Source organism: Panthera uncia, chromosome B4, assembly GCF_023721935.1.
Source record: "Panthera uncia isolate 11264 chromosome B4, Puncia_PCG_1.0, whole genome shotgun sequence".
Classification (NCBI taxonomy): domain Eukaryota; kingdom Metazoa; phylum Chordata; class Mammalia; order Carnivora; family Felidae; genus Panthera; species Panthera uncia.
The window spans coordinates 14,889,245-15,026,024 of record NC_064809.1 but is presented as its reverse complement, the minus strand read 5'-3'; the positions used below and the strand labels follow the sequence as shown (position 1 = coordinate 15,026,024).

Here is a 136,780-nt window from a genome sequence, read left to right as displayed (position 1 = left end):
GGGGGGGGAGGGGGAGGGGGAAGAAGGAGAAGAAGAAGGCGGCAAGTTGAGAATGGATCACTAATCTCTTGCTCATTACACAATCTACATTCAACCAGTAAGTGATTTATAGTGAACAAAGCAGAATTGTGAGTTGGGTTTTCAGATTCACTTCTTTCCTTCAACCATCCCTGTTCTTGACCAAGGAAGGGAAAGGCATTAAAGGGCACCCTGGAGCCTCTGTCGGGATTGCCAGATCTGTCACAAATCGGGAACAGGACTAACCATAACCTGCTTGAAACAAGGAATTTTAATAAAATAAAGCATGAGGAGCTTCTGATTTCTCTTTATTTCAGAATAAGGAAGAAAGGGAGGACTTACTCATTCTTTCAATGAGTATCTTTTCAGCATCTGCCATGTGGCATGAACTGTACAAAGACCTGGGGACACAGCATGAAGCACAGGAGACAGGATGTGTCTTGCCCTCATCAGGCTTCCAGTATAGAGATTAACACTTGAGGGTGATGTACCAAGATTTACACCACAGAAATCGATAAGCACTACAGATGTGAGTTAGATTTATTGTTTTGTTGTTTTTCTAGACTACAGATTAAGTGATGCAGAAAAAGTTAACCCTGAGGATTAAAACTTAAACATTTGTGGTATGTGTAACTACTCCCTTGTGAGTAGCACAAAAAATCGAGGCAGCATTCTAGGATTCAAGAATTATTACCTGATTCTGCGAAGAAGCCACTCATGTCATTGACAAATGAATGAAATCCCAACGTATATCTTCTCTGTTGTTTCATTTTCCTCTTACTCATTAACATAAACGAAAATATCAACTAACATTCATGTCAGCACGATGCCCATGTATCATTTGCAGCCACAGCTTGGCTCCAGATACAAGAATTCGTCAAAAGTCAACAAAAGCATTCTGTAGAAACAATAGGCTCCTGTTGGAACCCATTGTTGTTGGTTTACCTGTCCACAGCATCGTTGTGTGTTCCCAGTCAAAGGTCAGAAAGGCAAATGCTCTGCCCTGCCTGGCGATTTGTAACCCAACATTCCTGAGGGCATCTCTTCATGGCCCAAGGTGAGTTACGGCAAAACTGATTTACACACTGAAGTTGATGATTCTCCCTAGCAACGCTGGGTAGGCCAGCCTGCGTAAAATGAAACGTGCCTATCAGGAGGTGGCTACGCTGATCCTCTGTTAGGAGTTAGAGCGCATAAATCATCCTTTCCTTTTCTGTCTAATGCTCCCTTTGGGCCATTGATTGGCGAGACATCTGAGTAGGTCTAGTTACTGAGCATCCACGTAAAAGTTTGCCCTCTGAGAACCAGAGAGCCAACGTGGAGCCCTAATCCACAGTCCAGGCCACCAATGGACCTTTCGGTACATGTGCAGGTGTTAACTGACCGGATGGTGTGGCCGCTTCACTTGTTTGGTCATTGAGTCTTTGTGTCTGAGGGTCCCTTCCTCTTTACTTGTTGTTTTGTTGTTATCAATTTAAGCCAGAAATGGCATGCCATAAAGGGACAAGAAAGCTGAAATTTTAATAATGGTCTAAGAATTCGCCCCTTTGAGGAAGTGTCTCCACTTTATCACAAAATTTCCCAGTATAACCAAACAAGTAGGTTTTGGAAACATCTTATTTTACTTTATATGAGATACATTGCTGAATGGCCGGGGTACCCTGGGTGTCCTTGGTTCCAGTGCTTGCAAATTCTGAGCTTTGTCACCTGAGGCCAGTGATGCAAGTTCATACTGAAGGCATGAGAAGATGGTTGAGGAAGGGTAGAATATTTCTTCAGAGTCCTGGGAATTGGCTCAGCTTCTAGCACAGAAGACTGAGGATGCCCAAAGGTTTGTGATGTCATAGACTAGTTGGTAAGACTAGACTGGGCATTCCCAATTAGATGAAAGAACCGTTTGTGAAAGCCTTCAACATGTTATTTTACTAAATGCAAACAAGTGTATTCTTTTTGAAGTTTATTACCAACCTGAAAGCATCTGGTGGTAGTCCTTTGAATCTGCTTTGGCTCATTCTTCTACAAAAAAAGTTCACATATATGCATATATATTTATATATGTGTGCACATAAAGGTATATATGGGTGTATATATACCTATATACGTGGATGGATGGATGGATGGATGGATGGATGGATGGTTGGATGGATATATAGGTAGATAGATAGATAGATAGATAGATCTTGCTGATAGAAGTTTCTAATGTGTCTGACATTAGAAAGGAAAAGAAAGAGGGGGTGCTGTGGGTGGGTGAAGATAATCTTATCTGGTCACCTGAGGGCAGCTGGAGCCACTAAAGAAACACAGTGACTACCCCAGCGCTCATCCGTGGAAGGGAGGCAGGGAAAACACTCTGGTTTCTTGCCCTCCAGCACCTTCGTCTGTCTGTAGCCCTTCTCATTGAGTGAGGAGCCTAGATGACATGGGAGCCTAGACAACCTGCTTCCCAGAATTGCCTCTCTTATGTTAATTTTCTGTATGTGTAAGATGTCACCACAAACTTAGGAGCTTAAAAGAACACATATGTATTTGTCATACTTTCCCTGGGTAAGAGTCCAGGCAGGGTCAGCTGGGTCTTTTGCTCAGGGTTTCATCTGTTGAAAGCATGGTGATGGCCAGGGCTGTGGTCTTACATGTGCTCCTGTCCTCTTCCACACTCATTCAGGTTGTTGGCAGAATTAATCTCCTGTGGTTGTAGGACTGAGTTTTTTCACCAGCTATGGAGTTTAAAAAGGCCCCTCGAAGTTGCACTCAGGCCCCAGCCATCTGGCTCTCTCACAGCACGGTAGCTTCCTTCTTGCAAGCTGGCAGGAGAGTCTCCTTCCCATCTGCTAAGGCAGAACCTCCTACAACAGGACCCAATCCACTCCCACTCACGAGGAGGAGATGGTAGAGAGCATGTATACCAATGATTGGAGACTCGAGGGCCATCTTAGAATTCGGAGATAGTGGACAAAGTGGAAGGGGGGGGGTAAAAAAAATGGATCTGGGGGCAACCACGCCTGGGACCAGCACAAATGCAAAAATCAAAGCAACTTTATTTGCCATTTGCTTAAATGTCCTTAGTGAGTCTCCTTAATTGCTTACCTTGGATGAAAATGTTAGCAGACCTCATGACTTCTCAACACTCTCAGGACATAACACACGAAGTCAATTTAGTGATGCCAATGTCCACTTTCAAATAAGAGTCAATACTATAGTCGATCAAAGTTGATATTTGGCTGCCTTCTCCCAACTCAGGACCAGTGGAGTCTGGAAGCTTCCCTCGGGGAAGAAGGTGTGATTGGCTTCTGCTCTGTCACCTTACTGTGCTCTTCTCCTCTCCCTTCTGTTGCTATGTGCACATTCCAATACCCACTGGGGTAGAGGAGAGGGAGGAGCCACAAAGTGAGGGGGAGGGAAGGTGGGCAGAAAATTTCTTATTTGGGACTACAACAGCTGAGTTCATGCCTTCTGGGCCTGGCAGATGTTGAACACTTACTACCTTGTGGGTGCTTCTGGGGTTCTTTGGAGGCGTCTTCAGGGCTGTCCCACCCATACTCCCTTAATGAGGGAGAATGAATCTTTCTTCACCCTGATCTCTGAGGCTCTTTTCTCACCCTCTGTGAATCTGGATTCACCTCAACCCTCTTTCCCCTCAAGTCCCTTCTCCTGCTATGTGGCCATCTTAGACTGGATTAAGACTATCAGCTGTCAGCTCTCTCCTACACAACCCATTTCCAGCCTTCTTCTTCTAGGAGACACTGGTGGATCTTCCTGACAGACTCAGAGGCATGGTGATTACCAGCTCAGCCCCCTTCTTTCAGCAAAACAGCCTGTTTCCCATTTTTAGGAGTAGGAGCCAGATGCCAGTAAACTGGGCCCCATTGTATATCATTCTAGTGGTGATGAAGCCCCACTAGTCTTGAAGTACAGGACACAACCCCTCCACCCTGCTCCCCTGGGTGGGTGTGGTGAACTGAGGCTTAAAGTACCCTAATAGGGCTCTTTTATACTCTTTTATTCCTTAGATTTTGGGTAAGGGCTTAAAAATCATGTAATACTTTGCGGGGTTTTTTTCTTTTGGAAAAACTTGCCTCTTGGCCTGGCTCCTGACTTAGGAATGTCATCTAATTAACTCAGTGCTTCAGTTGAAACTTTATTTCTTCCAGATGGGGAATCTTAAAATCAAGGGAATCCCCTGACTGCGTAGAGAGGACATACCCACATTTCAAGGGAAACCGATCTATCTCCCAGCCCCCACTTTTTCTCCCACAGAGAGTCTCAGCTGCTGGGAGAAGCTGTCCCAGTTATACTCCCAGGAAGATCATTTGATTTTAGAGACTAGAATCCAACACCATGCTCAACAGCTTTCAGACCTATGCAGTAATTCTAATAAACTTAATAAGTTGGACAAGTGTCTGTGAACATTATAAATCATGTTTCATCAGCAAGCTGTCATAAGCAACTTTAGCTGACTTCCAGCTCAAGAAAAAGGATGGAATCAACTTTCTTTCCCTTGCAACATTCTTGTTATGCCGTTGGTGTCTCAAAGATTTCTCATGTCTCGACACTGAAACATCCATCTTGACTAATGGCAAAATTATACCCATAAGGTTTGACAAAAGACAAAAATGCGTCCTCATCTTCTATGTGAGTGTCTCCTAGAATGTTTCAGTCCTGCGTCTCTGGGACACCATGTTTCTTGGACCATGTGTTTAATCTTTGTGTAGCTGGGAGACCCTCTATGATTTTCCTTCCTCCTCTTTTGCTGATAAAATTGCACATGAAGACATTGTCCATGCTGCAAGTGAAAAGGAAAATATCCAGGTGGTATCAGGGAAAGGGAAACAAGTTGTTCACACAGTAAAACAAAAAAGCAGCCCACAAAAACTGTAAAATAAACCACACCTGGAAACCTGTTATTTGACAATAAACTGTTGGTTAACATAGGCTCAAATCCCGCTCTCCAAACTTGTTCTCTGTCGTTGTCTCATATGTCCCTTACCACTTACAATTTCCCATCTTTCCCAGTTATCCATTTTCTTTAAAACCTCACAGTGTTTAACTGTGAATTATTTTTTTTTAGTGTTTATTTATTTATTTTGAGAGAGAGAGACAGAGAGGAAGAGAGAAAGGGAAAGACGGAGAGAGAGATGGTCCTGAGCAGATCCAAACTGTCAGTGCAGAGCCTGACAGAAGGCTTGATCTCATAAACTGTGAGATCATGACCTGAGCTGAAACCAAGAGTCAGATGCTTTACTGACTGAGCCACCCAGGTGCTCCCAAACTATCCATTTTCTATCCAATGTCCCCCATTCTCCAACATGTGTCTCTCTGTTGGGTGTGCCTTTCTCCTTTATTGCCTGACAGCCAAGACTTGATTCAAATGTCTCCCCGTCACCTGTAGGCAGCATTGGTACTTGATTCCTCGGAATCCCCTCACACAGAGCACAGAAGTTGGCAAACTACACTCTTGTGGGTCAAATCCAGCCTGTCCCTCTTTTGTTGTTGTTTTTGTTTTATGTTTTTTTTACTGTTGTTCATTTATTTTGAGAGAGCGTGTGAGTGTGAGCAGGGGAAGGGCACAGAGAGAGGAGAGAGAGAATCCCAAGCAGATTCCACTCCACAGAGAGCCCGACAGGGGACTCCGACTGACAAACCCGTGTGACCATGACCTGAGCCGAAATCAAGAGTCTGATGCTTAACCGACTGAGCCACGGAGGTGCCCCAGCCCGTCACTGTTTTCGTAAAGTTTTATCGGAACACGGCCACCTCATTCGTTTGCATATTGTCTACCACTGCTTTCTTGCCGCTACGGTAGACTTGAGTTGTTGCAACAGGGACGGTATGGGTTGCAAAGCCTACATGTTCATTATCTAACCCGTGACAGGAAGTTTGCTGACCCCTGCTCTAAAAACACTTGCATATGTAGAGTAGGGCTCTTGACATCTTGGGTGAAAATGGTCCTGCTCATTTACCAGTTTGCCCACTCATACCACTATGATGTGAGTCATTCAAGGTGTAGATCACGAAGAACAGGGGCTCTGCAGGTGGACAGCCTGGTTTCAAGCTGTAGCTCTGCCACTTTATGAGCTGTGTGACTTTGAGAAAACCGCTTCATCTCTCTGGGCCTTGGATTTCGCTCTGGCAAAACAGGGATGATAAGCATAACCTCACGGGGTTGCAACGAGGATTAAACAAGATATTGATAAAAGGTTCACATGACACATGGAACACAAAATCTTAGCTGCAGGTAACCCTTGTATCCCACAGGCTCATAACGTGGCCGCACCAGTAGACTCCTGAAATCTAGTATATTCTCCATAAAGGTTTCTTGCATTTGCAAGGAATGAATGAATAATAATAAAAAAAAATTTAAAAAAAAAAAAGACACAGGTACTCCTGGAAGAAAAAAAAATAACAGAAAATTCCTGAAGTTGTCGACTAATTCCACGCACAAAGCAGAAGTCTGACTCAGCTTCCTTACAGAGGGGCAATAAAGCAAAGACATAAAAGTCTTTGTGGAAGAAATGGAAAAGAGGAAACTGGAAGCTTTTACGAAATAATAGAAATTCTCCTGGAGTTACGTGGTGAGTTAAATAACAGGCGAAAAACACAGACGCGCTGTAGGAAATCTTGCCGTCCACTGCCCTCCCCTCTTGCGCTGAGTTTGAGGGAGGACGGCAGCCCCAGCGTAACCCTCTCTTTCAGTATTTTGCAAAGGCAGGAGTCTCTCCAAATCCTCACGTGCCACGACTGTGAAATTAACCACATACGTGCCTGCAGGAAGTACCAACCACCTGGCCCCACGTGGGACGAGATCGTTCTCTAGCTTGTGTATGTATATCCAGGGCCTCACCTGCCCATCTCTTTCCTGAGCCACTGGTTCCTATGCTCTGTTCAACCCCGCAGCCTCCGAGCAGAAACCAAAGCCGCGGCCCTCTAGCTCTTTCACTGCGAAGCGGAGCTGGCTGAGTTGCCATGATTAGAAGACCTTTGAAGGTCTTTGCCAGTTTTCATCAAGGCATAAAAAGCGATCATTACAATTAATGCGATTTACCATGTGTTACTCTTCCGGAAAAGCTATTGCAGGGTGGCTCTGCCATCTGCCCCTTTCAGAGTTAAAAGCTAATCATTTAACTCGGTCCACCATCCCAGGTTTTCCATAGAGGACCTCGGAGAGAATCGTCAGAGGAACCTGCTCCGGCATTTTCCTGTTGCGCTCTCCAAGGCCCCTCATTCACTGACGGTCTTCACCTCCATTGTGAGAAAGGCTTTCATAGCCGGGCCAGAGGAAGGGTCCAGGCTCTTAATGGGTATTCAGACATCTATTTCTGCAGAGGCAGCCCACAGCCGGCAGAGGGAGCTTACTATTTGCCATCAGCACCCCTTTCCCTTAGCAGCACATGGACGTTGGAAAACGCAGTGGACCAGCAGCGTGGCTTTGGACAACCAGGAAGCATGGAGGAAACACTGTGGCTGGCACATGTTGTCACTCAAGCCAGGGAAAATAGAGGAATGCTTACCAGGCTGAACAGGAAAGAAAGGAAAGAATGGAAAGAATGGAAAGAATGGAAAGAAAAGGAAGCACAGAAGGAAGGGAGGAAGGAAGGAAGGAAGGAAGGTGGGAAGGAGGGAAGGAAGGAAGGAAGGGGAGGGAAGGAAGGAAGAAAGAGGCAAAAACATGACTCCCGAGTCTATATGAACTATGTGTTAGAAAATTAAAACATGTCTAAGATCAAAGTTCAACCATCAAATATCAAGTTAAAATGTAAAACAGCTACTTGGGATTGGTACCCTTTTGCGGGGGGAAAAGCCACGCTTGATTTCTGTCTTTGTCGCCGTTTCTTTTTAAATAGATGATTTGGGGTTCCGGGGAAATATGAAGTGATCTAACCCATTTTTTAAAAGCAGGGTGCCAACCAAATGGCTGGAAAACGCATACTTTGCTTCTCACCAGTCTCCCTCAATCGTCTGAAAGAAATCTGGCTGCAGTGCTGCTCAGTGTGTAGTGAAAGAAGAAACAGGACAGCCTTTTCCCAGTGAAAACAGGATCCACAAAGGCTGTGAGAAACACATCCGCTTTTCTCCCCGTTCACGCATTTGGGGGAAGCTGCCATTTTCAGGTTTGGCGCTTCTTTCCTTTCCAATAACCAAGAAGATTTCATGGAAGATATTTATGTATCTATAAAGTACTATCTAATGTTTTTTAATGACTAAGTGACTAAATGTCTTTATAATTTTACAAAGCTTTGGCTTGTACAGTAACTTTCTTTTTCACTGAGATCCATGTAGCCCCCCAGGGTTTACGAGAGGTTGCTGGAAAATAAATTAGGTTCTTTGAGATGGTGTTTGGAGCCTTTAGAATTTGATTTTCAGGAGACACTCTTTCATCCCTTACCTACCTTCAAATAAAGCCAAGGGACCGGGACAGGGGCATTTGTCTGAGGTATAATGACAGCGTGTCCTTTTTCAGTCACAAGGGCCGTGGAGGGGCAGAGTTATGCTCACTGTTGCTGGAAACTGTGTCATGTCCTCGCTTATGTGGCAAGAGAAACAGACACGTCAGTTTTCATCGTCAGCTTCTTAAAACACTATTTACCTGGCAGTGTTTTAACCATGTATTCCCTGTCACATTTTATATTTGCTACCAAGCTTCTGTTTACAAGTTAAGATACATATTGAAAAATGACTCTCAAGATGTTACATCCATGTTAAGATGCGTTTGAAGTTTTTAAACAAGATTGGGTTTTGCATATACTAGCTATGCGCAAATGAAATACAATTTGCAAAGTAAATTAAAGTTCATAGATACGAAAGCAACCAGCGAAGAGACTATCATTGTGGTCTTAAGCTTCTATCCAACGCTTATAAACCATTTCAGAGGGCGAGCCTTGAAATAGAGCTTCGGTGGCAACCAGGATTCAAGTGAATGGGTTACGAAAGTAAGGCAGTGTGGACAAGTCCATCATGGTCACGGACATTCCAAGTGTAGCTCCTTCTGAAAAAGCAGACTCTGGCCCATGGGCAGCCCCAGAATCGCTGTGCATAACCTCCTGAGCCCTGAGAGATGGTCTTGGGCAGCCTGTCCATGAGTCCGTTTAATGACTTGAGGTGGTGTCCTACAAGGGACTCTGCCCAAAGTGACTGTAGTCAAGCCAAAAGACTCGGTCCCTCCAGAATCTGAGAACACATAATCTGAGAAGGATCATCTAGGACACAGAGGAGAATGGAGCCCACTCACAGAAAAACATCAGGAAAACAAGAGTGGATGCTTAAGAGAGAACATAGACACTAGAAAATAAGCCAGTCTTTGAGGAGATCTTACTTTTCAGTGGTTTGTATATGTCTTTATGGTACACACCCTTTTACTTCAGCTGCTGAAGTGAGCCTCTGTTCCTTCTTTCACAGTAATCCTAGGGGTGCCTGGGTGGCTCAGTTAGGTAAATATCCGACTTCGGCCCAAGTCATGATCTCACAGTTTCATGAGCTCAAGCCCCACCTTGGGCTCTGTGCTGACAGTGCAGAGTCTGCTTGAGATTCTCTCTCTCTCTCTCTCTCTCTCTCTCAAAAATAAACATTAAAAAAATAATAATCCTAGTACCACAGGACCGCTATAGTTGCGACTACCATAGACTACTATAAATAACCTCATTTAATCCCCAGAACAGCTATGGTTGTTATGCTTCAATATTTCATAGATCTACATCTTAAACAAAGATGACCAGCTTTAATTTTCATTTGATACTATGTAGACTTGATTTCTAGGAATAGAGTATTTCTGCTGGACCAGCATTCAGCAGACCTCCAGAGAATACAGTTAAGCTGGTTTGGGTTTTGGACACCTAGAAACCAGGTGTCCCTAGAGACTTCTCTGGTCAGAATGGTGAAGAAAAACTCCTGTTTGCTTATGGCTGTTCTTTTACTTAGAGGGGTGTGTGTGTGTGTGTGTGTGTGTGTGTGTGTGTGTATCGTGTGTGTTTAATGCTGTTTAGCATTAGAGAAAAAATCAAGATGATAAAGTTTTCGATGAAAAGGAAGCATCAGGGAGTGTGTGGCATTCTTCAGTCCTTTGGAAGATACAGGCACTAATATGGGACTGGGTTGATACAGTGTTCCCTGTAGGAACTTCAGAGGAAAGCTCTGAAGTCATGCTCAGCTTTAACCTGAGGGCACGTGCTGTCAAGCTTTGTCAAGAGTAGAACCTGGACAAGCGATATACACACATGGAACAGCAGAAAGTCACACGCTGCGTGCGTTTATTCCACAAGCATGTGCTGAATTCCAGACACGATTTCAGGCGCTGGGGACCCAGCAGGGTTGAGAACAAAGTCCTCTCCCTCGCGAAGTTTATATTCTGGTTCAGTGCGCCCCAAAGTGTGACCTCCAAAATGCCAGTGTGTGGAGCGTCAGTGGCCAGTGCTCTGGTTTAAAACGTTGGAAAATACGTGGTTGGATGAAACCCAGTAGGTTTTTCCACTGGGTGTCTTCACAGCCGTATTAGTTTGCTGGGGCTGCCTTAAGAAAGTGCCGCAGATCTGGGGGGCTTGCGCGGCGGAAATTTACTGTCTCCCGGTTCTGGAGGCCGGAAGTCCAAGCACAAGGTGTGGACAGGGTTGTTTCTTTGGAGGCCTCTCTCGGCTTGCGGATGGCCGTCTTCTCCCCGTGTCCTCTCGTGGTCGTCCCCCTGTGTGTGCCCATGTCCTAAGCTCCTCTTCTTACAAGGACACTACGGTAGTTATATTGCATTAGCACCCAGCCCAGTGACCTCACTTTACTTTAATTGCCTCTTTCTTTTATTGTTTTTAATTTTTTTTTTTAAAGCATAAGCAGGGGAGGGGCAGAGAAAAAGAGAGAGAGAGAGGGGCAGAGGATCCGAAGCATGCTTTCCTATGTCAGGCTGACAGCAGAGAGCCCGACGCGGGGCTCGAACTCACAAACCACGAGATCATGACCTGAGCTGAGGTCGGATGCTCAACCGACTGGTGGCCTACTTTAGTTGCCTCTTTAAAGACCCTTTCTCCCAATACAGTCACATTCTGAGGCACGAGGAGTGAGGACTTCATAGGAATTTGGGGCCAAGAAGAAATTCCACCAAAGCTGTGAGCCTGACTCTTCCAGAGTTGTGAATTCGACTCCACCCCCTGCCTAGGTTAAGACCCCTTGAATGAAAGACTGAACCCTAATGTAAACTGGGGACTTTAGTTAATAGTCAGCATTGGTTCATTGGTTGCAGCAAATGTTAATAATAGGAGAAACTGTATGTGGCAGGGAGGGGGCTACTTAGGAACTCTCTGTTTTATGTTTCGGTAAACCTAAAACTGCTCTTAAAATTTAAAAAAAAAAAACACCTGGTGGTTTTTTAAGGACACATCCTACATAAACATTTTTAAAAAGACCCCTCAAGGGGCTCCTGGGTGGCTCCGTCAGATGAGCGTCCGACTTCGGCCTCCGGTCGTGCTCTCACGGTTCGTGAGTTCGACCCCCACGTCAGGCTCTGTGCTGACAGCTCGGAGCCCGGAGCCTGCTGCGGATTCTGTGTCTCCCTCTCTCTCTGCCCCTCCCCTGCTCACGCTGTCTCTGTCTCTCAAAAATAAACAAAAACATTTTAAAAATAAAAATAAATAAATAACAAACATAAAATAAAATAAAATAAAATAAAATAAAATAAAATAAAATAAAATAAAAATAAATAAAACTTAAAAAGACCCCTCAACTGGCTGCACATTACCAGAGACCCCGAAGGCCTGCCCCCTTTCTGTGTCTCTGAACATCTCTGCCCCTAGCTTCACTGTCTTCCAGCCACACCGACCTTCCTTGTGGTTCTGGAGCCTGTCAGTCTTGTTCATAATTGAGGGTCTTTTGCTTATTGTTTCCTCAGTCTGGGTTCTTCTTTTTCCTTACCTGGTTTTGCAGCTCTCAGTTTACAGATCACCTCCTCAGGGAGGTCCTTCCTGACTACTCACCCAAGGTAACCCACAGGGCACTGTCCCATCCCCCTGCTTTTTATTTTCTTCACAGAATGTATCCTTGCGTGTTATGTTTTATTTCTCTGTGATCTGTTTGTTTCTTTTCTGCGCCCCCCCCCCCCCAGGGTTCTTGTTCTCAGTGAGCCCTCACTGACCACTTACCACCATTTTCCTCTGAGGCCACCTGGTCCAAGCCACCTTCTGACCTGATCAACCGCAGCCGCCTCCTAGCTGGTTATCAATAAGATACAAACGAAGATGAGTGGGGGTCCTTGAAGATGATTCCAACAATTGGGTCCTTTCGGCCCCATGTGGATTTAATTTTCATACACAAGCGTTTACCCGCTCCCCCCCCACCCCACCCCCGCTAAGATTTTCTCTTGAACGGTGTGGCTGTAAACACAAGGACATGTAAACACAAGGACAAGAAAAAAGAACGCCTTCTTCCCGTGAAGAGCTTTGTTTAGCATTTAAGTTTTAACATCTTGGAACTGTTAGGGTGACCACCTGAGTTGATCTCAGCTGGCGTAGTGGAGAAAGGTGATCCTGAGAACAGTGCGGATTTATGAGGCAATTTAGAAAAAGATAGATTTAAAAACATTTGAGTGTTCCTGGTAGATTTTGGAGCACAGGTGTACTTTCTTCCATTTGGAAAGAATTGCAAAGAATGCTGCCCAACGCTGTACATTAGCTGATGCATGGCAAGGGCTCTTCTCTTTCCCCAAAGGAAATGGGTTTTAATGGGAGATTTGAGAGGTAGGGGAGGGGGCCAGGGAATTTTATGTCTCTTTTCCTGTAGGGAATGACGCCCTCCTTTTTTATTTTCCAAAAATCATCACAGGGGTGAATGAGTTAATGGGTTGGGGGTTTTATTTGTTTTGTTTTGTTTTCTCTTTGTTTTGTTTTGCAAACAAGAGAAACAAACTCAAACTATCTTAGGCAAACAAGAGGGAATTGATGTTGGGACGCAGGGGTGCCATGGAAGTGAAGGGCAGAAGTGGAAGGTGGCTTTAGGATGCTCCTGGAAAGCTCTCAGGGCTCCCTGTCACTGCTCCTCTCTGCCTGACTGCAGACTCCCATCGCTTCCTCCGTGAACTGCCTTTCCTCTTCTGTGCCACAAAGTGAACACCCATCAGCTTCCTTCCGTCACCCAAGTACACAAAACGCTTAAGTGTTACAGTCAGTAGAGGCTGTCATGAGTCTCCGTCTCAATCCGCATTCCTGGCTGAAGTCATTTTAGCGGCACGGTATCTGTGTCTGGTCCAGTATCTGTGGCCAAGGGGAAGAGGAGAGAGGCTCACAGTGCACACTCACAACTTTCATCTCTGTGTTCTGTCCGTCGTGGGAGCGAGATGAAGGGTGGGGAAGTGAGAAAAACCTCAGGGAAGGGGAGTCGTTGGGAGCCGCACTGATGTTCCCCCAGGGCTCCACAGAATGTGCATAACAGTCATCCGTTCACCATGACTTATGGAGCCACTAAAGCAGAGGGACAGACTTGCAGGCACCACCGAAGACAACCTCTGCCCTCTAGAAGCTCGGAACGAAAATATGCATGGATGGCAACTGTCGGGCAACATGCAGATAGGGCATCTTTGGGTGAAATAGTTTGTCCAGTACCTGCCATTTGCAAGATACTTCAGGTCCTCAGGGAGTGAGGCTACAAGTAGCTAGCTCCCCCTCCTTGTCCAAGTTTGAAACCCACTGAGAAACAACAGAAAGCCTGCAGAGTGCTGCCTTTACTACCCGTGAAGGCTGGATGGAGGAATGTAGATGTTATCTGCAGTTAAATGGGTTTTCTTTGCTAAGCCACAAAATTAGGCAGAGATGGGGGAGCCATGCTTACAGACTGGTATTCCAGACTCCACGTATTGAACACCTACTATGCACCAGGCACTGCTCTACATATGGGGAGATAGCCATGAACAAAATTAAGTTTCTGCCCTTACAGACTTGACTTCCTAGTGGGGGAGAAATAGACAACAAAAACAAAAATGTTGTGATATACACACCTTTATTAGTCTGCTAGGCCTACTATTACAAAGTACCACACACTGAGTGGCTTCAAAAACAGAAATGAATTTTCTGACAGTTCTGGAGGCTGGCAATCTGAGATCAAGGTGTTGGTAGAGTTGGTTTCATTTGAGAGTCATGAGGGGAGGACCGATCCCAGCCCTCTCCTCTTGTCTTGCAGATGGCCGACTTCTCCCTGTTTTTACTGCATCTTCCCTCTGTCTTAATCTCCTCTTATAAGGATATCAGTCACATTGGAGTAGAGCCCACCCCATCCTATGCTAAATACAGTAATGACCTGCCGTCTTGGGGGGGTTAAGACTTCAACGTATAAACTTGGGGTGGGAAGACACACAGTTCAGCCCCTAACAGCAACATAAGGAAAATCAAAGCAGGGTTATAGACTTTTGGTGGATGGAGGGAACACTATTTTAGGCAGGGAAGACATTTCTGAAGAAGTAAAATTTGAATCAAAGTTCTAATTTAATGAATAGTAAGGCCTTTGAAGACATTCCAAATAAGGTAACAGAGCGCTTGGGCATGGAGTGTATATTAGCTATATCAGCGGGAAGTGAGGAAATCAAGGGGGACTCAGAGGAGTTTTGTTGTTGTCGTTGTTTTGTTTTTGTTTTTTTTCTCGGTAGCAGTAGAAATTAGAGTCATCTGTAAGGTTTAGTGAGGTAATAAATTACACTTAGCTTGAGGTTAGGAATTCGGGATTTTGCTTAAGACCACTAGGCTGAGAGTCCTTGGAAGATTCCAGGAAATGAGAAGAACAATGAACATGGTCTCTTGGGAAGAAGACTCTAAACTTAGTTAAGTAGAATGAATGAGGACTGGGACAGGCTGGATTGAGGCCAGGGGATCATGCAGAAAGCTATTTAGGAGGGTCCTGGCATGTGGTCCTAAAGAGTTGTTCAGATAGCACTTGGTGGAAGAAAAACTCAAAATTAGAGATAATTGTAGAGGAAGAATCCAGTGACTCAAAATCAGCGTTCAAATCTCTTAGTTATGTGAAATAAGTCATACTCTGTAAACTCCCTGGAAATGGTTACCTGGAGTAGAGCTGTGCCCATATCTATAGTTCATCTCGTGCTGCAACTAAAATGCAGAAAAGGCAGTCAAACTTGGACTGGAAATACTGAGCAGGCCTCCAGGCTCAAGGGATGGCTAGTTCTTGGCCATGCCAGAGGTTGGGATGTCCATCATGCCTTTGTCTCTCAGGTATGTCCACCCCTAGACCATTAGTTATGGGCAGGATTGTGTCCCCCCAAAACTCATACACTGAAGTCCTAACTCCCAACTACCTCAGAATATGCTGGTATTTGAAGACAGGGTGTTTAAAGAGGTAATTAAGGTAAAATGAGGTCATTGGGGTGGATCCTAAACCAATATGACTGGTGTCCTTATGAGGAAGAGATGAGGAAGCAGACACGTGTGGGAGGGAAGACCATGTGTGGACACAGCAAGAAGATGGCCATCCATAAGCCAAAAAGAGAGGCCTCAGAAGAAACAATCCTATAGACACTTTGATCTTGGACTTCAGCCTCCAGAACAGTAAGACAAAAAAGTTTCTGTTGTTTAAGACCCCCAGGCTGTGGTACTTTGTTACAGCAGCCTAGCACCCTAATGCCCCATTCCATTCTGCTGGCGGCTTCTGAGCATGCCAGAGAGTTCCAAAAACTCATCTTTTTCTCACGGTTTGCTCACAGCCAATGCTTAGCCTTCTTGCTTCAGCTGAAGTCCATTCCTCTTGTTCTCTCCGTAAACGAAGAAAAAGGATTCCAATCACCCTCATCATGCTGCCCCATCCAACACCTAGCCACCATCACCTGTGCTTATTTAAACTTAACTCAATTAAAATTAAATAAAATTTAAAAATTCAGTTTCTCTAGCACTAGCCACAGTTCAAGTGCTTAATAGCCACATGTGACGAGTGACCACCTAGTACCACATAGAACATCTCCGTTATCACAGAACATCGTAGTGGACAGTGCTGGTATAGAAGAACGCTTAACCCTTCCTTAAAGGCCAACCTGTTGTGTTTAGTAAGGTTCTCTCCAGCATAAGCAACAGAAATCCACTGTTGGTAGAATAAGTTTTAAAAAAATGGGATGGGTTGGGGCGCCTGGGTGGCTTGGTCGGTTAAGCGTCCGACTTCGGCTCAGGTCATGATCTCACGGTCCATGAGTTTGAGCCCCACGTCGGGCTCTGTGCTGACAGCTCAGAGCCTGGAGCCTGTTTCAGATTCTGTGTCTCCCTCTCTCTCTGCTCCTCCCCTGTTCATGCTCTGTCTCTCTCTGTCTCAAAAATGAATAAACGTTAAAAAAAAAAAATTAAAAAAAAATGGGATGGGAAGGTGGTGGTGGGTCTTCCTGGGAAATAGCAAATATCCTACAGGATCAGAAGGACAGTTGGAGAACCAAAGGCCACTCCAAACACTGGGGCAGTGACGCTTTTGCAGGCCTTTCCTCTACGGAGCTGTCAGTTTCCACCTCTTTCTACTCAAAAATCAGGAAAGAGAAACTGAGTGGCCCATTTTCAGACAAGAATCTACTCAGATAGGGCGCCTGGGTGGCTTAGTCGGTGAAGCATCCAGCTCTTGGTTTTGGCTCAGGTCATGATCTCAACGGTTTTGTGAATTTGAGCCCCGCGTCGGGCTCTGTGCTGACACTGCGGAGCCTGTTTGGGATTCTCTCTCTCCCTCTCTCCCTGCCCCTCCCCCACTTGTTCTGTCTCTGTCTTTGTCAAAATAAATAAGTAAATTAAAAAAAAAAAAAGTCTACTCAGCCAAATGAGGCTGACAAAGAGACAGCAACAGGGTGCTGAAGGACAAAAGAATGGACATGTGATGTCCACCCCAGTGTCTTTCCCACGACACCAAAGAGCAAGGAGTCGCTGTGAGTGGAGCTGCCCTCTCAATCAGGGCACTGTTAACTAAGATAAATATGGTAGCTCTTTAGTGGTTGATCTAGAACCTTCCATTGCCTGGTAAGTGTTGTGTATGCTCTGATCTTTATTTTTTGTACGGTGCACGCAGCAAACATGTTCCTTCTCTTTACCTATTTTGACAAACATTTATTGAGGGCTTCCTTGGTGCACAGGTGCTGGTATAGAGACTATGGGACATATAAAAGGGGATAAGATACGTTCAGTTAAAAATATACCTAGTCCCCTAATAGAAACTCGTTTCATACAAACTGAGTAATTTGGGAACTGAGAGTTTCGCTGGATTCTTTGCCCCATAGTTGCCCAACCTTTATAAATATTTTTATTCTTTTGCTGCTTCATCACTATGAAAAATTACACACAGTAAACAAGAAACTCTCAAACCCAAGGCCCTCCCTTCCAAAGCAACTACCTCGTTTACTTTAACCAGGTATGGTCACCAGGATCAACTATAATGACATCTTGGTGAAACCAACAGTTTTGTTAGTGAGGGAAACCCTGTAATTTTCCACTTTCGTGAATAGTTCACCCTGGAAGAGTTTTCCAACTTGAATCTTGTACATTTTATGTAAGTCGGTGTACGTGTGCACTAACCATCCCATAACACTGAGCTCTATGATTGCAGTTAAATTCCACGCAAAGACTTCAAATCCTTTTAAAATATGCTAGCTTCCATAAAGAGGCCACTTCATTTCAGAGAACTCAGTTTAGATTAAACTCTCTCCTGCTTCCAATTAAAAAATGTTACTCAAATGAATCATTAAAATGATTGCATTTGTGGTTAAAAAATTAAATCACTAATGATTCCAAAATTAATCAGAAAACAAAAGGAGGCGTGTATTGAGGGGATGACAGCAAAAATGAATCTCCAGGCCAACAAAACAGTGAAGATTTTAATTTGGAGTTGCTCTGCTCCCAGCTCTCCATCCATAGTGCACATCCATCAAGTCCTGATGACTATGAAGGACCACGGTTTATCATGCCATCAGAGCACCGACTAAGGATGTCAGTCGATTTTGAGTTGGTCAGAGGAAATGGCAGACACCTATATGGTGAATCTTCACTGTTCCTCTCCTTCCTCCCTATTGCTTATTTCCAATTGCATAAATAGTGTAATTGTCATTTCAAAGGGATTCCAATTCTTTAGATACACTCACGGTGCTTCAAAATCTGTCCTTGACCGCGATGAAACGTAAACGCTGAACTAAAACGTGCTGCCATGTTTGAAACTTGAGTTATTCAGAGAAAGCTTGGATGTAACATCCTCAAAGAAAGAAAAGCAGCACGTCCTTTTTCTCTCTCATTCAGATTCTCCTTTACTAGTTTAAACCACCTATATTTATTCTTGCATTTTTATCTCCCTGGCTCCGTTCCCTTTTGTGTCATGAAAGAGTATTTATTTTTCCCCTTTGTATTATGTACTGTTTATCGCTTTGTAAGAGCAGTTTGCCTTTTATCTTTTGCTGATGGGAAACTGTTACCTGTTGAGTGGTTTCTGGTCCTGAGTATGAATGTGCCCATCATGGGGATGGCATTACCATCCACTGAACCCATTTCAAGTTCATTTGCATTTCACAATACATATTTCTATATTTGCGTGTAGATCTAAGAGGAGCTGAAAACCATTAAAATTCCTACTATTCTGCATGCTCTACAATCTTCAGAAAATTCATCAGCTGCCTCAGGAGTATTGGGATGTTTTCACCTTATGTACACTCGTCTGTGACTAAATATCCAATGACTTAGTATAGACTTAATTAAGGTGTTACTAGGGTTGAAATAAAGAGTCTTAATTGTAAGTAACCAGTTGAATGTGAAGAGAGAAAAGTGATTTTTGTACCTGCTGTAAGTAGCTTGCTGTTACATCACAGGGGCGCATGGGGTCAGTAATCTCTTATATGAATAGTTCCTGGTGTTTATGAATATTGTCATCAGGCAGGATATGCATTCATTTTGGTTTCAAAACTGGAGAATTAGGTGTGATTTATTTCACTTCCTATCTGCCCAACATTGTGTTTTTATAATGTGAGTAGTAACGCTTTTCTATCTGTAGTAATGCACGGGTGCAAATATTGTAGGCATGACTTGGGAACAAATCTGCCAAATGGTTTAACTTTTCTTTTTTCTGTAGCTAGTCACATTTGACTGATCTTTTCAAATTACATACTAAAAAGAAACAGAAATGTGGAATTTATTTGCATTTGTTTCCGCCGAGCTTCGTCACTCCGATGATAGCATTTACCACACTTCTGATTTTTATTTGAAAATGAGCCGTGGCCCATTCGGGTTTAAACCGCACCCTCTGCCCTTGATCCCATATCATTCTGTTCTTGCTAATTGTGTGTTTTCAGGGAGTCTTGTTTGCCTCTTGTTGAGCTTGTCAGCTTTCTTTGAATGAATCTCCAGATGTACTAGGGTTGGTAAGCTGCATTAGATTTGGGCTTCTTTAGTTTGCCACTGGGGAACATTTCTTCATTTTCTGTGAAGCTGCTTTTGACTGTTATTCATGATACAGTTCCATACTTCTCACTCACTAAATTCTTAGAATTTTATAATAAGAATAATCTCTTTCTCCTGAATGTTGGAATGCTTTTTTTCATAAATCACAAGATGAAGATAATCTGCAACGTTTTCCTTTTTGCCTTGGCTACTGGGGAACCCAGAAGTATTTTCTATACAGCAGCCACCACCCTTGATGTAACACTTCTGTGGCAAATCTTTCTCCCTTGTCCCCAGCCTTTCTTTCAGTCACCTAGCTATAGTTCTCTTATTTTGATTTTTGGGAGCTGTTTTACATGTCTTTGTGTTTTTCTCTTTAGAAACTTCAATACTTCTTTGGAACTAGGTGAAGTTTAGAAGAATTAATATGATCATTCTGTATGTTACTTTATTTTTTTTTAAGTTTACTTTTTATTTATTTTGAGAGAGAGAGAGAGCAGGTCAGGGAAGGGCAGGGAGAGGAAAGCAGAATCCCAAGCAGGCTCTGCACTGTCAGCGCAGAGCCCAATGCAGGGCTCAAACTCGTGAACTGGGAGATCACGACCTGAACCAAAGTCAAGAGTCAGACGCTTAACCAACTGAGCCACCCAGGTGCCCCCTATCATTCTGTATTTTAGAAGAAATATATTGCCTCCAGTTCTTGACAGCAGATAGACTATAGGCAGAATACCTTGGCATGAATCTTAAAGAAATGGGCGGAGAAACCCATAGGAGACCCAGTGGGGCATGTAGTTTAGGTGCTTCGTATGGCCATCCTCTTGGGCCAAAATCCCTGAGAAATTCATATTCTCTTTCAGTAATCACAGTTGAATTTTTGCTCCCCACCATGCACACACTATGAGGCATTTGGAAAATACAGTCGTTAAACAAATTTAATCACCGTTTTCCACTATCATAGCCAACCCTGCACACATCTCTCCTTGCGAGGTAAACACATACTAGGTCTGACATCTAAGGCCCTCATACATCTCTACCTCTGATCTTGTACAGGATATTTCTCAGCTCCTAATTTTGCTGATTTTATAAAGATCTGATACTAATCTGCTTCTTAAACTAACACTTTTGGCAGGTGAAGGGTTTCCAGTTTTTTAGGGAAGTCTAGTCCTTGGAAATATCTAATTTCCAGTCCAGGCATGTTCACTACATCCAGATTTCTTTTTTTTTTTTTTATGTTTATTTATTTTTGAGAGAGAGAGATAGAGTACAAGCGGGAGGGGGCAGAGAGAGAGAGAGGTACACAGAATTGGAAGCAGGATCCAGACTCTGAGCTGCCAGCACAGAGCTGGACGCGGGGCACAGGCCTCGAACCCATGAAACGTGAGATCATCACCTAAGCCGAAGTCAGATGCTTAACCGTCTGAGCCACCCAGGGGCCCGACCACATCCAGATTTCTTAAACCTTAACAATTTCTTTTGAAAACTATACTGTCCAGTCGTGATCTAACAATTCCAATCAACAAACAATGCACTTGGCCCCTAATCAACATGTCTTTGGTGCTTGGGGGTGGCGTAGGGCTGGAAGATGAAAACTGCTAGTATTTCTGACAGTAACAGAAGGGGGACAGAGGGCACAATCCCCCCCCCCTTCCGGCACCACCACCAACAAAGCAGTGGGAGGGAAGTGCTGTGAACCAGGACAAGCCACAGGCTCTGGAAGAACCAAGGAGGCAGGGAGTGGCAAGGGGGTGCAGGGAGGGAGCCAGTAGGAGAAGGGATGAAGGAGGTGGTTTTAGCAGATGGGTGGGGTGGGGCTGAAAGAGGGATAATAGCAGAAGGAGGAAAGAGAAGAGGGAGGAGATTGGTTGCCAGAGTAGAGGAGAAGGCAATGACAAGACCACTTCTGGCATGATTAACTGAAAACCAGAAAATGGATAAAGAGGGAGCTGGGTATGAAAATCAAGGCTGGCCAGGTAAAGAGGCCTTGGGGCAATTTCTGAAGAGCCCAGCATTCCAAGCTTAAGTACCTGGACTTTCTGGCCATGCGGACACTAAGGGTGTTGCTATTTCTGGGCAGAATGGTGAACCACCCTGAGCAGGTGCTGGAGGCAGGTCTTTGCAAATGGGAGCGTGAGAGGGGTCCGGTCATGGGAGAGGCTTCAGGAGGAGCAGATGTGTAGCAAAGCCCAGTTCTTTTCTTGCAGGTTTTAACTCAGTTCAGTTGAATTAAATGGAACACGTTAATGAGAAGATAATAGAAGTGACTTATCTAACAAATTCATTCTAACTAGTAGAGTCAAAACTGGATAAAACATTAGATTAGGGCCTTCTGTGCTTGTTCTGAATTTCTGAAGGAAAAGTTAATTATGTAGTTTAGACCTGATGCGTGATTATATCTGAGAACCACATGTCTAAAATTCCTTTTAATTAAATCCTAATTTTTTTTTCTTTTTTCTACTCAAGGCCTTTTGTAAAAAGGACCATGTCACCCTTAGCCCTCAGGGAAATGGGCAAAGAGGGCCAACCAGTGGTCTGTGTAATGCTAGAACAAATGTTCTTACTTTCCGGGGTGCCGAAATCACGTCATGGGGCTTTAACTAAGAGAAGCCATCATGGGTAGACCACATCTGGCTCCCATTATCCAACTACTAAGGTTTAACAAACCCTTAAGAGTAAATGTATATGTATAAATGTATATGTATAAATATGTATATGTATAAATCATATGTATAAAACTATACATATGATTGCAAATACACACACACATATAAATGCATGATGGCAACTATTGGATAATAGACATGCTCGAGTAATCCTCAATTTAGCAAATAGTTTTGAACTTTCTTTTATGAAAGCAGCCATTGGTAATAAAATGAATCGTTTTGCTTCTGTTTCCTGCCCCGGTGAATTTGCTAGCTTGCTAGAATGGTCCAAACAAGGCAGCAGCAGACAATAAAAGGCTAAAATACCCAGAATGATTACCATCTGTGGAGCAGCTCACACTCAGAATATTTTTATGTGCTGATGAGTCTTAGAAGGCCTGAGCGAAACCATAGACCTTTGTGGATATTGATGAGTGGAAAGATTACCTCTTGTATCTTGGACTGTCCAGGCAAAAGAAAAACATCAAACCCTCATCTAAGTAGCACCACCTTTTACTACATTTTCCACTTTCCAGAGCCAAATATAAAGTAATTAAATTATGAATTGTTGCAACTACTTTCAATGGGAAACACTGAAATATACAACTACTTATATTGAACATACAACTCCCTACGATAGTTAATTTTTTCCCCAACAGCTTATTACAGATCTAAATTACAATTTATTCTTAGGATTATGGTTTTAAACTGTATCTATTTTTATATAGTTCAAGACTTTTCCCAAGAGGTTGCCCGAATCAGGGAAAAGCTGATATGTCTATTCATCTACAAATACCCAAGGAATGCAGTATTTTTTTTCCACAGGACAGATTGTTCACATTTGAAAGTGAGTTTCTCTGGGGGTACTCTCATATAGCAGTGGGGCTGAATGTACCTTCATCTGATGTTTCTGTTGACCCCAGCCCAATTTCTCTTAGAGTCAGATTCTAGAATAGCAGCTGCTCTTGGCAGGGTCTGGCTCTGTTGGTGGTTCTCTGTAACCTCTGCCAGGATTCATGATGCTTTTGATTTTTAAAACAATAAGACTACCACAGTTCTTATCGCTACCTGCCTGATTAACCAATCTGACCTGACCAATTGACCTTGTCTGCTAGAAGGCTTCACAGCTGTGTTTCTATGATATATCTTCTGCTTGAAATTCCCTATAGTCTAATGGCAGTAGTTTCTGGAACTCGCCCATCTTCCTCGTATGGCTGAGTTATCATGACCATCACTTGGGAGGACTTGCTGACCCCTGAGATTTCGTTGTTGGTAACTTTCCCTTCAGTTCTACATCAAATAGGGTCTTAGGCCCTGAACATTCCACCCGTGGAAAGCAAGTATAAAATAGCATATCCATACTAGAGATTTCATCCTTGCATTGATTGATATGACAAGAATTTGAGACCAACTTGAAGCCATGCATTATACCAAGTCTTATGTAATGTGCTATTCAATAATTTTCCAGCTGGCTATTCAATAGTTTTCTGGCAGTAGACTTGTCAAGCCAGCTTTCCAACTCACTATCCTCCATGGAGAGTTTTTTGTTGAAAATTCCCTACTGCATGTGGTTATGACTTATTTCCTTCAGAGTGATTACTCTTCTGGCTAACTATACAAAGCAGCCCTCTCTGATATATGTTAACTTTTTCAAGAATCGTCATCCACGGGAACAGTTCCTGAGTAACTATCTCAATGATTTTTATATACATTTGCAACCTGTTGATTTGGGGAACTTTCCAGGAACGGGGTGGGGGGCCACGTTTTAACGCTTCCTAGTAGGTTTTAAATCCAACATCTTGGTCTGTGAAACTGCAGTGAATTCAAATTATCTTGCTATGAAGTTTTTTTTTTTCTTATTTCGGAGAAAGGTGAAGGTGAGCGTTGTTTTGAGTTTCGTCTTACTTCATTTCATATTATATAACATGACACACAGGCACCTCTCCTGGAAAACTTGTGTGTTCTATCTAGTTTTGTCCAAGTCTGTGATACTTAGTATCCATTTGATGGCATTTGTCTTAAGTCTGACCCTTTAGCTTCCTTTACGAAACCTGTGCCCTACCGTCCAGCCCGTATGCACATGTTCTACTCAGCAGTCCTACAACAGATAAACATGAAAACTGACATTTACTGGGCCCTGGTCATGAGTTGGGTAGCACTGTAATTGATGCAGTAACTTGCGTCTTCACCACAACCCTACAATTTAGGTGTTAGTGTTATTCCCATTTTAGAGAAAAGGGAATTAAGCCTCAGGGAGATTAAGTAACTTTCATAGCTAGTAAATGAAGAAACTGGATCCAAATTAAGACTCATCTGATTCCAAAGCCATAAGGATATACTACTACTTCCTTCCATTACTCCAAGCAGACCCTTTCTAGAAATCTCGAATTCCTCAGCCAAAGGAGTATATGTCCTGAAATACAATTTGGAGCCCCAGAAATCAAAGGTAAATAGCTGATCTCAGTCTGATTTTTTTTCAGACTTTTAAAATCTCTATTTCTGTAGATAGTCCTTGGGTTTGCTAACTCCTTTTATTTTCTCCTTATAAATGCTATTTCTGTTTAAGTGTGGCTGCATTTGGAAATCATTCTCATGACTAAAGATTTGTTTGCCTTGTAAGAGCCCAGTGTAGGGCTGTGCTGCCAGTGGGCGCTCAATAAAGATTAATGATGTCCCTGCACATCTGTGTGGGAGTCGCGTGCTCAGGATCTGCTGGGTTCTCCGAAAGAGACAGAGATGATGTGGGGAAGATGAAAATCACAGCAGAAGATCCAGGTTGGATCTTGGGTTTCTGCATTTAACTTTCTAATCTGAATGGTCACAAAGTCCCAGGTGTAGAAGGAACGGGAATACGGAGCCTTGCGTTTCCTTGAGAAATGACTGGGAAAATTAGATTCCCAGGGCTCATCTCCAAGATTAACATCAACTCTGAGCGATAACTTGCTTCTCTGATGATGACTGAAGAGAACCAAATATTTTTTTTTAATTGACACATTTTCTATTATTATATACATATAGAGATGATGAGTAATATGCCATATCAGATGGCTTATTCAAACTGTCAGAATAAGGGCTGAAGCGTGAGTAACTTTCCAGAGAACCTTCTCAGAAATTCAAGTGGTGGAAAGTGGCTGCAAGCTGCCATTAGTTCACCTACTACCCAGTCATCCCTGAACAACAACAACTCTCATATAGCAGTGGGGCTGAATGTACCTCCCAAATGAAGCTCCTCCCAAAGCACATGGTGGGACGCTTCTAGAGAAAAGGAAGGAGACCAATAATTTAAACTTACTTCGCTGAAAAGCCAAATGTCCGTGGGCCACCCGGGTTTGTGCACTCAACAGGAAAGTGGCTCAGCCATGTGGCCTGGCCAACGTTGCCTTCTTCGTGAAGGAGGACTACAGAGCACCTTTCCAAACCTCAGCGGAACTTTAAGATGCCAGTGCCCTTGCTCACGAAGCCAAGCTGCGCTTTGGCATTAAAGGAAGGAGAAGGAGAAGAGCCTCCATGAACAGAACGGTACCATAGATCCGTCAGTGCAATGTAGAGGAAAGGGTACCAGCACGCACACTGGACGGCCCCGATTCTGCTCCCAGCTGTGTCCCGCCCTTACAACATCTGCAAAAGTGAGCTGGTGTGGACTCGCTTGCCCGCATTCATTCCAACCCTACCATTTCATGGCATCCTCACTGGGTTCCTCTGTAAGGTGGGCAGTCTCCAGCGGAAAATGCCATGTATCTTGAGATTTTCAATGAGAATTTATTTATTCAACTCTACCTTTTAAAAACTCCCCCCTCTGTCCCCCACCTGGACTCTCTTTAGCAATAAAGAAGTCTTCTGAATGTTGATAACTTGGTGCATTGGAAAAGAGTTTGATTAATGCATTAACCTTCATCGCTGTTACCACCCTTTACTATCTCGTCCCCTAAAAGAAAGGTGACTTTTGAGAGCAACCCAGATCGTGTGTTAGGAAAATAGGCATTGTGGTCAGTGGAGAATTTGCTATGTGTCCGCTGCTCAAATATATGAAAATAAGGTTCCTCGTGTGAATAAAAGTATTCTGAAATACATGTATAATTATGCCCCAGACATAGACACACGTTTCTAAAACCACTACCTGAAAATAAAAGTTAAAGGTTTGAGGAGTGGGAAGGACTCTTGTCCAGTAGCAAGAGCAGCGGCCCCCTCAGCAGCCAGAGGGAGAGAAAACCTGGAGACCTAGGCTGGGCTGGGCCCGGCGGGCCTGCGCCTCGCTGTTGATTCTCCCAGGAAAGGCCTGAAGGAGCTCCTGACATTTCTCTTAAAAGAATCAATGAATCGGTGTTGTCTTCCGCCTGCTCATTTGACCTTACTTTGTTTTGAAACCAAGAAGGAAAGAAAGAACTAAACCGGGGTGCTGTGGAAGGTAGGCGGAAGGAACAGAAAAGGAGACGCTCGGGGCTATGGTAGCCGCAGACACGATCCCAGGCCGCCGGGAGGTTACTGTTCGCTTGCTGTGGTGTTGTTTGTTCTTGCTCATTTCAGATTCTCACCCTGATGTAATAAGTCACTATCTTCCCAGCCATCATCCCCGTATTGACAAGCAAATGCCATCCACGTTTGATTGACATCCATGGGTCCTGAATGCAAAAGTATGATTTACAAATCAATTCTGCTTGTTTATTTAAGGCCGTTCTTGTGTGCCTTCTGTATTTGTTAGTGGGATAACTTGCCTAATACCTACTCTGGGGGTTTTACATTAATATTACAAATCCAGGCTTTTCCTTCTGCTCTCCCATGTTACCTCTTTTCCCCATGCCTCAGTGTACATGCAGGAACTGTGCCTGGAGCTTACAGGACACTTTCCATATCTCAGCAAAAGATCTTGCCCAGCACTTTTGTAAAGGCTGCTTGCTTTAAGACCTTTAAAGACATCCGACAAGTCATTATCTCTCGTGCATGTAGTGCAAGTACATGCAACTTCAGATCCAATGGCAGGATCTCCTGAAAGGTAGCTAGAACTGCAATCCTGTAAGCAGAGGACACGGGATCCGCGCATTTGTTAAAAGAACCCACCCCCACCCCCACCCCATTGTGTGGTGGGCCATTTCATTCATAATCATTCAAAACAGCCCTTGGGCTTTTCAACACACCTTCCTGTTCTCTGGGTGGCATCTTGTTTCATTTTAGAAGACTGGCGAGGGAAACCATAAGGTTACAAAAGAAAACCATCTGGAAAATTCTAAAGGGCCCTTCTTATGTTAAAAGTGGCATTTTGAAAAACACCTGAAGCACCGGCTGATTGTGGGTGAGCCAGCAGAGAAATATTGTCAACGGAGCCATCCTCTTTTCAACCCTCACCTCCACCCTCCAAGTGGCGCAGCTCCCCGCGGGGACACAGGGGGCTTAGGTGTGACCTTCGAGTCCCCGAGGCCATTGCACATCTGTCTCCCTCCCCCTCCCCCCCCCCAGGTGTGTCCAACGAGAGAGCTGCCATCACCTGGGCTCGGCAAGGGAGTGTTCACGATCTCACTGTTCATCCATGTGCAGAGGGGGAAAAGAGAGAGAGAGAGAGAGAGAGAGAGGCTGAGAAAAAAAAAATCCCACATTGTCAGAGTAATGCCAAACTCTCTCTGAGTGGGATGCGCGGAGCAGATGCTGCAGTGAGATGCCAGAGCGGCTCCCCTTCCTCTGTGCCTTGGGTGCCTATAAATTGCTCCGGCGCGCGTTTGTCAGCCTCCTCTTCTCCTGGCAGGTGGTACCCGGGCAGGATTCTGCGTTCAGTCTCTCTCGCGCTCCGCTCCCGGCCGCCAGGCGCTCGCCGCTGCTCACTGGCTCCTCCGCTCCAGCCCCGAGCCTCGCCGCGCTGACCGTGCCCGCCGCCGCCGCCGCCGCCGCCGCCGCCGCCGCTCCGCGCACCCGGGGGGCGGCCGGCCCGAGCTCGCGGGGGGCAGGGGGGGTGCGCCTCTCTTAGTGCTGCCGTGGCGGTGGCGAAGGAGGGGGAGACAGGCAGCGGAAGGGCGAACCGAGCCAGCGAGAGAAGCCGAGGAGGAGGCAGAAAAAGGCAACTTCAGACGGAAAGTTGGTGCGAACTGGCGCAGTCGGCAAAAACGGAAAAGTCGATCGCAGGCAGCGGCCGCATAAAAGTGTGAGCGGCCCCGGGCGGCGCGAGAGGCGGCGGCTGGCTCTGCCCTCCGGGTGGCCGCGCCGGCGCCCGAGGCGCAGCCACAGGTGCCAAGGGGCTCGCGGGAGGCGAGAGGGCGCCCTGCGCGCCCCTCCCCCAGCCCCCACCCCCCAGCCCGGGACTTCAGCTCAAGTCGCCTGGCGTCCGAGCTCCCTCCCCAGCCGCAGCCTCAGCAGGGGGAGCGGGAGCAGGAGCAGGAGCAGGCGGGGAGCGGCCGGCGCGCGCCCGCCCAGGGGAGTTGGGGTTCTCAGGGGGTTGTTTTCGGCTCTGAGGAGGTCCCCGCCCAACCTTCAAAATTTTGTCCAAAAGCAGACAAGAGGATCGCCCCGCGCTGAGCCGGCTGGTGGGCAGCAGGAGGCGCCTGATCGCCGCCGGGGCGCTGGGGGTGGTGATGGTGCTGCTGCTGGTTATCCTCATCCCGGTGCTGGTGAGCTCGGCCGGCACGTCGGCGCACTACGAGATGCTGGGCACCTGCCGCATGGTCTGCGACCCCTACGGGGGCACCAAGGCGCCCAGCACGGCCGCCACGCCCGACCGCGGCCTCATGCAGTCCCTGCCCACCTTCATCCAGGGCCCCAAAGGCGAGGCCGGCAGGCCGGGGAAGGCGGGCCCGCGCGGCCCCCCCGGTGAGCCCGGGCCGCCGGGTCCCGTGGGCCCTCCGGGCGAGAAGGGCGAGCCCGGCCGCCAAGGCCTGCCGGGCCCGCCCGGGGCGCCCGGCCTGAACGCGGCCGGGGCCATCAGCGCCGCCACCTACAGCACGGTGCCCAAGATCGCCTTCTACGCCGGCCTCAAGCGGCAGCACGAAGGCTACGAGGTGCTCAAGTTCGACGACGTGGTCACCAACCTCGGTAACCACTACGATCCCACCACGGGCAAGTTCACCTGCTCTATCCCGGGCATCTACTTCTTCACCTACCACGTCCTGATGCGCGGAGGGGACGGCACCAGCATGTGGGCTGATCTCTGCAAGAACAACCAGGTGAGTGCCGGCAGGCAGCGGGGTGGGCGGGGAGGGAGCGCGGGAAGGTGCAGGCAAGAGGGAGGAGACCCCGGAAATGGGGGTGGGAGCCCGCGGAGGAAGGGCGCGGCAGCCGGGCTCCAGGGAGTGGAGCCGAGGGGACGCTGTTACTCCCTGGAGAGGCGGGGGTCGCGGGCCTAAGAGGGCGCCCGGAGGCCTGGAGAGGGCGGTTCCCAAGCTAGGACCCGCGCTCTCTGTGCGCGCGAGTGCGAGAGCGACCCTCGAGGGCAGGGGAGCTGGGAGCTCGGTCCCCTGGGCAGCCTGTGCCCCGGGAGGCCGGGAGCGGGACGCTACCCTCGGCCGGGGGATCTTCTGCAGCTTAGGGTCGCTCTCAGGCTTTGCCTGGAATAGGACGGCTAGCGGGGAGCCCCGAAGTGGGCGTGCCAGGGTGGCAAACTCGGGGGAGAAAGGGGCCCTCTGGAGAAAGAAGGGACCCGAAAGAGCGAGTCCAAGTGTGGGGCGTCCCGAGCCGAAGAGGGACCGGGGACTTGCGGTCGCCAGGGCCCTCGCGGCGTCCCAGACCTCGGAAACAAGCATATAGTCAAATGCAAGACGCAAACTCCTGTTTAGATTGCAGCCCCAGCAGAAGAAGGGGGAGAAGTAAAGAGTGTTGATGACAAAAGAAAAAAGTTGAGACTCGTGAGTGTACTCCGTAAAACGCGCACCCAAACGCAGAGTCCTTAACTCCACCGGCTGGGGTAGGAGGCCGCACAGGCAGGGGGCAAGGAGGGCAGGAGGCCGAGCCGGCCCTGGGGCGATGGGCCTCACCCCCAGGGAGCCCCGGGCCACCGGCTGGGTAGTCTTTCCAACCCCGCCTTCTCTCGAGAGGCAGTGGCCTTGGCCTTGGAACTCTGAGGACTGTGAACCAGCCTCAGAGCAGCGCGCGGGCCCCTGGGACTTAGTCTCCTTAGCTGGTCGGCTCTGCCACAAGGGCCACGGGTGGCACTTTTATGCCGGGGCCAATTTACCGTTTGCTTGAGAAATTCGCGGTCAGTGCAAAAACAAAGTGTGTCTAATTTCTCAGTCAGAAGAGGACAATAGTATTTGTAACTGCCTAAAAGTGTAATCAGACCTGAGGCTCGCGCGCTGAATCAGCAGCCGCACTCGGGCAAGGCCTTGCAACCTGCAGCCTGAAGTCTGGGCTGGGTTCTCTGGCTTTAATTTTGCTTATTGGGTGGCCCAGGGAACCCCGCTGTGGCCAACTTAGATTTAACAAGGGCTCATTGGGCTTCAGGTCACCCGCCCCCTCGAAATCAGACCTTTTCGGTTCTAACCCAGGTCTCTATTAAGCAGCATTAAGGCAGGATTTATTCCAAAGGCCTAATTCAGTATCAGAGTTTTTTCAAAAGTGGAAGACAAATACTCTAAATGTATAAGGAAGGGCACAAAATCCTGCCCTCCCCCTTCCTCCCACCCGTCACTTCTAAAGGAATTAAAAAAGCTCAAGGAACCCACAGGACAGGTAAAACAAAACAAAACAAAACAAAACAAACAAACAACAACAAAAGAAAAGGGAAAATGGCCACCAGGCGGCACTGACAGGGTTGTTTATTATAGTTATTATGCACAAAAATAATATTAAGATAAATAAAAATCATTTATAGAGCAGTGAGCCAGGTATAGGTAAATGGCTAAAAAGGGCATGACTCACTGTACCCAAATAGAGGTATTCTGTCGCCTTTACGAAATGGTTGATGACCAGCCCCTTGGCAGACAGTGATGAGGCACCCATTTCTTTTCAAATTGGCTCTCTTCTGACTCAAAGGTTAGGTCTGGAAATTACTGTCGGGCTGAAGGATTGTTTTTAGAGGTATTAATTAAAATGGAACAATACCAAGTTTTATCAGCCACTGAATAAAAACACTCACATCTTTAAGTATCCAGCAATGGCAATTGCATGACTAATCAGGGAACGATACATATTAATTAGTTTAAGTGTTCTTATCTCAACTGCTGAGCTCAGGTATATTGTACTGATTCCAAGAAAACCATTTCTTATACATGCGCTACCTGCATTTTGTTTTTAAAATTATTTCATTGTTTGGAGAGTCGAATGCTCCTTTGTATCGTCCTAGCAGGCACATTCTGTGAGGATCAGGAAAAAAAAAAAAATAAGGCAAACCAGCTGACCTTATCATGTAGCAAGCTCTTCATTGGCATTATTAAGCTGTGACTTCTTCAAAAGGTGTGCAACAAGTAATTAAAAAATATATGTATATGTAGCACCACACAATGTATTTTCGACTTCGACATGGACTCTTTTGGAAAATGGCTATTAAAATATTACCATTAAGGAATTTTATCCCTAGAACAGGACTATTTTGTAAAGTCTGATTTGCAGAGAGTTGCAAATGAGAACTATTTTATGAAATTTATTTTATTACTATGAAACAAATAGTTTAGCCTTGGTTTTCAGTTACGTTCTTGTCCGATCACTTCTTAGCATGGCAGTCTCCCCCCTGAGCAGACCTAATTTGTTTTCATAAAACAGAAACTCAGAGATCTATGTCAGTGTAATGTGCCATGGATTAAGTGGATTTGAGAAGCACAAAAATTAAACTAAAAATGCAGTTCACTCTAGGATAGAGGAGTGCCTCTGGACCGTAACTATATGGGAAGCATTTTATTTATGCTTTGTGTTGAATGCAGGATCACAGATGGAAACATCAAAGGCCGGTAAATTAACCTGATGCACCACTTAACCTTTTGTTTATGATCCCACAGAAGTACAATGAAAATGAAATTATGGGAGCATCAGTAGCAATTAATTAAATTAGCAAATGTTACCATAAATATCGTCTCCGATGATAAACCCTCACTAATAAGATAATGCTAAAGCCACACAGGCTGCTTCATTCTCACAAATATGCCACTAAAGGGATTACAGTTCTCATATTCCCCGTTGAAACCATCAACCTAAAATCTAATCATACCATTTGTTGATATGAAAGGTAAAAGTTGGACTCAAATGGCTTTATAAAGAGACAGGAAACATAATTGTAATGTGTTTGTACACTTTTAGCAGCCAAACCTGAATTTAAAAATTGCTGTGTGAGCACAGTCACTGTAATGTCCCTGTAACAAGCCACTGTATTAACCACTGAAGCTGGCCCCAGATTAGAACCATTAAATAACTCAGGACCAATTTTTATTCTAAGAATGTGTGAATTACAGCATCGAGGAACATGAGATATATTGGAAACAACAGTCTGTGAGTTGATATTCATTTATTAGCAAGATTAATGAAATGCCAAATTAATACCATCATTTTAAAAAGCTGTGAAACCCGCACTACAGATGTAGCGGAATCTAAATAGTTAACTTGTGATATGAAAAGATTTTAGAGGACCTTTAGGCAGAAATGGGTACATAGGGCTGAGGAAAGGATGCATCATATTCCCGGAGAAAATGCTGAAATCGGTGTACATTTGGGAACCTGAAAATAGCCTCCAAGGTGGATGCATTACCTTGCTCAGTAGTTTGATGGCTTAAAGGAAGAATTGTTCGAAGTCGCCGAGCTGGTTACTAGAGCTTGAAATTTCAAGTGCCATTGTACCTTCCGAGCGTGATCAGGTGAGCAGACATTCTGAAATTGTCCAAAGCGTGCTGGAGTATGGCAGTTATTTAATTGGGAAAGTCTTGCGGTCTACAGTATAGCTTAATACCTTAAGAGAATCACTTTTATTAAAAAGCAGTCACATGACAAAGGAAGTGAAAAACCATAAGGGTAACCTTCTAGTCTGTGGGATCACACTAATGCATTTGCCGGTCTCCGTGGTTGTACCTACAGAATAAAAATGGTCACATTTATATGGTTCTGTGCTTATACCCTATCAAATAAAAACTACATTTAAGACTATTGTCTCTAAATCAAGGGATTTTAATGAGTCCTGGTTTCCAGATGCCTTTCTATAGAGAACAGTGTTAAAGCACAACACCCATAGAGCATATATTAAATACCTAAAGCACTAAATATGTCTGGTTATCAGTAATAGCTGAATAGTATATTTATGGATTGTGAATTCATTAATATATTACTGATATGGCCAGTTACTAATTTGTCTTTTAATTTCTCTAACCCATTAAAAATTCACACGTTAAGAAAAACATCAGGTCATAACAGCACTATCCTCCTCATAGATTCCACCCCCCCCCCCAGGGAATTTATAACTAGGTGAAATTAATGAATCAAAACATTCAACTCCTACAAACCTACAATTAATTCCTAGGAAATATTGTGACGTTACATTGTATTATTACTTAATGGTCAACACAGATCGTCTCGCTGAATCGGTGTATACATTTGAGTCAGTGTTTCTGAGCATAATTGCGTGGTACATTGCTTTCACTGTATTAGTGTCAGTTAGCCCAGGGTTAAGCAATTCTAAATCCTTTAAGCCCCTTTCTCCTTTTGCTATACAATATCCAGAGAAAGAAATTTTTAAAATATTACTCAAATTACTTCACAAGTTCAGCAGTGTCAAAGAGCCTTCTCCTTTTTTAACATTTCAGCATTAATGTGAGAACATAGCCCATGAAAATTTAATTTGAAAACCTATCACTTAAATTTTGAAAGAAACACCTGGAAATTCTTGATGTGTGCCTCGTTTCCCTCATTTTGCCAGCACACGGTACCCCAAGTCAGGTATTATTACATAACACAGGTTTACAAAACCACTAAATCGTTTGCTCTGTTATTAAGGGAAGCACCATTATAATGGAATAGAAACAAGGCACAGAGTAGAAGATGTCTTACTGAAATAAGTCAAATATAAGTCTGCCTATGGAAAATTTTTTTTCCAAGGCAGAATCAAAATATGGCTAAATGAATATGAAGCCTAATCGGAGTTGAGAATGTGATAGGATGTCTATGTGACAGGCTGAACATGAGAGGATTATAGGCAGCTTCTATCCTCAAAGCAAACCACACATTTTAGAATCACCTAAATATAAAAGGGTATTCAATCAGATCATTAAAAAGTTTTAGAAATTTTAGAGGCCTCAAATCTTATTTCCTTCTACAACTTTTAGATATGTGGCAATTAAATAATTTATTGAAGTGCACACAGCACAATGAAGTAATAAAAAGCCACAAATAGAAAAATGAACTCTGCAAACTTGGGTGACGTTTAAGTGAGTTAGATTTCTGGCAAAAAAAAAAAAAAAAGGCTTTACTTGAATTAGATTTCGAAAACCTCACATGAAAAGGCTTTCTTCATTTTTTTCCCCTATGTAGTAGAGCTGGAGTTGTTTTATTTCTCTGAATCTCAACTGCCTGTGGATCTCAATTTTCTGAAAATCCTGGGGACCCGCTGAAGTTTGGATTAAACCTCTGTACTCATAAACAGCTGGTTTAGATTATTGCTAATTGGTCTGAATTGAAATGCAAAAAAATTACCCTTATTTCCATTCCAAGAAGTGATTGGGCGTAGAGGTTCAAGGAATTAGAAAAAGTGCTGATTTAGGAAGAGAATAGGTTGGTGTGCATTGTTTACCATGTAAGGTAGGAAAAGACGGCTGCCGTGACCCTCAGGAAAGCACCATTTTCTTCTTTCTGTTCCTCCTTTCCAGTGATAGAGCTCGAACTGTTGCAAAGATCTCCTCAAAGAGCTCCAAGGCCCAGGTGGACTCTCTCATGCTAAATTCTGTGCTATGGCAGCAAGTCTGCTTACGGTGCTGTGAATGGATGAAAAAAGAGAGAGACAGAGAGAGAGACAGAGAGAGAGAGAATACTGGAGAATTTTCTTCCACGCATTCTAATTCTTGTTTGTTTCACATAGGTGCGTGCCAGTGCCATTGCCCAAGACGCCGATCAGAATTATGATTATGCCAGTAACAGTGTGGTTCTCCATTTGGAGCCAGGAGATGAAGTCTACATCAAACTAGATGGCGGGAAAGCACACGGAGGAAATAACAACAAATACAGCACATTTTCTGGATTTATTATTTATGCGGACTGATAACGCAGAAACTAAGCTTATTATTCTGAGTTTGGACACTGGATTCGTATGGCTGACGTCACTGAATCAAGGATCCCAGGGGATGCCAGTTGCGGGGCACCTCAGTTGTGTATATGTGGGGAATTCAAATGCTACCTGACTCACATCTGTATACTCAGAAACATTCTGTAAAAAAAAAAAAAAAAAAAAAAAAATTAAAAGCAAGATAAGCAGATGTGTTATCCATTACCGCCAAAGCAAATTCTCCTCCTTATTGTTAGTGTCCATGTGAATGAAGTCCTATATAGATCACAAATTTTTATAGAAAAATCTAAGACACTGAATTATTTCTCCAATATCTATGATACTTTGGTGTTCTGTGACCCTGCTGCTTTGATCCATATATCAGCTTTGGTTCTTGTGAGTTTACCTGCTTCTGATGATACTTGGAGTCCATTCATAGTGTGGGGAGAATGATCTTACCCTGCAGGAGAAGGTCTAATTGAAATAATGCTGCTTGTCCCCAAAGAAATTGTTTGCCTTGTACTTTTGTTAACTTTAGAGCTAGTCCTGGGAATGATTCAACTTCAAGCCTTAACCTGGAATTTTCTGGATTTGAGGGAATTCCCAAGCCTATGATCATTTTCACATTTCCTTTTTCTTGTGAATTTTCTTTTCTCTCCTTTCTGGTGATTATCTTTTAAAAATGGAGATCGAAATTGTATCATAGGATTACCCTCTAAGTGTGCAAACGTGTAATTATGTGTGGTATTTAGAAAATCCCCTGTGTGTCCATTTTGTCAATAGAATGTGTTTAGATTTACTTAGAAAGTCAGAGAAATTTATTCTTTGGTGTTAAATCAGACTGAGGCTTTTGCTTTCTTTGGAACAAAAGATTATTCATAAACCCAATGCACAAAGGTTTAATTTGAGCTACTGCATGGGTCACCAAGGGGACACTAAGTAAGGCCTTCAAATAGTTACTACAAGTCCTGGCCTGAGGTTATTTCAAAATGAATAATTTCACGTATAACCAATATGACAACAAAGTGTATATATTTTATACCAGTATCTGCTACAAATACATGTATTTGTGTGTACACGCACACACACACATATGTTAGAGGAAATATAATATATATATGGCTTCAGACCATAGGCACAGTGGCTGTATAGCCTCAAAAACTTAATTAAAAAAAGTATGTGTATATATACACACAAACACACAAAAATTATTTGACTTATTTTGGATCGAAATATATTTTGGATTACAAAAGTGTATGGAATAGCAAAACAATTGAAATGGCTTCTCTTTTACGAGCTACCCAGAAACGTAAAGTTTATTAGGTTAAAATGCCCTATACGTCACATGTCTGTAAATTAAGCCTACGGCTTCTTTATTACCATATGCCAATCAATATTCCCACCGCATTCTGTGTCAGACTGTTAATATTAGGACTGCAGAAACAGGTGGCTCTTTTTTGCAATGTCTATGAATTATATGCATTTGAATGATCACTTTTTTCTTTTTTCTCAGGTGGATTAAAGCTGACAGTAAAGTAGATTCTGAGAGTAGTGCAAATCATTTCTCTCTGGTTAAAATACACTGCCAAAAGCCATCTCTTTAATCTAAGAAAAAGATTAAAAATGCATGTTGATATATCCTCCCTATCGGACAACTTCCACTGTTACAATGAAAAATCTGTCCCCACCCCCCCCCCCCCCCCCCCCCCCCCCCCCACCTCCTCGGTTGCCTTTGAAGACTGACAAGTAGATTTCAAAAACAGGGATTTAAAAATCTGCTTGTTTTACTGGTGAAGGACATTTGCATTTTTTCATTTAAAGGAATTAGTTTGTTCCCCTGGCTCGTTCCTCTTGGGTACTTTACGTTCTAATACACAGAAAGCGTGATCATCTTTGAGCCACAGAAATATCTTGTGTTTCGTAAACCTCAACTTTCCAAAAGAGTTATGCATGATGTTCCCATCTGAAGGTGCTGTTTGTTTAGTTTAAATGCCTTGGTCGGAGTCACTGTCATGATGTCTATGATCAAAAATGCTTAGCCCATTCATCAGGAATAATGACTAATTCTATTTGGCCTTTCTAATATGTTAGATAACCGATAATGGGGTTTCAACGAATTTACTTCTATTGAACGATATATATTTATCAAAGAGGAATTGGTAGCTGGGGTTTGGAGTTTTGGGGGTTTTTTGTTTTTGTTTTTGTTTGTAACAAATAGCATAATGAGGAATCAACCAAAAGATTAATGTATAAACAGCAGTGCACATCAACTAAGAGTTTTAAAAAGGCTTTATTTACACAAAACATCGGGGGTGGGTACCTTTTGAAGAGTAGGCTAGAGTCAGAATGCCATTTCTAATAGATCTGACCTTTTCTTCAGATAACTAAGCATCATTTTCTCTGTTTAGGCCCAAGGAAAAACAAATAAAAGGTAAGGGAAATAAAGGGAATATATATATATGGCAAACATTTCTCTTTTTTTGCATATATATTATCAATTAAACTGTGGCCTTTGTTATTATAAATGTAATGATTCATTAAACTATATTATGTAATATATTTTGACTTTTACCATTGAATTTTTATAATTCAGTATTATGTTACGTGTTCATGCCCCCTTATACAAATGTTTAAACTAACAAAGCTTTACAGCAAAAATGGATACCAGGAAGCCACAGGCAACAAAACTGATTTATTACTAGTCAATATAGATAGGTAGACAACTTCTACAATATATAATGAATATAATCAAGCTTCGACAATATTTTTATCATTGTGAATTGGTGATTGTATTACAGTGTCCTTTGGGGGGGGGGGGAAGCCTCAAACTTTAACTTCCCTTGCTGCAGAAGCTATTTTCAAGTGCCATATTATTCATTAAGCATTAATTAAAGAACAGCAGGATAATTAGTAGGATCATCAATATTACAAGAAACATTAGATTGCTCCAGAAGGGGGTAATTTAACTAGAAACACTTTAAATTTCCTCAAGTAGTGCAGCTGATAGATTAAGAAAACAAAACAAACCAAAACTTTGCTAGAGGGGATACAGAATGTAAATCACTGTTTGGAAATAGGTGCTTCTGTATTTATTTTGTTAAAGGCAGAACAAGAGGGCTCCGTTAGGTCAGTAACTTCCTAAAGGTACCGATGTACCAGCTGGTTTCTGAGAAGGCAAAATTTCTAATTCTCATAAATAGGAAATGATCCGTCATTCATCCTACATAGCCCTGATTAATATCTCACTGTGGGTTTGAAATCACTGAAAAATGTTCTCTGCAAGCTTTCTACTCAAGGTGTGAGTCTGTAAACAACCATCCTACTTGAAAGTTAGCCATTGCTTAGGGTTCTCTATTAGTATCTTATCAAGTGCATTCTCAGTGATCCCTCTAAGCAACATTTTAGGAACAATGTTGGTAAGTATATGAGAGTAGCCGTGACCTCCATACTTCATCAGCCGATGCTTCGTATGTATGTCGTGTGCCATCAGAATTCGATCTTCGTAGCCTTCATCCACCAGAAGACGCACTCTGTGAAAAATGTCAACTCATTATATGGCATTTGTCTCACATTTAAAATGATCAGGGTGCTTTCAACTTTTTACTCATAAATCTATTGTGCTTGCTGTAGAGATACTGCCTTCTTCTATGGCATGTGTACTGGGAGACCCTTAATAAAGATTGCGTGGTGATGATAAAGGTAATATTGCATCGTAGTAGGAACATGATCCTTATTCCATGCACACAGAAACTTCCAGCCTGTGATATTTATGACAGTGCCTACAATACGGCATTAAAAATAGTTCTAATAGGATGTGCCAGTCTGAGTGAATGGCTGCTTGGGCATTTCACGAAATAACTTCGTTCTAGGTTTGTATCCAGCTCTCCACTCTACGATACCTCCCTCGGTGGTCGCGTTTTCCAGACCTCACTCTCCTCCCACCCCGTCTCTCTCTCTCTCTCTCTCTCTCTTATTTTCTAGCAAATAAAATCAATGGCAATTTCTGATTAAAACAGAGAAGCAAAAGGAACCTTCGCAAAGGTAAAACATTCTGAGAGTCAGATCAGTTGATTTGAAAGGAAGGGGCGTATGATAAGCGAAATGGTCATTTTCAAAAGGTCAGGAAGGGTACTTCTGTATTTTGAGCATCTGTTCCTTTGAAGTCTACGAGAATTCTGACTTAGTAGTAGTAGTCTTGGAGCACTGTATTAAATCAACCAGTACAAATTTACTCTGTCTTCCTTCTATCTCAACAAGATTGCTGTAAATACCAAGCCGTTCCTTTAAATTTATAGCCAGTTGACTGGAGAAGGGCTTTCCAACTACTGTCTAAACATCTAATCCTCTTTGCTTTGTCAAATGCTGTAATCTATAGCATGAGTCACCTCCTGACAGCCACCATCTGTGTGTGTCTGGACTCTGGGCAGTGTCTGTCATGACTTCCACGGGATTCTACTGGCAGAAGGTGCAAAGTGGAGACAATGGCTCTTCCCTGGCATTCTCTTCATGGTCACGTCAGTCTCTGGATTCCCAGATGAATCTAGATGGTCAGACAGCACCTTCCTCCAAGGGCTAATTATTCAAAAGATATCCTTTTTGTGTCTGTGGCATTTCTTGGCATCCTGGCGCGTGAGTCATATTTAGTAACTACTAAAAGTAAGCAAAATTGGGCCACTGCACAGAAACCTCAGACACACAGCTCTGCCCTCTGAGAACATACATTTTAAAATAAAATAATAATTGAAGGTGAGACATTGTGTTCCTAGGTCGTGCCTAACAAGAGCCACGTCGAGCATTTTTGTCTAGAAATCTGTATTCGTGCCATTCATACGCATGTCCTGTAAGTACTTGGATGCTGTTTGAGCCGCCATGGATATTTACCTCGTAAATCTGTACAACGTCCAAAAGCCCTGACCTGGAGTTACTTTTGGAACTCTCTTTGAGGCAATTCCCTAGAAAGTTCTAGGGTCATTTATGAGAAGAGAGAAAGACTTGACAGAATGCATGCCCACGTTGAAACTGAGTGTGGCAACCCTTAATCCACAACTGAGAAGGAGTGTCACGTTATGGGAAATTTTAGGGTATGCCTTCCTCCTTATCGTCTCTGAGCATTTCCCAGAAGGTTTTGTCTCTTTCCCTTGTCTGAGGAAAAAAAAGCGATATCGTATTACGTCAGAGGCATATCGTATGGAACAGCGGATTCTTGTTGTCGTTCCTGCAACTCTGCTACTCAATTGTGAAGGAGTAAGGAAAGAGTATAATGGCTAAGACACTCGCTTAAAACTGAGAATCCTTAGAACTGATTTAAGTCAAGAACGTAGAGACTAGTTACCTCACGACAAAGACGCTGCTATGACTCTACAAAACAGTTCTCTCCTGACTATCAAATCAAGATATGACTTGGCCAGTCTTAAAATAAAAGCTCCTCTCTCATGCTGTGCCATTGTGTGGAAGAACAGTAGTTCCGAGACGCTGCCAGAAGGAAGGAACCACTGTAGATGAGAAGACAAAAATGACAGTAATTATAGAAATACAAATGAGTTAGTGTTTTGCAAACAAATATTAGAGAGAGACTACAAAGTGTGAAAAGGCAGAGATATAATAAGATTTGAGAAATGGAGCGTAAGATTGAAAACAGGTGTCAGACACAGAATTTCTGGTGCTGAAAACCAGAGGTAGGCAGAAGCGTGCTTCTATGTTCTTGCAGTTCAGAGATGTAAGATGACTAAGGCTCAGAAAGGGACTGCCAATGGATGATGAAAATCAAGTGCCCAAGAGATGGCAGACCAGGGGGATGCTGGAACACACCCCCTGCCTAAAGGTCATTCGGTAATTACCGTGAATTGTGCTTGAGCCAAGTGACCTTATGCATGATTTTAATTTAGGGAAGATAAAGCTTGCATACATATACATGAACACGCATATATCGCATATATATTTTGATGTATTTCCAGACATCTAGAATGTTTACATTTGGCTCAATGAAAGCTGGCCAAAATTAAATTCTTGTTCTTGAATTAATAGCCAGAAGTTATCAAGGAGGAATGTGAGGAGAGGTGCTGGTCATCCTCCCCCCATATATCCTTCAGACCCCCTCTGCCGATCCCCTCTCTCTTAGTCAAGGTCTGGGAGCCGCATGGGTGGCGTAGGGTTGCTTCAGAAGATATAAAAGATGCAGCTCACTGCCACAAAGGGGCTTAGGAAAAGGAAGTGGGTCTTAGAAGCAAACTTCCCATTTCCAAGATGAATCGTAAAACGTATGTTGAGGGCATTCATCAGGAAACAGGGTTTGGAGATCATGAAAGATGAGAAAGCCCTACCCTACTCCCCCACTTTAAATTCCAAAGAATATTCATCTCGCAGCCTGGCCCAGGCTCGTAGGGCCCTGGGGTAACTTGTCTGCCTGTACTGAATGGTGCTCCTAAGAAAGTTAGGTAAAATCTTGACGCAAAATTAACAACAACAAAACGGAACAATAAATTGGTGTATTAAAGAACTGATTTCAGTGGTTTAAAAAAATTTGTTTTAAGTCCTAGCTTCATTGGTCAGGTCAGTTTGCTCCTGTACAGCTGAGCATCTCCATATTTACATAGCAAGCGTTACATGGATCAGCTAGCTCTCCCTGATGATATTGAACTTGAAGCCTATTTTACTGTTAATGAGGTCATGCAGGAGGAGTACTCATATGCAGGGACGGGCAGAAGGCACACAGGTGTAAAGGTTGGCCACCCACGCTAAGAGCTGAGGGCTGTCCCCGACCGTGGCCACAGATCTTCCCCTCAATTCCAGTGTAGGGGTATGTCCTACCGTTGCTGCTTTAGCCTCCGTTTCTGGACATCACTTCTGTAGGTCTGGTGTCTTTACTCGTAGCCCACACAGTTTTCTACACCGTTAACCACATTCTGGCCCGTCTCCGTCCCAGAAGACTACTTCCTCTCTGAAATCCCAATCTTCACTTTCCCACTCCGACCACGAGTCACATTTCTCTTTTTCCCTCACCGTCTTCTGGGTACATTTCCCCCTCACTCAAGCTTCTGATTGGTTGCCGCTGCTATGTTATTCCCACCTCTTCTTACTTTTCTGTATACCTTCTTCTGTTCGTCTTGGACCTCAGGACCCTCACTCAACCCCACCCCAGATCCCCTGTCGACCACATTTTTCAGACAGAATCCCAACCCTCAGTCTCTCTAACTGTTCACGTTTTCTGCTTCTCCTCAAAGCTTCTTTGGTCTTATCAAAATACAAAACTTTTGGGGGGGGGGCGGAATAATCACCAAGTCATGTGCACTGGTGCCCATGTTCCGTCATGCAGACATGATCTTGAGCCTCACCGGGGTCTCACACACACTGTCCTATCAGTATCTGTCTCATACACTCAGTGTCCATTCCCAGCCTTCCTCCTCTTCTACAAGGTCCTGCCCTGAATCTGTTCCCTCCTTCGCAGAAGATAACCATGTTGACTTCACAGGGACCCTACAGAACACAGGTGGTCATATGTCCTCGGGTTCCCATTCTCACCACATCTATCTGCATTCACCCCATTACTCGCCTTACACCTTTCAACCAACTTTCTGTTTGCTTCCCAGCTGCCATCTGTTTGTCTCCTTGGAAAGCTTGCTCTATATCTCCTCTCTCCAGATTGTTTTAAGTTAGTGTCAATCGACTATTTTCATATTCTGCACCAGACATTCAGGAAAAAACTCTTCATACTTTTTTTCATATAAATTCCATAACCCTATAGAAGAGGTACTTCTTCCTGCGATTTGTTCTTCTCTTTGTGTCTCTGCTTTTGCTCTCAGCCACATAAACATTGCTTAACCCTTCGTTAGTTTGAGAGAGAGAGAGAAAGAGTGAATGGGGAAAAAGGGCAGAGGGAGAGAGAGAAAGTCTCTTAAGCAGGCTCCACACTCAGAGTAGAGCCCAGCCATGATCCTGGGATCATGACCTGAGCCGAAATCAAGAGTCGGATGTTCAACTGACTGAGCCACCCAGGTGCCCCAAACATTGCTGGACCCTTGACAAAACCTTCCCTTGATCCTATCTTGTCTTCTCACTTTGACCCTATGCCCCTGCTTCCCCTGACCACCAACCTTCTTGAAAGAGTAACCCCACCTTCTCTCTCCTCTTCCTTACCCCCTACTCATTCTTCAAGGCTTTTCTACAGAGACTTCACTGACTGCACAGTGAGAATCTCCAGCCTTTACCTCACTGATGCCTGCCACCTGTCAGTTGCCCAAGCCCTTCTGCTCCAAACAGTCTCCTGCACCTACTTGCACAACAGCATATTTCCCTGATACTCTTCTCACTTTGAAAACTTTTCGATCTGTCCTTGAGTGACTCTTCCTGAGTCCATTCCTTAAATATCAGTGTTCCCCAGAGTTCTGTCCTCATTCTCTCCTCTGAGTGATCTCATTCATTCCCACGCTGCCAACCATGACATACAAACCAAAGATGCCGAGATTTATGTCTGAGTCCAGATCTCTGCCCTGAGCCTCACAGCCTTATCCACAGCCCCGCTGGATAGCTACTCTTAGATTATTCCCAAACCAAAGTCATCCTTGTCAATCCCAAATCTATTTCTCCTCCCAGATTCCCTAACTTGGTGCATCCAATGTTCACATCATCGTGTAACCAGGACAAACCAGGTAACCATCCATCCTTGACTCCAGAAACTTCCCACTTGGTTACAGAGAATGACTCGGACAATTTGTTGCTTCGACAATTTTGAGGGGTCAAATTCTATATGATGTTTGCTCTTTAGACATTCTACTTACAGCATTTAAGTTTCAGTCATCTCCATAGTGAATATTTTTGATAAAGCATTTCACACACATGTTGTAGGAGGTTAGGACTTCAGTGTGGTCAACATGGGAAAGAAACCACTTACTTCATTAGGGATAGAAAGACGAAAGCATCTTTGTTCTCTTTTTGTCATGGCAGGGGTTAAGTATTATCTGTTTCTTGTCAGCTGCCCATCTGCACTGAACTCCTAAGGCTCTGCTAAGCTTTTGCCTACTTAGGATGACTCATTTGCTTCTTGAAATAATATATAGAGATTTCTCTCCCCAAAACAGCATTGATACATTTTTGTCTGCAAGTCTCTGGTTCTGCCTGCTCACTGTTTTCCAAATCTTTGCTAATACCTACCCAGATATGAATCAAAAAGGACTGGTAAAAGGGAACACTATCAGGGATTTCATCATATTTACCTCCTAATTCTTTTATTATCATTGGGCATGTCGATATCCGGGTTGAATTGGTAATGAAGGAGTTCAGTCCCAAAGAGATCATATTCCAAGTAACAGCCAAGTTGAGCAAACTCCAGGAGTTCGTTTTTATCAAGTATAGTCCTAGAGACAATAAGACGGACACAGTGTAATTATCAAGAGCATATTTTCCACATATACAGATTAAAAGTTTTAAGTACACCATGTACTGGAACATAATTAAAATAACAGAAGTTTGAGTCCGCTCTTAGGATGTGACTGTAAAATAGTAAGTTCAACTTGTTACCAGACATAAGGGAATTTACCATATCTAAAAGGGAGTTTCCCTTCTAAAGTGCTTGGGAACTATAGACATTTTTATTATGTTGCCATTACTCAAAAACAATCTTGCAATTCTCCTTCAGAACTGTCTTCAGGATATGTTCCGTATTCTTTTGGAAATCCTTCATAGCAGCGGAACAGCTGTGAGCTCTGGAAACTATCGAAGGGAACTTGGCATCAGCCTGGTGAACTAGGTGAGTAATACTAATCTGCGTAAAACATGAAGCTAAGGTAAGGAGATTTTCTTATGAAGATCATAAGGTGGTTCCAAAATTAATTCCAAGGCCTTTGTGAATGTCATTGCTTCTTTTTAAAAAGGGGGGCAAAATTCCTACAGATATTTATTTGTGTTCTGGTGTACCTATTTTTAAATAGAATTTATTATTTTGTGATAATCTTTATGGATATCTTCTCATTTCTTTAGCGATCATAGTAAGAATAACACTATCTTATGATGTAAGACTGTGTAAATGAATGGGAAAGGAGAGGTATGTGAGATAAACACAGGCTACAGACAGGGGAGCAGAGTCCAGAGCAAGAGTAGATTATCTCGAGAAATTTAGATTATAATAAGTAAAAAGGGACGCATTAGGTCAACCCCCAAAATACCATGGTAGAGATTCAAACACATGGAAAAATAAGGAAGGAAGGAAGGAAGGAAGGAAGGAAGGAAGGAAGGGAGGGAGGGAGGGAGGAGGGAAGGGAGGGAAGGGAGGAAGGATTGATTCTTCAGGAGACAATATAGAAAAAATGTGAGGGGAAAAGTGCACCCCATTAGACATTGTGTGAAGGGTGGTAAGGGTGTAGATTATGGAAGTGATTGAGATCCCAAATTGGCCTGGTGCAGAGTGGGATTTATCAGATGATCATTGTCTTACTAGGCTTTTATCCACTGATATTCTATTACCTTGGCTATTCCAGGATGCAAGGATTAAAGCACTATCATATGTCTATAAATCTGCTTCTAAGAGGTCACAAGTATTTTCAAGGCCTTTCTTCCAAACCATGGGAGGACCAATTAAGCCTCTGTGTGTCATGAGTGCAAGAGTTTTCTGCTGTCTCGGGATGCTCCCTAGGAGCTGACTATTGACTTTCACTCTCAGCAGTCATATTGTAGCTGCTTCCTTTTTATTCTATTCACCAATCAGCATAACTTAGAGTTCACGATGTTGTTTTAGGCAGGGAGGCTAAAATATCTTTCTTTTATACTATAAAACGTGCATTAGTTCTGTGCTGTCTTCTAATACTATTCCTTTTCCATCTTCTTACCCCGGGGACCATCTTTTGCTTCCAAAATTACTTGCCTAAAAGAATATGTGTTTTTCTATAGTAGACACATTCTGTTTTCCCCCAAAGAACCATGCTTAAAAACAAAATATGCACAATTAAAATAACATAAGAAGGAAAAGATAAGTTTAGTGTGTTTCTTTCGAGTCAGTTCCTTCAGTGTGTTAATTACTGGGTAGGTGGGTGGCGGGGGGAGACAAACCAGGGATGTAGGGGCCAGTAACACGTTGGATCAGACTCTTTTCTGCTTCTAATGTCTTTATTCTTTCTGTGGCCTAATGTCTTTAGACTAAGTTTTCTAGACTTTGAATGACATACCAAGATAGATATTCAATGAGAAGGCTGTAGTAAATGAAAAGCCGTAGGAAACTTTTTCATCTTAGTTCCAACTGAAAATGAAAAAATAAAATTGCTTATCATCATAATAGCTAAAAATTATAAGAACTTACCATGTGTCTGGCATTGTGCTAAAGCACTTTATATTTGTTACCCCATTTCATATTCTCCGTAATCCCACTGGTCTCAATTTTACAGATGAGGAAACTGGGATGTGAGAGATTAGAGGCTTATTCAAGGTGATGTGTTGAAATATAAATTCATTTCAGTGCTAGAATCACCTATCTTCATCCTCAATCTATATGACTTCTACTGCTAAACATTTTGTGCTCAAAGGACGTTTTCCAGAATTACACTGACTGTAGCACACAAAGGGTTTTTTAAATCTTTATTTTGAAATTTAATTCCCTCCCACAAAATGCACTTGAAAAATGGGGAATATGGGGCACCTGGGTGGCTCAGTCAGTTAAGCATGTGACTCTCAATTTCTGGCTCAGGTCATGAGCTCATGGTTTGTGATATGGGGTCCCATGTTGGGCTTGTGCTAACAGCACAGAACCTGCTTGGGATTCTCTGTCTCCCTCTCTCTCTGCCCCTCCCCTACTCTCACACACTCTCTCTGCCTCTCAAAAATAAATAAATAAACTTAAAAAAAAAAAAAGAAAAGAAAAAATGGAGAATTTCCATCAAAGGGTAGTGTGGGGGCTGGGCCATGATAAACCTGAAAAGTAAGAAAGGATTACTTTGAAGAGTTCTTTGTTTGCTAGCTCATAGGGTAGATATATACAGTAGGCAGTATTTGACCATTACAGTTCTATTAGACAATTTCATTGACATGGTCAAAGAAGGAGAAGGAACTATATTAATTATGACCATTGCTTACTTTCTTACCAGGAGCCTGACATTGCCCTGAGCCTCTTACAAATATTAAGGGGCACATATTAAGAGTCTCCTATCCCAGGCTGGACTCCTGAAGTCCAGAACTGCATGTCTAATTGCCCGTTTGCCATCCTCACTGAGATGTCTAATAGATAGCAGACTAAACCCCTCCTCGACCACCATAAACCAGCTGTCCCAACACCCTTCCCTCTCTCTTCTGACAGCAACTCCATCCATTCGTTTGCTCAGGCCAAGAACCTTGCTATCGTCCTTGACAGGCTTCATCTCACACTATACATCTAGCCTGCTGGGACAGCTTTTTGGTTCAACTTTCAAAATGTGCCCGGAATCTGGACGTGTCACCAACTCTCCCTCTACCCTCCTGGTCCAAATCACCACCATCTCTTTCGCAGCTGCTCTCTTTGCTTTTCTGCCTTTGGTCTAGTACTTTCTATTCACATGTAGCAACCAAAGTGCTATCACCACAACTAAGTCAGACCAGGTCTCTCAAGTGCTCACAACTCACCAGTGGCTTCCCATGTCCCTCAGAGACAAAGCCAAGGCCTCACAGTGGCCCATGAGGCCATGATTGATCTCTTTGATGTGGTCTTGTAACTGCCTCATCTAAGAGAGGAATGGGGAAGGTAGGAATCCGTTTCTCCAGATGTCAATTACATATAGGTGCTACCTACGTTATAAATGTTATCTGAAGAATGTCGCTTTGGGTGAAGATATCTTTCCAGAGGAAGGCTAAAAGGTTTAGTAAGATTCATCTACACATGTAAGTTTCAGAAGTAAATCCGTGGGAATTATTCTGTAGGACAGCACATAGAAAGGAGTATGATTAAGGGGCAAATGGTCCTCCTATAAAATACTCTTAAAAATCTCATAGTCACATGGAGAGAAGATTTCTTCAGAAGAGGAACAAAAGCTGATATTTTGGACATTAGGAAAATGCAGTTAAAAACGAAGCTGAAAAATGTGCTCTCATGAAAATGTCAGGAGATAGATAGATGAAATCATACATTATATATCACATATTATGTATTACATATTATTATTTTTACAGACATTTGGTAATATAACACCCTCTGGATAACTGAACATTAGGGTGAAGGTGACTAAGAAATGAATTCACCTTAATTCTCCTTACTGTTGCGCAAAATCTACGGGGAGAAAATAGTGTCAGTGATCATGCACAATGTTCAAGGAAAATCCTGAAAAAAATCCCAGAATTTGGTATAAGCTATTAGTGGGGGATAGTAGGTAAAGCAAGACAGTCAACACATAATAATCATCAGGTATTTAAAACAGCCCTATCTCATTTAATCCTTACAAAAACTGTATGAAGAAGGTCTGATCATCCCCATTTCATAGACAGGGAAACTTGAGACTCAGAAAAGTTAAGGAACTCAACTTCCAGACTGAGGGACTGAGAATAAACCTAGACTGTATTTGTCTCCAAATCCATGTTCTTAGGCCATGTAGCCCCTTCTGTGTTGGGAGAAGCACCCACATCCATCCACTCGCCGGCGCTGAGACTCAGCTATGGTGAAGTGCACCCCATCACAAACTAGTAACCCTGCACCATGAATGTCTAACAAGGTGACTTAGCCACATTCAACTGACATTCCGTTGGATGACTTCCAGGGACTGTCAAGGTGCTACTGAAGTCACATTTATGCAAGTGACTTTTTTTTTTTTTTCACTTGGAGAAAGGATTGACCCCAAATGTCAGAATGGTACCTTGGGAAAATGTACTCTGCTTGACGTCTTTCAGATGAGGATTAAAGAGGTCCTGGTCCTCCCGGTCGTCAGGGATCTCGTAGGGCTTCTCATACAAGGTGTCAACTCTAATTCTGCTCATTCCATATTCTAGATCCATGAAAATGATATTCTTTCTTATTCCAATCTTCCCCAGCCTTTAAGGTAATTATTTTTCACCTCTTGCCCTAAGCAGTCAGTGGGGTGATTTTGAGATACAGAAGGGCTCCCGCATTTCACACTGGAGAAAGTTCCTTGTTCAAGGTGGATGAAGTGGTTACAATGTCGTTGTAAAATATCCTGGGATTTCCCAGGAAGAAGCTGAAATTTTTGTATCAAGTATTTGTTCCTGTCACTCATATTATATATACTCTTTCTCCTGTTGCATGTTTTATGTTTATGCTCCCTAACTAATAAACAAATTCTGTCTATATCAGGAACAGGCATAAATTTATGACAGACATATTGCCATCAGCCACAAAGTGGTACCTGAAGCGATTTGGCTATCTTCAGTTTCAGAATATGGTTATCATTCCCTAGTGTTTTAAGGCTGGTACTAAATCGCATGACAGTTGATTCTGTTTGTCAAACTTCTTTATACTCTAGATCTTATCCGAGTGCTGAGGGGTTTAGTTTAATGTCAAAATGCATTCTGAGTGGGAGCAAGGAAGTCTGTGTGAAGTGATAGTTTAGACAAGGGTCGAAAGAACCAAGCAGCAAAGAATATGATTCGTGGGTGTGATCAAGATGATAACAGTATCTAACATTTGTCTTGGGCTTTCCAGTTTCAAAGAACTCTCAAATGCCTTCTTTCATTTCATACATTCAAGCACACCTTCATGAATTAATTCAGCAAGCATCTACTATCTTGTACCATCACCTACCTTGTGCTAGCCTCCGCTGGAAATACAGATATGAGGGAGATGTTTAAGCTGCTGTCTTAACGAATGTAAAGCCAAAGGGAAGGAGATAGGTATTTAGACTAATAATTACAATTAAATGTGTTGAAAGGTTTTTTTTAGTACAAATGAATACAAAGTGTTGTGAAAGAAAAATGAAAAGAATAACTCGTTTGGGTGGAGTCTATTGAATAGAAGATGATTCAGATAAAGGTTGGTGGGGTTCAGGTGTTGCCGGATGGATGATAATGAAGTACACCTGTTGAGAGGCAAGAGCAGAAAAAAGAAAAAGAATCTTGCTGTTCCTGATGATAAAGCTGTAATTATCAGAGCCAAAGTGCATGAGGGGAGGGCTTGGGTGGTGCAGTTGGTTAAGAATCCAGCTCTTGATTTCAGCTCAGGTCATGAGCTCATAGTTCCTTAGTTTAAGCCCCACATAGGACTCTGCACTGACAGCACGGAGCCTGCTTGGGATTCCCTTGCTCTCCTGTCTCTGCTCCTCCCCTGCTCACACATGTGCTCTCGCTCTCTTTCTCTCGCTCTTTCTCTCGCTCTCAAAAATAAATAAATAAACTTAAAAAAAAAATAATAAAGTCCATGAGGGAAGAGGCAACCATCCACCTATCCATGCAGCCACCCATCCATCCACCAATAAGAAATTATTACTTTTGGGGCATCTGGGTGGCTCAGTCGGTTAGGTGTCCGACTTTGGCTCAGGTCATGATCTCATGGTTCGTGGGTTCAAGCCCTGCATCAGGCTTTGTGCTGATGACTCAGAGCCTGGAGCCAGCTTCAGATACTGTCTCCCTCTTTCTCTGTCCTTCCCCCTCTCTCTCTCACACACACACACACACACACACTCTCTCTCTCTCTCTCTCTCTCTCTCTCACTCGCTCTCTGTCTCTCTCAAAAATAAATATTAAAAAAAAGAAATTATTACTTAAAAATTTTTAAGTTTATTTATTTATTTTGAGAGAGAGAGCCCAAGTGGGGGAGATGAGAGAGAAGGACAGACAGAATCCCAAGCAGGCTCTGCGCTGCCAGGGCAGAGCTCCACATGGGGCTCGGACTTAACAGACCTTGAGATCATGACCTGAGCCAAGGTCAACTCAGGCGCTTAACTGACTGCCCCACCCAGGCACCCCAAGAAACTACTGATCATCAACTTACAGGATGAGATATTAGTTGGCTAAACAAAGACAGCACACTGTCCCATCCTTCAAGAAGTTCAGTGTCTATTAGGAAAAAAGAGACATGCAAACGATTGTTTTCCAGACCTACCAAGTCATAATAAAAGTACTGCTAGGAACGGGCTGGCACAGAGAAGGAGATAACAAACCCTTCTTGGCTCCTTCAGGAAAAGCTTTCTTAAGAAGAAAACCTCTGTTGAACTTACTGTGTTTGCAAACAGACTCTGCCGAGTAGATAAGGGAGAATGGAGTATTCGTAGCAAAGGGACTAGCTTGTGTGAGAAGCATGTAAGAATGATCAGCACGGGGCACTCAGGGTCACAGTCGGGGTGGCCTTGGTCCAAATTTGGTGTGTGTACTGGAGTTCATGGGAGATGAGGTGAAAGGATGGGTAGAGGCCAGATGACCAAGATATCTGGAATTTGTACTGAAGGCGAAGGGGTCACTAAAGAGCTGTGACTCAGGGTGGAATGTAATCCAGTTTGCACTGGAAAGATCAAAATTGGTGGCCACGTGGGTGAGGCAAAGGGAATGATTCCTGTTTGAAGATGATTACAGTAGTTCAGAGGGCAGATGAGGGCCTGAATTAAGTCAACAAGAAGGAATGCATAGGAGGGGTTGTATTCGGAGATCTTCGTAAAGTAGACAGGTTTCATCATGTGGGGGTGCAGGGAAGGGAGGAATTTAACACCTGGGTGAATAATGCTGTGTTCGACCAGAATAGGGCACACAGCAGGAAGAGGAAGCCACGAGTCACTGTCCCCATAGTGACAGCGGTGGAGAAGGAGAATCGAGGGCCTGTCTTGGGCAGTCGATTAGATATTGGTGTCGTTAAATGACACCAAGAGCATGGGAGGAGCAGGTTCTGAAACTCACAATCAACTGGTGAAATCATTTTACTACATATTATCATTATTATATAGAAGAGGAAACTAAAGCTTGGATCTTTTGAGTGATCAAGTATTCCTACTCCAAATGCAGTTCACTTTCCATTACACTGCATTGTTGACCGTGTTGTAATCCATCAGCCAGTCCCATCTGTGAATTCCTGGGCCTAGAGACTTAGTACCATGAGGGCAGCGCTAATTTGAGATCAGACCAGCTCATGGCCTGATTCCAAGAGAAACACAGAATACATTCAATGCTAAAAGTAATGAACTTGACCAAGTAATTTTTTAGAATTGGCACAGAAATACAATAATAAGTGGGTGTGTATACACAACTTATTTATGAAAAACAATGTTGGGGTGCCTAGGTGGCTCAGTCAGTTGAGCGTCCGACTTGGGCTCAGGTCGTGATCTCATGGTTCTTGAGCTCAAGCCCCGCGTCAGGCTCTGTGCTGACAGCTCGGAGCCTGGAGCCTGCTTCCGATTCTGTGTCTCCCTCTCTCTCTGCCCCTCCTCACTTGAACTGTGTCTCTCTCTCTCTCTCAAAAATAAATAAAAAATGTTTTAAAAGTTTTAAAAAACAATGTTGAATTTTAGTGACTGATTATTATAAAAATTAGTTATCACCAAAGTAATTCCCAAAATAACCTTTTAATCTCTGTCCCCACTGAATTCCTCAATTTAAAAACCAGTGGATATTTGTACAGATAATGTTATGTGGGATTCTTTATTATTTTATAAGAGTTTTTCAACAACTCCTTAAGAGAATTACTAAGCTCACTGAGAACTATCAATATAATAACTTATGTATGTTTAAATAGAATGTAATGTGTCAAAGAAATTAATATATAAATTACTATAATCTAATAAATTCAATATTAATATAATTCTAAGACACTATTCATATATGTTCATATATTGCTAATGGCACTTGCACCTAATAAATCTGAGAAATTCTTAATTGATAATTTTCATTTATTTTTAATGCCAAAATAGAAACTAAATAGAATAAGTTGGTTTTTTTTTTAGCTCCAGTGTAGTTAACATACAGTGTTATATATACAATATACTATGTGCAATATAGTGTTTCAACAGTTCCATATGCTACTTAGTGCTCATCATGGTAAGTGTACTCTTAACCCCCTTCACCTGTTTCAACCCCTGCCCCTGGCAGCCATGTTTGTTACCTAGTTAAGAGTCTGGTTTTTTGGTTTGTTTGCTATTCTTTTTTCCCCCAGTGTTTGTTTGTCTTGTGTCTTAAATCCCACATATGAGTGAAATCATATGGTATTTGTCGTTTTCTGACTGGCTTATTTCACTTGGCATTTTACTCTCTAGATCCATCCATGTTGTTGCAAATGGGCAAGATTTCATCAATGGAAATTTATACACACACACACACACACACACACACACACACACACCACTTCTTCTTTATCCATTGGACACTTGGGTGGCTTCTATAGCTTGGCTATTGTCCATACATAATGCTGCAATCAACATAGGGATGCAGCTATCCCTTTGAATTAGTGTTTTCGTATTCTTTGGGTAAATGCCCAGTAGGGTGGTTCTATTTTTAATTTGTTGAGGAACCTCCATACTGTCTTTCACAGTGGCTGGACCAGTTTGCATTGCCACCAACAATGCATGAGAGTTCCTTTTTCTCCAATCCTCGCCAACACTTGTTTCTGACTTTCTGTATTTTAGCCGTTCTGACAGTTGTGAGGTAATACCTCATTGTGGTTTTGATTTGCATTTCCCTGATGATGAGTGATGTTGAGCATCTTTTCACGTGCCTGTTATCCATCTGGATGACTTCTTTGGAGAAATACCTTTTCAGGTCTTCTGCCCATTTTTTAATTGCAGTGTTTTGTGTGTGTGTTAAGTTGTATAGGTTCTTTATAGATTTTGCATGTGAACTCTTTTTTACTGGATATTTCATTTGCAAATATCTTTTCCCATTCAGTAGGTTGTCTTTTAGTTTTGCTGGTTGTTACCTTTGCTGTGTAGGAGCTTTTTATTTTTATGTAGTCTCAATGCTTTATTTTTGCTTTTGTTTCCCTTGCCTCAGGAGACATATCTAGAAAGATGTTGCTATGATCAGTGTCAGAGAAATCACTGATGCTTGTGCTCTCTTCTGGGATTTTTATGGGTTTCACATCTCACATTTAATTCCTTGACCCACTTTGAGATTTTTATGTGTGCTGTAATGACCCAGTTTCATTCTTTTTCATGTAGCTGTCCAGTTTTCCCAGCATCATTTGTTTTTTTTCCCCATGGCGTACTCTTTTATCCTTTGTCAAAGATTAATTGACCACAAAATTTTAAGTTTATTTCTGGGCTTTCTGTTCTATTCCATTGATCTATGTGTGTATTTTTGTTCCAGTACCATGCTGTTTTGATTACTACAGCTTCGTAATATAACTTGAAGTCTGGAATTATGCTAGTTCCAGTTTTGTTTTTCTTTTTCAAGATTGCTTTGGCTATTTAGGGTTTTTTTGGTTTCATACAAATTTTAGAATTGTTTTTTCTAATTCTGTGTAAAATGCTGTTGTTATTTTTATAGGGATTGCACTAAATCTGTAGATTGCTTTAGGTAGTATGAACATTTTAACAATATTTGTTCTTCTAGTCCGTGAGCCTGGAATCTTCCATCTGTGTTGTCTCCAGCTTCTTCTATCAGAGTTTTATAATTTTCAGAGTATAGGTCTTTCACCTCTTTGGTTGAGTTTATTCCTAGGTTTTTTATTATTTTTGGTACAACTATAAATGGAATTGTTTTCTTAGTTTGTCTTTCTGCTGCTTCATTATTAGTGTATAGAAATGCTATGGATTTCTGTGTATTATTTTGTATCCTGCAACCTTATTGAATTAATTTATCAGTAGTTTTACCAGCCTTATGGTGGAGTCTTTAGGGGTTTCTAGATATAGTATTTTGTCATTTGCAAACAATGATAGTTTTACTTCTTCCTTACTTATTTGGATGCCTTTTATTTTTTTGTTGTTGTCTGATTGCTGTGGCTAGGACTTCTAGTACTATGCGGAATAGAAGTGGGGAGAGTGGACATTTTTGTCTTGTTTCTTACCTTAAGGGAAAAGCTCTCAGTTTTTCCCCCGTGAGTATGATGTTAGTATGATGTGGGGTTTTCGTATAAGACCTTTACTATGTTGAGGTATGTTCTCTCTCACCCTACTTTGTTGAGGGTTTTTTATCATAAATGGAGGTTGTGCTTTGTCAAATGCTTTTTTCTGCATCTGTTGAAATGATCATATGGTTTTTAACCTTTTTCTTCTTGATGTGATATATCAAACTGATTCATTTGGAAATATTGAACTACCCTTGCCTCCCGAGAATAAATCCCACGCTGATCATGGTGAATGATTTTTTAAAATATATTGCTGGACTTGGTTTTCTAATATTTTTCTGAGTATTTTTGCATCTATGTCATCAGAGATACTGACCTGTGGTTCTCTTTTTTTGTGGTATCTTTATTTGCCTTACGGTTAATGTAGGCCTCATAGAGTAGAATTTGGGAGTGTTCCTTCCTCTTCTATTTTTTTGGAATAGTTTGAGAAGAATAGGTTCTAACTTTGAATGTTTGGTTGAATTCACCTGTGAGGCCATCCAATCCTGAACTTTTGTTTGTTGGGAGTTTTTTGATTAATGATTCAGTTTCAATGCTGGTAATTGGTTGAAGTTTTCTGTTTCTTCCTGCTTGAGTTTTGGTAGGTTATATGTTTCTAGGAATTTACCCATTTCTTACAGGTTATCCAAAGTTTGGCATATGATTTTTCATAACATTCTCTTATAATCATTTATATTCTGTGGTGTTGGTTGTTATTTCTCTTCTGTCATTTCTGATTTTGCTTATTTGAGTTCTCTCTCTCTCTCTCTCTCTCTGATGAGTCTGGCTAGAGGTTAATCAATTTTGTTGACCTTTTCAAAGAACCAGCTCCTGGTTTCATTGATCTGTTCTGTGGTTTTGTTTTATTTTTTTAGTTTCTATCCCATTCATCTCTGCTCTTATCTGTATTATCCTTCCTTCTGCTGGTTTCAGGTTTTTTTGTTCTTTTTCTAGATCCTTTAGCTTTAAGGTTAGGTTGTGTATTTGAGATTTTTCTTGCTTTTGGGGGTAGGCAGTAGTGCTATAAATGTCCCACTTAGAACAGCTTTTTCTGCATTTCAAAGATTTTGGCCCATTATGTCTTCATTTTCATTTTCCTTTTGTTTCCATGTGATTTTTGATTCCTTTGATTTCGTGGTTGACCCATCCATTGTTTAGTAGCATGGAATTTAACATGCATATATTTGTGTGCTTTCCAGGTATTTTCTTGTGGTTGATCTAGTTTCACAGCATTGCAGTCTGAAAAGATGCATGGTATAACTTCAGTATTTTTTAATTTATTGAGACTTGTTTTGTGGCCCAATATGTGATCTCTTCTGGAGAATGTTCCATGTACACTTGAAAAGAATGTGCATTCTGCTGTTTTAGAATGGAATGCTATGTCCATATCTATTAGGCCCATCTGGTCCAGTGTGTCATTCAAAACCACTGTTTTCTTATTGATTTTCTGTTTGGATGATCTGTCCATTGATGTAAGTGGGAGGTTAACATTCCCTACTATTATTGTATTCCTATTGATTATTTCCTTTATTTTTGTCAATAGCGGCTAAATATATTTGGGTGCTCCCATGTGTAGTGCATGAGTACTTACATTTGATATATCTTCTTGTCGGGAAGGACAAAGATTGTCCTCTTTGCTATTATTCGGTGTTCTTCTTTGTCTCTTGTTGGAGTCTTTGTTTTAAAGTCCATTTTGTCCAATATAAGTATCGCTACCCCAAGTTTCTTTTGACATGCATTTGCAAGATGTTTCTCCATTCCCTCACTTTCAATCTGCAGATTTCTTTAGGTCTAAAATGAGTCTCTTGCAGGCAGCATATAGATGGGTCTTGTTTTTTTGTTGTTGTTGTTTCTGTTTTATTTAATCCCTTCTGCCACCCTATGTCTTTTGATTAGAGCATTTAGTTCATTAAATACAAAGTAATTATTGATATATATATTTTTATTGCCATTTTGTTACTTGTTTTGTGGTTGTTTCTGTAGATTTTCTCTGATCCTCTCTTCTCTTGCTCTCTCTCAAGGTTTGCTGGCTTTCCTTAGTGATATACTTGGATTCCTTTATCTTTATCTTTGCGTATCTATTACTGGTTTTTGATTTGTGGTTACTCTTAGGTTTGTTTATAACATCTTCAGCATATAGCAGTCTACATTAAGTTGATGGTTGCTTAAGTTTTAACCCATTTTTTTGTTCCTTTCCCTCTATCTCATGTTTTAGGGATATAGTATCATATTTTACATCCTTTTATTTTGTGAATCCCTTGACTGATTTTTACAGATGTACTTATTTTTACTGATTTTATGTTTCTCACTTTTCCTACTTTTGCTTATGGTCTTTCTTTTCTACTCAAAGAGTCCCCTTTAACATTTCTTGTAGGGCTGGATTAGTGGTCATAAACTCCTTACCTTTTGTTTGTCTGAGAAACTCTTTATCTCTCCTTCTATTCTGAATAATAGCTTTGCTAGATAGAGTATTCTTAGCTGCAGATTTTTCTCCTGTCAGCACTTTGAATACATCATGCCACTCCTTTCTGGATTGCAAAGTTTCTGTTGAAAAAACTGCTGATAGCCTTATGGGGTTTCCCTTATATGTAACTGTCTTTTTTGTTGTTGCTTTTAAGATTTTTTTTATCAGTACTTTTTACCATTTCAATTACTATGTGTCTCAGTGTGGACCTCCTCGTGTTGATTTTGTGAGGCATTTTCTGTGCCTCCTAGACCAGGATATCTGTTTCCCTCCCTAGGTTGGGGAAGTTTTCAGCTATTATTTCTTCAAATACATGTTCTGCCTCCTTTCCTCTCTCCTTCTTTTGGGACCCCTATTATGTAAATATTATTACGCTTGATGGAGTCACTGGGTTCCCTAAGTCTATTCTCATTTTGCAAAATTTTTTTCTCTTATCTGTTCATCTTGATTACTTTCCATTACTCTGTCTTCTAGGTCACTAATTCATTCCTCTGATTCCTATAGCCCGCTGTTTATTCCAACTAGTATATATTTTTAAATTTTATTTATTGTGTTCTTCATCTCTGATTCATTCTCTTTTATCTCTTTGTTAAGGATCTCGCTGAGGTCCGCCACTCTTTTCTAAGTCCAGCGAGTATCTTTATGATCATTACTTTAAATTCTCTATCAGGTATATTATTTATCTCCGTTTTGCTCAGATCTCTTGCTGTAGTGTTGTCCTGTCTTTTTCATTTGGAACATATTCCTCCGTCTCTTCCTTTTGTTTCACTCTCTGTATCTGTTTCTGTGTCTTGGGAAAGTCAACTATATCCCCTGTCCTTGAAAGTAACGGCCTTTTGAAAGGGCTTGTAGTGTCCCGTGTTGCCCGGAGCCCGGCGTTTCAGGAGGTGTCTCCTATATGCGTTGCATGTGCCCTGCAGTTGTGCCCTGGCTGCTCTCTCTCTCAGGTCAGCTGTCTGCAGAGGCTCTCTTTGCCTCTTGTGGGCAGTGTTTGGCCCCTGGCTGGCGTGAGGCATGCAGTTTTAACAAGGTGCACACCGGGAACCGTGGCTGCATGGACAGGGCACACGGTTTTAACAAAGTATGGCTCGGGCTTCTGCAGGGCCTCCCTTCAGGCCGCTGCCCCTGCTGCCGCTGATGCCAGGACCAAGGCCCCACAACATGTGCCCGTCAGGAGACATGGTGTTGGCAAGGCTTGCAATGCTCTTCTGGGGGAGGAGACCCCAGCACTGGGACTAAAGCAAGCAGGACTGGGAAGAGCAGATCCACTGAAGCACAGGTGGGCATGGCTTGGTGTAAGCGAGTGAGGTGGCCAATGGCAGTGTCACGCTTGTTCCCACAGGTGGTTGTGTGTTTATTCTGGGCGGTGGGGTGGGAAATGGAACCTGACAGCCCCTTTGTTCCTGAAGGGGTCTTCCTGGTGATCCCTGCCCCTCTGATGTGCTCTGAGATGGGTAAATAGCACTCCCTTCCCATTTGCTCCAGGCATTTTTCAAACTGCCACTTCCAGGCTCTATCTCCGTGGGCTGCTTGTTGTGCTGTCTCTTTAAGGACAAGGAGTCAGCTTCCTATCTCCCTTTGGTTGTCCCAGAACTGAGTCCTCTGATTTTTAAAATTCCAGGCTTTAAATCCCTCTGGTTGTAAGAACTTACAAAAGTTGGCCCCTCTTGATTTCAAAGTCAAGTGTTGCAGAGATTTTTGTCTTCCCTGTACAGGCTCTCCCCACCCTCCCCGACATCGTCGTCGTCTGTTTCTCTCCCCTCTCCACGCTGATGCCTCCCCCATCCCCTCAGGACAGCGAGTCCCTTTTGTTCCACACCATGCCTCCATCCTTCATACCCTCTCTGATGTGGTCTCTTCTCTACCTTTAAGGGTAGAGTTCGTTCTGGTAGTCTTTGGGTCATTTTCTGGGTTATTTATGCTGCTGTATTATCGAGTTGTATTTGTGGGACCAGGCAAGCCTCCTACTGACTAAGGCAGATTCTTAATGTGTGATCTAAACATTGCCTGCGGTTAGCAAGTATAATTTGTTATTTCAATTAAATATTTCCCAGAAACTTTGGTTTCACACAAACTCAAAACCGTCAATTATTAGGGTGCATTCACATGAACACACTTGTTTATTCCGTATATGAATTTTAAAGATCACTTATCTTTTTGTGTTTTAAGGCATTACTTTTATAGCACAGTCTCTTCAATGTTAGAAAACCACTGGGAATGGAAAGCAATAGAAAAACAGTTCAGATTGTTATGTATTAATTGTATTCCCCATCACCTACATCTGAACGAGCATCTTCCTCCTGCCTGGTTCCACACCATGCAGAGATATTAAATGACATCATAGAAGGAATGACGTCACACTTTCAATATTATGACTTAAGGGTAGGCTTACGCAAAAGGAACAGATGGCTGCAAGAGAGAAAAACCCTTGTTTAAATTAGACTAACACCAGAAGTTGGCTCCGAATTGTGAAATGTAATTAAAACTTTATTTTAAAATACATTTCACAGTTTATATACCCTAGGAAGAGCTTTTTACCATATGAACTTTCCAGCTGCCACCTAGCACAAAAGAGGTTGCATTTTTCATGTAAGGCGGTCCACAGTTCAGGGAATGATGGTATTGAGAAAAGTAAAGATAAATCTCATAGACATGGCAATCCTATTTGTTAAAATGTCACATTTCATGGGAATGGTGTCAGAGTCATGAGAAATTACTTTAGAAAAAAAAATTACTGGTAGAAGCTTTGGGTGGGTATAATGTACTGGAGAGAATATCTGACCAATGCCTTCTTTGGCCCTGACGTGGGCTGATCTGCCCAAATGTCTGTAAAGAGTACAATTTGGGATACTCCACAAATACCAATTACCAGCATTACTTAATTGCATTTTATTTGGCATTACTCGTGTATATTAAGAAGTTCTACCATGGGGGAGGGGAAGGCAAAAAGAAAAAGTTAGAGAGGGAGAGAGCCAAACCATAAGAGACTCTCAGAAACTGAGAATAAACTGAGGGTTGACAGGGGGTGGGAGGGCGGGGAGGGTGGGTGATGGGCACTGAGGAGGGCACCTGTTGGGATGAGCCCTGGGTGTTGTATGGGGACTGATTTGACAATAAATTCCGTATTAAAAAAAAAAAGAAGTTCTGCTACATTTCAATCTGTCAAACATTTGTCTGCACTTTGTTTTTTTCTTATTGAATAGGTCCTGCAATGAAAAGAAATCCATGGTAAACAATAACAGGGGAGGAATGCACATAATGCATTAAGGGTTAGAAGCAGTTTTTCTTAACCCCCTTTGACAGATGAGAAGGACTTGAAGGCTTCAGTGACTTTCTCAAGACCAAGCAAATAAGTGCTGTTGTCAGAACTAGAAATTAAGCCACATGACGCCCGTACCCCATTTCTCCATTGTCCCATGCATAGAATCTAGAAGAAAATAGATACACACACACTGATGATGTAGTTACTTGCCGATATCCTCACACAATGGTAACCTGATATGTGTTCGGTGTTTGTGTTTCTGTGTCAGTGAGTGCTCCCTACAAACCAGTGTAGACTTTTATATAAAATTCAGCCCCAACCATACAAGTTATGTACATGTGGCCATAATGACATGCTTTCAAAGCATCTATTTTTTTTTCTTTTTTCTAGCTTTTCTTTCCTGTCATCTGCCACAGAGATAGCAGAAGAAATATCAGAGGACATTAGCAAATTTTAAAAAGGGGTGTGTTATTAGTAAATATTTCCTTTTTAAAAAAACTGTCACTTGCTTGTCAGGCCTCTACTTTGTGGCCTGAACTGTTTCCTTTAATTTTTCACTCCATGGTAGGATCTGAGCCAATATGACTAAATAAGTTCTCTTTACTATAAATAATGTGCACAATGTATATACTATCCAATGTGTGTACTCATTCCTCTCAGGCATGCTCTACTTATGCACATAATGCATGCATATGCATAATGCTAATAATAAACTGTTAAGAAATACAGCATTGTACACGCAGGATTCTAAATGTTATAAACCATTTCATGTGCATAGCATTCCAATTGTTCTTTCTTTAAAATGCCGTACTATTTAAGTATATAAGGATGTTTTGCTCAATTTAAGTTTGCAAAACATTTGCCTGGAATTGTTTTTGAATGGTTTCACGTTAATTCACTAGGATTCCTAGGAATTAAAAGTGTACAGTTCCAAGAATCCCAGATAATTTTTTTGTGGCTTTTCAAAGGCAACCTTAAGGTTAAAAGTCACCATAATTATAATTCAGTAATCATTTTTTTAATGTTTATTTGTTATTATTGAGAGACAGAGAGAGACAGAGCATGAGCATGGGAGGGGCAGAGAGAGAGGGAGACACAGAATCCGAAGCAGGCTCCAGGCTCTGAGCTGTCAGCACAGAGCCCGATGTGGGGCTCGAACTCACAAACCACGAGATCGTGACCTGAGCCGAAGTCGGACGCTTAACCGACTGAGCCACCCAGGTGCCCCATAATTCAGTAATCGTTTTGAAGGCAGAGAATATGTTGTTCCCTGCTACTTTCCACTGTCTGGTACATGGTAATGAGGCGCTCAATAAGTATTTGTTGAACGAGTGAATAAATGAATGAATGCAGTAATATTCTACCCTCTTACTTCATCTAATTAAGTGCATGAAAAAATATATCAAAATTGTAACCTATAAAGAGGTGAATCTGGCATGAATAATCAGAGGTACGAAGAATAAAATGTGTTATTAGCCCATTCCCTGAGCCCTCCCTTTTCTTTCAGAACCCTGGGGTCAAATTCTTCTACCTTCCACAGGGAGCAATTTTCAAAGAGAGAGGTGGGCTATCTTCCTACACTTGATTATTATTGTGCCCCTAATCAAACTCTGGGCCCTGGATTTCCATCAAAGTTCTGTGGTTTGTTAGATAGATAACCAAGTAGAAAAATGATGGAGGCATAGCACCTGTCTTTTGCCCTCCCTGGGACTCACACTTTAATCAGTAAATAGTTAGTACCCAAATGCCTTCCAGCCATATTGCTTTACCCAACTTTCACTGGTAATGAAAGAATGGTGTTGTCACAAAAATACCTACAGCTACTCTATAGTACATTAAGGATAAAATTTCCTTGGAGATGAATTGCAAAGACACTATCCATGGGGTATCCTCTTTAATCACATACACCAAATATTAGACCAGGGGCAGACACAGGGCTGTGATTACATGCCAACTGGAAATGTAGATAGAGTTTCAACAGGGAGTAAAATTATACTAAATGATTAAAAGGCATAAAGCCTTTGTGGATTAACAACCCAAACAGGAACACTTAGGTGCTGGTGTTATTTTCCAATAACTGTTGACTTTGGGTGACTATAACTGTCAAGGACAGCCCCCTGCAGTGTTCCCTAGGGCTAAATTCACAGCAGTCCATAGGCGCATCCACAGACCCATATTTCTTAAAGAGAACAGATGGTTAGGGGAGGGCCTAGACACCGAAGCAGATTTATCTTGTCAGGTTGTTATCTCCAGGTAAATGACCGTAAGCAGGTCACAAATGGTCACATGACAACAATGTGGTTCAGAGGTGTCCTGAGGTGTCTGCCATTCATTAACTCTTCCCTCTCAGGGTCCCAACTGTTCCTTTTGGATAGGTAGATAACAGTTTTGCTATTGTTGTTGTGTTGTGTTGTATTGTGTGTGTGTGTGTGTGTGTGTGTGTGTGTGTAAACATACATTTTAAGATAAAATGCCTTATGCATGAATGCTAGTGAAGATTTATATCCCTTCCAAATATTTCACTGCTTTAACGTGATTGTGTCCATGCTGGAATATTTTATTTTGTATTCTGAAATGATAGAAGTCTTACCTCTAAGGGGATAAATGCACCAATTTTACGCGTGGTCAAGGCTGAGCGCCAGTCCTGGGGGAGACCCCCGTGTTCTAAAAGCAGCCACAGGGCAGAGCTAGCGCCTTTACTGGTTACCTGGCAATCAGAACAGCCGGTGGGTTCAGAACCGTCTCTTTTATGCCTAAAACGGCATGGTGGGAGAAAGGAATGATTCTGTGTTTTGTTCCGTTTTGTTTTCCTGGGAGGCCTTGTTTTCAGAATGCTCTTCTTTTTTTGTATGTTGTCCGTGCATTTTGTTGCAGGAAATACATGCTCTTTTGTGATTTGTCCCCATTATGAAAGCTGCCCTTTCAGTACAGATCAGATTGCGTGCACAGCCCAGCAGACCTCAGAGAGTCTGTGAAAGGCTGACCTAGTCAAACGTCAGCCTGGCAACTGTCTTGCTGTGAACACCCACATCAGAAAGCTAAAGTTGCCGGCATCTGCCTCCCTGATTATTTTTTTTTCTGTTACTTTATTCCGTTTGTTTTTCTAAATGCACTACTTTTTCTGAAGCCATTTTGCCCAGTTGACTCTCACTGAAATGTTCCTACTTGTATGTATTTCAGGCACTGGAACCCTGCATAGTCCCTAATATAGGTACAGAATGGGTGGCTGTTTGAGAAATGGTCTCAGGATTTTCTAGGATGCTCTGAATCTGTCTGATGCCAGGCCAACCTCTCAGTTCCATCCTGAGCTATTCTAGAGGGAGGCACTGGGATGGCAACCCCTGAAAATCAGATAATGTACCTTTGTTAGTTAAAAAAATACATATATATGTACATATATATGTATACATATATATGTACATATATATGTTGTTTGATTTTATGAGCAAAATTATCCTACTGTCCTAGGAGTTAAGATTTATTTCACAATTTCCAACAAAAGCTAACTTTCTACTAGGGCCAAGCGTAATTTTCTAACTTACCTACATATCTAACTATAGAGAGAATTAGAAAGATTCTTCTTTACGAATCACCATGAGGCGGTTCAAATAGTATGGCGGACTAAAGATTCAGAGAAAGCCTCTCCAGCATAGTGCATGTAAAATACTGAATATAATGAAAGGGAAAAAATAATCATATTTTTAAATGCTTGATTAGGCTGGTGGGGAAGTAAAGGACTTTCTCATGGTGCAGAAACAACAAGGGAGCAAAGAAACTGAGAGGTAAGGGGAGACCTAGAGTGTTCATTTGCCTGGCAGGTGGGGGAGAGGGGTAGGTTAATGGATCAAAGGGAGACAGAGCCCAGCCTGGATAAGGCAGGAAGTAAACTGGAGAACACAGTTCCCATCAGTACATAAAGGGAGGGCTCCCTCACCCCAGACACTACCCATGTGGGCAGAATAGGTAAAAACCTGGTTCACAGAGGGAGTCTTTGGTGATATGCCTTTCTCAGTATTGTCTTCTGGTGAAAGGGAAGCAGAGTGAGAAAAAATGTCTCCAGTGAGAATCCATAACCACAAGCCCACACTCACTGAGTTTAGGGGACAGAATTCATAGAACCTGTGTGGTTCGAAACTCTTCAAGTCAAAAGTTTAAGCAGTCACACACATACAAAAAATACTGTATGACTTGAATGAGGTACCTGGAGTCATCAGATTCATAGAATGGTAGGTGCCATGGCCAGTGGGGAGGAGAAGTGGGGAGTTGTTGTTCAGTGGGTACAGAGTTTCAGTTTTGCAAGATGAAAAGAGTTCTGGAGATTGGTTGCACAACACCGTTGAACTTTATACCTCAAAATGGGTACAATGGTAGATTTTATACTATGAGCATGTTGCCATAAATAAACATTTTTTTTATTTACAAAAATTGAGTCTAAAGTAGAACCAGATTGGCAATGCCCCCTAACTGCCTGTAAGAAATAAACAAAACAAACAAACAAACAAATGGGAAAAAAATCTTCTAACCTAGGATTCATGATAATTTCCAAGGAATCCAAGATCACAATAACATTTTTTTAATATGAGAAAATAACCTCACATGAATAAAAGCCAGAAGAACCAACAAACTATAAAATCAGGCCTTAGAAATTAGATTTATTGATTACAAGGTAAATATGGTATGTTTAATATTTTTTAAATTTTTTTAATGTTTATTTTTATTTTTGAGAGAGACAGAGAAAGAATGTGAGTGGGTTAGGGGCAGAGAGAGAGGGAGACACAGAATCCGAAGCAGGCTCCAGTCTCTGAACTGTCAGCACAGAGCCCGACGCGGAGCTCGAACTCACGAGCTGTGAGATCATGACCTGAGCTGAAGTCGGACAGTCAACTGACTGAGCCACCCAGGCGCCCCTATATGTTTAATATTTTTTAAAGATTTAATTGTAAACATATTGAAGGAAAAAGAAATTATCAGAATTAACCAAGCAGATGTAAAAAGTAAACAAACAGAACTTACAGAATTTTTTTTGAAAAGACTACGGTTTTAAGTTTTATGTTCTTATTTTTTTTCAGTTTATTTATTTATTTTGAGAGAGAGAGAGAGAGAGAACAAGCTGGGAAGGGGCAGAGAGAGGGAGAGACAGAATCCCAAGCGGGCTCTGCACTGTCAGTGCAGAGCCTGATGTGGGGCTCGAACTCATGAATCGTGAGATCATGATCCGAGCCAAGATCAAGGGTGAGACCCTTAACCGAGTGAGCCACCCAGGTACCCCTATTCTTAATACTGTAAACCAAGTTGATAGGCTAGGCAACAGATTGATTTTGCTGGAGAGGGAAGTAGTAAATAGGAAGATAGAACTTTAAGAAAAATAGTTCAAATATGCAAATGGATGGAAATAGGAAGGAGATGTTAAGAGACCTGCAGAACAGGTAATAAGATCCTACATATATCAAATTGGAGTTTATGATGCAAATAACCAAGAAGATACAGATAGAGTGATATTCAAAGACACAATGGCTAAAGTTTTCCAGAAACAATGAAAACTACATTTTCATATCCAAGAATCCCAAGGATACGCCATAAAAAGAATTTCACACTGAGATAGATCATAGTGCAAATACAGACTACCAGAGACAGGTTAAAAACAGAAAGAAAAAGGCACGTTACTTCAAAGGAAGCATAATTAGATTCAGCCGACTTATGAACGGCAGTACCATATTTCAGTTGAAAATGGAATATCTTTAAAGGGCTTAGAAAAACTAACTTTTAATTAGAATTGTATATTTTAATTAATTATGATAAATTGCCTTTTCTATTTGATTACCTCTTATGAATGAAGGAATGAAGGCATTCTCAGATACCTATATGCTAAGTTTTTATTACCAAAACAGATACACATCAAAGGATCTTCAAATGATTTACCTTAGGAAATTCAAGGATAAAGACCTGAGATGTAAGAGCAAATGGTGAGCAAAGAAAATTGCCAGCAGAAAGGCAAATCTAAATATACAGTGACCATCAATATGTCTTATGATAGTAAAATCATGTCTAATCACTGGGATTAGAAAAAGAAAATAGACACACATTCTGGAAAAAAAAAAACGGTATAAAACTTAGATGGTAGATGATTGAAACTGAAGGGTTCTAGGGTCTTTGTCTTACCAGGAAGGTTGGTAAGAAATTTATTATATTTAAAATTTGATATGTTACATTTGATACATGTTACATTTTCTATCATAACCACTAATAGGATAGAAATAGTATATTTACCTTCCAAAGTGTTAAAGGGGAAAGATAAAATAAGGAGGTGAAAAAAATCAGTAAAAGAAATCAAGAAAGAATGACATTAACTATGACAAAAAGAAAAGGTGGGGTAAACATTTTAGTAAGCATGGTCAATGTATGTAAACTGAATTTTTCATATAAAAGAAGAGACTGGGTAAAATCCCAAACCCAGCCACATGCCCCTTATGTAAAACACATCTAAATTATAAAACTAATACAGAAAGATCAGTATAGTCGCACTAGCATCAGATAAAACAGCCTTTCAAACAAAAAGCGTTACTCAAATTACTAGAGATAAAGCAATTCAATATACATTGAAATAAATTTCAATTCACCAGGAAGGTAAAAAAACTTGTGACAGCATAGCTTCAAAATACACACACATAAAAAAAAATTTAAAAAAAAAAAAAATTAAAAAAAAAAAAAAAAAAAAAAAGAGGAGCGGGGCGCCTGGGTGGCGCAGTCGGTTAAGCGTCCGACTTCAGCCAGGTCACGATCTCGCGGTCCGTGAGTTCGAGCCCCGCGTCAGGCTCTGGGCTGATGGCTCAGAGCCTGGAGCCTGTTTCCGATTCTGTGTCTCCCTCTCTCTCTGCCCCTCCCCCATTCATGCTCTGTCTCTGTCTGTCCCAAAAAAAAATAAATAAAAAACGTTGAAAAAAAATAAAAAAAAAAAAAAATACACACACATACACGCGCGCACACACACACACACATACACACACACACACGTGCGCGCGCACACACGCAATCAGAAGCTAAAAATCCACTGTAATAGATTTTAACATACTGCTTTTTGTAATCAATCAGTTGGGCGGTCACAAAATCAGTAGGAATATACAATATTTGAACATAGTTAATTTAATAACTGTAGTCTAATGGACCTATAGAGAGCATAATCGTAGCATGATACAAATGTTTTCAAGAACCTAAGAAATATTTATGAAATTTAAAATATATCTTGCTCGTTTGCATGACATACTTCACATTGTTTAATGAGTATTAAAGAATCATCTTTCTTGATTAGAGACACTACATATGTTCTGTATCATCCAAGGTAACATGATCAAATACATTATTTTAAATTCGCATGAACCTACCCTAGATCTCATGGCACATGGTAGAGTGAAGATTCAAAAGCAGGTGTCTCTGGGTCCAAAGAGTCTCTTCTTCATACTATGGTGCACTATGTCTACGACGGGGATCTAGAAGCATCCCTGTATTTTATCAGTATGACCAGAAGAGTTTGAAAATAGCCACGTATAGGGGCGCCTGGGTGGCTCAGTCGGTTAAGCGTCCGACTTCAGCTCAGGTCAAGATCTCGCGGTCCGTAAGTTCGAGCCCCGCGTTGGGCTCTGGGCTGACGGCTCAGAGCCTGGAGCCTGCTTCCGATTCTGTGTCTCCCTCTCTCTCTGCCCCTCCCCCGTTCATGCTCTGTCTCTCTCTGTCTCAAAAATAAATAAACGTTAAAAAAAATTTTTTTTTAAATTAAAAAAAAGAGAAAATAGCCATGTATGTACTGTTCTTGATACTAACCCAGTTGCCAGGAAAATTGCCTTTACCTTGACGTTCTCAGTCATTAATATTGGCTTCTCTATTCGGCCACAGCTATAACTTACTTTTCTCAGCACAGGCTTTTATAATATTTCTATTAAGTAGAAGCATTGTTTCAGTACATTCTGTAGGACTGTGAGTTTATTAAATAGCTGAATGCCAGGTGTGATTATGAGAATTTACCAGTCTGTTGATATGGCTTTATTCCACTATACAAGATAGAAGTAATTGTAATGTATTATTAGTCTCATTTGTACTGTGTTACTTCCTTAATCAATTTAATTCGTTAATCAAAGGCTAATGTCTAGCCTTTGCAACACTGTCAGGCCTTTTCATAAAACAAACTGTAGTCAACACCTGTTCAGATAGTCATTTATTCTGCTTGCTCCTACACATCTAATATAATGTGTTGGGAGTTGAGGGGTGGACTCCAAAAAGATCTGTCCATGTTTTAACCCCTGCACCTCTGAAAATGATCCTCTTTGGGAAAAGAGTCTTTGCCGTTGTGATGAAGCGAAGGGTCTCGGGATGAGATCATTCCGGATTATCTGGGTAGACACTAAATCTAACGATGTGTCCTTCTAAGAAATGAAGAGACGACACAGACAGATAGGAGGAAGCCATGTGAAGAAAGAGGCAGAAACTGAAGTTATACGGCCGCAAGCCAAGAATGTCTGGAACAACCCGACAATGGAAGGAAGAAGGAAGGTAGATTTTTCCCCTGGAGGCTTTGAACAAGTACAGTCCCACCAGCACCTTCATCTCAGAGTCTGGCCCCCAGAACTGTGAGAAAGAAATTTCTGTATTTTAAGTCACCCAGTGTCTTCTAATTTGTGATAGCAGCTGTAGGAAACTAAGAATACTGCCAGACAAATCATTATACCTATTACTATCATGTTTTCTAATTGCATTTGCAAAATTCAGAGGATTCAAACCACCAGTCACAACAGCAAACTTGAATGTTTACATTTATGGTTTTCTTCTCAGGGTGAAACCATTCACTTTCCCTTCCTTCTATATTTGCAGAGAAATTTATCCCCCAACTGACAAATACTGAGCGTGTACAATTGGCACCTACTGTAATATCAGAGACAACGTGCATAGAGACAGTTATTATGAAGAGTTGGGGAGGACTCAGTAAATTAAAAGGAATTATTTACACAAAATACCTAGGACACTAACACACCCAGAGTCGGGACACAAAAATGGCAGCAACGACTTTTATTGGTGTCTATTGTAAAACATTATAAATACTATCATCCAGGTAGTTAGTGGTTTTCTCTAGGTGATTAGTATTTCATTAATCTGACGATACTATTTATTTGATCATCCGAAATCACCTGGTGCCTTGGGACTTATTTGGAGATAGTCTGCTTACCTATCAATGTGGGACATAACCGTTTTGGAGACGTCTACACCTGCTTCTTGCAACACTCGGATAATCTGAAATGGTGCGCTTGGATTCCTTCCAGGATGAATAATAACAGGACAGCCGAGCTGAGCCTGAGCATGAGCTGTTGCCTGAAGAACCTTCTTCTCACTCTCTGCCAGAGGCCAGGAGCAACCAATTTCTCCAATGACACCACACTTGATGCTAGTTCCATCAGCTCCATGGAGAATTTCATTAATGAGGACATCAGTAAGCTAAGGAAGAGTGGGAAAGAAGATACTTTACAGATTGTGGAATTTATCAGCCCATAGTCACCACAGTGTGGGAATGAAATTTAATCATTTCGTCATTCGTGCTTTAAAAAATCTGCTTGACATCCATTCAGCGAATACTGGCCAATGAGAAAGGCCAAGTCTCAAATTCCACAAGTTATTCTAAATCAAAGACTCAATAATATCTTACTGTGATTATTTCACAAGAAATTTGGGGCTTTAGAAAGCTATAGGGAAAAAGATGTGACTTCATGCAAGTACATTCAGATGAGAAAAAAACAAACAAACTGTAATTTAACCTGAGGAACATCTAGAGCGTAAAAAGACTGCCCTTGAACATACGTCCACTGTATTAACTGATTCTTTAGTCCTCCCTTATTTATGCAGCCCTTGGTCCCATACAGCATAGGAAATTCACAGCACATGATATTAATATCATATTTTTTGGTTCATATGTATATTTACTACTAAGAGTGGTTGGAAGAATGTATGATAGCTGACTTCAGGATAGTCTTCAAATAATAGACATATAAAAAGGTAAAGGGCTGATTGGAAAATAATGCAAATAAAGCTTTGAAATATGAAGATTTTAATAATTGACTGATTCTTTGCAAACACTATGGGTGACATTTCTTGCCTATCAAGCAGATAATGGAAGACACGTACAAATGAATACAGTATGTATAAACACATTAAGTTACTATCACAGAAAGAGAGCACATGTATATGCAAAAAAGACTTGTGGTTAATTCTTTCTTTTTATCTCTGAAAGATTTACTTCCTTCTGCCCATTCTTGCCTCAGATCATATGATAACAAAAACAGGAATGGATTTTCTTCCACCACCCCTCCTGTTTTGTAAAAGAAGGAAACATATTCGCAAATGCGCCAAGTCTCTGCCTGCCAAGTTTCACCCTGCAGTGAATTTTTATTGCTGGTTATTATAAAATCCAACAAGAAAATCGAGGTTACATAACTGAAGTTTATAATGGAAAAATGAGGTTTACAAACAGACTGTGGCACCACCACTGAGCACAGACACAATACATACAAATCTAAGCGTTCACACTTGGGGTTTTCCAGTGACCAGTGGGTTAAGAGCTCCTTCCTTCACACTTTTTTTCTTCACGAAATGAAATGTTCCTAATTTGGGTCCCAACTGGCAGATGCCTTTGCTAGCTAGCAAACTTCTGTAGCATGCCCAGCTACCTCTGAGTCAGTGACATTCTCCAAATGTAGGTGACACACGGGGGTAATCCGACGTCTGGAGTTCTGGCTTTTCTGAGTTTACGTGCAAACATTGCTGAACAACTTGGGGCTTCTTACCTGTTCCACTGACATGGCTCTGGTGTCTGGAGAGTGAGTTGCGTCCACATAAAATCCAGCTCCAGATATGATATGGACGCCGGTCTCTTCGGCAAGCCACTTCAAAGTCTTCACGTCTCGGCTGATGCCAACAGTAGTGTTCTCGACCAAAGCCCCTCCACCGTTGGCTTTAAAATACAACAGTTCTTCCCTGATGGCTTCCGTCTCCTGATTCAGCTGAAGATTCTCCTTATGGGAATAAGGGTTCTTTTGAATCCAAAATAAATTTTTCATCATAATAGGTTCTTCGGAGGTAGCTTTGTAACGTGGAGGAGGTGGGTAGTAACAGCAGTCAAAGGTCATTGTCAAATGTTCGTGGGTCAGAGTGCGGCCCAGTTTGCCTGGCTCTACCAGGCCCAAAACAGTTTGGACTTTCCCACTTAAGGAGGACATTTCTGATGATACCAGGAGATGCTCTGAAAAGAGTGTTTTCTGGAAAAAAAAGAAAACCATAATCAGAAAATTTAACACACACATAAATTCTGTCCATAGGGGATGGGAGGCTGTGAATGTATACCCGTGTAAGAAAAAGAATCAATGAGACTAGAGATATGGTCCCATTTATCACCCTGCCAAAGCCAGAGTCAGTCTCTAGTAAATTGTGTAAGTTCACTGCAGCCTTAAGTGACATGCATGGTGTTAAATGTCCCCCGGCCACTTCCACTGGGACTCCTCTGCCTGATTTAATCCCATCCTCATCTATTGAAAATATTTCTTGGTGTTCAGCTCACATATTCCTTTTGCTTAATTTCATCTCATTAGTCACAGGTACACACTCTTGGTCAATTCAACAGTAATCTCCATCTAAAAAAACTCATAACCAGTAAGTTTTATCCAAACCAGCCTTGTCTCCGAACTTTTTGTCATTTTTTTCAGATAAATTAAATATATACTGAGGCTACTGATCATCACTAGCCATTACTACTCATTCACTATCCACATGAATCTACTATCAGACTCCTGTTGGAGTCCATCATGTGCCAGAAATTGGATATACAAATATGCATAAGACAAAACTCTCTGACCTTGATGATTTCACAGACTCCCCCCCCCCCCCCCCCCCAAAAAAAAAAAAAAAAAAACAAAAACTGGGGGGAAAACACCTAGGTTCAATAATAAAAAAAAAAAACAAGAATAAAAACCTCTTCGCTCTAGAAGTTTTATTGTGTCTAGGGCACATAGAAACATTTCAAAAATCATTAAAAGCAAAAATCCTTTGTTATAATGAAAGCAACTATAATTTATTGAAGCTGAAATTTGCCATCCCCCAAAAGAGTAAATACCTCTCCACTTATCCTATTTACTTTCATTTGTAACACATACTAAGGATTCACCAAGTTTCCATCACTGACAACAAAAACCACAGTTCCGTATGTTCCCTAAATGAAGGGATTCTCTTGGAAAGAAGAAGGCACGACTGAAAGTGTGAAGACAAACACCTCCATGGCCAAGAGCGAAACCCCTGCCAGAAACAGTGGTCTACACAGACCGCCAGCCACACACATTTGGAGGATGGTGACAAATGGACTGGGAACCAGGTAAAAGAAAATGCCTTTGAAGCTCTCAAGCTGTTTCTTTAAAAGACATTCTGAAATCATTTCCCCCCACCCTCCACATCCCTGCCCCTTTATCACTTTTCTTATCTATAAATTAGAATTATCTATAAATTTATCACTTTTCTTATCTATAAATTAGGAAATCAATGCACATTTCCTAGGCTATCCTAAGGATTCGATGAAATGAGATACCACAGGTTAAAAAAGACCTGTAGACATGGTTGGCACAGCACGTGGCCAACAAGCAGTGGCTTTGCGATGCTGGTTCTAGGAACTATTAGGTAGTCCCTAGGTTCTTTTTTTCCAAGTCTTTGGTTAGAGAGGAGATCATTTGGGGGAGCAATGGGTAGAGGACAATTCGCAGTGGGTGTAGTACGTTCAAGAGACACGGTGAAAAGAGACCAGCGTGGGAGAAGAGGGAGCAGTGAGCTAAAGGCAGCTTTATATCAAGCCATTGGAGCTGAGGGGTTTGATATATATTGGCCTATAATGTGTAAATAATTGATTTCGAGTGTTTGGCAGAGAACTATAGGATGTGTGGCTAGCATGGCCATTCGTTTTCGTTAGGTAGCACTCTTCTGCAAGCCAAACTTCTAACCTCTAAATAATTCACACGGTGACAGAAGCTAGCTGCCAGTCACTGCACAGGGCAATCATTTTCATCGATGATGTCTAGGACCCCACTGTTCAATGCCTTATTCCCTGTTACTGAATGCAAGGAATACATAGCTAGTTCTTTCTGTTGACAAAATCACAGTTCCACTAATGATCGATTTCATTTTCCATAAGGCTTAATTTGTTCTTTCCTTTCTTCTGACGGTCGGAGGCCAGAAACTTGGATAAACTGATAAAACACCGTCACTGTCTTTGTGTGTCAACTATACTTCGGTTTTTTTAAAAACATGGGGAGGGGGAGAAACCACTATCACTTCTACTAGAAAAGTACCACACAGCATGGTTAATTGATACGGATTTGAAAGAGCAATGTTAGTAAGTTTCAAGCTCGCAACCTGTGAATCTGTGAAAAAAAAAATCACTTAAGAAATGTCATCTCTCGTGGGAAATTCCTCAGGCAGAACTAGTTGGTGCTTCCTATGATCACAATGTAACCCATGCTTAAAGGATAAGAAATGACTAAAGAACAAACCAGAGCTGCCACTGCTCTAGGCTGGAATGTGTCTTTTAGTGGGATAAAATACGTATGTGGCAGTCATGATTCCCATGAGGCTAGAAAGCCCTCTCCTACGAACATTCAGCCTGAAAGTCGTTCTCTTCTCAAGGTAGAGACAAGGGGCTACCACTGGCCTTCCGCCATAGAGAGAAGAGTTCACAGTTTAAGGAGGAAGGTTCTGGGCAATGAGAACTGCCAGCTCCCAACTGTACAGACCGGAGGGACCCCCACCAAAAAAAAGCAGGCTTCAGGCATTTTGCAGGGCATCCATGGGAAGCTTCGGCATTGCACACACCTGCAACAGACGGTGGTGGGAAAAGAGACAGAGGAGCTGTAACATTTGCCAAAAGCTTTGTTGTGCTTCGGAAGTGAAATCTGAGCAGAGACACTGACGCGACTCCTCTGCAAATCCTGTCACAGCCGGGTCAAAGGAAATGAGCCTTCTCATTCCAACAGGTACAGAATCGGATAAGAACGCAAGCTTTAAAGGAAAAAAAGAGAAAGAAAAAGACAAGAGCAGGGGATCCGTGCTATAGTGCTGAACTGGAAATCAGAGACAGTGTGTAGGATGTGTCATTTTTGAAAACATATACATGAATTAACTTTTATAAAATACAGAGCAGATTTGCCAAATTGTTGGAGATTTGGTGGTGGGTGGGTAGTTTGAGGGCGATTTTAGTTTGTTTTCCCCAAGATTTTGCTACACCTATTTCACCCTGATCGTTATACTTCATTTTGATTTTTCTGTCTCCTGGAGTTGAATGCTCATTTCAGTTACATTCCACATTTCAGAGGGTAGGGCTTCCTGAGAATTTCACATATGAATGAGCTTCCTGTAGATCTCAGAGACTCATGCCCTTTCGGGGCCCCTGTCCCTGCTGTCACTGGTCCTAGACCCGGCTGAAGGTTCCTGCCCTGCAAGTTTAGACGCATTGGTTAAATTGGCAAGTGATGTTTGCTGCACTGATTCTCAGCTCACTTCCCCAACAACTGTGCAACTTCCGATCTCTATAATAAATCTTTGTTCCCTGATCAAACCCCCCCTGATTAAAAAAAAAATGGGAAAGCATTTCCGAGCTTTATGCAGGAGAAGATATGAACTGAATACAGGCAGCCCTGTGGAGAATGGACGAAGGGGAGCCAGTGTGCCTGCCGAGACCCACGGGGCGTTGCTAGAACCTGGAAAAAAAATCAGGTAGTGGCTGTCTGAGAGGACAGCAGTGGAGATGGTGGGAAAGCAGAAGCAGCAGGAGGTGCTGGAAATTTCTAACCGGACTTGCTGATGCTGTAAGAGTATCCTCCAAATTAATGGGCTCCTCAGAAAAAAGTGCCGTCTGGTGCAAATATGCAGGTGCTTCTATTTTTTTATGGTTTGTGTCACACAGACCCGCAGCACCCTACAAACATTGCACTTAGGGCTGACATTTGATTTGTCATCGAAATATGTATGTTTTAAACCACATAATATTTCTTAAAGGTCGTTTGAATACTTCATCAAGTGCAGTTTCAAGCCTGTGACCTGTCTTCTCGCAAACAATATCGGTCTGGTGGCTGAGCTGTGGTGACACAGGATTTCCTCCCCATGCACAGTACCTGTCTGCTTGCCCACATATATATGACTGTGTGGCCCTATTGCATGGAGGCTTATAACTTTTCATATTAAGCATTGTCAAAACATCAATAACTCTACCTGCGTAAAGGGAAAGAAATCCAACCACTTCAGTACACAGAGGAAAAATGGGACCCAGCGAGTTCTTCAGACTGTGACATAAATAAAACAGAACCACTCACAGATACAAATGAACAGCCTTGAATTTTGCATTCAGAGGAAAACGGTGGGTTTCATTCCCAAGCTTTTTTTTTTCTTTTCCTTTTTTGCCCTATTTAAGGAAGTTGGGGAGATGATCTGAGGATATCTCCAAATCCCAAATCCCACATATGAAGATGGTGATGGAGATATACCCAAGAGGTGACACTCCTGGAAAAAGCCACTCACAGATGGGTGTGCCTGGGAAAGATTCCCTCCCCTGGATCTGCACAGGCCTTCCTGGGCCTGAGCAACAGTTCATCTAAAATGAGACGTCAGTTCAGGGGCACCTGGGTGGCTCAGCTGATTAAATGTCTGACTCTTAGATTCGGCTCAGGTCATGATCTCACAGTTTGTGAGATCGAGCCCCTTGTCTGGCTCTGCACTGACAGTGCAGAGCCTGCTTGGGATTCTCTCTCTCCCTCTCACTCTGCCCCTCCCTCCCCTGCTGTCTTTCAAAAATAAATAAATGAAACATTAAAAAAATGATAGTTCAGTCCAGTAATTATTAAAGCCAGAAATCACTTTGGGCTGCTCAACTGACAGGATGCGGCCTGTGGCTTAATTGACTCCCTTTTTAAAAATTTTTATTAAAGAACTTTTTTTAAACTGTATTTATTTTTGAGAGAGAGCATGAGTGGGGAGGGGCAGAGAAAGAGGGAGACACAGAATCGGAAGCAGGCTCCAGGCTCTGAGCTGTCAGCACAGAGCCCGATGGGGGCTCGAACCCATGAACTGTGAGATAGATCACGACGTGAGCCAAAGTCTGACACTTCACCAACTGAGCCGCCCAGGTGCCCCTAAAATTTTTATTTTTAACTGAATTATAGTTGACCTACAATATTATATTAGTTTTAGGTGTGCAATCTAGTGATTCAACAATTATATACATTATGAAATGCTTGCCATAAGTATAGTTACCTTCTGTTACCATACAGTTATTACAATATCACTATGTCCCTTATGCTGTATTTTTCATCCCTGTGACTTATAACTGGAAACTTGTACCTCTTAATCTCTTTCATCCATTTTACTCATCCCCACCCCCCCCCCCCCCCTTGCCTCTGGCAACCACCAATTTGTTCTCTGTATTATGAGTCTGTTTCTGGTTTTGTTGGTTTGTTTTTTAGATTCTGGATAGAAGTGAAATATGGTATTTGTCTTTGTCCAACTTATTTACTTAGCATAATGCCCTCTGGGTCCATCTATTTGCAAATGGAAAGATCTCACTCTTTTTCATGGCCCAGTAATATTCCAATGGATACCACATCTTCTTTATCCATTCATCTATCAATGGACACTTAGGGCAGCTTCTCTAACTTGGCTGTTGTAAATAATGCTGTGGTAAACATAGGGGTGCATGTGTCTTTTTGAATTAGTGTTTTTGTTTTCTTCAGCAAACACCCAGAAGTGTAATAGCTGGATCATATGCTATATCTATTTTCCGTTGTCTGAGGAACCTCCAGAACTTTTTCACAGTAGCTGCATCAACTTATATTCCCACCCCCAGTGAACAAGGGTTCCCTTTGTCCCACATCCTCACCCGCACTTGTCATTTCTTGCCATTTTCATACTAGCCATTGTGGCTGGTATAAGGGGATCTCATTATAGTTTCAGTTTGTTCTTTCTTGATGACTAGTGACACTGATCATCTCTTCATGTGTCTTTTGGTCACCTGTATGTCTTCTTTGGAAACATTTCTATTCAGGTCCTCTGCCCATTTTTTTTCCAAAGTTTATTTATTTATTTTGAGAGAGAGATGGAGAAAGCATGAGCAGGAAAGGGGCACAGAGAGAGAGGGAGAGAGAGAGAATCCCAAGCAGGCTCTGCACTGTCAGCACAGAGCCAGAGGAGGGGCTCAATCTCATGAACTGTGAGATCATGACCTGAGCTGAAATCAAGAGTCAGAGGCTTGACCACTGGAGCCACCCAGGCTCCCTTCTCTGCCCATTTTTTAACGGGCTCTTTACTCAAACAGGTGCCAGCTGGTCACATACACTATGACTTTGGCAAATTACTATTGGCTTCTTGACTTTACCTGTTTAGTCAACAAATTGAAAACATTTCCTCCTTGATAAAAAGAGGGGAGGTGGAAGAAGGAAAGGAGGACGGCAGAAAAGCCTTGTATTCAGGTCAAAATGCAACATTACTCACTACTTGTCATAGTAACATCAGAGCTGGGACAAGTGTGATATTGTCAGAATGCTATCTACAGAACTGACCTTTATGTTTTCCTTCATTTGGAAAAAAAATGAGATTTAGCTCATCTCAACCCCTCATTCTCAGAGAAAGTTTCTACACTCACTTCTGTGAGAATGTTTGATGTAAATTCCTTGATTTTGCTACGAGCATAATCCTAGGAGTAAAACACGTAACAAGTTACTGGATACAACGATAATAACTTCTTTTTCTTCATAAAGAACTCAAGCCTGAAGTTAGTTCTCAGCTTTTCCCAGAGCAAATTTCCTCTTCCATGGGTTCTTAGCACTAGGTTTTCTCGCAGAAACAACAATATTTTCAGCAAATTGCACAGCTGGTCCTTAACTGTATTTAGTCACTTAAAGAGTTTACAATTTGCATTACTTTTATTTATTTATTTAATTATTTTTTAAAAATCTTTATTTATTTTTGAGAGAGAGACAGCGTGTGAGCAGGCGAGGAACAGAGAGAGAGGGAGACACAGAATTGGAAGCAGGCTCCAGGCTCCGAGCTGTCAGCACAGAGCCCGACCCGGGGCTCAAACTCACGAACTGTGAGATCATGACCTGAGCCGAAGCCAGACGCTCAACTGACTGAGCCACCCAGGCGCCCCCAATTTGCATTACTTTTAATTCCAGGAGAATCACATGTTAATGTTTTATTTTTTTATTTTTTTATGTTTATTTATTTTTGAGAGAGAGAGACACAGAGCACAAGCAGCAGAGGGGCAAGGAGAGAGGGAGTCATAGAATCCGAGGCAGGCTCCAGGCTCCAAGCTGTCAGCACAGAGCCCCACGCGGGGCTGAAACTCAAGAACCACAAGATCACGACCTGAGCCGAAGCTGTCTTCAGTGGCTTGATTTAGTTGGAAGAACAATAGGTTCAGAGTCAACAGGTCTTGGCTCTTTCACTAAATAGTTGTGTGATTTGGGGCAACTAACTGAACCACTCGGAGCCTGTTGTCCCATCTATGAAATAAATGGGTTGGACCAGATGACTTTGAGATGACATTCATGCTTCTGTAATATCCTTTAGCTTGAAATGGATATTAATGACCTTCCATAGATCATTCAGTGAAGAATCTTCATCTATTAATGAAGGTGTATTTTAAGAATGGTTTTTAAAATGTATATTTTATATACATGTGCACATATATATATATATATATATATACATCTCTATATATGTAATGAGAATGAATTTCATTCATTACCTTTCAATTTTATTCATTCCCTATCAGTAAGGCTGTACTTACTGATTTTTAAAATGTCCAGTTTATAAACATGTGTGCGTGTGTGTGTGCATGTGTGTACACACACATATATGTATATAATAACAGAATGGGCGAATTGCATTCACTACCTATCGATTTCATTCATTAACTATCAATGGAGGATGTGCCTATTGAGTGTTTTTAATGTATAATTTATATATGTGTGAATACATACACACATGTACATGGAGAGAGAAAGAATCGGTTTTAGTTTGAGATCCTTCTAAGTTTAAAAGAACCCTAGGAGGGATGGCTGGTTTGAAAGAATCCTAAACTTGGAGTTCTGGCTCCAATGTTTCCTATCTGTGTAACTGTGAAAAACTGAACAGCTTACCATGAGTTAGTTTCCTCCCTTGAAAACCGGAATACCTGCCTTATTGCAAGATTTGAAATGAAAAGCAAATAAGGTAACACCTAAAAGCACTACCTAATTTATGAGGCACACACAAATGCTCCAAATTCTTATTATATACATCAAACTGTGAATTATTTTCCAAACATTTGCTGAGTATCCTTAGGCAAATAAACCCAAACCTGTTCTTTCAAAAAACGAACAGTAAGGGTCTGAAGTTTACGAATCAATCAGAGGCCTGTGATTCTTAAAAGCAGATTGACTGTTGCGATTGACATCACAGCTCATTAGGCTTTTGGAAATGACCCACCAAAGCGATTACAGCTATAGGAGGTCCTCATTATCCATGGGTAGCTAGTACTGGAAATGCCTTTTTAAATGAATGCGCTTAATACAGTGTGTGAGCTGGTGTCCACAGATGGCTTCCAGTGAACCAGGCCTTCTCGTATTCACATCTGTGTGCTGCTCCCTTCCACATGGAACCTGAGCTTCCCTGTGACTCGCTTTAACCAATAGCATGTGGCAGGAGTGATGCGGTGTGTTTGGGACCCAAATGTTCAGAAGTAGTTTCTGCTTTTGTGCTTTGGGGAAACCTGCACTGCCATATAAGTCTAGCTACCCCTAATGTGGAGAAGGAGAGGTCCTCAGACTACATGGGGAGGCAGGCACCCCAGAATCCAGGCTGTCCCTGAGAAGGCACCAGATGAATGAATGAGTCATCTTGAACATTTTAACCCAGCCACAATTCCACATGACTGCGAGCCCAGCTATGGCCAATCGAGAAGAATATAGCCGACCCACAGAATTATGAGAGATAATAAAATGGTCGTTGAAACCTGTGGTTTGGGGTTGTCACACAGCAGTAGGTAACCAGAAAATACAGAGACCAACACTGAATAATAAGTTATATTAAGACTTGATCGGGGCGCCTGGGTGGCTCAGTCGGTTAAGCGTCCGACTTCGGCTCAGGTCATGATCTCGCGGTCCGTGAGTTCGAGCCCCGCGTCGGGATCTGTGCTCACTGCTCAGAGTCTGGAGCCTGTTTCACATTCTGTGTCTCCCTCTCTCTGACCCTCCCCCGTTCATGCTCTGTCTCTCTCTGCCTCAAAAATAAATAAACGTTAAAAAAAATTTTTTTAATTAAAAAAAAGACTTGATCAATATTTCAAATGGGAAAATAAAATAAATATGATAAAAATAAGTCATAATTATAAACATGTCCTAATTATAGAACAAGGAAGTAATTGAATGTTAGATTTGGGGGTGACAAAATGATGTGAAATGACATCATTACTTGACTTTTGCACCCAGTGACGAAAAAGGCTATCTTTGCTGAAGTATCTCTGAAGGCTTTATTTTTTACCAAGGCCCTCTATTTTTTTTTAAGTTTACTTATTTATTGCGAGAGAGAGAGAGAGAGAGAGAGAGAGAGAAGGCTGGGAAGGGGCAGAGAGAGAGAAAGAGAGGGAGAGAGGGAATCCCAAGCAGGCTCTGAACTGCTAACACAGAGCCTGACTTGGGGCTCAAACCCACGAAATGTGAGATCATGACCTGAGCCTGAGTCAGACCCTTACCCAACTGAGCCACCCAGGAGCCCCTACCAAGGTCTTTTATTATGCAGTTGTGATGCAACTTATTCCACATGGGGCTTTGTATGTAATACAGTTCTCTTCCAATATCACTGTCATCGGCCTCACCACAACTGCATCTTCTTTTCTTTAAGGCTTTCAGTTTCGGTTTGCAATCTACTTGCATCATATTTCTTGAAATTTATCAATATTTACAACAATCGGCCAGAGATGAAAAAAAAAAAAAAGATGCTGGGGTGCTAGGCAGGCACAGAAATCTACACAGGGGAAAATAGGAATGCTTGAACGGAACCTGGTTGTTGAATGGTCAGTTGGGTAGACCATAGAATTGGCTTATCTGAGCAACCTGTTAACTGGGGGAAGGGGCACTTGTAAGTGAGTACATCATATAAGGGGACCAACAGTGTGCTCCAGCACGTGTCACATTGTACTGAATCGATCTGGTAAGGGATTTGTCTCTGACGATGTGCTCTGTGTGTCTTTACGTACGTGTGTGTCCCTTGTCTTTACATAGTATCTAGCATTTGGTTTGCATCTGTGAACCTGAACTGAACAGAATAGACAGAAAGAAAGTAATGAGCTTATGCCTTATGTAAGAACGAGGTTGAAAGAGTCAAAAATTTCATTCTAAAATGAATAAAGTAGCGGCGCCTGGGTGACTCAGTCGGGTAAGTGTCCCACTCTTGATCTCAGCTCAGGGCTTGATCTCGGGGTCGTGAGATCAAGCCCCACACTGGGCTCCACGCTGGGTGTGAAGCTTACTTAAAAATAAATAAATAAATAAATAAATAAATAAATAAAGTAAATTTGCTATAGCTCTAAAATGCGAATAAGAATTAAAAAAAATTTTTTTTTGGTTGAAGTTTGCAAGTGGAAAGGGCATGTCAAATGTAGAACCCGAAATCCCACTGGATTAGAATACCCTACGATAGTTACATCTTCTTTTATATACAAACAAATGTGACAATCTAGTTTAAAATAGGCATTTTTAGGGACAAATGAAGAAAGCAGTGGCTACATACATAAAATTCTCATGCCTACAAACTAAAACTAAATAAAGCATGATGTATTTTTCAAAAATAATTTCCAGAGGATTCAGCATAATGGAAAACCGCCCAAATTTCAAATAGCTGTCCAAATGTCCAAATCTCAACTAACTAGGATATTTATTTGGAATTACTGCTGCTAGATAAGCCCCTAACCATGACAAGGGGAAGAGGGATGCTTGCTTGATTTTAGTTTTGGGTGAACGGTGCTAAATGACAAAAACATTTAAAATGGATGCCCCATTTAAGGAACTTAACTTGCCACACTGGAAACATTAAATAACCATTTGAAATTTTTCATGAATAGAAATCTAGCTTCACACTTCAGGAAAAAAGCTTTCCCCTTTAAATGGCAAGCTAGTCCTAAAAGTGTACAGAAATCACATTATGGGGTTAGGACAGAAAGCACCATTGGGAGGCAGTTAAAACAAATCTGACCCACAGGTTCACTGTGTGGTTTGTGAAAGATAAGACAGATCACAGTGAGTGGTGATACGGTGGCCCTCCCACACACACAGCCTTGGCCACAGTGCAAATTTGCCCAACTTTTCTGAAAAGCAGTTTAGCAATATGTATCTAGAGTCTCAAAATGTTACTCTGCTGCTGGGGAATCTGTCTTCAGGAAATATTTAGAGACACGTAAAAAATATTTACGCACAAAGATTTCATTATGGCATTATTTAGAATAGCGACCAAAATATCTCACAGTATGGGAATGTTTACACGTATGATAGAACATTATGCAAACGTTCAAGTTATACTTTCAAAGACTATTTAATGACACAGGAAAATGCTCTTATTATAACTTGTGAAAAAGCAAAATACAAAACTGTATTTTAAGTGCTATAAATTTATGGAGAGTATATGTATCTACATACATGTAGAGCTTAATTAGAAACACAAAAATGTCATGTGTATGTTTGGGTGGCATTTTGTTCTTCATTACAGTTTAATGTATTTCCCAGGTTAATGTATTTCCAAGTTTCTGTTTTTTATTTTTTATATTTATCTATTTCATTTATAACCAGGAAAAGGGAGTAAAATGGGAAAAGACCAATGATACCAGTATAAACCTACCCGATGCTTATACCAGTGCCACATGTAAAATAACCGAATATATGTTTTGAATTCCCCAACGAAAACACACAGACAGGCAAAGATTCGTGAGCTCAAGAGCTATCTCAAATTCTTCTTTATTATCACAGAGTCGCTAATTGCCAGCCATGCCTGAGACTTGGTATGTTTGTGTGCAAATATTTCTGATCAAATTACATGTCTCTGCAGTGAGTATGGTTCACTGTGATTAAATTCAAGCTGTTTTACCAAGTCCTTAATGGACTGATCTTGGCTCTAGTGGAAATCCTGGAGCCCAGTAAGAATTTTAGGAAAGGTTTAGCACTCTAAGTAATTATCACAGTCAAGTCACATAAGAACCAAGATCCCACTATCAAACACCGTCCTGTGAGAGGGCAGGAGTGCAGATGGCTGGGGGGGGGGGGGGGGGGGGGGGGGTCGGGGGGTTGGTGACTGGGTGGCTCAGCCAAAGTGTCCAACTTCGGCTCAGGTCATGATCTCGCAGTTTGTGGGTTTGAGCCCCACGTCGGGCTCTGTGCTGACAGCTCAGAGCCTGGAGCCTGCTTCGGATTCTGTGTCCCCTTCTCTCTGCCCCTGCCCCATTCACGTGTGCGCTCTCGCTCGGGCCGCCCGCGGTCTCTCTCTCTCTCTCAAAAATAAATTAACATTAAAAAAAAATTTAATAAAAAAAAAAAGGAGTTCAGATGGGGGATTGTCAAGGAGACATTTTATAGGAGAACGTCAGAAATTATGAAATGTGGGTCATCATTTAGAAGGAAAAAAGAGGGCCCAAATGAAATAAAGTTTAAGTAAAGATAAACCATGCGAAGACAAAACCATAAAAAGAATCTTTTTAAAAGAGGGTTAACCACCTTTGGCAGAAAGACAAGAAAAGATGAAGTAGCAGTTATTCTAGTTTCAATAAATATTTACTGGCCAGCATTAAGTGTAAGGCCCTGTGCTGGGTAGGCAGGGCCTGTGAGAGTTACAAAGATCCATGAGAGAGAATGCCCCCCAGCCCCTGGAGGCTGAGAACCAACAATGACGCCTTCCATTCGTGTATGAAGCTGTCATTTACTGAGCTTCCATTATGCATACGGTGCCACACAAAGGACTTTATATCTCTTATCTCAAGTTCTTACTGAAACGTTCGTTGCCTGGTTGATATTATAAGAGGAAACAGGCCAAGAAAATGGAAGAAACTTAAGAGTCTCGAAAGTTGCCATATGATCCAGAGTCTGCTCAGAGAACGCACATGTCGATCATGAGCAGCACTTTCTAGAGAGTTCCGTTAGAACTAACCAGATGAGGTTAGCCTACGGTTACAACGATAGCAACCTTATTGGATGATTACTACCTGCCAAGCACATTTAGTCCTCAGACAGAATTTAGAGATGTGCATTGTCTGAATTCTCTCCGACGCTCCATTCAATCAGCCGCCTAGGTTAAAAAAAAAAAAATAACCCAGTGTCACCCCAGACTCCCACCTCACCCACAGGGAGTTTCTAAATGCCACAAACACCACCATTTTAATCTCTCCTTCACTCTTTCCCTCTGTATCGTCACAGCCACGGCTACAGTGCAGCCACCATCCCCCTCTCTCAGGTGGATTACTGCCAGGAGCTTCTAACCCGGTTTCCCTGCCATTGTGGTCCGCTTTCAGCGAGCCTACAGAGTGCTCTCCCTAAAACACAGACTCAGATAGGTCTCCCCCGGGTGTCGTCCTGCTAACCTTAAGAGACAAATCTATACCTAGAGCCTGGTGGTGCCCCCTGAACCCACTCTGCTCCTGCCACTCTGTTCAACTGCCTGCCCTTCTCTGGGTTCAGACTGTTCACGCTTCTCTGCCTCTTTCTTCCTCAGCTTACACAAACCCAGCCCCCTCCACCCTTTTTCTCTACTAGCTCACTTCTGCTAGGCATCGAGGACAGGGCTTTTGGCATCATCAGAAGCTTTTCCTGATGTTCCGCCTTGTGGCTCAGGCAGTCGGGGAAACATGCCGATTCTAAGTTCTCTCCTAGCCCTTGGACCTTTACCTTGAAACTCACTTCTTTTTTTTTTTTTTTTTTTTTAAATTTTTTTTTTTACCTTTTTTTTTTTTTTTTTGGGACAGAGAGAGACAGAGCATGAACGGGGGAGGGGCAGAGAGAGAGGGAGACACAGAATCGGAAACAGGCTCCAGGCTCCGAGCCATCAGCCCAGAGCCTGACGCGGGGCTCGAACTCACGGACCGCGAGATCGTGACCTGGCTGAAGTCGGACGCTTAACCGACTGCGCCACCCAGGCGCCCCTGAAACTCACTTCTTAAGTTAATGGTTAATGTCTCTCCCTCCAGACTCTGACCTCCTTGAGGGCAGAGTCCGTGTCTCGGTCAGTCGCGAGTCGTCAGCCACCCGCAGTGCCTGGCACAGAGTCAGTACTTGATTAACATGCATACGCTTGCTTGTTTTGAGCCAGCCTTCTTCCACGAAGGACTGGAGGTAACTTGCACAAAAGACACATAAAGCGAAGAAAAAAAATATTAAAGTAGGAGCGTGGAAATTATACACCGAAGTAGAAGAAGGACCAAGAAGGAAGAGCAGGTTAACAGTTGTTGACAAAGGGCTAAAAAAGTTGTCCTGGAATATTTATGTAACACATTTCTGACAACAGATAATTCTGAGATCATAGCACACCCCTTTTCCAGCAGTTCATATTATTTCCCTAAATCAAAACAGCTAAAAGTATTATTAAAAAGCATGGAAAATGGATTCCCAAAAGTTTGGGGGCTTGGGATTTTGAAGCCATGTTTGTTTTTACAACTTACCTCCCCCCCCCTTTTTTTTTGCATTTCAAGCTCTCAGAAGATAGTGAACATGCCATTTAAGCTTATTCTTTTGCACCCAGCATGGTAGTATGTAAGTTTTTTTTTATAACTTTCCCTTAGTAATAAGGGCAAATTTTTTTTAATTTTTAATTTTGTAAGATTTTTTAAAACTTTAATGTTTTTATTTATTTTTGAGAGAGAGAGAGAAACAGAGCATGAGCAGGGGAGGGGCAGAGAGAGAGGCACACACAGAATCCAAGGCTCTGAGCTGTCAGCACAGAGCCTGACGCAGGGCTTGAACTCACAGATTGTGAGATCATGACTTGAGCTGAAGTTGGACGCTTAACCGACTGAGCCACCCAGGCGCCCTTTTAACTTTCTTTAAAGATATATTTACTTTTGAGAGACAGAGCGTGAGCAGGGGAGGGGTAGTGAGAGAGGGAGACACAGAATCTGAAGCAGGTTCCAGGCTCTGAGCTGTCAGCAGAGAGCCCAGTGCAGGGCTCAAACCCACAAACCGTGAGATCGTGACCTGAGCTGAAATTGGTTGCTTAACCAACTGAGCCACCCAGGTGCCCCAGATTTTTTTTTTTAATTTTTAAGTAATCTGTGCATGCAATATGGGACTCAAATTTACAACCCTGAGATCGAGTCATACACTTCCCTGACTGAGCCAGCCAAGCACCCCAGGGCAAGATTCTTGAGCACAGAAATAACCAACAGCAAGTGACTTCATCTTCAAGCACATTTTCTATCTAAATTAGTGCAGGTGGTTCATGACAGTAGCTCATCCTTTACAAGGAGTAAAACTGGATAACGACTCGTAAGGCTAATTTTTAAAATGTATAGACCATCCACATTAATTTCTTTTTAAGGTAGTTTAATTTTCAAGCACTCTTCCTCGAATTACAGAGAGCCCTTCAGTTGCATGAACAAATGTGTATCTAAAAGCTATTTCCCTGGGGCGCCTGGGTGGCTCAGTCGGTTAAGCGTCCGACTTTGGCTCAGGTCATGATCTCACGGTCCACGAGTTTGAGCCCCGTGTCGGGCTCTGTGCTGACAGCTCAGAGCCTGGAGCCTGTTTCAGATTCTGTGTCTCCCTCTCTCTCTGGCCCTCCCCCGTTCATGCTCTCTCTCTGTCTCAAAAATAAATAAATATTTTTTTTTAAAAAAAGCTATTTCCCACAAAATCATCTCAGGTCCTTTATTCTGAAGACCATACAGTAGATTTTCTTAGAAAAGTCTTGACTTCCGCTACCCTGCTTAGCTAATTCCAAGTTACGAAGAATCAGTGCCATGAATGGGCTTTCACATTGTCAGGCTTCTCCTGTTTGGTGTTAAAAAAGATAGTCATGCAGAAAAAAAGGTCTGAGAGCCACTGCAAGGAGAGCGAGAAGCTCTCCCAGCCTGGTTCTGGCCCATCTTGTCTTGTTCTAGTGGCTTCCAAAACATGGTCCACTGTATGAGAAATGCCATGCCATGCCTGATGCAAAGGAGAGTCATCTCTAGAACTAGCTTCTGTTCTGATAATCTCTCTAGTTCCATCCCCACACATGGAGAAGGAGGTACCAGCCCTGGGCTACAAGAGCCACTGGCAAGAAGTAAATGCTCAGTGGGTGTCTGTTCAACCAATGAACACTTTTCATTCTATCCACCTTCAATTTCACACTGATGGGAGGCAAGGTTAGCCAAATGCAATTGGATATTTTCATGAACATCACAGCCTCTTCGCAGGCTTGGGACCAGCTATTGTTACTCTCCTTGAAATAGTAAGAGAAGGTGCTTTGGTTTACAGAGTTGAGGGATAGCTTGGACTTTAAATTCACAGAACACAGGAAGGTAACATAAAGACGTTTGCTTTCTGGGCACCTGAAAATTTCACCCGGGTACATTTCAATTCAATGTGGCAAATGTTTGCTAAGGATCTAGTGCGTCCAAAGGAGGATACTAAGAGAGACAAAGATGAAAAAGGAATAATCTTACTGTAAGAGGCTAAAGAGCCCCCAGCATGGTACCTGGCACATGGTGAGCATTCAATGGGGGATTGATATTTTTTATATATTAGCGGGACACCTGCGATGGTCAAGTGAATGCAGTAACGTTGGAAAAGAGGTCCCAAGCAGATGTTCTGGGAAGATGTGTCTGGCTAAGATTCATCAGTGCTGGAGGGTTTGGGAGGGCTCTCTGGAGGAGGGTGGCATTTAGGCAAGGCTGCACAAAGAGTTTTTACAAGGAGGCATCCTGGGGGCATGAGCAACGAAAGGCATGTTTTGGGATTTGTAAGCAGCCCGCTGAGGCTCATACACATGATGCATGGCAGGTCCACAGTCAAGACACTGACACAGGCACCGGATCCAGAGGAAGCAACCTGTGTTAGGATGGTAATTAAATGGGCAGCGTGCGTATAGACTGAATGCTGGAGACAGGGGATGAGTTAGGAAACTAAAGCAATTTTCATTGTTCCTGGGGGATTTTAAGAGCAGGAGAACTAGAGGCGCCTGGGTGGCTCAGTCGGTTAAGCGTCCGACTTCAGCTCAGGTCACGATCTCATGGTCCGTGAGTTCGAGCCCCCCGTCGGGCTCTGGGCTGATGGCCCAGAGCCTGGAGCCTGCTTCCTATTCTGTGTCTCCCTCTCTCTCTGCCCCTCCCCCGTTCATGCTCTGTCTCTCTCTGTCTCAAAAAATAAATAAACGTTAAAAAAAAATTAAAAAAAATAAAAAAGAGCAGGAGAACTACATGTCAGGGCAGAAGAAGCCCTGAAGAGCACTCTCTTTTTCACCCTTCTCTAACTTACAAAATATCATGCTGGGAGTAGTGTAAAGTACTCCTTTTAATCATACTTCAAACCAAGAAGTAAAAAAAGTAAAAAAAAAAAAAAATTTGTAAAGCCTTAAAAGTGGGCCAGGAACATCATGACTTGAATACTTATTGACCTCTCAAATGTGTTAGTTATTGATGGGAAAACATTAAATCAAAATATTTACAATTAAAAAGTTCACAGTCATTGAAGTCTGCATTCTCAAAGCCACACGATGGCCACTATTTTTTTTTTTAATTTTTTTAACGTTTATTTATTTTTGAGACAGAGAGAGACACAGCATGAACGGGGGAGGGGCAGAGAGAGAGGGAGACACAGAATCAGAAGCAAGCTCCAGGCTCTGAGCCATCAGCCCAGAGCCCGACGCGGGGCTCGAACTCGCGGACCGCGAGATCGTGACCAGAGCTGAAGTCGGACGCTTAACCGACTGAGCCACCCAGGTGCCCCACGATGGCCACTATTAACATGACGTCGTAGGAAGTTCTTCATAAAACTGCATTGAAGCCCCCACTTTCTGTATTGTTGGTTTCATTACCTTCACGAGATTATGGAATTTCAAAAGTATTATCTACAATAATAATGCTGTGTGTTTCTTTGAAGAGCTTAAGGCACTGTACACACTTTAATTAAATCTCCTAATGTCCTTGCAAAGTTGGCAAGGGATCAGCAGAAGGTGAGTCATCGGAAAGTATCCAGCTAGAAGACTGGACCATAGGACATACTTTTAGATGAAACCCACTTTTGATTATTATTGTTCCCATTTCACCAATGAGGAAATGGGGTTATTATTCAGAGGAGGATGATGAGCTATCTTCTATTTTCACTGAAGGCAAAATACAATGCCATAGGCTCTGTAAGCATTTCCTGGGAGACCTTTAAAAATTGTACAAACACCATGACCCCTGAGGTTACTCCTTTGAGAGCCGACCAACATTTATGAATAAACACCTAAAATGTGCACCAAGAGAATATACATTATCCGTCTTTTGCAAAAACAAAAACAAAAACAAAACAAAACAAAAAAACCACGGGACAAGAATCCCAATTTATCATGATGTACAGTGTTTTAGCCTTGATCGACTGGTTGGCCAGAAGTTCGGCTAGTTCTTTCCATAGACTCTTATCCCCAAGCTTCCCCCCCACAACACCAGAGAGAAGAGCGGGCACCGGTCTGTTGGAGATCAGGGAATAGAACTGGTTAGGTTGAAGACAGTACAAATTGCAGGGCTAGAAAAAATGTTGAGGAGTAGAAAACTGGACAAGTCTTGACTCACGGTTCTACCCTTCGGATAGCGGTACAGATTCCAAAGTCAGATGGTGAAAAACAAACATGCATGCAGTAATCTTAGAGGCTCCTGTTTATAAAACAACTCCACTTCTAATAAAGGAAATGAAAGGGCCCAAACCACTTTGCCAGACCTCGACGCCACTGTGTCAATCTAACCACCTCCTGATGTCCCAGAAAATGCAGTCATGTCGCCCAGGAAAACATCCGAGTTTGGAAAAAAAATCGTGAAAAAAAGATAAATGTTATTGTTTTAGGCAATAATTTCATATCACCGAAGTGTTAAAAACAAACAAAGATATGAATAATGAAATCCTATGGCACTATTTGGTTGAAAGATGGTTATATTGATCCAGACTATGCTTAAAATTGTTTGGTTTATCATAAAAATGAGAATGTAAATTCAAAAATTTTGATGACAACTTGTGGAGCCTCAAGTTTGAGGAAAATTGTCTCCAAAAGACAGTCTTTATTAGTGGAACTAGGGAAGAAGGCAAGATGACAAATTTTGCCTAGTTCTAAAACAGTGTGGCACCTGACACAGAAACCTCTTTTTTGGGAAAGACTAGTATTTGATGCACTAAAAATAACAAACAGCTTATCTCTACTCCTGAAAGCCGATTTACTACAATGGGATCAAGGGCAAATCTAATAGCTTCATGGGTCATACAGCAATAATTTCTCTTTTCCAATCTTTGAGATGGCAGGGGAAAAAATGCTCTAATGGAATTCTCTAGATAAAAAAGATTCACTAAATTAGGAAAATTTTCTATAGGCAAACAACAAATTTTTAAATAACCAATCCTTAGTCACATATATGTATTGAAATATAAAGGGAATGTAATTGCTTATGTATTTTTCCCCATAAAAATAAGGTACCCTAAAAGATTTAGGAAGGTTTGTCTAGCCAATAATGTATTTTATTTTTATTTTACTTTATTTTTTAATGTTTATTTATTTTTGAGAGAGAGAGAGAGAGAGAGGGAATGGGAGAGGGGCAGAAAGAGAAGGAGACAGAGAATCTGAAGCAGGCCCTAGGCTCTAAGCTGTCAGCACAGAGCCTGATGTGGGGCTTGAACCCACAAACTGTGAGTTCATGACCTAAGCCGAGGTCAGACGCTCAAGTGACTGAGCCACCCAGGCGCCCCAGCACTATATTTTAATTTGGAATCTTACTCATCACTATTACCTGCTTCCTAAGAATTCCCACAAAGCATTTATATATTTATATACTTATACATTTCATTTCACTGTAGTTCTGACATATTTTACCAATATTGCCAGTGTACCAAAGGACTATAATTTTAATCTTCTCCTTGGATAGACTTACATTTGTAGCTTTACTAATTATAATAAATTCCCTAAATAAAAAAGGCAGTTTTAAATCAAATTAATTATAGATCTGCTAAAACACATTGAATTATGAAATGCATCTAAATAAGGTATGGTTTTGAATTTAGGTTAATAGTTTTAAAATAAGTAAAATCAATATTTTATTAAATATTATTTTAAAATAATAATATTTAAAAATAATTAACATATATAAATTTCAGTGACTGTTCAATGCTATTTGATCTCAGAATTTTTGAGCAGAAAGGGACCATGCAGATCATTTAATTCAATGACTTCATTTTTAGGTGCAGACACTGACTGCTCCATCTCCTGAAGGCCAGACAGCCCCAGATAGTACCCAGTTCCCCAATTTGACAGGCAAGTGTTTCTTTCCTTTAACCATGGAGATGTTTGCTATAAACATCACATTAAGTTATCCTGGTATCCATTAAAGTGGGAGTACTATTCAGAGGTGACATCACTCAATGGCCCAAGGAAGAAGCTACAATTATCTGGGACCAGAAAATCCTATCCCAACCCCACTGCTGACTGGATGCCATCAAGCAGGCCATTTAATTGCACTGCACTTTCCTCTTCCTAATTATAAAAATAAGGACTCGAGTAATTTAGACTTCCCTGCTTAAATTGGCTGTTGCAATAAGTAGTAATAAAAATAACTCTAAAGCATACAGCATATCTAAGTGCAAAAGAAATGCTTATTAACAAAAAATCATCTTCACTATATTTAAACCAAGGAGTAATAACCACTTTTAGTCATAATTAGGAGGGAGTATATATTAGCTGTTGTGCGTCCTTATAACATCTGAGCACGCTAATGCAGGTGTATATCTAACAAGTGCAGTAGCTCTTACTTTTTATAATCTATCTTTATGTTGACCTAAGCCAGATAGTGATTATCAGTGGAGAATAAACGAGAAATGTTTGGCTTCTGAAATGCACCATTCTTCCCTAACAGAGAGAAGTGTTAACAGACTACCTAGTGTTTCTAACAGAATCAGAAAATTTTACTATCGAATCACCCTGTACCTGATAGATGGCATGGCATAAACCCCACCAAATACTATTCCCTAATAGTCAAATATAAGTTTCCTGACATGTAAAATCATCCATCTTGAGCTGACCTTTAAAAGACAGACAAAAATTTGGCAACTGGATTCTCCTGGACTCTGAGAGGGATAGGAAGAATTAAGAAGTAGGTTTTAAAAGCATTGCATAATACAGTTTTTTTTCTAGAAGAAAATGTATATACTTTGCATAGAGAATAACCTGAAAGAAATTACCCAGAGAGGCTAAGTCCTCTTAGGGTAATGATTAGGGGCTTCTAATCATTTTCGGTTTCGGGTAATGGGAGCCAGCACAGACAGAAGAAGTCTGGGGAGGCCACTTTGTTGTGAGTTTCCATACCACTAAGTAAAGGGCAGAATTGGGAAGGGTTTCTCACCATCGTCAGCTCGTGCCTGGCGTGTGTCCTTTACCCACAGTTTCCTTTTCTGGATTGGAGGTCTCCGTCTTAAATTTAAACAAGCATGGCTTTCGGTGTTTAATTACAATTTAATGGAAATACTACTCGCATTCAAATTAGCTTTTAGTTTTCACATCACGAGTGTGCATCCGAGTTATTGTGTCATTATAATCTCATGTTATAATGGCTTCATAATGCAAGTCCCTGCAGGGTTGAATTAGTAGTTTCCTATGGTAATCGCCCATCGCTATAATATCATAATCACATAAGCACGGTCCCCACGTGCCTTCCACTGCAATCATTTTGACATGGTAAGAGCATTTTAATAGTATTAGCATAGATTCTCTGGAGAAATCATCTCATTGTCACTGCATTACCATATAAGATTAATTGTGGTAGGAAAGCTTAAAAAAAAAAAAAAAAGGCAATGCTCAGCAATAAAGTGCGTGCATTTTGCACTGAGGTTTGCAACACAACCCTGAATTGAACAGACGCCCTTGCACACCATGGACGGGTTTTGTTTGGGTTTTCTTTGTGTTTGTTTGTTCAGGACTCAAACAGTGGTAATCAGTTGGGTCAGTCCCTCTCTGTGATACAGAAAGAAACAGCCCTAGTCCCTGTCTTCAAGGAGTTTACTGTTTAATCAGGTTCGCAACAAGTTCTATAGAGCATAGAGCTCAATGCAATTCATAGGCTCCAAATAAACAAAGTACTCTGGTAACCGGCATTTAAGTAGACGGTGAGAACAAACCACACAAGGTGTTCCTCAAGGGAAACGGTTGATAATTATAAAGGGTTAAACAGACTGAACATGAGGGCTGCGTGACAGAAATGGAGTGCACGTTATCAGGGCTCCTAAGAGTCAGGCTGGCATCTTCATTCTGCATTCACTAAGCCTGCGGAGAAAGCAGGCCACTGAAGACACCAGTAGCGGCCATGGCCAGAGCCACGGCTTCCTGGCCAGAGGAAGCGGGAACAGGTTTCGGACAGGAAGCGTCTCCTCTGCACACATCTCCCCCACTGGGTGGACAGAATGGAAGCTGGACCTTGTTCTTTACTGCTAAGAGAATAAGCAGAGACGGTCTCCGAAGCATCAGACCAAGGGCCAGCAAAAGGAAACTCCTACTCGGAAAAGCACTGCCCAGCCCCTACTACTCTCCTTGGGTTGAAGCCACAGGGCTAAATGACTAGGTTGTGTCAGTGACGAATGGCACACGCTGCAAGACTGGCAGCCTATTGTGTTCACTTGAGGGGCTTCTAATCATCTGGTACTGTCTGGGGACACCACAGGAGAATTGCAAACAGATGATCGTAAGTCTCAAGGAATCCTCTCTGCTCGGTGTGTGAGTGAGAACAACGTCACAGCCAGCATTCGGCACCCTGACTGGCCCAGAGCAGGCATCCGATAAGCGCTGAGGATGGACGGATGTGTAAATTAACACGGCTGGAAGGAACACACTGTGCTGTGGGTCTGAGCACATGGGCAGCAGATTGTGAATACGTGCGCTCCCATGGCATTAACAGCGGAGGAATTAACAACTGGCAATGTCTCTTGTATTATTAAAGACCTGCTTTGCCTTCTTGTTCTGGTAGATCACAGCATTCTGAGGGGGAAGGGTTGCTAATTTCCCTTTTCTTAAATTGTGTGGGCCTGGGAGATCTTGGAGCTACTCACTGGCTCAGTATCCGAAAAGAAGTAATACTGCTTTTTTAATTGGAAGACGACGAGGGGAAAGATTGCTCTCTGAGTGCTCAAAACTACTTTTACCAACAAGCTGTAGAGCAATATAAACGTATTACATAAACAAAATTAGCTGTCCTTCCTTCAGAAGTTATTTTTAATTTTCATAGGTAAAGTCTACGGGCACCTGCTACCCGATTCTTCCTTGGGCTCTTGGTTAGGCATCCTACATAATTAAACTCTTCTGGCTCATTCTTCCCAGGAACATCTGCCATTATGAATTCATATCAGAATTTACTTTTATTACCCGATTACCAGTTTTTCTTATTATTTGCTTGGTTATTAGACATACAGAGTAAAAATCAAGAATCAAGAATGGGATGTTTGAATCCGAAGGTACTCCCCTTAAGAACACAAATCTTACTTATTTTGTAAAAGATATCTTGACACTGTTTAGGAAAATGTCGTCATTTTCCTTTCTCACTCAAATGTATTAAAGGCAACAGAAAACATTCCTGATAATGTTCAATAGAGTTCATCTTTTATTTGACACAAGCAATAGTCAGTAGCTATTAAATATCTAGAGTACCACCAAATATTAATGCTCCGCTGCTATATTTCAGAAATGTAAGAATGCAACAGAATGCTCTTATGAACGTATCACTATCTCCTCAATAGGAAGAAATGCTAGAGCTTGACGAAGCACACAGATGTTTCAAAAAGTTGATAGGATCAACGTGTGTCTTTGGGCGAATGTAGCACGTGAGCCTCAGTTTTCTTCCAGATAAAACAAAGGAGTTAAACAAGATGATCTCCAAAGTTCCTTCCAGACACAAATTCCACGATTCTAGGCAAAAAGGCAGTAAATGACCTGTAAAGAACTTGTGCAGTGGCTCCCCATGACTTCACCTTGTTTAGACATTAGATAAATGGGGATATTTATATAGTCGAAAATCAGGCAGAACATTTCTATACGACAAATGAGGAACCTATTGATATCTTTCTAATTCTTTTTCTGAACCACCCTCTAACCACATTACAGCATTTACTTTACTATAAACTTCAGATTATTATGGACAGAAGAATGAAATAAACATACCTCACAAGTCAGATTATTACTTTTTAAATTATCACTCTTTATAATGCTTATGACTAACAGTACAATAGAGACGCCAGGATCAAATAATGCTGGCTCTGTTAGCCTCAAATAAATGATGCTCAGTATCTAAGCACTTGAAAACTCTTGGCTATTTCCCAAATAACAGCTAAAATGATCCATTATCTACCTATGTACATGTGTATATATGTGCATTTATATACACACACACACACACACACACACACACATATACACACATACATATACAGTGTGCACATTTTCTAATTATCACAATACAAGTACGGAGACTATTCTGAAAATTGTTTTGTGCCAACTTCACAGCCAATGATTATTTTATTTCCTCATGGACAGCGAGATAAGTAAAAAAGTCAATAATCTGCTTGGTTTTGTCAATGTTTTCAGAAGGTGTGATATATATCCCACTGGTGGTTCAAACCAATTTTAGGTGATATATGGGCATTTAAGGTCTTTTAAACACATATTTGTTTATTTTTAAAAATTTTTTTTTAACGTTTATTTATTTTTGAGACAGAGAGAGACAGAGCATGAATGGGGGAGGGTCAGAGAGAGGGAGACACAGAATCCGAAACAGGCTCCAGGCTCTGAGCTGTCAGCACAGAGCCCAACGCGGGGCTCGAACCCACTGATCGCGAGATCATGACCTGAGCCGAAGTCGGCCACTTAACCGACTGAGCCACCCAGGCGCCCCCATATTTGTTTATTTTGATGTGTTTTAGAAGGGTGCCTGGTGGCTCAGTTGGTTAAGTGTCTGACTTCGGCTCAGGTCTTGATCTCATGGTTCATGGGTTTGAGCCCCGCATTGGGCTCTGTGCTGACAGCTCGGAGCCTGGATCCTGCTTTAGATTCTGTACCTCCCTGTCTTTCTGGCCATCCCCTGCTTGCACTCTGTCTCTCTTTCTCAAAAATAAATAAGACATTAAAAAAAATTAAAACAATGTTTTAAACACATATTTGTTTATTTTAATGTGTTTTAGAAAAAAGAATTAATGTTGCAAGCCTCTGACTTTATGGAGATTATTGTTTTGGATAAGGGTAAAGCAAAAAAGTGGGTTACTTTAAAAAAATATATTAAGTAATTAGAAAACGTAGTACCTGGGCATAGCAAACATGCTTTAAAAATGATAGGAGAATGAATCAAATTTGACAAACTTGATAAATATTAATGAATGATGAATTCATTCATTCTGATGAATATTATGCTGAGTTTGTGAAAATTAAAAGGCATATATCTCTACAGTGTCTTGTAACACATTTCTTTTCTTGGGCCTATCAAAGAACTAACTTCTGGGGGTAACATCCTCCTAATTCATCAGAAATATCATCGTGACTTTTTTCTCTGTTCATTTATTTAATTTTGAGAGAAAGAGTGAGAGAGAACATGCACAGGTGAGCTGGGGAGGGGCAGAGAGAGAGAGAGGGTGACAAACAATCCCAAGCAGGCTCTGATCTGTCAGTGCAGAGCCTGATGTGGGGCTTGATCCCATGAATCATGAGATCATGACCTGAACTGAAATCGAGAGTGAGAAGCCCAACCCACTGAGCTATTCTGGTGCCCCAATCATGACTTCTAATTAGGCAGGGAAAGCTATCATCCACTTTTCACTCTTAGACCTTTTTCTTGGTCCTATAATTGTTGACATTATTTTAAATGAGGTTGATTTAAAAATATAAATATGATACATGGTGTCAAGAATATAAATTGGGGCATTATGGCTCAGACATGGTGTAGCTACTGAGTAAGCTTTCCAATTTTAGTAGAGAAAACTCTGAAATTTAATACATTGTTCTTTATATAGAAACAACATATAAAGAAACGTTCCTTTCTGCTAATGGTATAAAATCATTACATTAAATAAGAATAGTTAATGAATATTTATTTTAGCCAAGGTATTACTAATGCAGAGATAAACATAAAGAAGTGAAGACAGGTTCACAAGAAACTAAACCATCCCTACATAATGCATTGTGAAAATTCTATATAAAAAAACCTTTTACAATTCTGATTTGGTCTATCAAAAAGCAACGGAATTTAGAAACTAATCCTTTTGACTTTACTGTGGCAGGAATAAGGAGTAGCAAAGGTCCATGAAGTATCTCTAATGCTAGAAGCTGTATATGTTCTTTTATATATTTTAAATCTAACAATTAAATGAAATTCAATAGACAATATAGAGAACTATGTAAAATCTTCACAGGGATCATTTTAAACGTGGCTCTCTTAGCTTGAAATATTTTGAGCTTTCTACTGAAATCCACTCATAAACAGAAAGCAAAAGTAACAATAATAATAATAATAAGGCCTGGGAGGAATGAATTATGTCCAAAGGGAGCACTGGTTTGCAGGACCCCTCCTCTCCCCGCACACCCACCAGATCAAATATGTCTGTAAGGTCAAAGGCTCAGTAATGCAAGTGCTCAAAACAGCAGGTTCTTTACTTCTTATACACTAAGCTGCTTCAAAATATTTACACAAGACAAAGAGGAACACCTTGAAGATGAACTTCTCTGAATGAGAATGGGGCAAATTCAAAGCAATGTTGGGCCTTCGAGTTATGCAGGAATGTGAGACTCACAAGAGAGGTCCGGGACAGTCCCTAATCCTCCCTGTGGAAGCTGGGGGGACTTGGATGGGCAGTGGCAGCAACAGGCTGGAGACGGGGCTTTGGAGTAACTTTCCTCAAAGTACATTCAGCAGAGATCTTTTCTTGCCTAGCGGCAATCTGTGAACACCCGTCTTGCAGGAGTAGAGGACATTTTTATAGAAAGTATTGGGCAAAAGGTATTCGCCAGGCATGGGACATTGGAAGCTAGCACCCGCTTCTTGAATTCCCGTGTTAAATGGATTTGTATAGCTACAGGTGGAAAGTGTCTGAAGCTAAAAGACTCAACTGGGAGAAAATGCGGCCGGGGCAGCTCCATGACTGGTAGAAAGGCATTGACTCATGAAATGACAGATATGCCATACTCCAGGGAGTGATAAATAAAAACATGTGTCAAATAATCTAGGTCACAACTAAGAAAGACACTCTCACAGCCTTTCCTAGATAAGGGTCTCAACAATACTTTTCTATGGAAAGATCGGTAGTAAAAAAAAACCCTTCTACTCACACATGTAGTGCCTTACATATGCACTCATACTTCATTATTCAAATGTAATTTGTCCCTGAGCCCATGATGGGTGCATTGCAGGAGGCTATATATTTCATTCATGTCTTTTTTTAAGAAAAAAATCATTTCAGTTCAACTTTTTAATACGAGCATTTTCAAAAGCTTGCAAATGTGGAGAGAACAGTATAATGGACCTCTAGGTATCCATCACCCAGCTTCAACAATAAATTCTAATGAAAACAGTTTTTAAGGGGAAAATTAATGTTCCGCAGCTCATTCAAAACTACCAACCAATTATCCCAAATATTACTAACATACTCTTAGAGCTCTATATAACAATCCTCTAAGGATTTCTGGCTATTAATTAACTACAAAAGACATTTTTTGGGATTACAAAAACACTATTATTCTATTCTGAAGGAACATTGTAAAGCTTTCCAGAAACAACTATAGTACCCATACTAGAGGCAGGCAGGTAACAGATTGAGGTATTTGATACTTTCATGTTCCCAATATTTTTTTTCAAATGTAAGAGCTTTTCTAGCTTCTTAGGCTCATCATCTCTCCTTAGAAACTCTCCTGCTTTCTTAGATGTTTTCAGCCGATAACATGAAGGCAAAAATGCTCGACACGTTTAACAACATGAGGGCAAGATGTTCCCCTCTAGGGGGGAGATCTGAGCTGGGACCACCGTGTTCTCTACATCCTGTTGCCCTTTTTGATGATACAAGAATGTGGACTAATCATAGCCAAGTTTTTGGTTCAGAGAGGAAATTCTGGGTAAAAATATTGGCGAGTTGTTATAACAAATATTTGGCCGGTGGTAGTTCAGATGGCAAGGTATACTTAATTATGTACACTTTAAGGTTAGCATCTTAATAAAGTATACAGAACTCAATGTTGCTACAATGTTTATCAAATTACTTCATTGTTTTAGTCACAAGCATAAAGCCCTCCTCCAAGTAATGTGAAGAAGCTCCTATACCGAGTAGACCTCCAAACGCTTGTAGTCGTCAGCTGTCTGCTCAGATTTGATAAGCAACAAAAATAACTCCAAAACTGGTAGTTTCCACAGATCATTATTATAGTTCAGGAGTATGGGCTGAATAGTGCCGCCCCGCCCCCCCCCCTCTGCCCACCTTTATATGTTGGAGTCTTAACCTCAGAATGTAACTGGATTTGGACATAGGGCCTTTATGGAGGTAATTACATTAAAATGGGGTTTTGGGGGTGGGTCCTAATTCAACATGACCATTTTATATACTTACGAGCAGAAATTAGGACACAGACAACATAGACAAAGAGAAGACCAAGGGAGGACATAGGGACAGGTGGCCATCTACAAGCCAAGAGATGCCTCATAAGAGACCAAATCTACCAACACCTTGATCTTGGGCTTGTAGCTTCCGGAATTGCCGGCAAGTAAATATCTGTTGTCTAGGTCACCCAGCTGGTGCTACTTAGCTATCGCAACCCTAGCAAAGTAATACCGTCAGTATTGAGGTTGCCTAATCCAAGCTACAGAGTGGCCTTTAGCTACACCCGGGGAATCTGGGGCTAGAGTGAGCAGAAAATTTGTTCAAAGGGCTGGCCGGGCACGTGTGATTCAATCTAACCCTTTTCGACAAAGTTTAATGACAATCAGGTGATAGCTCAGTATATGGACTCAGCGTTATTTACCTCAGTTATTTGTCAGGGTATAATAGGTCAGCTTGCTGAAAAGTTAATCAGATACTACACACAGATTATGTAGAAGATAGCACGTGACATACCTCTGCACTGGGGGTTGGGCTTTCTATTTCCTCCAAACTGTAGACAGCACGACTCATAACATTTCACTTTTCAGATGTGTAATGAATATAGTAGATGACACACGTAGAAATGGGACAGTGTAAACATGATAACTTTAGGAATTTATGACAATATTTAAAATTTTTCAAAAATCAGTAGATATATAATGTTGAAAACAGTAAGCAGTACTAAGAAATCCTTGTTGGTACATAGTAATACCGAGGACTTTTCGGGTGCAGTGGACTTTCACCCGAATTTACAAGGAAACATTAATTTACAAGGAAACATTAAATTAACAACAGTATTTACCAATATTCTCCTCAAAGTGCTTTTCAAACACTAAATAATGACCCAATTAAGCCACTGCAAGATAAGCTGTTATTACTCTAGATTTAGTGAAAAGGACTAATAATTACTATTTTAACAGTTTCTGTGAACAAAGACTCGATGTTTACTGAACACAACTCTGAGAACGCCCCATCGGTTTAGTGAGTAGAGAACAGAAAAACAAAAGGTTGGTTAGTTAAGTGAATTCAGGGAAAGACAGAGTTGATTAAGAACGAAGAACCATGACCTGTGAAAACAGCAAATTTAATATGCAAAGCGGTGACCAAAATTGGCAGGAGGCTATTTATGAATACTGCCAATATTCAATGTGGCATACTGACAATGGAGAATCTGTGGTCATGCCCTCAACAACATAATTCATCACACTAGTGCTTGGGGCAGCCATGTCCAAGCAATTTATCATCATCATATCACTCGTCTGAGTAAGAGAGGGGGAGAACTTTGATTGTTAACCTCTAGGGAGAATGGATTTATAGCCAACATCCCTAGGAGCACCGCATGGCTCTGCCCAAAGCAAAACTCTCCCTGATTCACTTCTGCTTAACTCAGAGTAAAAGTGCGAACACACTGCCTCCAGGACAGTGAGAGCAAAACCCAGGTCTGATGCTTTTAGCGCAAAAGTAAGATACCCAGGAAACCATACTTAAATATTCATCGAAGCTGCCTTAAAAAACGCTTATGGATGAGGCATTTCCAATGTCCTGTGGTGACAAAATCATTTTTGAAATGCATCCGTGGATACCGACACTTGGGAAGAATTATCTCTTAACATTGAACCCATGAACATTTCTCTGTGTTGGAAAACTTGGAAGTGAGCTGACAATTAAAAAAAATAATATGTATATGTATGTGTGTGTGTGTGTGTGTGTGTGTGTAGTGTTTTTCAAAATAAAAATGAGAGCCTTAATTCCTCTGGACATTGAGCCTTTATGTACTTTATACTTTAACAATAGCTGCCCTTACAGGGTATGATTGAACACCTAAATGCCATTTTGCCCCCTTTGATTAAAATCTCGAAGCTGAGTTGAGCGTTATGGAAACAAGCGTTTCCACATGGAAACAAGCTGAGTTGAGCGTTATGGTAAACTGCTGTTTACCAACAGTAAGGGGAACATGAGTCACAACAGCAAGACTTCCAGGGTGCCTTCTCTCTTAGGCTCCCACTGTATCTGGTAAACTGGAAATCAGTAATTCCTGGAGGCACATGGATCAGACCTTACCCGAGGACATTAGTCAGGATAGGCAAGGTTACGCTGTGGTAACAAACACACCTCCAAATCTTGAGGCCTAAACACAACAAAAGCTTATTTCTAGCTCTCTCTATGGCTAACAGAGGTTGACGGGGGGCTCTGCTCACTGCCCTCATTTCATGAGCCAAGCTGACAGAACAGCCACTATCTAGAAAATTGGTGGTCACTCCGGCAGAGGGAAAGAAAGTGTGACAGACTTCTCGCTGGCTCTTAAAGCATCTACCTGGAAGTGACATTTCCCTCCACTCACATTGCATTGGCCAAAGCAAGTCACATGGCCATACCTCACTGGAAGGGGACAGAGAAATGGATAACACTCAACGACTGCCATGAGGCAGAGGCATCTGTATTCAGGCAGATACTGCCTTCGTGAACAGACAGAACCACAGAGCCAGCTTATGCCAGGTGGCCAGGTGGGAGCAGGTATTTTATTTTTCTCCATCTTCTTTATTTTATTTATTTATTTATTTGTTTGTTTGTTTGTTTGTTTATTTATTATTTTGAAGTGAGAGAGGATGTCTATGAATGAGAGGCTTTTTTTTTTTTTTAATGAAAGTGTTTTTAGAAAAACATGGATTACTGAAAATACACCCTAAAGAGCAGCTAAAGAAAAGAGAAGCACGAGGCCACATTTGGTGTGTGAAAAACATGTACAACAACCATCTTCGGTCCTTCTATTAACAGTGAAGTTCATAGGGCTATGAGCAGGACACCACTGAATCAGGAATTAATTTTCCCATTGTCACTGTATGGCTCACTGGGGTATTTAAGACATTTGAGGAGAAAGACTCCTGATACAGTAATGCTATAGAACATATGGAAGTAAGGGTAGGCCTTTTCCAAGGCCAGTAGCTCCACCTATGTTACACCCCTCATTCTTTTCTCTTCAACCTCTAAAATCTTTACACAGGGGCTCTCTACCAACTATAATCCCAGCCAGGGCACTGAGGATGCAACCATAGATTTCTCAAAACTCTAAATATTCCATCCCAGGGCGCTTGGGTGGTTTGATCGGTTAAACAGCCGACTTGATTTCAGCACAGGTCACGATCTCACGGTTCATGGGTTCAAGCCCCTCGTCAAGCTCTGTGCTGAGTGCAGAGTCTGCTTGAGATTCTCTCTCGGTGTGCCCCTCACCCGCAAAGTTACATAAATAAACTTGAAAATAAACAAATGTTCTTTTCTCTGTTTCTATCTGGGTCAACGTTTAACTACTCACATTTCAACTGTATTAAGTTGCACTGTTTCAGAAATTCTTTTCATTTCCGCCATATTCAAACTATTTTCTGGGGAAACTTGTCCAGTGAAACCTATCTTTCCCTTAAGTCACCCCCAGAATACACGCTGTGCTGGCCATTCTCCTTTGCTGGCTGCTACTCCACTAACCATTAAGCATTGGGCTCTTCGATACTGGGTCTAAGATCCTCTTCCCTTCTCTACCTTTATTCTCTCCCTGGATCCTGTGACACATTTCCAATGATTCCCCAATAATTATCTGTGGCCCAGATCTCCCCTGTGAGCTACAGCATAATATACCCACCAGCCTATATGACATTTCCCCTTAGACAGCTGATAGACCCTGTAGGAGGCAGATACTACAATGACACCCAACAACCCCACCCCTCTTAGTATTCGCACCCCTGTGTTGTCCCCGCCACCCCCACCCCTGACACTGCACCAGAGTTGATCTGTGTGATCAACAGCACACAGCAGAAGTGATGGTATGCTACTTCTGAGATCAGGTTCTAAAAGAAGACTGGCTTCCATCTTAGGTTCTCTTTCCCTCTTTGAACGTTTGCCCTGGGGGAAGCCACATCATGAGTAGCCCTATGGAGAGGTCCATGTGGCAAGGAACTGAACTCTCTGGCCAACAGCCAACTGAAATCTGTCAACAGCCATGGAAGAAGCTAAGAAGCATATCTCACAGCTCCAGTCAAACCTTGACATGACCACAGCCCTGGCTGAAAGATTGACTGGAACGTTATGAAAGACCCTGAGCCGGAACCTCCCCAACTGTGCTGTGTGCAAATTTCCGACCCACAGAACCTGAGGCAATGAATGTCTGTTGTTTTGCTCTGCTAAATTTTAGGGTAATTTTTTAGATGTAGTAATAGGTAACTAATCCACACACCACAGATTTAATATGTACCAAATGGAACTTTCCATCTCCCCTCCCCCAATTCCCAATTTGTTCTTTCTCTAGCCTTCTCCTTATTAATTAACATCCACATCTGCCCAGTTTCTGAGCCAGCATCTTGAGACTCATCCTTCGTTTCTCCTTATCTTTCGCTATCATATCCCATTCATCAGCAAGCTCTACAGAATCAAAATCCAAAGCATTTATCACATCCATTCTTACAACAAATGGATCAAGGGCCCACTTTGCACAAGGCACAGCATCAGGTGCTAGAGAAACAGCCATAAATAAAACATGCACACCCTGCCCTCAAGTGGTTGACATTCTTATAGGAAGGAGTAAATAATTTATAAACAAAATGTGTAATATGTCATATGGGAATAAGTTGTATGCGGGAAAACTAAAGGGAACAGGAGGATGGGAATGCCAGGGTGTTCGAGGGGTGTTAGCATGTGATTTTAAATATGCTTGTCAGGGGGCAGCTGGGTGGCTCAGTTGGTTAAGCGTCCAACTCTTGATTTCGGTTCAGGTCATGATCTCGAAATTCATGAGATCAAGCCCCGTGTGGGGCTCTGCACTGACAGCATGAAGACTGCTTGGGATTCTCTCTCTCCCTCTGTTTCTCCTCCTCCTCCTCCTCCTCCTCCTCCTCCTCCCTCTCTCTCTCAAAATCAATAAATACTCTTACTGCCACCCCAGCCTGAGCTACCTCTGCCTTTCACTTGGGCTGCATCATAGCCACCTTCACATCACTCCCCTGCCCACAACCCTTCAGTGGCTTCCCGTTGCTGTGAGATGAACATCTAGAGACCTTACCAGGCTGCACAAAGCCCTGCATGACCTGGTCCCACCCTGTCTCTCCGACTTCATCTTGAACCAATCACCATCACAAAGACGTTCTGGTCATTTCCAGAACATGCCAAGTCCTTTCATGGCTCCTTTGCCCAAGCAGGTCCCACTGCAAGGAAGGAACTTCACTAGGTCCTTCGCATCCTTCCAAACCAGCAGGCCTTGGTGAGGACTCCTTTTCACCACCACATCTAAAGTGCCCCACCCACCTCTCTGCTCCATTTTCCTTTATCACAGCCCTCTGTTCACAACTTGTAGCTGTTGGTTAATTGTTTGTTAGTTCCTTCTTTGTTTGCTCAGGTCTCCCTGCCTCTAACCAGAATATATACCCCTGGAGGCTAGAATCCTCATCTGTCCTGTTCTGTATTGCAGCAGCCCCAGTACGTGTCCAGCTACACAACGCACATTTATTGAATGAATAAACCAACCCTTCCTGACCGCCCTGTAATTCCAACACCCAGTGTGACCAAAAATATCATTAAGTGGCAAAAGCAGAATATTATTTTCACAAATCTATAGGTTTTTCGATCTAGCAGAGACCTAGAGATCAATTACTTTCATGTGCCTAGAAAAGATAAGTAACTTGTGCAAAGTCACAGAGCTGGAATCGGAAATAGAATGAGATTCCACTCACGGGTCCTGAGTACGTTAAACCAGCAACTTGTCTTATAGCCCCCTCTACCCGTGTATCTTTAGTTCCTGTTGGACAGGGGGCATACTTGTGAAAAACAAAGTACACGGGGGCTCAGTGGTAGGAGCACAGGTTTTGAGTTAGAAAGACATGGGTTTTCCCCCCCTAAACTTTCCAGCAGTGTGGCCTCACCCCTATGCCTTAACTTCCTCTTCAGTATCACGAGAACACCTCAAGGAGCAGTGTAAAGTGTGAACTTCTAGGGCACAGAGCTCGAAGAAGACCCCTGGTGATTAGCTTTCACTAATGTTGAAAAAGATAGGCGTGGGCATTCCTCTTCCGATTCTAAGATCCAGGAATGGGAATAAAATGCATTTTGCATGCATTTGCATTTTGCAATAAAAATGCATGCCCCAATCTATACTACATTCATTTTTGTAACTTCCATAAGAATAAAGCAACATCCAGCCTCCACACATGGAAAACCTAATTTCATAGAGCAGCGCGCTGTGAATTTTGTGTTCCAATTCTCCTGTTTTCTGAAATTAAGTTGCTGCCTTGCTCTCCACGGCAAGTTGTCGGATCCCTTTTTCTTTGCAGCGTGCTGAGATTTCTTTTTAAAAAGGGGTTCATTATTTCCGGAATTACATCAGGCCTTTAGGATAACTGCTGAACACCCCTGCTGTCTATGCAAAACAAGACGCAACTGGCCAAGTCGGTGTCAGAAGTGTTAGCTCGCTTCTCTCACTGACGCTCATTCTATTTGACAATGACTGCGAAGGTCCTTTAGGATAGGAGCAAACGCTTGTCGTTTTCCTCCAGTGTGGCAGTGATTTGAGGGCGAATGGACACGTTTTTACACAAGGCGGAAGCTCTCCTCTGTAAATGTGTCCCCCTCGGAGGTTCGGAGGTGTCCCTGCAACCCGAGGCGCCTCCACAAATATCACAACGTTGCGCCTGTAAACACCGCGCTCTTATCTGTAGGGGAGGCGCACCCATGTGTGTTTGGAATATCTTTACAACAGAAGAACCATGAGACGGTAAAATAAAGGGCAAGGCTGAGGCTCAAGGCTTAGAGGTATGATTTCAAAGCTCAGGAAAGGAGAACCAGCATGTTAGAGAAGCCCCCACCCCTCCCCACCCCCACCCCCCCAGCCCAACGGCCCGACGACAACTCCTGCAGCATTTCTGTCCAGCAACACTGGGCTGGAGCCACGCGGGGCCCCCCGGGGCCTCGCTCCTCCTGGGACTCTCGGCTTCGGGTTTCAAGCCAGGCTTCGCTGCACTTTAGACTTTGGGGTAACCAACCACCCACTTCCAACACAGACCAGCCTCCTAGGCCTCGCGCAGCCTCACGATCCGCGCGTCTTTGCAGCGCATCTGGAGAAAGGCAGCAGCTCGCCAAAGCGCAGATTGCTTTCAACCTCTCTCCCCCAGGGGGACCATCGCCGGGGCTCCCCGCAGGGATGAACACGAAAGGCTCCCCTGCTCACCCCACCCTTCCTACCCGGCTCACAGCCCCCACGCCCCCGCCCCGGCTCCCGCGCACCTTCCCTCCGCTCGCTGCGCGCCGCCTTCGCCCCCGGGACCCTCGGCGGGGCCAGCGTGCAGGGCCTTTAAGGTCTCCCCACTCCCCTCCCGCTTCACGCTCGGGGCTAGTCTTCTCCCCGCCCCCAGGTCCCAGGGCAGGGTTCCGCGGGTTCCGGCCACGCCCCACTCGGCCCTAGGGCACGCCCTGTGGCTCTTGCCACGCCCTACCCGGCCCTAGGTCACGCCCCGCGGGCCCAGGACCCGCCCCGCCCGCCGCCCGTCCAAGTCCAGGGTCACTCCTGTCGGCTGCCTGTCCTAACCTTGAAGCGGGCAGTAGGCTGGTAGCTGCAGGATCCGTTCAGCTGCCGCACTGGAAGCCTACTTTCTCTGCGTGAGAGTCTATTGTAGATACCCCCCCCCCAAATATCCTGGAAGGAGGGGTTTCTTGTCTCCCTCGAGTTCAGCTGAGTCGAAAGAATTAGGGGCTAGATCCCCCAAAGGGAAAGGAAGCAGCTGCATTTTCCCCAGACCCCAGGTCTCTGTAGAAAAGCCTGGAACATGGAGGCTTTAGTAGCTATTGTAGCTTCCTCCAAGGATAACGGATCAGAGGGGCTGCACTGGCAGTTTGGTATCTTGAACAGGATTTGGATAATCATTCCGAACGCAAAACGACTTTGGGTTGATTTGTCCATTGTTTCATGTCCCTGGACCTGAGGTTTCTCATCCTTACCAGCAGAGTCTGGACGCTTGAAGTGGCCCTACGCTTCAGTGTCAACTGGCTTAGGGAAAGTGAGTGCACCTGTCGACCAAACCTAGTGCTGGGAACAGTCGCGGCGATACAGGACGATACCCTTAGGTATTACACTGTATTCAATTAATTTTATCCTGAATTCTGGGGAAAAGAGGATGAGTACTCAGATGGCAAGAATCTCCAGGTGTCGTTTGGAAGGAAGGTAAACATTTAATAATTAACGATAATAATGATGATGATGATACTTCCTGAAGCCAATTCTCCTCCTCTAGGTACTGTGTGTAGGTTATCTTGCTTAATTTTTTAGAACAGCCTACATGTGGTGGAATCGTTTTCTCTTCCAATTACGGATAAGAAAACAGATCCCGAAAGAGAAGTCCCTTGTCCCAGGCCAGGGCTAGAACGTGCTTTGGTCGATGTCACTACACCACACCTTCCTGGTAGAGAACAGGGCACTTTGGTAAGACGCTAGGTACTAAACTGATATATTTCAGTCAGAAAAAGAAGAGAAAAGGAAATGAAGGTGTGTGTGTGTGTGTGTGTGTGTGTGTGTCTCTGTTTTAAGGAGGGTAAAACTATAAGTTGGTTGGTAAGGGACAGGCAGGGGGACAAGACTGAAGGAGAGCAATGTTCCTTAAGGAGGTGGCTGCTTAAATCCTAGGAACAGGGAAGGGAATAAAAATAGGGCCCAAGAGTGAGAGAGATAAGAATAAATGTAGAGGTTAAGAACTCCAGAGGAAAGAGTATTGAGAGAGTTCAATATCACTAGGGATGACTGGGGCTCACACGGAGATTGTATAGTGAATAGATGGATGGAGGGAAGCTTCTAGAGAGATTTCAGTGCTGGCTACCCCTTTGATTGCCCATGCTGCAACCATGAAGCCATATAAATGTGTACCTGACAATGGCTGTTAAAGAGAGGACTAAAAGTCCATCATTTATAATGCTTTGCATCTTACTAGTCTATGCTGCCAGAAGTGAAATTATACACAAGATTCATGTTAAAAAATGACGTCAGCTTTTCTCTATGGAAGTTGCTAAATCCTCCACCGCCCACATTGCACCCATTGTACAAGGTTTGTGACGGATTTCACATGCAGGCTCTCACTTGTATGGCTTTACTCCCTAAAGACGGTGTTAAAGAGAAAGTAGTGTAGATTTTATTTCTCTTTGAAAGAAATCGCTTCAAGGAAGCTTCCAATTAATACGTAGAAGTCTTATATTGGGAATTTTATCCAACTATTGTGAACACATCTGTTCGAACAAAGGGAGAGAAATCCACAGCAATCCAGTGTGCAACAGTGAAAAACGTTGATGTCATCCAGTATTTGAGTATATACTGTACGATTCCATTTCACATCATAGGTGATTTAAGCAGTACTGTTGGTGAAGCAGCAAATGCTGTCTTACTGAAAAATAATTAAAATTGTCCCGTGCTGGCCCCCCAAATCCGCTAGCCTTGAGGACAGGCAGGCAAGAATGGATGAAAGGGGTCCTGTATGGTGTTATGCTGTCCAAAATGATAATGTTATCAAGCCGTGTGCCCAACTTCATTTTTCAGCCTTTCCTCCTGGAAAAGCTTAACTTGGAGATAGTTTTTGAAACCTAGAACATCAATGTACTGCCATAGCCTGTGATGAAATAGCTGAGTTAAAAATCATATTATTAAGGAACCAAAGGTTTCCAAATCAATCTGTCAGAGAAGGGTTTAGTTCAAACGTGCTCTCATATCCACAGTACCTGCTTTTCATTTTCATGGTATCTTTGAAGTTTGGTAGTACTTGTACTCAGAAACCCTAAATTGGCAGAGAGAATGAAATCAAAACCAACCATCCAAACCCCTCGCTGGTTGGATTAAACTTCTGGAAAGCACTCAGGTTTTCGTCACCTTAGTTAGTTGTTTTAAATATTTACACAAAAATTGTCCAAAGGGAAAAAGAAAAAAAAACCCAAAGAGGTAAATATAAAGTAAGCCAGATAATTATCGGATGAGCAGCAGAAAAAAAAAGCACAGCCAATGATATCAGTTTGTAAATGGTGTGGCTGTCGGGTTTTAACTGTTAATTGGAAGTTCAAGTTGACAGTGCTACAGAGATTTTCTTGGTTTAATTTTTAGTCATGGTGTGATAAACTAGTCCCATCATTTCCAGGAGATCTATTAGATACCAATGTCACAAGAGGGCTAGGACAGAACTTTCATCACACATTTTTCTATCAAATTCCTATTCTTTATACCTCCCAGAGAACACAAGTAATTACTCAGTATATTTTGGCACTTCATTTAGAGGCGAAGGAAGAATGAAATCAAAACTTTTCTAGTTCTTAAAGAGCTAAATTGAAAACACATAATCCCCCAATTCCAGAGACTTTTTAATGGAGACTCTCCCTTTACAAATCAGCCTTTACAACCTTTTGTAGAAGCCAATGATAAGTTGGTCTTTGGAACTGTTACGACTTTACAGCCACTGTGAAACACAGTAGAACAGTTCCTCAAAAAATTAAGCATGGAATTAACAAACGATCCAGCAACTCCACGTCTGGGTGTATATCCAAAAAAGGTGAAAGCAAGGACGTGAACAGTATTTGCACACCCATGCTGGTAACACTATTATTCACAATAGTCAAAAGGTGGCGATTCGACCCAAGTGTCCATTGGTGGATGAATGCATAAACAAAATGTGCTCTGTGCATCCAGTGGAACGTTGAAGACGTTATGCTACGTGAAATAAGTCAGACGCTAAAGGACAAATATTGGTTGCTTTCACTTCCAGCGGTCAAATTCATGAAGACAGAATGTAGAATGGTGGTTCTCCGAGGCTGGAGGGAGGGGCAAGGAGGAGTTCGTGTTTAATGGGTACAGAGTTTCGGTTTGGGAAGCTGAAAAAAATGGAGGTGGAGCGTGGTGACAGTAGACCAACAGTGTGAGCCTACTTAATGCTGTTGAACCGCACACTTAAAGATGTTAAATTTCACGTTGTGAGTATTTTCCCATAATAAAAAATTTTGACCCTGAGACAGCTGTTTGTAAGTAACTTGTAAAAAGATGACATGAATTTAGAACACCTGTTACTCTCACTAGATTTGCTACTATAAATAAAAGGTCATAAGGTTCAATTTTATCGTCATTAATTTCAAAAAAATCATTTATTTATTTATTTATTTATTTAGAGACACACACAGAGCGTCAGTAGGGGAGGGCAGGGAGAGAGGGAGACACAGAATCCGAAGCAGGCTCCAGGCTCTGAGCTGTCAGCACAGAGCCTGACACAGGCCTCGAACTTACAAACCATGAGACCATGACCTAAGCCGAAGTCGATGCTTAACTGACTGGGCCACCGAGGTACCCCCCCCCAAAAAAAAAACCCTTTTAAATTGAATTTCCTTTTGTTTTTTTTTTCCTCTTACCTAACAATTTCTTTTGGTGTTTATGACAGACTCAATTTTATTCAGTGGCTAGGTGCTCACTAAAGTCATGTCCTCCTTCTCCTGGGCAGGTAGCTATACTACATTTCCCAGCCTCCTTTGCGGTTAGGGGAGGTCTTGCCACTGGGTGCCAGCCAATGGGATGTAGTGGAAGTGGCAACCAGAAGCAGCCCCTGGAAAAAACCCCCACCCACCCGGCATCCTCCATTTTTTCTCCAGTGAAAAGTGTACTAAGCCATGGAGATGTGGGGATCATTTGTTACAGAAGATAGTCGACCCTGATTAATATAGTGTTTGTCCCGGTAAGAGAATTGGGCGGTTCTGTATGCAAATTAAAAAGCCACTCTCCCTTAGCCAGCTAGTATTAATGACTAATATTAGATGGCTTCCATTATGGCTTCCCAAATCCTTGAGAGAATTATTTAAGTGTTAGAGGCATCTGTTAGCACACAATAATGTGATTATTGATCTCTAATAAATACGGTGTTGAGAGCTAAGTTGAACAGAATGAAATTAAATCCAAAAAACCCAGCAGGAAGCTATTCATTAACTGTAAGTCCAGGCATGCGTGTCTGTGAAGAATACCAAATAGTAGTTGTCTCAGTCTTGAAAAACAAAACAATGTGGACTTGAAGCAAATGTTAAAGAGATGGCTTGAATTTATGATTCAAATAATTCGACTTCTTTTCCTTTACATAAGATGAAGAATTTCTTTGTTTTCATTTCAGGATCTTTTTTGATTGTGCAATTTTTTTTTTTTTTTTTTTTTTGCTATGGAATTAGTTTAAATTGCTATTCAGAAGCTTTGTTGAAATCATGGTTTGATATATTTTGTACTATGGGAAGACAACCTTTGCAACTTTAGTCCTTGAATTCTTCTGTGTGAGTTGTTGGCCAGATTGTGTCACTTAGTAAATATTGACAGAAGTGACAATATACTGGGATGTCTGAAAACACAGTAGGGCATATAACTACCCTAAAATAACTGAAGAGAAGAGTTTGCTTCAATCTTCAGGTAGAATATGGCGGGAAATCGGGGACAAATCGCCTGTCAGAGAGTGCTGGAAGCAGCTATGCTCTCAGTGAACAGTGTGGTGGGGAGGCACCAGTGACAAGTACCTTCAGACGTAGCTCCAGAGTCTGAAAGGCCTGACTTCAGTTCCTGGCTCCTTGTCTTTCTTACTGTGCAACCTCTTAATTTCCCTTAGTTGTGGTGCCCTCTATAAAACGAAAATCCTAATACCTCTCTCTGGCAGCTTGCTGGCTGTCCTGAAGATCCGTTCTGACTTTCTTTCACCCTAATAATTCAGCAGCGTTCGTGGCCACCCTGTTTTTGTTTTTGTTTAACTTTATTTCTTTATTTTGAGAGAGACAGAGACAGTGCAAGTGGGGGAGAGGGAGAGAGAGAAAATCCCAAGCAGGCTCCACACTGCCGGTGCATGAACCGTGAGATCGTGACCTGAGCCGAAACCCCGAAGTCACCCAGCGCCCCCATGGCCACCCTGTTAGAGGTACGCTTTGCAGCCTCTCTTGTGGCTGGCCACGGCCAGGTGACTTTGCGGGTTTGATATGTGCCTTATCTGGCTGGGAGATGATGGGAGCTGTAGGGGCAATCTGACCAGAGATGGAATCTGCGTGTTGAGGATGGCAGAGATCCTGTACCTCCATAGGTTTGTATGAAGTCCCCATAAGCATTAGGGCTATGAGAGTGTCTTATCTGGAGTCTCGAGAACAATATTGGGGGGCTTTGCTAGGCAGGTGGCATAAGGAGGCTTTAAGTACAGAGAAGTCAGACACAGCAAATGGAAGAAAGGAAACAGTGTGAAAGTGTAGATGGGCCTCAGGGTACAGCCCTCTGGGGAATCCCCCATGTGAGAAGCCCAGGGTCCAACAGGTCAGAAGGGATCTGACACCCAGGCTGGACGTAAGAAAATCAAGCGTCAGAGTCACCAGTGAGGAGCCTAGGAGCAAGGGTTCAGGAGTAGTGGTCTGGCAGTATTTTTCACTGGCAATAATGTTAATAGTAACAAAAATAACACTAACAATAACAAAAATAGCAAAAACAACGTCGACATTTATGGCGGTCCGTGTGCCAGCCTCTCTATTCTCGTAGCCCTTTGTAAACACTTTTAAGATTTTATATTTACGTAATCCCCATTTTACAGATGTGGAAACTGAGGCTAACACATGTGAATTCTTTTTGCTCAAGGTCTCATAGCTGATAAAGGGCTGACCTGAGATGTCAATCTAGGACTAGCTGACCCCAAAACCCAAATGCTAAGAACTAACGACCCAGTAATCCAAGTTAAGTGCTTAGCACAGGACATAGCAAAGGGATCAAGAAATGTTAGCTGTTGTTACCTGGACAAGGGAAGGAGTCTGTGGCACACATCAGCAAAAGCAACATTAGACTGGAGCTGAAGACTGTGAGGCCAGGCTCCCCATACATATTCTGTGTGTGTGTGTGTGTGTGTGTGTGTGTGTGTGTGTGAAGTGAAGTCAGGGAGCAAAATAATTCCTAATTCCATGCTTCTTTTTCTTTAATTGTCCTAAGAAGGAACCAGATGCTCTGAGAACAGGGAAGCTGGAAAGGCAACCTAACACGTTCCTGGATTGTCACAGGATCAGATTTTTAGAGCCAGAAGAAGATCTTAAAAACAATCTAGTATCCAACTCTCTTCTCTCGGAAAGAGGCAAAGGACATTCACTGGGATTTTAAAAAGTCACCGACCGCAGAGAAATAAGCAAACTCGAAAGGGCTTTTAACTCAAACAATCTAAAGTCCCAGAGAAAGGTTTTAACTTCAGAGAAACAGAGTGAGTGAGTCAGAAAGCACTCTACAATCATGGCATATGTGTGAGATTAAGGTTAGAATGTGTTAATAGTAACAGATGTAATAGGAAAACATCTATATTTGATCTTGGCATTCTTTTTCTTAAATTCCCTTAAAATAGAGCATTTCATTATTCTGATGTTTACATGGTAATAGGATGTGAGGATGATGTGGTCGTTTTAATACAGAACTATCTTTTTTAACCTAAGGTGCATAAATGTGTGGAAGCTTTAAGAGTCCTGTTAGAATATCAGGCACATGACATTTTTAATTGATAGAGAAGAACATATTCAATAAACCTTATGGAAGTTATAAAGCCTTGTAATAAACATCTATGAACCCACCACTCAACATTACCAATACCATAGATGCCCAGTGCATACTCCTCTCTGGTCTCAATTACCCTCTGCTTTCACCCCCCCTCCCCCCACCCCAGGGGCAGCCACTCTTCTCTGGTCTCAATTACCCTCTGCTTTCACCCCCACTCCCCCCGCCCCAGGGGCAGCCACTCTTCTATACCTAGGCATCCAATATTTCAATATTTCAGGTACCTTCACCACACCATAGCCTGGATGCAGGATTCCAAAGAGTAGGGAAAGTATTACTGTTATAAATCAGGGTTGCAAACTGACAGCAAACGCCATATTTCTTAACACAGGTTTGCCAAATTTAGCTTGTCTTGAAAATTAACTAATGATACTCCTTCTCCGAGACATAGCAGATAAGGTAGAAGTGACTTATAAAAGTTCTTTCACAATAGAATTAAGCACACAGGATGCTAGTTAAATTCCACAACACATGAGTAAACTTGACTTGGCCTCAGCCTTGTAATAAAGGATTATAATTCCCCAAGGAATAATGTCCACACTAGGTATATATTGAGAAGGCTATTTTAACATTAATACTCAAAATCCTATAATGTTCAAAACATGCAAATTCTGTATTTGTGAGAAAGACGGTTCTGTACTCGGCAGATTTGGGGTGAAGAGGCTCACTCCTCTTCTTAAAGATCTGAAGCTTTTCCTGGTAACACACTGTGACGCTTCTCACAAAGACCCCCTTTTTATCGGTGTGGTGCGGGGTGAGGTCGTTATGTGGGGAGGATGCTAAGTTGATGGCAGCCATTCTGGCCTCACTGGCTTCCCTGCTAGAAGTAGGACGGGCAGATCCGGAGAGCCCGAGCTTGGACAGGCACCCAGAAGGACTCAGTTCCAAGGCAGGTCATAGGTCATGCTGGACCTTGGTCAACTCCATGGTGTCCCACGATGGGATGGGTTCCATCTCCCTTCTGCTCAGCCTCTCCCTACTAGACCCAGTCATTAAACAGAAAGAAACTTGATAACTAACTAAGAGCCCTGGGGCCAATGAAAAAAAGGGGGTTCAGTCTGTTAAGCGTCCGACTTTAGCTCAGGTCATGATCTCATAGTTTGTGGGTTCGAGCTCTGCGTCGGGCTCTGTGCTGACAGCTCGGAGCCTGAAGCCTGCTTCGGATTCTGTGTCTCCTTCTCTCTCTGCCCCTCCCCAGCTTGAGCTCTGTCTCTCTGTGTCTCTCAAAAAATAAATAAATGTAAAAAAAAATTATGTAAAAAAGCAGCTGTGTGCTATTGAGAATGTGCCATACAATTCCTCCATTTGATCAGCAGAATGGATAGAAGTCCCTTTGCCTCATCCAGGATTTGTTTCTTGCCTGCGAATTGCATGAAAACCTATTCTGGGTCTTCATTGCTCACACCTGACTTTGCAGATGTACCCACCCTGAGTCATTCCTGTGGCTCAGATTCATGATTCTAAACCAGCCTTACATGAAGGTGACTTTGTAATAGGTTGGGGATAGACAGAAAAGTAAAGAGGAAAAAAGGTGGAAAATACAGGTTTTGAAATTAATCAGGGATTTATTTAAAAGGACAAGCTACTGTTACGTCACTGATTATGGCAATAGAAAACAACATCATATTTTTTAACATGGGGCAAATTCAGTATTTTAAAATAAATCCTGTAGGAATAAAATATCACTTAGACTCCTCAGAGGTGGGATTATTACTTTCCTTCTGGCATGGGTGAAAGTCATGGGAATGTTTATTTCCCTAAATTTTTTTTGCTTGCCTTCTTTCCTCTTTCAGATAACAGGACAGTCTGACTTATCAGCATAGAAAATATTTCTGTCAGCATTCGGAGAACGTGGGGTAAGTGTAAAAGGAGAGTGGTTATGTCAGGCTGCACTTTTAACCTAAGCCTAGACACCAAGAGCTGTGCTACATTTAAAAAAAGAAAAAACTTGCTAGGCTGTCACTCTAATTAACAGTTGATAAAGTACAAACATCTTAGCACATCACATAATAGGCAGATTGTGCCCTTTGACGGGCAGCAGAAACCTCACAAGAAAATATTACATTGAGGGGGCGTGTGAGTGGCTCAGTCGGTTAAGTGTCTGACTCTTGATTTTGACTCAGGTCACCGTCTTACAGTTCGTGGGATCAAGCCCCTCGTCACGTTCTGTGCTGACAGCTTGGATTCTCTCTCTCCCTCTCTCCCTGCCCCTCCCCCTCACAGACACACAGACACACACACACACACACACACTCTCTCTCTCTCTCTCAAAATAAATAAAATCACTTAAAAAATATTTCATTGAATGTGAGGATTAAGGTGGAAAACATGACTTTAAGTGGGAAGGAGGAGATAAAACCCTCTTGCTATGGCAAGACACCTTTTCCTTCAGCTGGAAAATGGTACCGTTCAAAGTAACAGTCCACTCATGTATCATGTCTTCCTTGAATTATGGTTCTGACATGATATGCTCATCTCCCAAAATAGAGCGCCTGTCACCACCTTCGAACTATATTCAGCTCTAATGAGAGGCAACGCACAAAAGTTGCTCTTAGGTTCAGTCGAATCCCCAATCATTTGAAATGTTTGAGCACTTTAATTTTAAAATAAGAATGGTGTTTATGTATGAATTCAAAAGCCTTGACTGAAACTTCACTTTTCAGTAGAAATCAATATCTCCTGTAGTAGAAAGTAACATCCCTAGGAGCTGAATCTAAAACTCTCAGCACAAGAATACATACAAAATACAGAATTAAAAATTGGGTTTTTTTTTCCTAACTATTCCAGATACACACTTTTAACCAATGCCCTTGTTTTTTTGTTTTTTTTTTTCTATATCTCTTTTTAAAAAATTTAATTCCGGTGTAGTTAGGATACAGTGTTGTATTTGTCTCAGGTGTACAATATAGTGATTCAACACTTCCATACACCATCAGGTTGCTGATCGCAGATGTACTCCTTAGGTACTTAGGTACCTCACCTACTTCACCCATCCCCCTACCCACCTCCCCTCTGGTAACCATCAGTGTGTTCTCTCTAGTTAAGCATCTGTTTCCTGATTTGTCTCCTTTTCTCCCCGCTTTGTTCCTTTATTTTGTTTCTTAAATTCTACATATGAGTGAAACCGTACAAACAGTGTGTGATTTTGAGTAATGATTTTTCAAAACATGAAATGGGGGGATGCCCGGGAGGCTCTGTCAGTTGAGGGTCAGACTCTTGATTTCCGCTCAGGTCGTGCATGACCTCATGATTCCTCAGATCGAGCCCTGCTCAGAGCCTGCTTGGGATTCTCTCTCTCTCTCTCTCTCTCTCCCTCTCCCTCTCCCTCTGCCCCTTCCCCTCTCACGCACTCTCTCTCCCAAAATAAATAAATAAATAAACTTAACAAGAGAGTGACATGAACCCATTTTCCGTAAAAGAAAGGAGGCGTTCAAATGCGTCTGGCGTTCGCAGTGTTGGAGGGTCACGGTATATTATTGCATGTTGGGCATTAACTTTGTGTCGCTGGAGGCCTCCGCCATTTTGCACAGTGCCACTGTGCTCCTTATGTTTGAGTGCAGAAAGAATTCCATTTGGAAGACTTTGAAACAGGGGTGGCTATCATGGCTGGCTGCCACTGAAAATTGAAATCGTGACCTTTTTCTCTTGGTAAAGGTAGTCCGAACCAAAGGATTTCCACGAACAAAATGTCTCTGTAATGTCTCTCTCCATTTTCCCTGTTCGCTTCCATTCTGGTCTGTTTGGAGATTCTCCCACCTTGTCTGGACTCCACATCGTGCACCCTGGCCTCACTGGGAGAGGGGTAGTAGTAACTCTTAGTGTGCTGCACCTAAGTCCACCTGCCAGACACTAGCCCTCACCCCTGCCAGCCCCCTCTAGGTAACACTCATTCTCTTTCCTTCACGCCCAAACATAAATCCCTTGTTGCTGCAAGTTTCTGTTCTCTGGAGCTCCTGAGTTGGATGTGGTTGGGGGCGGGGAGGTAGGGAGCCATGCTCAAGTATTCATGAATGATAATGAGTTCATGAGTTGTCCATCTTGCTGGGACATTTGCATACTCTTATGGATCATCTGGGAAAGATACATTTTCTCGTCTTAGAAAAACCTGAAAGTTTAATAAGGTACATTGTTTTTGTTTTTTTTTTTTTAAAAAGGGTGTCCTATGGCCAACCACATTTGGAAAAACTACCCATTTATGCCCGTTATTGGAGATTCATAAGACTTTGTAGTTTTTCCAAGCCCGGGTAAGTTCTACAGTAAAGACAGCTGTTCGTTTAAACCTGGGATTTCCCCACATTTATGAACATTAGTGAAAATATCTGTCTGTGTGCATTTTTTTTTCTTAGTATAATGACTATTAATGCTCCCTGGAGAACACACTTAGAGATATACTTCATTATTACAAAGTTGTGATTTGTCTGCTGGTGTGAATTTCAGATACCGCGGTGGCACCTTGAGTAAGCATTTTGGAATTAGATTTTCTTTCAATTTCTCTCTCTTTTTAAAAAGTTTTTATTGATTTATTTGAGAGAGAGAGAAAGAGACAAAATGAGCAGGGTTGGGGCAGAGAGGGGGACAGAGGATCCAAAGTGGGCTCTGTGTTGATAGCAGGGCTCAAACTCAGGAACGGTCAGATCATGACCTGAGCCGGATGCTTAACAGACTGGATCACCCAGTCAGTTCAGTCTTTCACTTCTTCTAACATCACGCTATCCACACAGCTCTGCCTCTGAGTATTTGGCTTTCTTATCCAGTTTACTATGTGATCAGTTCCAGTTTTACGTTTATGTAGACAAATCATTCACCTGTTATTGACATCATCACTGTACTTAAAGTTCTCTTCAGCAGCCCATTTAGGAAGAGGAGTGTGTATTTAGACAAAGAAAGCGTCTATTTTCTGCCTACAGACAAAGGCCTTACCTTGTTTCCTCTTGCCAAGTTTCACCCATTTCTCTTCACGTGGAAAAGGGGGTCTGTGATGTCCAGGGTTGTTGCCTCGAGCATGTAAACACCCCCAGATCAAATCCTGCAGGACCAGCGATGGTGGCTGTACTGTAGAAAGATGAGGCAGACCACATTTTCCTGGCTGAGAGTCCCCACTGTTGGAAAGCTGGGTGGGGAGTGCCATGGTTGCTTCTGATGGGATCAAGTTGCCATTTCAAAGCTGAGCTGGTCAAACCTGCTGGCCTCCGAAACCACTTGCTTTGATTGAGGGCAGTTTCTCTGCATTGTTTGGGGACAGAACAGAAGGGCCCCATGCAGGACATCACATCTTTCTCAGTGCTTCTGACCTAGCAGTGGCAGTGCCACTTTTCACTTAGGATCTTTTTGACCAGTCCATCAGCGACCCAGTCTGGACTGTGCACCTCCTCTTGACCTTGGGGGTTAGTGTCACCTGGTGAATCTGAGCCTTCTTGGAGAGGTCATCAGGAATTTTATTCCTCTGTAAATTAGGCTGGAAAGAGGTTGGAAAGAGGAACATGAATAGAAGCATAAATGTGGGGCGCCTGGGTGGCTCAGTCAGTTAAGTGTCTGACTCTTGATTTTGGCTCAGGTCGTGATCTCACAGTTGTAAGTTCGAGCCCCACATGGGGCTCTGAGCTGAGTGTGGAGCTTGCTAGGGATTCTCTCTCCTTCTCTGTCTGGCCCTGCCCCACTCACATGCTCTCTCACTCTCTCTCTCTCTCTCAAAATAAATAACCATTAAAAAAATAAAAGCGTAAATGCTATCAGTTGAAACTAGGATGTATAATTTCTTGTGTAAAAGTAAGTAGTGTGTCCTGCTTCATAAAGAAAATAATGCTCTAATAATTTAATGAAAAAAGGTAGTTTTGTCCATCAAACCATCATTTGAGAATATACAGGGGAAGGTATTATTTTCCAAAACTAAACCAAAGCTAAAACAAATTAAAAACGCAGGAATTAGAGAAAAAAAACCACACATTAGAATCTTAATGTTTGTCCTAAAACAATGAAAAAGGTAGATCTGTGTACATTTTTTTTTTAGCTTTAACACAATTTTTAAAAAATATTGCATAGGGGCACCTGGGTGGCTCAGTCAGTTAAGCATCTGACTCTTGGTTTCGGCTCAGGTCATGATCTCACATTTTGTGACTTCGAACCCCACGTCCAGGTCTGTGCTGACAGCACTGAACCTGCTTGGGATTTCTCTCTCCTTCTCTCTCTCTGCCCCTCCCTGGCTAGCTCTCTCTCTCTCTCTCAAAAAAATAAATAAACGTAAAAAAGTTTTTAAAAAGTATTGCTCAGAGATTTCAAACATTACTCGTAAAAGCAGATTAGAGACAATGCTTAATTTCTAAAAGTGTAGCTTAAAAAATTTTTAATTTTAAATATAAATTTAAAAATGTATAGTATTTAACTAACTGAAAGTTCTGATGAACTCCACTGAGTCTCAATTTGCTCCTCTGTAAAAGAGAATGTAGACTGGGCATAGAGTAAGTTTCATAGTTTGTAATAATGTGAAAGCATTTTATAACAGAAAAAAATAAGCAGATAAAGTTACTATTATTATAATTCAATTTGTTTTTAAGGGTAAGTTCTAAGAAAGCAAGCTATTCTACTTAGAAAAACATGACAAGACAAAACAAAACACATCCCCATATCAGTACATCATCAATCCATCCAATGCCTTCTACATATAGTCTAGGTTCTTTTCCAACTGCTGTTTTTTCACTGGGTCTCAAGGTAAGTGAGATGTCACTTGAGCCCTTTAAAGGGTGAATCTTAGGGATGCCTGGGTGGCTCAGTTGGTTAAGCATTAACTCTTGATTTCAGCTCAGGTCATGATCTCACTGTTGTAAGTCCCAGGCCCAAATCGGGCTCCATATTGACAGTGAGGAGCCTAGCTGGGATTCTCTCTCCCTCTCTTTCTGCCCACCCGCCCCTCCTGCCTCTCTCTCTCTCTCTCTCTCTCTCTCAAAATAAATAAAGAAACTTAAAAAAAAATTAAAAAGTGAAAGGGGAATCTTCGTTTTCTACTACATTTTGGGTCCTTTGGACATTAGTCCCATTGGTTTTCCAAGCCAGACATTTTGGGCGCTCATGTCTCCAATGTAGATCCCAGGGGTGGGGGTGCCTGATGAGATCCTTTGCTGTTGTGGGTTGCCACTCTGGGGCCGGGGTGTTGATGAGACCATGTCTCTCTGCCTCTCCTACCCATCTGGACATGGTCTTTTTATCCTTTGTTGTGGAGAAGCAATTCATCTAGTTTTCAGATCCTTTTCAGAGCTGTAGCTATAGATTTGGTGAGTCCGTAGAAGGCCGTGAGTTCAGGATCTTCCTACACTGCTGACTTGCAGGAGTTTCCCCCTACCCCCCACTCCCACCCTGGAGCATTCTTTATAAGAACCAAGACACGGAAATAGCCTAAGTGTCCACCACCAACAGATAAATGGATAAAGAAAATGTGGTATGTATAAAATGAAATGTTACTCAGCTGCACAAAAGAAGAAAATCTTGCCATTTGCAATGACATGGATGGAATTTGAGGTCATTAAGCTCAGTGAAACAAGATAGACAAATACCACATGATCTCCCTTATATGTGGAACCAAAAAAATAAAATGAGCTCGTAAGTTTAGATTGGTGGTTGCTAGAGGCAGTGGTGTGGGGGGTGGGCAACATGGGTGAAGGTGGTCAAAAAAGCCAGATTTCCACTTCTAAAATAAATAAGTTGTGGGGATGTCATGTACAGCATGTGTACTATAATTAATAATACTCTATTGCATAATTTGAAAGTTGCTAAGAGAGTAGATCTCAAAATTTCTTATCACAGGAAAAAATTTCCTAACCATGTGTGGTTATGAGTGTTCACTCGAATTATTGTGGTGATTATTTCATACTGTATACAAATATCGAATCGTTACATAGTATGCACGAAACTAATGTGATGTTTATGTCAATTATACCTCAATTCAAGAAAAGAAAATAATAGATTTTACACTCTTGCTCTTCTCCATCCTCCCTGCATAAATTTCCTGAAATCCAGCTTCTAATTGCTCCTATTATTTCCACTTTTCCTCCTCTGTATTTTTTTTTTTAATTCTGTTCATGGGAACCAAGAGTATTCTTGGTAAACTCATCCAATACAGCGCACAACCTCACTTTCTTTGTATATTTTCTCAAGGTTACTAGATGACTGTGTTGATCATCTGGGTGCTTGTTAAAGCAAAGATTCCTGGACCCTTCTGTAGTCCTTCTGTATCAGTGTTTCTGAGTGTGGCCTCAGAATTTAAATTTCTAGAAGATTCTTGCACATACTAAAGTTTGAGAGCTACAAAGTTTTTTTTTTTAACTTACTTTTCTCAATAGTTTCTTTTGGTAAAATGGGAAGAGAAAATTTTGCAGTCCACCAAGAGCTTGTTTTCTAGATGACAGAAAACAGAACAAGTACTTAAGAGTATCCACATACATTATAAAATCAAGTCCTTGTATTTTTTTTCTAAAAATCAAGACCTGTGGTCACTTTGAAGTGAGTCTGGACACAGTCTCTTTTTTAGTATCTTGATGAATTATTCCTGAAGAAAAGAGAAGGTACAAGAGAAGGGCAAGAGGGTGAACCCTTCTTTCTTTTGAGGAGGTGAGAGCTAGATGCCCAAAGACCTGACTGTTCTGCAACCTTAGATGGATCCCTTTGTTTACCGGGAGTGGGGTCGGGGGGCAGTTTCAGGTACCTTATGTAAGGTTGAGCAAAAGAATCTCTAGTTTCCTTTGAGCGCTAACAATGTATCATTCTGGGGCACCTGGGTGGCTCAGTTAGTTAAGTGTCTGACTCGATTTCCACTCAGGTTATGGTCTCACAGTTGGTGAGATCAAGCCCTGCCTTGGGCTCTGTGCTGAGAGCATGGAGCCTACTTGGTATTCTCTCTCCTTCTCTCTGCCCCTCCCTGCCCCTCAAAATAAATGAAAAACATTAGAAAAAAATTTAAAACCCAGTATATCATTCTTCTTCTCTAGGGGAAGTATAAAGCTGAACCAAACACTAAAATGGAAATGAAGATAGAGGTTCTCTTAAACAACAAATACTGAAGATGTATGCTTATAGCCAACTTTCCTCCTTACATTTTCTTTAAAAATAAATGATGTAAAATTACCATACAGCAGTGAAAAAGAATAAAATACACATCACGTTGGTTACATCTCGGGAAATAATACTGAGTGAAAAAAAAATCAAGTTTCAGAAGAATTCAGCAATTCCATTTATATCAACTCAACACATTCAAGACTAAACTATGCATTGTTTGAAGATATCAACATATATGCCAGACTACAAAGCAAAACAAGGGGATGATAAACCAAAATTCAGAGTAGCGGTTTTCTCCAGGGAGAAGCCCCACAACATTATGGAGCGGCACATAGGCCCCCTCAAAGGGGTGGGCGTGGGGGGGGGCACTCTATTCCTTATCCTGGGTGGTGGTTTCATGGTCCTCAATTTTAGTGTAATTCATCATGCCTTATACACATGTCACAATTATTCCTTTGTAGCCAATCAGTTTTTCATGAAAACAATTAAAAACCAGTCAGGAACATATAATATTTTGATACATGGCAAATTTTGCTCCTCTATTGTGTGTGTTTCCATGCTGTTTCTTTCTTTCTTCACAGACTTTCATATTTAAGTAAATAGGCATTTCATGAGAAACATGAAACAGAACCCTGTACCTCGGGAGTTCTTAATGTAAAAACAAAACAGCATCAACAACACAAGGTAAGAGAACATCAACAAATATGTAACAGGTACCTTTGCTAAAGTAAACTAGAACTGTATAAACAGGGATTGTGTAAGGCATGCATTTCTGCAAACAGAGAAATTTGGTGCCAGGTTTCCAAGTCATCATCCTGTACCACTATTATTAGCTCCTTCCATTTGAATAGCAAAAGTTCTTTTATTCACAAATATTAAAAATTATGCCTTATTCTTCCCCATCCCCTTGGTCACAAATGCAATGATTCATTTTTTAAATATCATTATCCAGGCACTGCTCTGCAGGAACTATTCTCCAAAAGAACACCAGGTTACGTGGATGTTGAGGCTGGATTTCTTGGCCACACTGTTGAGCCCAGGAGTCTCCCACTGGTAGATCAGTGATTTTGCAGCTTTGGAAAATGTTAAATTAGTCATCAGGCACCTTTACTGCAGTTGGCCAGGCTTCCCGGCTCATAGGAGATAAAATGCCTAGTGAGGTAGGGAAAACAAAACAGCGAGGTCCAAGATTTTAGAACTTGTGAACTTTCTCCCAAGGCTAAACACCACCAACAATGACCACCCTGTTCCCCAACAGACAAACACACTCTACCTCGCTCCCTCCTTCACTAAATCCCAGCCATGATTCAGATCCTGGAGATCACACAGCTGTGTGTGTTGGGGGGTAGACAGAAGGAGAGGGCAAGGGCAAAGGAGAGAGATTGGCTTCCTTAAGCATGTCTAACTTCTCAATTCCCTGGATTATACATGAAGTAAATCATTTCGTATGTCATGTAAGTGCACAGTGCAAGAATTTTGCTTCCCTGAAATTCGGCATCTAGCAGAGGTCACAATTAAAGTTGTAGTTACAAAATAGAATTTACTCAGTTCGTTTTGAGAGACGTGCAATAAATTTTGGGATTTGTTCTCTCTGTGAATGCGATGGAAATGCATTTAAAAGGCAAAAATCAAAGTAGCTCATAGGCGTTTATCCTAGAAAATGCAAAAGAAAGCCACATCCTTTCTTGTATCTTGTTGCTATGGAAAGCTTCACAGTCTGGATATGCACCCTAAACTGTCTTCAAAAATGGAATAGACAATGCAATAAAAGTGAAACTCATTGTTGGCCGAAGCATTTAAAACAGAGGCGGCATCTGATGATAAAATTCAAAAGTTTGCTCTTCTATTAAAATGGAAAATAAGTTTTTCCATTCATAATTTTTATAAAGGCAAGGTCTCTTTTGTAGTTGTTCGAAAATAGAGTGACAAAACTGGATACAACAGGGCTAACATACATGATGCCTAAAAATGGATGTGGAGACATTCAGAGCAACTGAAGACGCATGGCTGAAAAGATGTGCACGGAATAGCGACTTGAGGAATCTCATCATTCGGTGGCTTGTTACCAGATGCACATTTGTTTACACTGAAATGAAAGCAGGGAAACAGTTAAGTGCGTAAAGAAGGAAGACAATATCTTGTAGGAGCCCAGCCTTATATACAAGTCCAATTAGAGGACCCCATCATTAACATGATCAAAAGCAGCTGACATTTCTAACACAAGTTAAGATCTGAAAATCTGGGTGGAATTGCTTATGCTTCTATTCAGACTCCCAAAGAAAGACCCTATTAAGCCCAACTAAATTGCACCAAGTGGCTTAAAGAGGTGCCTGTCCGTTTTAATTTTCCTGACACTCCTCTCTGAGGCTTGGTCTAATAGTGATTGTATAGCACTATTAGGGATGCCTCTGCTAGGAAAACACAGTTGTCAGCGACCTGCTTTATTATTTTGATGGTATGCAATAATTTCTCTCAGGGCTGGTGCTCCAGAAAAGGATATATGGGCCTGCTCTCTCAGCTCCTAATTAAGCAACGGTGAAATTTTATACTAATACCGGACTTAAAGGGAAGATTGGAAAAGCATTTATCTTCCAAACTGACCTAATTATCATTAGTGTACTATTCTAAACATAAAGAAATCAATCCATTTTAGAAATGGATTTAATAATGCAATGCACTTTGTATTATGTTTCTGAAATCTCATTCTTGTTGGGTATTTAATACTTGCTTTCCCTTTTAAAATCTACACTGGAGTGACTTTACGTGGGACTGTGACATTTTCAGGCACTTTTTTTTTTTGCATGAATTGCAAAAGTAGGTGCTATACAAATGTCATATTTCATCAGTAGCATGTTTTGATTTTGAGGTGAGGAACCACTTGGAGAAACACTGAGCGGGTATAAATTAATCTCAAGGAAATCGGGAGTTCTTTTAGAAACAGGGGACCATTTCAAAATTAGCAAGACAACCAATGTGAGAGAAGTAGCTGGGGAGTGAAATACAATGAAACAAACGCACAAACAAAATGGATTGATCACCGATCTGCCCTTTGGGGTATTTGTGTCAAATGTAGGCACAGGTCAGTGTTCTCTCTCAACACCAGCTATTTTTATTCCCGTCTTTGTTTGCCGAAATTTGGTGTTTTCCTGGCCCTGACCACTAACCTGTTGCAAATGCCCAGGGTAATCTGATTCCTTCCTATTTCTCCTGACCTCCCCGTCCTTCCCTGTACTGCTGACTTTGATTCTTATCCTAGTTGATCAACTACCATCTCAGTTCCCACTGACCTCCTGTCGTTACCCTCAGATCGTTTCTTCGGTGCCTAAGCAATGTGTTTCTAACTTTCCAAGCTACTCTGAAACAAGAACCTCCAGACGCTGACAGGGGCTCTCCATACAATAGTTAATCAGCACCTTTGCTGTAGAGTGGACCTCACAGCTGCCAAGTGGCAGAGGCAGGATTTGAACCCAGGGCCAGCAAACTGCAAGGAGTCCTCTTTCTCCCTTTTGAGGCCACAGTCTCTAGGGAAAGACCTCAAATCGGTTTGGTGGAGTTATCCGCCCAGTCCCTAAGAAAGCGAAGTGGTCTGCGTAGGGACCATCTACGGGAAATAAAGGGTCAGTCGCTAAGGATGGAATGAATTAACACATTTAGAGGTGAGGCCTGAGATACGTGAGAAGTTGGTGATGATGTCACAAGAGTCTTTTTTTTTTCTTTTAATTTTTCATGTTTATTTGTTTTCGAGAGAGTGCGCGTGGGGCAGGGGCAGAGAGAGAGAGAGAGAGAGAGAGAGACAGAATCTGAAGCAGGCTCCAGGCTCCACCCAAGGTGTCAGCACAGAGTCCGACGAGAGGCTCTAACTCGTCCAACTGTGAGATCACGACCTGAGCCAAAGTCAGACGCTTAACTGACTGAGCCACCCAGTTGCCCCGGTGTCAGATGAGCCTTATCCGGTATCTGAGTGGACAGCAGACTCTGGATCAATGAAAAGCCGAGCAGGGTTTAGGGCAGCGCTTCTCTACTGGGGGTGATTTTCATTCAGCCCTCCCCCACCTGGGACCATTTGACAATGTCTTAGAGACGTTTTTGGTTGTCACGACGCGGAGGTGGTGATACCAGCATCTAGGGGTTAGAGGCCAGGGTGCAGGCAAACCTGCTACAATGCACAGGACAGCACCCTCTGCCGCCGACAAAAAATGATCCGGCTCCAAATGTCAATAGCTAGAAAGCCCAGGCCAGGGTGAGCTGAAGGTATCAGAGGGGGAGAATATTGCCTCAATATGGTGCATTGCACCACACTGATCTTTCTTTGCAGGGCCACGTGTTTTCACTTCATTACGTTCAGGGGGGTTGCATTTCAATGATCTCAAAATGAATGAAGTGATTTTCAGCTTGTTCACTTCTGACGGGATGACAGCCGATTCGCTGTTCCGCTACAGACGGAAAGTCTTGGGTAATCTATCTTCGCTCGATGTCCTTTGACCCCGATGACTTTGAAGTAACGCCTCACTTACAAAGAGCACTCAGCTTTGTCTGTGATGGACGGAACACCTCCACCCTCTCCGTTGTTTTTAAAGCAGAAGTAAAACAGTGCTTCTTGGCATCCCCTCTTCTGTTTGTGTCGAATCCTATAGAACCTGGGATGCTGTTTTGGCTGGTGACAGGAGACAACTTCTCAGAACCTGGTATCACGCTCGCCAGACTTATCCTTTTCATCCTCTGTGGGTTTCCTTTCAAAACACCACAATGAAATCATTCCTTTTCCCTCCAAGATGGAATCTCAGATATAGAAGAGTATTAGCGGCTCATATATTCATCAGGCTTTTTTTTTTTTTTTGAAGATAAGGCTGCTTCTGTGTCGAATATGAAAAGGCATTTTAATGCTATCTCTCTGACTTATTCTCCCGTGCTTTTCCCTTCACACGTTCACATTATTCATAGCAACACCCGCTCTTATTTCTTTTTAAATAGTGTGGCTTTTAAGCCGGGCAGATCCTGGTGGAAATGATCAGGGAGGATTTCGCAGAAATATTGCTTCTTCGGGAGAGCATTAGCTCCCCATCCTAACAGATTGAAGGAAAGCAGTGTTTGTCCTCACTCAGCTCCACGGCGCGGAGCATGTTTGCCCCTCTTCCTTATCAAAATCCCCTCCTCTGGAGTTCTTGAAAGATGAAACAGAAATAAAGTTGCGTTTTGTTTTCCTTTTCAGCCACTGATAGCCATTCAGTGCTAAAGGATATCGGTTCTGATCTGGGGTAGAGAATGCAGCAGGGTGGAGAGGGCCTTTCTGGGCTGCCCTGCTCGTCTTCCCTCTGACACGCTGGTGCCTTCACGGAGCAAAGTCACCCGGTGGCATCTCACAGGGGGCCTCCGGGTCCTCATCCACCAGATGAGGCCCCTCTGGCCTCCTCCATCGCTCTGGCAGGTGCTTGACACGCCACAGATGAGGGCGCGGATTAGCTACAGGATTGTCAGGAAGATGAGCTAGCCCTTCAGTAAACGTTGATCAAGCCCTCACTAATAAGCAGAGTAACGAAGGTGGTGCCCAACTGTTCACGTGCGAAGGATGTGGTTTGCTCCAGGTCTACACCCGCCATCGCTGCCGTTGTAATTAAGCTCAAAAGGCCAGACGGGGTGAGAAATATTGTAAGGCCCCGAGATCAAGAGGAGGTACATCGCGCTGAAGTGAGAAAACTTTTCATTTCCGGGTGACCCCGTGAACCAAAGCTGATAGGAGGGAGCCAGACCTGTTAGCGAGGTTTTCTCCATTGTTCTTCTGCTACCAACTCCCTCCTACCCACCTCTTCCCCAAAGATTGGCTCCAGTCCAAACAGGCGAGCTCTCTCCGTAGGACATTCTCCCTTGGCTTGAGTTTTCTCTAGCAATGTCTTACCTTTCTTCCTCTATTTAGTAAGCGCCAGTTGCATACGAGGCTTCAACATTATGACATGTTGACAAAGGAAATACTTTTATTAGCTTTCATTTCATGGGTAAGAGACTTTGATTTGGATGGTCAACCATGTGCCCAGGATCACACAGGGAGGAAGTGGACGCACCAAACTCGGAAGCCCTGTGGGTTAACTTCAGACTCGGTTGTGTCTACTCGGACAGACTGGCTTTCTTCTTCCACCACCACCAGAGCAATGAACCGGTACTTGGTGGACATCTTGCTCTCAGCACCATCCTGGTCCTTATCACTATGGGGACCTGGAAATGGTATGAGCCACATCCCTACCCTCCCTGAGTGTTGAAGGTCATGCTACTTAAACAATACTGAACAGGTAATCATTTTCTTAGTAAAAAGAGCTGAGCCCTGACTCACAGTAAGGAGTCATGGAACTGGAATCAAAATTAAAATTTTAGGAAAATGTTGAGCTCTTTTCAAAAACAAAGTGCACCAGGAAGAAATTAGGGATGATTCCATTCATTTACGGACTCATACTTAACATTAAGTAAAAGCAGAACACAGGGGCTCCTGACTGGAGCCTGGCTTCCTTGCCAGTCCCGTCTCTTGAGAGAATGAGGTAGCTTTCTTCTCCACTTCCCGACATGCCTTGCAGTGGCTTCCACATTTTACTTTCTGGGATTTTGCAGTGGAGGGTGGGAGTGGCCCCGGGTTTCTGTCTCTTGCGTCTTACATATGCTTGTTTTCCTACGAGCTTAAGTGGAGTGACTTTTTTTTCCCCCGTCTTTGGTCCCTGGTTAAACCTTCATTTTGCTTAGAGAAAATTAAAGGCTCCTGTTGCTAAAAATAAGAGAGATGAATTGATAGTTAAACGTATTAAATAAAAACATTATACTTGGCTGAATGTGAGAATAGCAAAACATAAAAAGTACCATTATAATATATTCTACTTCTCTTAATTTGACACTAAGCTGCTTGCTTGCCTTTATACATAGTCAACATCGGTTCACCAGAAGGATGGTAGTTAAGAAACAAGCTGTTAAATATTAAAGCTGAATCTATGTAATTGAATGTTTTGGGTATGGCTGTGTTCTAAATATATGCTATTAAGATACCGTTCCAAAAAGATATTTAATTACTGACATCTAATCATGTTATTGCTGTTTCTTTAACCAAGCAAAAATATGAAGTGCTGGAAAGAAAACAGTTTCATTTTAAACAGAAACATTTTATTAATTTCAGCAATAAAACCGAACTCCGATCTCCAAATGAAATCATCCCATTTTTAAAGATAGCACTTCTCTGTTTGGTAAGCCTTGTGTAATGCTGAGATAGATGGTCCTACTTAACGTGTTCAAACATTCCCACAAATAATGCACGCAATAAAAGTTAATTATGCTCGTTTATTACATCAAAATAAAATCCAAACCATGGAATTCACAAAGGAGAATTTCATAGTCAACTGTGGAGCATTATTATGGATGTTTATGACCGTAACATTTTTAATACCAGAGACAATTTGGGAAGATGTTAAGGCGACAATCAGAAAATCATAATGTCTTTCACTGGTATAGTGCCTGCACAAATTCACAAACATCGCCACATTTTATCATAACAGCAGCACTATGAATTAGGCAAGGAAGATATTGTAATAATAATTTCACATATGGGGAAATCGAGGCCACAGAAATGTATGTGACTTGTAGCTCACCTAGCAAGTTCAGTGGCAAAACTGGAATTGAGACCTGAGGCTCTTAATTGCCATTCCTGGGAATTAGAAGACAAGTTAAATGTAAGTGGTTTCATAATAGTGGTTTCCATTTTTTTTTAAATTAAAGGGACATTGTTTAAAATGACATGGCTAAACTGATTTGACCAAGAATTATTTTCTCCTGGACCAAACATACTAAACGTTCTGAGTTCATGCAAATACCAAAATAGTGGCTTTTTTTCCCTGTTTTTTTTTTTATTTTTGATTTTTTTTAACTTAAAGCTATCTTTGTTAAAAGGCAATATTTCAGATTTTTTTTTTTTTTTTACTTCCGGACTCTTCTTCTCTTCCTCATTTTATTTCCTTTTACAAATAGGTCAGTTTCTACTAGGAGAATCGAAAGGCTATTTCTCTCTAGTGTCTGTGAACGCATTCAGAGAGGCAAGCCAAAAGTAAAAATGAGGCATCTTAGCCGCCAACATAATTTTCTAGGGATGCTACCTATGTTAAGCAGTGACAAGACGACTCAGTCCACGTTCATAAGGAAGGAGTCAGGAAATTTTAAATTTAATTTTTTTCAATTTGTTTTTTTTTTTTTTTTTTTTTTTGAGAGAGAGACAGCACGTGCAAGCGGGAGAGGGGCAGAGGGAGAGGAAAGGAGAGAACCTTAAGCAGGCTTCACATTGTCAGCACAGAGCCCGACTCAGGGCTCTTATCTCACGACCCTGGGATCACGACCTGAGCCAAAATCAAGGGTCGGACACTTCCCTGCCTGAGCCACCCAGTCGCCCCGGGAAATTTGAAATTTGATAATTGCATAAAAGATTGGGTACACCACTGTCATATCTCAGTTCTCAGACATTCAAAATAAGTCAGCTGACCAGCTTTATTGTTTCATAACTGGATTCGAATATCAGCCTACTCATCTAATAAGTAAGAGGGAGCCCAGCTAGACAGTTGGGCGTTCAACTGCCATGATGGGTGAATGTGTGAATTCCTCTTTCAGAATGGTTGGTCCAACCTGTCTGGAGCAAAATTCTGATTTAATCATTTTCATTTTCTAGACCAGGAGTCAGCAAACGTTTTATGTAAAGAGCCAAATAGGAAATATTTTAGGCTTGCAGGGCATATAGTCTCTGTTCCGACTATTCAACTGTGCCACTGAAACACAAAGACAGATACAACCAATATGTAAACACATGGATACGACTGTGTGCTGATGAAGTTTTATTTACAAAAACTGGGGGCCACAGGCTGTAGTTTGCTAACCCCTGATCTAGACCAGTTGGATGTCATTGTTCTGCGATTATCTATGAAACGTTATGTCAAAATGCTGATTTTGATTGTTTTCCCAACCATTTGTTTTGGCATCCATGTAGATGCAAAACTTCATTTACTATATTTTATTGTCAAATAATAACCTTAAAGTTAAATCATCTTTGCTGTTTTTTTTTTTTTCCTGAGTTTCTTTCCCACAAACATTCAATCCGATTTCTTGAACAGCTGCAGAGTAATAAGCAAAATTCTTGGCACTGGAGAAATAACTTAAAGACCCAAAAGTATCTTCTTCTGGGAGACAATAGCCTGTTAAGGTGACTGTCATATACAAAATACACCTGAGTGTGATGCAGCTAGCATGGACATTTGACAAAGGAGGGTGGGACTTCAAAAGGAGGTGTGGTTGGCAGAATAACACATCCCTGACCAAAGCAGTCTAAGTCCTGATCCCCAGAACTGGGAATATGTTACCTTACATGCAAAAGGGACTTTGCAGATACGATTAATTTAAGGCTCTTGGGATAGGGAGCTTACTTGGGATTACCAGGTGGACCCAATGTCATCAGAAAGGCCCTGAAGAGGGAAAGAGGGAGGCGGGGGGGTGGGTCTGTGAAGAAGAGGGAAGCAGAGGTCACAGTGATTTGAGGGAGAGGTCATGAGCCAGGAAATGCAGGCAGCCTCCAGATAAATGGAAAAAGCAAGGAAACCAAGTGTCCCCTGTGGCCTCCAGAAGGAACACAGTCCTACTGGTACCTTGATTTTAGGACTTCTGACCTCAGAATGGTAAGATGGTGTTTGGGTTTGTTATGCCCGGAATTCGTGATCCCCAAAGACCACCAGGGAGCCGAGTCCGATGCAAAAGCAAAAGAGCCTTTATTCGAGCTAGCTCGAGCTCAATCCCCTACCTGCACCGACGCAGCAGTGAGATACCGGGGAGAGAGAGAGAGAGATTCCAAAGGACAAAGGTTTTGTTGGGGCCTAGGGGCAGTTGGTGAGGCAATGGCTGTGGCCTCGGCCGATCCGCTGGGGAAGGGTCGGAGTCCTGTTACGCAGGTCGCCGGGCGGGTTTTGATTGGGAAGTTACTCAAGGTGGAGGACACAGAACAAGATGGAGTCGGCCGGCCTAGGTCCGCCCTTCCAGGTTGTCATAAGTCACTAAATGTATGGTAATTTGTTACAGCTGCAATGGGAAGTTAACTGGGGCAAGGGTTCATTCCTCTGACGTGGGGTCGGACACAGAAAGGATCCTGGGGCGGTGGTTCCTGCCCTGGCTTTTGAAAGATCACTTTAGTGTTCTGGAGGCAGGAGAGGGTTGGGGAAGGAAAGGCCATTCCAGGTCGAGTGAGCAGTACAAACACAGGCCTGAGGAACAAAGAGCTTGGCATGTCTGGGCTGTTGGGGGAGATTTGCCAACTGACTGGCTAATTCACCATCAAGGTTCTATGCAAGCAGCGCTAGGGAGAAAGAATGAGGTAGGATGTGTGTGGCGGAGCAGGGGATACATTTACAGACTATTGTGGTGATAAAGCAAGAATGCCTTCTCTCACATGCCCGGAAGCCCTCAATGTCACAGCTGCAAAAGGGGACCAACCCAGCACCTCTGCTCATTGTTGCTGAAATTCAGTAGCTGGAGGCTATACTGTGACCCTTCATCTTCCCAACTTGGTCCTCTCTCAAGGGCAGCTTGTAGCAGCAGGGATGGAGAGAAATGTTACGGAAAGTGTATTCTGATCTTAGGCCCAAGTTACCGAGTAAACTCTTTCGGACCAAACTACACTCTTGGAGCCCTACTTGAAAACAAAAGATAGCCAGGCGTCAGGAGAGTGTTCACACGCTGAACTATTACTTTGCTTAGAGCAGATCTCGGACACTTAAGCAGAAAAGGTGAAAAAGGGGTTAATGTTATTAATTGAGGACATTATCAGGTATTTACTAAAAAATAGCTGTATACCTGACATTGTGCTCATGTGAGATACATCCTGCCATAAAAAGGCAATCTAGGGGCGCCTGGGTGGCGCAGTCGGTTAAGCGTCCGACTTCAGCCAGGTCACGATCTCGCGGTCCGTGAGTTCGAGCCCCGCGTCAGGCTCTGGGCTGATGGCTCGGAGCCTGGAGCCTGTTTCCGATTCTGTGTCTCCCTCTCTCTCTGCCCCTCCCCCGTTCATGCTCTGTCTCTCTCTGTCCCCCCCCCAAAAAAAAAAAAAAAAAAACGTTAAAAAAAAAAAAAGGCAATCTAAAGTTTTGGTCATGTGTGTGGAGATAATTTTGTTTTCAGAAATGTATGCCTCTCTGCTCATTGGGTATTTCTGCATCCATGATAAAAAATGAGTTAAAGTCTAATTGATCATTTGGGAAATGACTTTTTGCTGATGATGCTATTTAAGAAATGAAAGTGGATTTGAATTTTTGCATTTCCAACCAGGGACCTGGTCCCAGGAAAACATTTTCAAGTGGGCACAGCTCTGATTTAGGCATATACCATGAAAATAGACGAAGCAAAATATAATTTATCAGTGTTTAGTTTGGACATAATGCTCACTTTTCCTTTTATAAAGATGGAGTTATGGTCCCCAGAGTTTAACAAAGTTCCAGGATACTGTATTTGAGTGTATACTACTTGAAGGTGAGAATCCTATTCTTCATGGTTTATCTTTCACAGTTCCTAGTACAGTATCTTATACACTGAAGATATTTGACAGTAAATGAATGAATGAAGAAATAAATTAAGAATAAATGAAGGAGGGGGAGACTGGCTGACTCAGTCGGTGGAGCATGCAACTCTTGATCCCGGGGTGGTGAGTTGGAGCCCCACGTTGGGTGTAGAGATTACTTAAAAATAAAATCTTTTTTTAAAAAAGGAGTGAGTGAATGGTATATACTAGTAGAGTTGAAATGGAGAAAAGAACATCAATGATGGTAGCATTTTAGCCCTACTGCTTATTGCCATATTATCTTTTCCAAATTGTCTTATTGGATTGGATTTCTTTTTTCCTTTTGCTTACTCCCTTCTTAGGAGACTAGCATGGTCTTTTCCAGGGATAGGTGAAAACAATATCATGAGGTTCACACCAGGTTTATAGGACTTTAAACAGGAATTCAAACCAACTCTAGCAAACCATTGAAATTCTGATCTCTTTCCCCATGCATGTCTGTGCTGTATGAGAAGATCTCATATTGCTGCACTTTTAATAAGATTCAGTCATTCTGATAAATATAAATTATTTATCACTTACTTCCCATTTTATGGCCTTGATGGTATTTAGAATTATATTACCCGGCATCATAATGCTCCCTTTTCCACTTCTTACGGTGCTGAGCCCCTCCGCTAAAGGGACAAGTTGGCAAATGCAGCATTAGAGTGACAGCCTTTCGAACAGATAGATGACGTGATTGTATAATTTAATCCTGGCCACTTACTGCATAGAAGCCTTTATGAAGGAGAGAATCACATTAGCCATTTCTCTGCTTCAAGGATATAAGCAAAGGGACATTAATCTTGTATGACTGAGGCACTGGTTTGATTACTTGGCAAGAATGCAGCACCCTTCACCAAAAGTGGAGTACACAGCATGAGCTATGTGGGTTGTTAGTCTCCCATAACAGCTT

The 136,780-nt window shown here is 42.1% G+C and overlaps 2 protein-coding genes and 1 long non-coding RNA gene across 4 annotated transcripts; 2 read left to right on the top strand and 1 right to left on the bottom strand.

Moving 5' to 3' along the window:
* Positions 1–28,395: 28,395 nt before the first annotated feature.
* On the top strand, positions 28,396–36,112 carry C1QL3 (complement C1q like 3). Its single transcript, XM_049626894.1, has 2 exons — positions 28,396–29,145; positions 34,965–36,112. Exons 1-2 carry the CDS (start codon positions 28,558–28,560, stop codon positions 35,142–35,144), a joined length of 768 nt encoding a protein of 255 aa, XP_049482851.1. The 5' UTR covers positions 28,396–28,557; the 3' UTR covers positions 35,145–36,112.
* A 1,371-nt stretch (positions 36,113–37,483) lies between these two features.
* PTER (phosphotriesterase related) lies at positions 37,484–73,283 on the bottom strand. The gene is made up of 4 exons (XM_049626904.1): positions 71,609–73,283; positions 70,000–70,265; positions 44,357–44,497; positions 37,484–38,677 (listed from the first exon to the last, which is right to left on the bottom strand). Exons 1-4 carry the CDS (start codon positions 72,122–72,124, stop codon positions 38,467–38,469), a joined length of 1,134 nt encoding a protein of 377 aa, XP_049482861.1. The 5' UTR covers positions 72,125–73,283; the 3' UTR covers positions 37,484–38,466.
* A 43,384-nt stretch (positions 73,284–116,667) lies between these two features.
* On the top strand, positions 116,668–124,766 carry LOC125920014 (uncharacterized). Of its 2 annotated transcripts, XR_007456912.1 has the most exons (4): positions 116,668–117,094; positions 119,393–119,482; positions 119,585–119,695; positions 124,214–124,766. It is a non-coding gene; the product is annotated as an uncharacterized LOC125920014 (long non-coding RNA). The 2 variants fall into 2 exon arrangements; XR_007456911.1 differs by lacking the exon at positions 119,585–119,695.
* Positions 124,767–136,780: the final 12,014 nt, after the last annotated feature.

Coding starts and splice junctions, on each gene's coding strand:
- C1QL3 (XM_049626894.1), top strand. CDS start 28,558: ATGGTGCTGCTGCTGGTTATCCTCATCCCGGTGCTGGTGAGCTCGGCC. Junction 29,146..34,964: donor ATCTCTGCAAGAACAACCAG/GTGAGTGCCGGC, acceptor TGTTTCACATAG/GTGCGTGCCAGTGCCATTGC.
- PTER (XM_049626904.1), bottom strand. CDS start 72,124: ATGTGTGTGTTAAATTTTCTGATTATGGTTTTCTTTTTTTTCCAGAAA. Junction 44,498..69,999: donor GTTATGTCCCACATTGATAG/GTAAGCAGACTA, acceptor TATTGTCTCTAG/GACTATACTTGATAAAAACG. Junction 38,678..44,356: donor GATAATAAAAGAATTAGGAG/GTAAATATGATG, acceptor CATTTTTCACAG/AGTGCGTCTTCTGGTGGATG.